The sequence below is a fragment of the Marmota monax genome, unplaced genomic scaffold (genome assembly GCF_021218885.2).
Source record: "Marmota monax isolate L192 unplaced genomic scaffold, Marmota_monax_Labrador192_F-V1.1 WCK01_AAM20220418_F8-fsc00031, whole genome shotgun sequence".
Lineage (NCBI taxonomy): Eukaryota > Metazoa > Chordata > Mammalia > Rodentia > Sciuridae > Marmota > Marmota monax.
In genome coordinates, this window is record NW_026695197.1 from 16,248,400 (window position 1) to 16,381,767 (window position 133,368).

The 133,368-nt window shown below is 39.6% G+C and overlaps 2 protein-coding genes, 1 non-coding gene and 2 pseudogenes across 8 annotated transcripts; 1 reads left to right on the forward strand and 4 right to left on the reverse strand.

Moving 5' to 3' along the window:
- Window positions 1-19,157: 19,157 nt before the first annotated feature.
- Window positions 19,158-110,189, forward strand: Ark2n (arkadia (RNF111) N-terminal like PKA signaling regulator 2N). 6 transcript variants are annotated; one of them, XR_009225312.1, is made up of 6 exons: window positions 19,738-20,032; window positions 64,746-65,530; window positions 86,908-87,078; window positions 98,648-98,774; window positions 104,884-105,081; window positions 106,238-106,375. XR_009225312.1 is itself a non-coding variant. In XM_046428312.2 (5 exons), exons 2-5 carry the CDS (start codon window positions 64,816-64,818, stop codon window positions 106,425-106,427), a joined length of 1,203 nt encoding a protein of 400 aa, XP_046284268.1. In that variant the 5' UTR covers window positions 19,158-19,440; window positions 64,746-64,815; the 3' UTR covers window positions 106,428-110,189. The 6 variants fall into 6 exon arrangements, 5 of the variants coding, with proteins under 5 accessions (XP_046284268.1, XP_058429943.1, XP_046284267.1 ...); XM_046428312.2 differs by lacking the exons at window positions 19,738-20,032; window positions 104,884-105,081 and adding an exon at window positions 19,158-19,440 and having other exon boundaries at window positions 106,238-110,189; XM_058573960.1 differs by lacking the exons at window positions 104,884-105,081; window positions 106,238-106,375 and adding an exon at window positions 99,536-100,604 and having other exon boundaries at window positions 19,737-20,032.
- LOC124081934 (elongation factor 1-beta-like) lies at window positions 31,611-40,167 on the reverse strand (annotated as a pseudogene).
- On the reverse strand, window positions 50,538-51,646 carry LOC124081911 (SUMO-conjugating enzyme UBC9). Its single transcript, XM_046428316.2, has one exon. The coding sequence runs from the start codon at window positions 51,565-51,567 to the stop codon at window positions 51,091-51,093; it is 477 nt and encodes a 158-aa protein (XP_046284272.1). The 5' UTR covers window positions 51,568-51,646; the 3' UTR covers window positions 50,538-51,090.
- Window positions 103,674-103,762, reverse strand: Trnav-uac (transfer RNA valine (anticodon UAC)). Its single transcript has one exon. It is a non-coding gene; the product is annotated as a tRNA-Val (tRNA).
- A 4,787-nt stretch (window positions 110,190-114,976) lies between the features above and the next one.
- Window positions 114,977-115,434, reverse strand: LOC124081981 (ubiquitin-conjugating enzyme E2 D3-like; annotated as a pseudogene).
- Between the last annotated feature and the right edge of the window lie 17,934 nt (window positions 115,435-133,368).

A 133,368-nucleotide genomic window follows, 5' to 3' on the forward strand; every position in this document is an offset into this window, starting at 1 on the left:
TAGTGAGACCCTGCCTCAAAATAAGATAAAAAGGACTGAGTGGGCTGGGGTTGTGGCTCAGTGGTAGAGTGCTAGCCTAACGCATGCAAGGCTCTGGGTTCTATCCTCAGCACCACATAACAATAAATTAATAAAGTATTGTGTTCAACTACAACTAAAAAATTTAAAAAATAAATAAAAAGAAAAGACTGAGCACTTGCCTAGCATGCATAAGGTCCCAGGTTTGATTCCTTAAATATATATATATATAACATTTTGTGTGGGGCTGGGATTGTGGATCAGCGGTAGAGCGCTCGCCAAGCACGGGCAGGACCCGGGTTCGATCCTCAGCACCACATAAAAATAAAGGCATTGTGTTGTGTCCATCTACACCAAAAAATAAATATTAAAAAAAAACCCTTGTGTGTGTGTGTATATGCACACACACACACACACACATATACACATACACATATTTTGGTGGGCCTGACTTAATCAGGCAAAAGCCTTTAAAAGAAGGACTAGGCCTTCTCTGAGGTCGAGACTCTTAGTTGTTGGCTTTGAATAAGATGCCATGCTGTGGAAAACCCATGGAGAGGCTGCTTGGCAAGGAACTGCGGCCCAGTTAAAGACCTGTGACTGCACCCAGATGAGCACCAGCAATGAAACAGTCCTAGAACTGCAAGAAGATGAATTCTGCCAACAGCCTGAGGGAGCTTGGGAGGAGATGTTCCCCGACTTGAGCCTCTAGGGAGCCTGCAGCCCCGGCTGACACTTGGATTGCAGTCTGGTGAAACTGGGAGCAAAGTCAGCCACCGCTTCAGGCTCCCCATTCACAACACCAAGCTAAGTGTGTGTTGGTTTCCATTTGTTTTTTGTTTGTTTTATAGTGCTGGGGATGGAGCCCAGGGCCTTGTGCATGCTAGCCATGTGTGTGTGGGTTTTTATCTGCTAGATGGTGATAATCGTCTGCAACATGGAAAACGAGTACTTTAGAATGTCACTTCACCTCCCTGGGCCCCAGGTGGTCCTCTGTACATGAGGGAGATGGTTGGACTAGGCCATCTACCTAGGATTCATCAGGCTCTAGCTTTTGCAGACTGCGTGTAGGTGGCAGATGCTGAGCACTGTACCGTTGAGACAGGGAGAATGGTCTTCCCCTGGGGGGGCGAGCAGATGGGCCAGGGCACTGTAGGTGCCAAGGAGGTTTGCTGTTGATGTGGCTGGTGCACAGACAGAAAAATGCAGGCAGCTGAGGACTCACTGAGTCCCCAGTGACCCATTTGCCAGGCTGGACACTGATCACAGCTGGCACCAGTCCTGGCTGCAAAGGCGATCAGCTTTCAAGAGCAGGAGAAACAAACGTTCTCTTTTCCCAGCTTGTAAGGCAAGCTCCACCATGCTGGACCTCTGCACCTGTCTCTGTGAATTTAGGAGGGGGGATCAGCCCCCCCCTCTGCAATCTTCGTCTTGAGGCATCTGAAGCTCTTGGGCTTGTGACCTCTAGAACTTGGGGACCTGGTGGGGAGCTGAGTCAGGGAGGGCATCAGGTTTCCTTCTGGCTCTTGGCAAACTTGGAAACCAAATGAGGTTGTGCTTCTGTTTTCTCCCACCCAGTCAATCTGCCAAGCCTCCTTGCTTCCCATGTCTCCTGCCGTCTGTCCCATGGGTCCCCACTGCACCCCAAGGTGGAGCATCTACGTTTTGCCCTCCCTCCCCTAAATCCTCACTCACTTACACCTGCCGCTCTCATCTGACTGTCTAAAGGAATTGTCCCTTATTAAATTCCTTGGGGGATGATCTCATTAAGCCTTGTTATGGGTCACTTCTATTTCAGGGAGAATAAATGTGCTGCAATCTATGGGCAGCTAGTTAATTGAAACCCGAGGAAGGGGTTGGGGGGAGGGGGCCCCAGTGAGGTGGCAGAGAAAGCCTGAAAGTGTGGGGAGTGTCTGGCCCAGTGAGAACTGGGTGCTGGCTGGAAGGAGGAGGCTGGGGGGTACCTGTGAGCGAGCCAATAAGGAAAAAGACCCAGACCTTGGAGTGGGAGGGGGTCAAACTCTGGGTCAGCTGCAGCCTGATTCACTGAGGTAGCTTCAAAGCCACCTCCCAGCCCTCTTTACTCACTCCTGCTGAGACACACGAGTCCAGACTAGCGCCAAGTGATAAGGGCCTGGGCCAGGATGTGGCCACAGTGATGGAAAAGAAGGAGATATGAGAGAACTTGGAAACAAATTTGATATGGGGATGATGGAGAGGAAAGAGCCCAAGATGACCTCTAAAGATCCCTGGAGAACGGAGATTGGTGCCACAATACAAGCCCAGCAGAAGCCTCAGATCAATGCCAAGTTTACTGCTCTGGTGCAAGAATTCTTCTCCACTAGTTTAAATTTTTTTTTCCTTTCTGCAGTTCTTCCAGCTCTTTCACAATTCATTTATTCCTGTGTACATTCAACCCAAAGAAAATGAGACCTATGGTAGGTAAGACCCAGTGCTGAGCCCTGGCAAATATTAAAAAAACACATTTCTTGGGCCAAACACCTTAGTTCTTATAGAGTAGTTAGGTGCTCTCAGCATCTCTCACTTGTTTTTGGCACTACCAAAAGTCACATGTTCATGTGACTTAAAGGCCCCCAACCCCAAAGCTTTATTCATCTTTGTATTCTTTTCTCAACATTAGCTCTCCGGAAGATTAGCACAACTGTTTGAAGAGAGGGCATTGAACCCAGGGCCTCAGTCATGCTAGGCAAGCACTACATCCTCAGCATTTATTTATTTATTTATTTATTTATTTTTAATTTTCAGACATGGTTTCACTAAGTTGCCCAGTTGGTCCTCAAACTTGCAATCCTTCTGCCTCAGCCTCCTGAGTAGCTGAGATTACAGGTCTGCGCCACAGCACCTGGCTACCTTTTCTTTCTATGCTCTTATTTTAAGGATGTGAAAGTGTTTTATGAAGTTTGTTTTCAGGCAGGTGTGCATGCCTGTAATCCCAGTGACTTGGGAGGCTGAGGCAGGAGGATAGCAAATTCAAAGCCAGCCTCAGCAACTTAGTGAGGCCCTAAACTACTTAGTGAGAGACCCTATCTCAAAAAAATAAATAAATAAAAGGGATAGAATATGGCTCAGTGGTTAAGCACCCCTGTAGTAAATCCCCAATACCAAAAAAATTAAAAGTAAATAAATTTTAAAAAGTTTGGTTTCAGGATGGGGATGGCAGTTCAGTGGTAGAATGTGTTTAGCATGAACTAAACCATGGGTTCAATTTCAAGCACCAGCAAAAAAATAAGTTTGATTTCTAAGTAAATGTGGGGTAATTCTCTATTTCAGGAAACAATAACAATGTGAGTTTCCACAGAGTGGATGTGGGTTGTGACACAGAACCTCCACTCCTGACTCCTAGTATTTCCATGGAGAGAAGGCTCCATTTGAATCCCATTCCTGAAATCTCTCTGGCCTGTCTCCCTTGGGAAGAAGAATGACTCTCCTGATTTGAGAGTTGCCAGGAAGGAACTGTGCTCACTTAGCTAAACTTTGCTGGGTCCTCTCTTTAGGACTTTGTCGTCTAGAGAGGGTCTGTTCTCACTGTGCAAAACACCTGCCCTTTGTGGGAGAGCCAGTGTTGTTCAGCACCTGAGTACATGTCTGTCTGCTTTAGCAATGACAGAATAGAACGTGCCTAGGGATTATACATCTACATTATGTCCTCCAGTGGAGCTTTATCTGCCATAAATTGACATTTAAACGCCCACCCACACCTGTAATCCCAGCAGTTGGGAAGGCTGAGGCAGGAGGATCATGAGATCAAAACCAGCCTCAGCAACTTAGGTAGCCCCTAAGCAACTTAGTAAGAACCTGTCTCTAAATAAAATATTTTTTTAAAAGTCAGGGGATGTGGCTCAGTGGTTAAGCCCCCCTGAGTTTAATCCCTGTACCAATAAATAAGTAAAAAAAATTTTTTTAAATATAAATGTCCACTTGTTTTCTATGTCTTATTTCTCAGTTGGTTGCAAACTTGAGGAGAGGAAGAGAGAGGGGGCGTTATTTATTACACACCCTTCCAGATCATCAAGGAGAAAAGAAATACAACCCATCATAGTCCAAGTTGCCCATGAACCTTCCTTAGGGAGTTCATTGTTTTTTCGGAACTCCTATCTCACCAGTGCCTCCAACCACTCCCAAATGGGCATCTATCCCCAGGCACACTCATTTCCAGAATGGCCTGACTCTCATTCCACGTGAATCTTTCTAGTCCCCACTCCTTTGTGCTGCCAAATTCTCTTCATTCTTGGAGTCCTGGCTCAAGCTCTCCTCCCAGGAGAGTCCTCACTGAAAGGCGCAGGCCACATTGGCACTTCCTTGTCTCAATTGCTAAGATTCTGGGTGCATATTTCTCTTATGCTGTCAGACAGTTCTAATGTTAGGTGACTTCATGACTATCTTCCCCACTAGGGCAGACCAGGTTGAGGGCTGCACTGGAAGGACTTCCTATGGTTACACCTATGTCCCCAGTGCCTTACTTGGTGCTTGGCTCCAAAGCAGGTGCCCTGAAATCCCTGCTTCAGTGAATGAGTAGTAGATTGACTTTTTTTTGGGGGGGTGGGTACCAGGGATTGAACTCAGGGGCACTCAACCACTGAGCCCTGAGCCACATCCCCATCCCTATTTTGTATTTGATTTAGAGACAGGATCTCACTGAGTTGCTTAGGGCCTTACAGTTGCTGAGGCTGACTTTGAACTCGTGATCCTCCTGCTTCAGCCTCCTGCGCAGCTGGGATTAAAGGCATGTGCCACCATGCCTGGTGGGGATGACATTTTTGATATATTAAATTATATTTTTTTCTCATAGCATTCTGCTCTACCCCTTCTATTTCAATCATACCGCCAGGCAGTTGATTCCCTGTGTCAGGGATTTGGACTTGGTACAAAAACAGAAGGAACTGAAGACCAATGATTCTTCTTGTCTTTTTTTAAAAAAAAGAAAGAGAGAGAGAGAGAAAAAAAGAAAGAAAGAAAGAAAGAAAGAAAGAAAGAAAGAAAGAAAGAAAGAAAGAAAGAAAGAAAACAACTCGGGTTAGGTGTGGTGGCGCACACCTGTAATCCCAGAGGCTTGGGAGACTGAGGCAGGGGGATAGCAAGTTCAAAGCTAGTCTCAGCAGTTTATCTAGGCCCTAAGTAACTTAGGACCCTGTCTCAAAATAAAAAATAAAAATGGGGGGTTGGGGATATAGCTCAGTTGGTAGAGTGCTCACCTCGTATGCACGAGGCCCTGGATTCAATCCCCAGCACCACAAAAAAACAAATAAAATAAAACAGCTAGAGAGATGTGGCTCAGTGGTTAAATGCCCCTGGGTTCAATCCCCAATACCTACCACCCCCCCAAAAAAAAGAAATGGCAAGTATCCCCTTCTCTCTTCTCTTTAGCTTCACTCTGTCCTTTGTACCTCGATGTTGAGACCTAAGCTCTCAGGGATCACATGGAAACGGAATCTCCTTCTTCTTCCCATGCGTGGAAACTGGGGACTAAAGGAGAGAAGGAGATGTCTGTCTGCGTGGGAGCTGTCAGCCTGGGGTCCCTCAGAAGCAGGCCTGAGATAAGAGCTTGCCAACTGGCTGCGACAAGTCCTTCTGTCACAGTGACTTTGCTGGCACTCCCTCTGGCACGCAGCAGGCAGGGATGGTTAACCTTGGCAGTGAGTGCACAGCCTCACCCCCTGTAGCTGGGGGTAGTCTCTTTGAGGCCTCCTGGGAAGACAAACTGTTTCCTTGGCATTCCTGGCTCTTCAGGTTCAACAGCAGCCCTGGAGTTGTTCTGACCAAGGACACACCTCTCTGAAGGGACAGATGTGAAGACACATCATTACATGAAAGGATCAGGACCTGCCAGGACAGGAGCAGCTTCCTGCAGTTCTATGGCAGAGGGCTCTCCAGCTTGAGTCCCGGTTGCCCCCTCCCGGTTGCCCTCATCCTTGGGTGGATTGTAGATAAGTTCTTAAAGGTCTCTGGGGAAATTCTGGGAAAAATAAGTGTTCCCGGGGAACTTCTTCAGTGCTTTTTTAAAAGATCTAAACAGTCTATATTTGGATTCCAGCTATGCTTTATTGTTATTTTATTTAATTTTAGCAGAACTAGGGATTGAAAACAAAGGCACTATACCACTGAGCCACAACCCCAGCCCTTTTTATTTTTTTGAGATAGAGTCTCTCTAATTTTCTGAGGCAGGCCTCCAACTGGCAATCCTCCTGCCTCAGCCTCCCAAGTACTTGGGATTATAGGAAGTGCCACCATACCCAGTGCATCTACACTTTAAACCTAGTCTTATCCTTTCATAGAGGGAAAATTTGCCCCCACAACAGCAATCTTTTCCTTCTCTAAATTATGACATCAATAATTTTATAGCAAAGATTTATCTGTGTTTTTTTAAGTTATTCTTGTCTTCTTAGATTGTAAATACTAGAGCTTGTTATTTTCCAGCTTTGGAAGAGTTGGGGTTGAGGACTGATATGAATACACAGATGACTGTGTGTTAAACTGGCCTTTCTATGTCACCAGAATGTTATGATTTGAGGATTCTGTTTTTGGCATGGGGTACTGGAGATTGAACCCAGGGGTACTTAACCACTGAGCCAAGTTCTCAGCCTTCTTTTGCATTTTTATTTAGAGACTGTGTCTCACTAAGTTACTTAGGGCCTTAAATTGCTGAGGCTGGCTTTGAACTTCCCGATCCTCCTGCCTCAGCCTCCTGAGTCACTAGAATTTTAGGTATGCACCAGTATGCCCAGCCTATGATTTAAGGATTCTGTAAAGCCTGGCTCAAGAAAAATATCTACCTCTCCCTGTCCTGTCTTATTATGTGAATTTCCTTTTTCTTTTTTGGTACCAGGGATTGAACTCAGAGGCGCTCAACCAATGAGCCACATCCTCAGACCTATTTTGTATTTTATTTAGAGACAGGATCTCACTGAGCTGCTTAGTGCTTCGCCATTGCTGAGTCTTGCTTTGAACTCGAAATCCTCTTGCCTCAGCCTCCTGAGATTACAGGAGTGTGCCATTGTGTCTGGCTCCTATCTGTCTTGTTACATCATGTGGTGAGCCGTGTTTGTAGACCGTTGCCGCCATTAGAAGATGGCGCCGGTCTCCGTTGTAGATCTTGGTAAACAACTCCTTATTAGGGAAGGTTGGCACGCTGTCCCTCAACACCCTATGAGAAAACCCCGCGTGGCAGCTTTGGATTGGACTTGAGTAAGCTTTATTAGGCTATGCTTGGGCGCTCGGCGGGGGGTCACTAGAAGATGATACATGAAACAAGGCCTGAATAAACTGCTGAAAGAAGAATCCTGTGTCGTGTTTTCCCTTGCCGGCGAGGGGTCACGACAACATCACTCTGACAGATTTCAGAAATGTGTTTGTATTAGTTGAAGAAAAAGTATTCCATCATGGAAGGGGTAATAGATAGTCAGATATCATTCTAGTAAGAATTAGTTTCCATAATGAATTGCTTAAATATGGAGACCTGGAAGGCTTAGAGACTGGGTCCTAGGCCAGGAAGGTTTGATTATTGAAAGGAGGAACAACAAGGAGAATTGAAGTTTTAGGGTCTTAAAAGATGAGAGAAAGTACTGGCTGGTTAAGTAGGGTCTTGAGTAGAGTGGGGAAACATACACTAAATAAAAACTTTGATTTCATAGTTTTGCCTTGGATAAGGATTCCTCAAGCAAAGGTTACTCATTTAGGAGACAATGTTCTATTTCATTAAGAAAGTCTTAGCTCTCTGAGGGTAAGGACCAGCTCTTATACATCTTAAGTGTCCCTCAATGTAAACCAAAGTTTTCATGAGTGTATATTCTTTTTTTTTTTTTTTTTGGTCGGGGGAGGGACCAGGGATTGAACTCAGTGGCACTCGAACAGTGAGCTACATCCCCAGCCCTATTTTGTATTTTATTTAGAGACAGGGTTGCTTAGCACCTTGCTGTTGCTGAAGCTGGCTTTGAACTCTTGATCCTCCTGCCTCAGTCTCCTGAGCCAATGGGATTACAGGCGTGCACCTGGTGTTCTGGAGGCCTGCCCAACTGGCTGGAGGCCCCACCACCCACCCTGTTACCTCGCCCAGTTCTGTAAATCTCTGCTTTGTCTTTCTCTGGAGTGCCCATCCTGGTACCACAAGGTCTGACACCTTTGCCCCAACTCTTCAGGAGAGGGCTCACATGAAATACTTTGCTTTTTAGTTTTAGGAGATTGTTGCTATTTTTAGTCTACTGAAGTACTTCAATGAATGCTTGAATTGTTTTTATGCCAGGAGTTTTTTCAAATGATCAGCATATTATAAAACATAATAATGAGTCTAATTCCCAACCTCACAACACACACACACACACACACACACACACACCATGGCATTGCTAAATCATGTATGTATGTATATATAAGTATGTATATGTATATATACTTTGAACCAGAGATTAAACCCAGGGAGCTTAAGCACTGAGCCATATTCCCAGCCCTTTTTCTTTATGTTCCTTCTTTCTTTCTTTCTTTCTTTTTTCAGGGGAGGGTACTAGGGATTGAATCCAAGGGCACTCCACCACTGAGCCACATCCCCAGCCCTATTTTGTATTTTATTTAGAGATAAGGTCTCACTGAATTGCTTAGTGCCTCACTGTTGCTGAAGCTGTTTTTTTTTTAAATATTTATTTTCTAGTTATAGGTGGACCCAATATCTTTATTTTATTTTTATGTGGTGCTGAGGATTGGACCCAGTGCCTCACATATGCTAGACGAGTGCTCTATCTCTGAGCCACAACCACAGACCTCTGAGGCTGGCTTTGAACTAGGAATCCTCCTACCTCAACCTCTCAAGTCTCTGGGATTACAGGCATGCACCACTGCACCTGGCTCCCCAGCCCTTTTATGTGTGTTTGTGTGTGTGTGTGTGTGTGTGTGTGTGTGTGTGTGTGGTGCTGGGGATTAAACCCAGGGCTTTGTGCATGCAAGGCAAGTACTCTACCAACTGAGCTATACCCCCAGCCCCTCTCCCAGGCTCTTTTTATGTTTTATTTTTGAGACAGGGTCTCACTGAGTAACTTAGGGCCTTGGTAAGTTGCTAAGGCTGGCTTTGAACTGGCTATCCTCTGCCTCATCCTCCATTCTCATCTTCCCAAGTCATTGGGATTATAGCATGCACCACTGCACGTGGCTACCTCCAGATATATTCTGAGGTAGAAAAAAATTGGGAATTTGGAGGCACAAGAGAAAAGCTAGCTCTCCTATTTAGCGCTGGTGGCCCTGGACAAATCATCCATTCACCCATTTGAGGCAGGATAGAAGAAATAAAAATAGGTAAAAAGGAAGCAAAAAAGAAAGAGGTACTAACTGGAAATCTAAAAGCTCCATAAGCACCATGATCAGACTAATCTTCAAACCTGATTTTCCTCCAGGCCAGTCACTCTCAAATTTCTGGAAAATCTGAAAATCTTACAGTTACTGTAAAATCACTTATTTATTTATGAGAATTACCCCTCCTCTGCTTTTTTTTTTTTCAGTACTGGGGATTGAGTCCAGGGGTGCTCTACCCACTGGGCTATATACTCAGCCCTTTTTATTTTTTTATTTTGAGTCAGGGTCTTGCTAAATTGTTCAGCCTGTCCTTAAACTTGCAATCCTCCTGCCTCAGCCTCCAAGGTAGCTTAAATTACCTTATTTTGATTAAAGCTTGCGTATTCTGTTCACCTATAAAATATTTTCAGATTAGAATAAAGGAGATGTATTGGGGGGTGGGTACCAGGGATTGAACTCAGGGGCATTCAACCACTGAGTCACATCCCCAGCCTTATTTTGTATTTTATTTAGAGTCAGGGTCTCACTGAGTTGCTTAGTGCCTCATTGTTGCTGAGGCTGGCTTTGAACTCAAAATCCTCCTGCCTCATCCTCCCCAGCCGCTGGGATCCCAGGTGCGTGCTATGGTGCTGGCAAAGGAGGTATATTTTAAGAAAATTCATAATATAGGCATATTCTAAACCTTACTTAGATAGAGGAGACAATGCCAACTTGAAGATACAGGAGAGTGCCAGACCATCATAAAAGTCTTGTGAACCGTGATCAAAGAACTGAGTTTGCCAGGCTGACTCCTTCTCACATACCTTCCTTGGCCTACCTCTCAATCCCCACTCCCCATTCCCTGACCCATTTTTTTTCTTTTTTTGAGACAGGGCTAAATTGCCAAGGCTTTCATACTTTTTTTTTTTTTAAGGCTCTCATACTTGAACTTGCAATCCTCTTGCCTCAGCCTCCTGAGTAGCTGGGATTATAGGCATGCACCACCATGCCTGGCTGTAAATTTTCACTTAAAAGAACTCAAATTGGGTGTGATGGTGCACACCTATAATCCCAGTGGTTTGGGAGGCCGAGGCAGGAGGATCGTGAGTTCAAAGCCAGCCTTAGCAACAGTGAGGTGCAAAGCAACTCAGTGAGACCCTGTCTTTAAATAAAATACTAAATAGGGCTGGGGATGTGGCTCAGTGGTCAAGTGCCCCTGAGTTCAATCCCTGGTACCCCCTCCCCAAAAATTCCCTGAAGCCCCCCAAAATGTTTCTTGCTCCAGAGGGGGTCTGCATTCTTCTCTGGGAATTTAAATGCATATCTTCAACTTTTACTTTCTAATAAAGCTCTTGCTCTTTACTAAAACCTGATGCATCCTTAAATTTTTTTCTCTTTTTCCTCCCATATTTTACTGGTGCATTATAATTAAATATAACAGTGGGATTTGTTGTTACATATTCGTACATGCACAAGATAGAACCAATGTCATTCCCCAGTCTTTCCCCTTTCCCTACTCACATTCTTCCTCCTGGTCCCCTTCCTCTACTGATCTCCCATTTTTATGAGCTCCTCTCTGGCTTTCTTTTCCTTTTTCCTATCTGGATCCCACATATAGGAGAAAACATACAACCCTTGACCTTCTGAGTTTGGCTTATTTCGCTTAACATAATGTTCTTAAGATCCATCCATTTTTCTGCAAATGATGTTTTATTCTTCTTTATAGATGAATGAAATTCCATTGTATGTGTGTGTGTGTGTGTGTGTATATCACATTTTCTTTATGCATCATCCATTGATGGACACCTATGCTGGTTAAATAATTGGCCTATTGTGAATCTTAAATTCTTTTCTTCCAGGAGTCAAGAGTCTGGCAATTGCTAGCCCAGCACGGTGGCACATGCCTGTAATCACAGCAGCTCAGGAGGCTGAGACAGGAGAATCAAGAGTTCAAAGCTAGCCTCAGCAACAGTGAGGTGCTAAGCAACTCAGTGAGACCCTGTCCTCTAAATAAAATACAAAAAAATAGGGCTAGAGATGTGGCTCAGTGGTTGAGTGCCCCTGAGTTCAATTCCCAGTAACCCACAGCACCCCCCTTCCCCCACAAAAAAAAAAAGAAGGAAAGAATGGCTGGGGATGTGGCTCAGTGGTAAAGATCCCTGGATTAAATCTCACTTCCACACTTACCAGAGGCAGAGTCTCCAGATTACAATTATGTACAGAGGATTGCAAATCCGGGGGTTCCTTTAACTGCCCTCTCAAATCTGATGATTCAACCATTCTTTCCCCTAGCGCTGGGGCTGGAACCCAGGGCCTAGGCCATGCAAAATTCAATAATTCTCTAGAATGAGTCACAGGATTCAGGGAAGCACTTTACTTATTACCACCCACTTATTATATTTTAATTTATGTACTTATTTTTTGCAGTACTGAAGCTCAATCCCAGGGTTTCCTGCATACTTGTCAAGTGCTCTATCACTGGGTCACCTCCTCAGTCCCAACAGCTTATTATAAAGAACACCACTCAGGAACCCACAATGACATGATGAAAGAGACAAGAGGGTGGCAGTGAGCCTGGGGACATGCTTGTTTGCTGCACCTGTAAGGAAAGAAGCCAATGAAGGAAATGAGGAGAGAGCAGAGGCTGCCCATCAATAACACAGGTTTATTCAGGACAAAGCTGCTAAGGGGGCCCGGGGGAGACTGAGACCCATCTTCTGCTTACAGTCTGGGGTAGATATCAGGGGGGGTGGGGATGGTGTGGTGATTAGGCCATTGCTAGTGGGCTGTCAGGCTGTCAGGAAAAGGGTCTTTGTGGTGTCACCTTCATAAGGAACTAGGTGTTTTTTAGGATTTAGCCCCAGATAACAGCTTCCTTTCTTATGATGATGGACTGTTTGGGATTTCTTTGCATGATGGTGGAGCATTGTCTGGGTTTAGGTCAGGCTGAGTCAGTGTGACCATGAGGTGACTCTTGTTCTAAGATAGAGAATATATTTCAAAATGGCGTTGCCTATGTCAAGTTTTGCCTAACGCCACGCACACCACCCTCCCAGCACTTCACCATGCTCACCAGCAGGAAGTTCCCCAATTCCCAGGTTTCCTTACAGGCCGGCATGTGGTTGAATCATTGACCTTTGCTCCTAGAATTCAATCTCCATCCCCTTGGTCTTTCCCACAGTGCAAGTTTGGGGTTGCAGATGGGTGTGAAGGATGGAGCTGAAAATCTCAACCCTCCTCTGGTGACCATCCCCACTCCTGAACTCTGTGGGAACCTGTCAAGAATCACCTCATTAGCATCAACTTTGAAGTGGTTAAAAGGGGCTTTTTATGAATAACAAAAGACCCCTGTCAGGGGCTAGCGTTGTGCCTCAGTGGTAGAGCACTTGCCTGGCCTGTGTGGGGCCCAGGTTACATCCTCAGCACCGCACATCAATCCATCCATCAATTAATAAAGATCCATTGACGACTGAAAAATATATTTTTAAAAAAGAGACTCCTATTAGGAAGTTCCTAGAGTGTGAGAAGCATGTGCCAGCAACTGGCATAAAATTCTACCACAGATCTTCTGACTTCCTTATTTAAATACCATAGATGTCAGAGATGGAGAGGGAAGGTGGCGGCCAGGCTGTTTCAAAGGCTTTAAAGCTAATAGAAGGGCCTGGCGATACAGCTCAGTTGGTAGAGTGCTGGCCTTGTATGCACAAGCCCTGGGTTCAATCTCCAGCACCATAAAAAAGAAAGAAAAGAAAAGAAAAGAAAAAAAAAAAAGCTAATAGAAGCCAAAGCTTGAACTTAGTGTCTCCTGCTGCTACTCACGTGGAAGCCTCCTAGGGCTGGAGACACTTCCCTCCTTCCCAGTGTCTTCTTCTTCTTCTTCTTCTTCCCCAGCCTGTTTCATCCTTTTCTTCTCCTACTAGCCTCCTGGGGTGGTCAGCATGAAGTCCTTTGCTTCTTTCTCTCCAAGCTGTCAGTGGGCTGGGGGAGGATCTCTTTTTCTGCTGGTCTTGACCTTGACAGGTGGAAGTTTAGGTTAGGCTGAGTGCCCATGGTACACACTTGTAATCCCACATACCTAGGCGGCTGAGGCAGGGGCACTGCAAGTTTGAGGCCAACCTCAGCAATTTAGCAAGACTCTGTCTCAAAAATTAAAAAGCTGGGGATGTGGTTCATTAGTAGAGCGCTCCTGGGTTCAATACCCAGCAGAGGGGAAAGTCTAGGTAAAAGTATCACAACCAGTATTTAAAAAAGAAAGCCCAGGGACTCGGGGATGTAGCGCAGTGGTAGAGGGCTTGCCTCATGTACTCAAGGGCCTGGGTTCAGTCCTCAGTCCAGCCCTGGAAAACCGAGAAAACCCTGGGGGCTACGGGGATTGCTTTTGTGGTATAAGTCTTGCTTAGCATGCATGAGGCCTGGGCACAATCCTCAGCATCGAAAATAAAATAAAAGCTGGGCCTAGTGGCATACACCTGTAATTCCAGTGGCTAGGGAGCCTGAGGCAGGAGAATCACCAGTTCAAAGCCAGCCTCAGCAACTTAGCGAGACCTAAGCAACTCAGGGTAGACCCTGTCTCTAAATAAAATATAAAAAAGGGATAGGGATGTGGCTCAGTGGTTAAGTGCCCCTGGGTTCAACCCCGGTCCAAATAAATAAATAAATAACCAAACAAATAAAATAAAATAAAAATTAATTAAATAATTGAAGCCCAGGCTTCTTATGTTCACATTCAGACCTCAGACTTCCCTTCCAAGCTCCTCTTTCCTCATGTTAGGGGACAGACAGGTATGAATGGAGGGAACGTGAGTTAAAGAGAATAATTCTATAAAATGCTTTATTTTCCCAGAAGCAATTTATCTGCTGTCCTGTCTTGCTTAAGTGGTCAGGATATATCACATTCGGCAAACTGCCTGCTATCTGCAGGAGGAAAGCAGACCGGAAATAATGTTGATAAGAGGAACCTAAGTTTCCATGAAGGGGATGAAAGGAAAGCAAGGAACCAGGAGTCGGTCAAGCAAAAAGTGAAAGATGCAGACCAGGCAGAGATACACATGAGAGTTTGTCAGAGCTGATAAATAAAGGCACAGCTCTCCATAGACAGGGAGAGGCAAAATAGGCTTGGGGTTTTGGACTTTTATAGGGCAGGCTCAGGGATTAGAGATGTTCAGGTCCTAGTGGGGTAAGGGGTTTAAGGATGGGGTTGGTATGAAGGAGTGGCAGGCTGTTCTCAAAAATGCCCTTGGGTGGGAAAGGGAAATTTTTCTTAAAATAGTGGTTGTCACGTAAAATGGCAATCCAGAGGCTAAGCAAGGACCTTACAGGGGAGATTTTGTGACATTTAACAGACCAGATTCCAAAACTCACAGATATAAGGATGATTCCTCCCAATCACAAAATCTGTAAGAATTTATGGTTCCAATTAGAAAGGGTCAGCATGACCTACTTTAGGTCACTTTGGCTCATGCTGACCCTGTCATGGCAGTGAGTATTTGAAAGTCTGATGTCATCTTGCTGTCAGTCAAAAGTCAAGAGGCGAATATGGGCAGGACTCTCTGGAAACTTTTCTGGGATCCCCAATAATACTGGGTGCAGGGCTGGGCATGGTGGCACACGCCTGTAATCCTAGCAGCTTGGGAGGCTGAGGCAGGAGGATTGCAAGTTCAGAGCCAGCCTCAGCAATAGGGAGGCACTAAGCAACTCAGTGAGACTCTATCTAAATAAAATACAAAATAGGGATGTGGCTTAGTGATCAAGTGCCCTTGAGTTCAATCCCTAGTACCCCTCCCCCAAAAAAACAAACTAGAGTGCAGAGAGGCATAATGTTCCTCTCTCTGAGAGGACCTGTTCTCTCACTTGAGAGTGCCCCCTTTCCCTTTTGCTATCCCTTCAATAAACTTATTCCTGTTACTTTGAGCAGTATGTCTGAAATCTTTCTGACTTGATCGCAATAATTGGGGTTTGAAGGGGGATTCTTCCCTCTGACTCAGTTCCTCTGAAGTCCCCAACTCTGTAACATTGGCTTCTCTGATCAGCCATGGGCAGTCTGGCCCTCAGATCATTGTCCTCCAGATTTCCCAGGGACTCTTGCTCCCTCCTAAAGACATCAGCTGCTCTGCATATTTGTTTCTCCATTACAAGCTAAGTGTATCCTTTCTACCAAGTCCTTTGCTAGACAGCAAGGGGCTGAGGAGGGGCACATTTAATCAGGTGGGTCAACTGACAAGACATTCCCTGCAGCTTCTTATCTACTTGCCACCTGACACTGCATCCTTGTAGTTTCTTTTCTTCCTTTCTTTTTTCTTTATTTCTTTTCTTTTCTTTTTTTTTTTTTTTGCAGTACTGGAGGTACATACCAGGCAAGTGCCCTACCATTGAGCTACATCCCCTGCCTTTGCCATTTTTATTTTTGAAATAAGTTGTCTAGACTGGCCTAGAACTTGCAATCCTCCTGCCTCAGTCCCCTGGGTCCCTGGGACAACAGGAGTGTGTCACAGTGCCTGGCTCATCCTTGCAAGTTTCTGAATCTCAGACATATTTCTTCCACTGACCAGAAGTGCACTCAGTGTTCCTGGGTCATGGTGTGAAGGCCTGAGCAGGACAACAGAGTCTGTCCTGTGGGGCTCTACTCTGGTTGTCAGAAGCATGAGAAAAAATAGGTCCCTAGAACACAGGAGGGGGAAAGTTAGGAGGTAAACACACAGGTGCTGTGATGGATTGTCAGGTGCTAGTTTGGATGAGATGTCAGGGGTCAGGTACCATATCATACAGATCACAAGGTCAGGGTCAGGTACCATATCATAAGGCTGATCCCTTCATTAAAAAATGAGAGGAAGCTAGGTACGGTGTCTACACCTATAATCCCAGCTCCCCAGGAGTTTGAGCCAGGAGGATCTTATTTGAGATCACTTTGGGCAATTTAGTGAGACCCTGTCTCCAAAAAAAAAAAAAAAAGGTGTGTAGTGAACTGGCAGTGTAGTTCAGTTGCTAGGGTGCTTGCCTAGTATGTACAGGCACTGGCTTCAATTTTCAGTACTACCAAAAAAAAAAAAAAAGATGCAAAGATAAAAGAGAGGTGAATTCATACTTGCTGATAAATTTATAACTGTTCTTTACATTTATTTCTACCTGTTTAAATTACAGACTTTTGCCAGGCGTGGCAAATATATGCCTGTAATTCCAACAACACCAGAGGATGGAGCAGGAGGATTGCAAGTTCAAGGACAGCCTCAGCAATTTAGTGAGGCCTTAAGCAATTTAGTGAAATACTGTCTCAAAATGAAAAAATAAAAATGGCTGGGGATATAGCTCTGTGGTAAAGTGTCCCTGAGTTCAATCCCCAGTACAAAAAAAAAAAAAAAAAAAAGTTAGAGACTTTCTATATGCACCAGGTTTTAGGTAGATCATCTGATTGGAAAGAGGACATCGGAGCTGGGTTCCAGAGTCCTTTACTCAAGACAGCAGAGACTCCAACATCCATCCCAGAGGACAGGAGAAGTCCAGGGAGATGCCCTTTCCTGCCATTCTTGAACACCTCCTGGCTCCCCTTTCATGACATCTCTTTGCACTATTCCATTCTGGTTCTGGTTCTAAGGGAACTTATTGCTCTGGAAAAATGAGCCTGTGGTACATGCCTGTACTGTGATCCCAGTCTCTCAGGAGGCTGAGGTAGGAAGACCACCAGTTCAAAACCAGCTTCAGTAATTTAGTGAGGCCCTAAGCAAGTTCAAGAGACCCTGTCTCTAAACAAAAAAGGGCTGAGGATGTGGCTCAGTGGTTATTTTCCTTTCTCTTTTTCTCCTGAAAGAGCCTGGGCCTTTGTCAGTACCCCACAACTTCTCAAATTCCTTGAGAACTAAAGTAGCAGAAAATGAATGAACGAATTCATGAAATAACACAGATAAAATATTTGTCTGGCACATAGTATACTCTCAGCGAATCTCAAGAAGGCAGTTCGTGGTTATGGTTTAAAAAGTGGGCTATGGAGTCAGACTGTCTGTTAGAATCCCATTACCAATGTGTCATCTTGGGCAGGTCACTCAGTGCTTCAGTTTCCATCTTTGCAAACTGGGATTAGTAATAGCTTCAAACTCACAGGGTTGTTATGAGGATTAAATGAATGAATCCATTTTTTGTTGTTATTGTGGTGGTGGTGTTGGGCAAACACTGATAGGCAAGCACTGTACCACTGAGTTACATTCCCAACTAAGGTGGATGTAACTTCTAATGTTTTGTAGCAGAGAAGTATGAGTATGATTGATAACAATTAGTTGAATATTTCAAAATAGGTACTAGAAGCCGTGAGCAGGCATGCAGGTAATCCCAGAAACTGGGAAGGCTAATGCAGGAGGGTCAAAATTTGGAGGGCAGGCTGGACATGGTGGTTACATACCTGTAACCTCATAAGCTCTGGAGGCTGAGACAGGAAGATCCCAAGTTCAAAGCCAGTGTCACCAATGTAGGGAGGCCCTAAGCAACTTAGTGGGACTCTGTCTCAAAATAAAAAATAAAAAGGGCTGGGAATATGGCTCAGTGGTTAAGTGTCCCTGGGTTTAATCCTTAGTACTAAATGGGGGAGGGGGAAAGTTGGAGCCAGCCTGGGTAAAATAAAATAGACAGGAGGGCTGGGGCCCTGGATTCAATACACTGTGGTGATGGTGGTGGTAGTGAAGGATCTCAAAATAGCTAGTAGTGAAGATTTTGAATGTTTTCAACACAATAAGTGTCTGAAGTAATGGATATATGATTTACCTGACCTGATCATGACACATTATTTTTTGAAATGTCACACTGTACCCCATAAATAATACAATTATCATATGTTAATAAAAATATATTTAAGCCTGGTGCAGTGGCACACACCTATAATCTCAGTGGCTCAGCAGGATGAGACAGGAGGATCACAGGTTCAAAGGCAGCTTCAGCAATAGTGAGGTGCTAAGCAACTCAGTGAGATCCCGTCTTTAAAATAAAATACAAAATAGGGCTGGGGATGTGGCTCAGTGTTTGAGTGTCCTGAGTTCAATCCCCAGTACCCTATCTATCTATCTATCTATCTACATACATACACACACACACATACATACTAGAAAATATATTTAAATTCAGCTTTTTGGGGTAAGGTGGGGATTCTGAAGGGCCAGGTCTAAAGAGGAGACTGTTAAGGGGCTGGAGAGTTGTGGGATTTTCAAAATCTCTTCCAACACAACACACTAACATTCCGTACTGGGGATAAAATCCAGGCTTGCTCTATCACTGAGCGACATCGTTAGCCCTTTTTATTTTTTCTCTTGAGACAGGGTCTCATAAAATTGCTCAGGCTGAACTCAAACTTGGAATCTTCTTGCCTTAGCCTCCCAAGTAACTGGGATTACAAGCATGGGCCACGACATCAAAATCCAGCTGTTTAAAAGGGAAATGCATGAATGTCATAACGAACCCCACTACTATGTATAATTATAATGCACTAACAAAAACCAAAAATATCAAGGTAGGAATAATAAACGTAGCAGAAAAATATAAATGATAAAAAAAGGTAAAGACTCTTGATATTTTCTCTTACAGTCCTTTTTTTATTTTGTCCCCTTTCAGAACTTTGTATTGCTTATAGGGAGCCAGATATTGAGTAGTGAGGTTGTGCTTCGCATCTCCTTTTCCTCCTTTGGAAGCCTTCTACTCTCCAGACGGCTGTGATCGCTTCATCTTTCTCCAGGTCCCCCAACAGGAACTAATCCCTCCCACCCCCACCCCCACCCCCACCCCCGCCTCCCTCCTCTGCCCCATCTCTGGAACGCGCCTGGAAAACTCAGAGACAGCGCCGTTGCGTCACTCTTCCCAGGGCAAGCTGCAAATGCAAGGAATGACTCTGCAGAGGTGGAATTTGGGGCGTTTGGAACGAACGTTGGGGCAGAGCGGGGTCTCCCTGGCGGATCCCATCGTACCAGCAGGTGGCGCGCTATCTGCAAGGCTCGCAAGGTTCCCGTGCGGAAACTTGAACAGGACGTTGGGGCCACGGCACCAGAGGAGCACAGCCTGGTCTCCCCAAGCCAAGGTGATGACTTCCGAGGAAAAGTGGGTAGAGAAGGGAGCCGGCTTCCTGCTGGAGTGATTCAAGGATTCAGATTTCGCTAGCATCGGGAAAACCTTCGGGAGGGGGTGAGTACTGGGCAGTGCACGGGAATGAAAGCGCTATCCTTGGTTTGCACTGATTGGCTTTTCTACCCCCTCGGAAAGACATTTCTGGAAGGGAGCTGCCTGTACAGAACGAGAGCATGTGGGAAAGACGCCCGCGAAGCCGGCGCCAACGCGCCGACACTCTGCAGCGGGAGGAGCGCGGATTCTTTCCCGCCAGATGGCGCTGTCGGGCTTTCCCCTGGCCTTCTATTACAGTCCTTAGAGGCTCCCGCCGCAGCGGCCGCTCTAGGCGACCCGCGCTAGCTCTGTGGTTCCGGGCGGAAGTGAGGCGCAGAGCGGAACGGCCTCTGGTGACATTTTCTTGGGGCGGCGCGGACGACTGAAGGGAATTGGTGGTGGAGGCTGCGGAGGCGGCGAGGTTCTCTTGGCCCCGGCGGGGGCGCTGATTGCGACCCTCTGCTGGTTGCCGGGATTTGTGCCTAGAAAGAGAAGGCGGCGGCGGCCGAGGCGTCTCTAGTCACCGCGACCGGGAGAGTCCCGGCCGGGGGTCCGTGCGTGCCCCGACGGGGCGCGCGGAGCGGGTGAGAAGGTACGGCGCAGCAGCGGAGCGCAGGTGAGGCGGGAAGGGGCGCAGGGCCGCGGCCTGGTGGTGGTCTAGCCGCGGTGCTCGGGCTGCGTCCCAGGGAAGGGTCGGGGCGAGGCGGAGGGTTGCGGGCCGCGGGTGAGGGCTTTGCGGTGTTCGGGCGCGGGGTCGTCACGGGCCCGGTCGGCGTGTCGGAGGCTCGCTGGGGGCTTGCTCCAGAACTTGGGAAGCGCGGCCCGTACAGTTTCCACCCCGTGGCTTGCCTGCTGCTGGTGACCCCCGCGTCCTCCGGCGTCGCCGAGTTGCCCTCCGCGGCCGCTGGGGCTTGGGGCAGGCGAGAGGGGCCGCAGCCCCCAGGCCGCGTGGGGAAGCGACTTCGTCCCAGGAGTTGTCTTCACTTAACTTTTCGGCGCTCAGCGGGCAGGGGAAGCAGAGCCGCAGCTCCGCCAAGTCGGCGAGCCAGAGTCTGGCGCGGACACCTGCCCCTGCCGCGAAGAGTCCCTGCGGCCTCCCCAGCGCCGCGCTGCCGTGGCCTTGGAGAAAGGGCTGTCATAGGATTGGTGCTGCCTGCCTCTGGACGCTTCCACGACTGTCCTACGGCAGATGCCAGAAATCAGTGGGAGAGATAAATCCAAAGTTGTCCTCTTCTTGGGAGTTTGCGATTTTCTTTAAAAGCAGGCTGGAACGTAAACTGACGATCCCCCGTTTAAAAATTTCTTGTCTTTCTTGATTTCCCAGGGTTTTCTATTCCTTTCCATAGTAGCATTTCATACATTTTTCTTACTGTCTGATTTGTGTATCGTACCGATTATCTAGCAGTCCCTATTGGAACTGTAGGTCATTCATTCTTTCTTTTAAATTGCTCTGTCCTGGTTCCAAAAGAAGAGATGCTTCTCAGGTTGAAGGAAGAGAGGGTTTTACTGGCCCTCTTAGATCCTTCACTGCTTGGCAGTTTATGCTTAAGTATGCTTTTCGGATTTTGCCTGAGCTTTTGCTTGCAAAATCCTTCCACCCAGTTGGATGAAAATCCCACTGATGATGCTTTATCAAGGTTGGACTTCTTAATTACAAATGCATCTGGCAGTTTTGCTTAGGTTATTATTGTGTAGTATCGCTGGGCATATGCTAACTAATAGTTTGAATCACTCCCTTCTCTTGGGATATTTTAAGGGTGGAGGCTATTAACTTTTTAAGGTAGTTTTGCTGATCCTGGCAATATGGATTTCTCCAGTAATCAGAGCATTGCCTTTTGGTTTAACAAGCATTTTTACAGACCAACAGGATAATTGTTACCTGGTGTCCTGAGGAATCACAATGATAATTTATTTTTTTTAGTAGAAAGTATTTTGGCTGATTAATATGCCCAATACAATGTCTACTAGAGTGCCTTGTGTACAGTAAATATAAAGTTATGAGTTATATTTGATTCCAGGTAACTAAGATTGAATTCACTGCAGTGAGCTGTATGCTACTTTAAAAAGAACCTGAATGAAATTTTTAGGCAGATTCATTAAATGAGAATTAAAAACACTTTAAAAATTTATAAGTCAGTCCCCCTCCCCACTTTTTTCCTCCACCGCTACTGGGGATAAACACAGGCCTTCCTGCTTGCTAGGTAAGCACTCTAGCACTGAGCTACATACCCAACTCTTGCTTTTTTTTTTTTTTTTTTTGGTGGTACTAGGGATTGAATTCAGTGGTGCTTTACCATTGAGCTACAGTCGTTTTTATTTTGAGACAGAGTCTCCCTGAATTGCTGAGATTGGTCTAGAACTTGTGATCCTCCTCCTGCTTCAGCCTCCTAAATAGCTAGGATGACAGGCATGTACCACTATGCTGGGCTTAAATCTGGTTCCTCTAGAGTGCTTTTCACTAACACCTTTATTCTTTTTTTTTTTTTTTTTTTTTTTTCAGTACCGGGGATTGAACTGGGGGGACACTCGACCACTGACTGGGCCACATCCCCAGCCCTTTTTTGAATTTTATTTAGAGACAGGGTCTCACTGAGTTGCTTAGTGCCTCACCATTTCTGAGGTTGGCTGTGAACTCACAATCCTCTTGTCTCAGCCTCCCTAGCTTCTGGGATTACAGGCATGCGCCACTGTGCCCAGCTCAAACCATATGTTTTTTTATAATGTTAACATATAGTTGTAAAGATCAGAATAAGTGTTTAGGTCTGAAAGGCAAGGAGAAACTTCAAGGTACTTAAAAGACCAACTAAATCAGAATTTTTGTTATCAGGGATTGAACCCATTGGTGCTTAACCACTGAGCTACATTCCTGCCTTGTTTTATTTTTTTATTTTGAGACAGGGTCTGGCTAAGTTGCTTAGGGCCTTGCTGAGTTGCTGAGGCTGTCTTTGAACTTGTCCTCCTGCTTCAGCCTCCTGAGCTGCTGGAATTACAGGTGTGCATGAGTCTGGCCTAAATCAGATTTTTAATGGGGATTTTTTTTTTCCCTGAACCTTTTTATGGAAAATAGGGTGGACTGGATTTTGAAACTGGAACCTTACTCCCCATTGTTGGCTTCATATTAAGTTCATATTGTACTTGTTTGTTATGTTACTCACCAATTCAGTTTATATTACTCTTTCATCCATTTATGTGAGAGTTACTGTCATAAAACTGTTTTATAGTTTTTATGATTTATTCAAGACCCATGTATTGCTGGGCACTGTGGTGCACATCTGAATCTTGGGAGGCTGAGGGAGGAGGATTTGCAAGATTGAGGCCAGCCTGGGCAGTGTAGCAGATCCCTTTCTCAAAAAGGAGTGAAACCCTGTCTGAAAACAAAGGTGCTTAAGGGTGTGATTGTGGACATCTTTAATCCCAGCTGCTCAGGAGCCTGAGGCAGGAGGATTGCAAGTTCAAGGCCAGCCTCTGCAACTTGTCAAGACCCTGCGTCAAAAATAAAACAGGCTGGAGATGTGGCTCAGTGGTTAAGCACCTCTGGGTTCGATGCCTGGCACCACAACAAAACAAATCAAAACGAAACAATGTCAAGGGGCTGGGTTTTTTTCTTGGTGGTACAGCACCCCAGGGTTCAGTCCCTAGTATCCTCTTCCCACCAAAAAACCCATATAAAGATAAATTCAGCTTTAGGTTATAATTTAATGCAGCTCTGCTAGAACTGTATGCTAATGTATTTCTGTCAAAGGTTGTTTGCTTTTAATATTTATATTGACTTTAGACTTTAAAAATCTCTTCACTGTATGACTAGCAACTTCTTTGTGATCTGCAATGTTATGTTTTTTTTTTTTCCCTTTTGGTAGTGGAACTGAGCCCAAGTGTGCTTGGCAGCTGAACTACATCCCCAGGCCTTTTTTATTATTTTGAGACAAGGTCTCACTGAGGTGGGTAGGGCCTTGCTAAATTGCTGAGGCTGACCTGAACTTGTGATCCTCCTGCTGCAGCTTCCATAGTTGCTGGTATTAAGGCTTGTGCCACCTTGCCTGGCAAGTATTTTTTATTCTGTGGTTCTGAGAATCAAACCTTTAGCCTTGAGCTTTGAGCTTACTAGGCAGATTTTCTACCACAGAGCCATATTCCTAGTCCTTTCCCTGTTTTTTAAAGTTTGGAACTGGTATATTTTTAGAGACCCAAAACTTAACATATGGTAACTTTGGTAAATTATCTTAGACTGTTTTCATTTTCTTGCATGTAACTAGGGACATGAAAATAATGTTATGTTGTGTTTGCTGAATTGACAATGCTTGAAACACCTATAACAGATTTTTTTTTTTTTGTGGTGCTGGGGGTTGAACCCAGGGCCTTGTGCATGTGAGGCTAGTTATAATTGTGTAGGCAAAATGAAGTAGACATATAATAACTTGAGTAAAAGGTTGTGAGACTATAGAAGGGGTAATAGCTATTGAGAAAGCACAGAAGACTAAATATTCATGTGGAACCTCTTTTATTTTCACAGCACTAATTTATTGATTCCCTGTTGTGTGCCAGTAGTGCTGTAGTTGCAAAAGCTGTGGAGGAAATTAAGACCCAACAAGGTCCTGGTGCTTCTGAAACTTCAACATTTAAACCTGAGGTTTGAGATAGGTTTCTGGATGACATTCCAGTCTAATGAACAGACTAGGCAAAGTCATGAATATCAAACTTTTGAATTAGTCTTGTTGGGCCAGTGCCTTGAATTTTCAGAGGGGTGGATAGGATAGATAGAGGTAGGGCCTTGTAAAAGGAAGGAGCGGGGTGAAATGAAAAGATGTACCTCAGTCTGCTAACAAGTTTGAATTTTCTTCTTTTAGTGAAGAAAAACTCAGGTGGTATATGAAGGATGAGATAGGCCTTTTTTTTTTTTTTTTTTTTCCCTTGTATCAGGTATTGAACCCGGAGCACTTAACAACTGATCCACATCCCCAGACCTTTTTTATATTTTATTTAGAGACAGTGTCTCACTGAGTTGCTAAGTGCCTCCCTCAGTTGCTGAGGCTGGCTTTGAACTCGGGATCCTCCCGTCTCAGCCTCCTAGGCTTTAAAAAGTAGAAATTGTACTGCTCCTATTTATATATAGGATGTGTATGTGTGTGTGTCTGTGTGTCTGTCTGTCTCTCTCTAAAATTATGTATATATACTTTTAAAAAAAATTTTGGTGGTGGTTGTTGCTGGGGATTGAACCCAGGGCTATGCACATGCTAGGCAACTTCTCCTATCACTGAAGAACACCCAAGCTCAGGTCTCATTTACTTATTTTGGGTTTTTGTTTTGGTACTGGAGATTGAACCCAGGGGTGCTTAACCACTGAGACACATCCCCAGCACCTTTTATTTTTTATTTTGAAACAGGTCTCAGTTGTTTAGGGCCTCACTAAATTGCTGAGGCTGGTTTTGAATTTGTAATCCTCCTGACTCAGCCTCCCCAGTTTCTGAGATTACACATATTCATCATCATGTCGGTTTAGTTGGATTCATGATCACCAGATTAAAGAAATTTAATAATCTCCCACCCCCTACTGCATAATGGATTGAACCCAGAGAGATGCTCTATCACTGAACTATATCTCCAGTACCCTTTTCCCCTGCTTTTTAAAAGACAGGCTAGCTAATTTGGTGAGGCTGGCATTGAATTTGTGATTCTCCTGCCTCAGCATCCCCCGTAGCTGGAATTAGTCATGTACCACTTCGTCCCAGTATTCTTTATCTTTAATCCCACCCACTTTCCTTATTCTTTTAAAACTTTTAGTGAGCTTAAGGGAAAGAAGCAAGTGTTTTTTTCTGTGTGGGCAGCTTCTCTCATAAGAGGTGGGATTGATGTTTAGTCAGTCAGTTTTTATACTCAGCCTACGGGGCCTTGTAAAAGGAAGAAGTGGGGTGAAATGAAAAGGTGTTTTGCTTGTTTTAAATCTATTCCTTAACTGCTAGGAGTGGAAACATTTTGTATATACTATAAACATTTATCAGAACATATTAGTAACAGCTGAGAATAGTAAAAATGATTTTAAAATACTTCATTTTTTGTGGTGCTGGGAATTTAACCCCAGGACTTTGTACGTGCTAGGTGAGCACCCTACCACTGAGTTATATCCCCAGTCCTAAAAATATTTTAAAATAACCAATGACTCATAGTCTATTGGTTTTCTTATTTAGAATTTGTGCTTTTAATTTACAGTGTTTGTTATAAATTTTGTTTTTCATGTCTTTATTCAAAATAAGGAAGCTCATTTCTATTTGCTTAGGCTATCACTTAAAATAGTTGGTAAATGGTGCAGATCTCTAAGTTATTAACTGGACTTATTTATTAGTGTACTTTAATTATACAGAATAATGGATTTCATGGTGGCATAGTCATACATGCAAATAACATAACTTTGATCATATCTATTCCTCAAAAAGGAATACTTTAAAAAGTTTTTTTGTGAGTACTGGACATTCTGTCCCTGAGCTACATATTTGTTGCGGCCCCCCCCCCCCCTTTAAAATGTTTTTTTTTTCTTTTTTGCCATCGTGGTGGTGCACTTCTGTAATCCCAGGGGCTTGGGAGGCGGAGGCAGGAGGATTGTGAGTTCAAAGCTAGCCTCATAAACTTAGTGAGGGCCTAAAGCAACTTAGAAAGACCTTGTCTCTAAATACAATGTAAAAAAGGGCTGGGGATATGGTTCAGTGGTTAAGTGCCCCTGGTTTCAATTTCTTATTCCAAGAAAAAAAAATTTATTTTTCCTTTTTGAGATAGGGTCTTGTTGAATTGCCTAGATTGACCTTGAACTTGTGATTCTCCTGCCTCAGCATCCCAAAATACTGTGATTATAAAATTGGGCCACTCTGACCTACAACATTTTTCTTAAATGGGTCTCTAAAAGCTTAAAAGAATAGGACTGGAGACTTGAATGTGAATGTTCTTTTTTATACTGCCCATTCATTCCCAAAATATTCTTTTTTGAGGAGAGGGTAACCAAGATTGAACCCAGGGATGTTTTACACTGAGCTATATCCCCAACCCTCTTTATCTTTTGAGAAAGGGTCTCCCCAAGTTGCTGAGTCTGGCCTCAAATTTGTGATCCTCCTGCCTCAGCCTCCCGAGTTCCTGGGATTACAGCCATGTGCACTGCACCAGCTCCAAAATACTTTTTTCCTACCTGAAAATCAAGTCCACATTTTAGTTAATCAGTGCTGATTAGAGCAATAAAATTAAATCTGTTAAATTTATGTATTGGGAACTGAGCACAGTGTTGTATACTTACTACTGAGGAGGCTGAGGCAGGAGAATTGCAGATTTGGGGTGAATCTGGGCAATTTATCAAGACCTTATTTCAAAATAAAATTTAAAAGGGGGTCTGGAATGTAGCTCAATGGTAGGGCACCCTTGGGTTCAAATTTACTTATAATAGTTATTCCTAAGAAAGATACAAACTACGGTAGTCTAGTTATTAAATTTTTATTAGTATGGTTAATACTTGAGAAACAAGCTACTGACCAAAGAAATCAGAAGTTATCTTTTTACTGTGTTGTCTGGGTTTTAAAAAAATAAGTTTCCTGATGTCTAGAGTCACTATTTTGTTAAGTTCCTTATAATTAGAGAAGAGTATTGTTGGGGATAGGGAAGTTGGGTGTGGACTAAAACTCTAGGAAAACAGGATTGTTTTCCTTTCTGTATTAAGAACAAAAACTTCATGCAGTCAAGTTTTAAGCAGTATCCTGCCTGCCTTAGTTTAAACATAAACTAAAAACATAGCATAGAAACAGGTTTTCTTTTTTATCCAGTGCTAAGGGTTGAACTCAGGGCCTCCACATGCTAGACAAGAGATGAAAGTTTTATTTGTTTTTGTTTTTTGGTGGTACTGGGGATTGAACCTAGGAGCACTCTATCACCCAGCTATATCCCTCGCCCTTTCTATTTTATTCTGAGGCAGTCTTGCTAAATTGCCCAGGCTTCTCGGGTGCTATGGTGCAGGCCTGTAATCCCACTGGCTCAGTAGTCTGAGGCAGGAGGATCACAATTTCAAAAGCCAGCCTCAGCAATTTACTGAGCCCTAAGCAATTTAGTGAGACTCTGAATCAAAATAAAAAGGGCTGGGCATGTAGCTCAGTGGTTAAATGCCCCTGGGTTCAATCTCCAGTACCAAAAACAAAAAGCAAAACAAAACAAAACAAAAATATTTATATTGCCCGGGCTGGTCATAAGCTTGAATTCCTCCTGTTTCAGCCTCTTCAGTAATTGGAATTACAGGCATGTGCCATTGTGCCCAGCTGAGAAGCATGTTTTGAAGTCAACATTTGGCAGGGTGGGCAGTACCAGGGATTGAACTCAGGGGCACTCGACCACTGAACCATATCTCCAGACCTGTTTTGTACTTTATTTAGAGACGGGGTCTCACTGAATTGCTTAGGGCTTCACTAAATTGCTGAGGCTGGCTTTGAACTCTCTATCCTCCTGTCTTAGCCTCTGGAGTCACTGGGATTATAGGCATTCACCACTGCACCTGGCTTGAAGTCAGCATTTTATTAAGTGTTTCCCATTGTTTTTTCCTCTGCAATCCACTAAGCAATTTGTTGTATATGTACAGTGGATAGATTTTTAGCAATTTGTCTTGGGGACTTCAGGTTCCAACATTTGGTGACCCTTCTTTATGTGAATTGTTTTCTGAGGGAGATAGAAAATGACCAGAACAGAAATCTTGGAGAAATTTAGACCCTGTATCTTAAATTATTTTTGATTTACACTAATTTTTTTGAGTAATGGGTAACTCACCTTTTTTTTGCATTTAGTAAACTTATGTGGATTCTTATTTGATGTTAGTTTATTCACAGTCCCCGCGCTGGGCCAGGTACATGCCAGAAGTGGTAGTATCTTCAGTAATAAGTGATTTGAGCAACCATTATCACTTTTGGCCTATTTATAGGGCTTTAATCAGTGGAGAAAAGATTGGCTGGCAAGCAAGCAAAGCTGCTCTCTTTTCATATTTTCAGTCTCACAGTTTATATTTCAGGTTCTCCGTTGGCCTAATCCAGCATATATTACTGTGGACAGATTCATTTAGCTTTATTTATTTTAGCATTTCCTTATGTTGGCCAATTTATATTGTTATATTGTATGCATATACAAATATGTAATAACATCCCACTACTATATACAACTATAATCCACGAGTAAAAAAATGGAGAAAAAAGGAAAAAAATACAATTTTTAAGCATTTTTTCTTTCTTTTTTAATGTCTGTATTTTCAGTTGTAGATGGACACAACACCTTTATTTATTTATCTATGTGATACTGAGAATCAAACCCAGGGCCTCACACCTGCTAGGCAAGCGCTCTACCACTGAGCCACAACCCCAGTCCTTAGCATTTTCTTTATGTACTCTAACCCTTTAAACCTCTTCTCAGTCATTTTCTTTCCTGTTCCCCTTGCCCCTTTTAGTACTAGGAATTAAACCCAGAACGTCATGCATGAGTTCTTTACCATTGAACTACACTCCCAGCCCTTTTAATTTTGAGACTGGGTCTCACTTTATTGCACAGGGTGGCTTCCAACTTCACGACCTTCTGCCTCCTTCCCAAGTAGCTGGCATTTCAGGTCTGTCATTGGGCTGGGCTCAGTTACACTTCGTTTTCTAGTACTGGAGTTTGAACCCAGGATTACTCTGTCACAGAGCTATACCCCCAGCCTTTTTATTTTTTATTTTGAGACAGGGTTTTAATAAGTTGTAGAGGCCTGCCTTGCACTTGCAATCCTCTGCCTTATCTACTGAGTAGCTATGATTATAGGTTTGGCCACTGAGCCCAACACAAAATTGTTTTCAAGTATTGGTGCTTATATAAAGTAGTAGTTGCCTCTCAGTGGTAGAATGTTTTGCCTGGGGTGTGTGAGACCCTAGGTTCAATCCCCAGCACTGGGGGAAAAAAAGTACTAGCAGTCAATTAAGTAAGTTAATGTTTATATATAGATATTAGAAAAGAGGACCCCCCCCCAATATTTCAAAAGATTCAGAAACTTGGAGTTTATTGGCCAGCCTCAGCAACTCAGTGAACCCTAAACAATTTAGGCATAAGCAATTTAGTGAGACCCTATCTCAAAAAATAAAAAGGGCCTGGTGTGATAATCCCAGTGGCTTGGGAGGCTGAGGCAGGAGGATCACCAGTTGAGAGCCAGCCACAGCAAATATAAAAAAGGGCTGGATATGTGGCTCAGGGGTTAAGTGCCCCTGGGTTCAATCTCTGGTACCTGCCTCCCCTCTCAAAAAAGTGTTTGCTTTATGGTGTAGGACAATATTACATTACATAGAATCAGTATGATTTCTCATAGAGTAACTTCTCTTTGATTTTATTTTTCTCCATAAAACATAAGACAAAAAGTGACACAGTTGCTAATAGCCTAGTAAAGCTGTTTCCTTACTAGAATACTGTAAATAAAGTGACTGCATATTTATGCATAAAGCAGCAAAATCAGATACCATAAAATTAAATATCTTAAGCCACATGGCACAAGAATAGGGTAAAAGTAGTATCTTGTTAAATAGCAAAAGAAAGTCCCCTCCCCTCAAGATCTAAGGAGAGAATCCATTATATCCATAACTATGAAGTTCCTAAGTCTTTTTTTTTTTTTTTTTTTTTGTACTGAGGAGTAAATCCAGGGGCACTTAGCCACTGAGCCACAACCCTAGCTTTTGTATATTTTTATTTTGAGATAGGGTCTCTCTGAGTTGCTTAGGGCCTCACTAAGTTGCTGAGGCTGGCTTTGAATTGATGTTTCTCTTGCCTCTTAGCCTCCCTAGTCACTGGGATTACAGGTGTGTGCCAGTGTGCCTGGCTACAAAGAGTTTTATTTCATTAGTGGCCATAGTGTTTTCTTTCTTTTTGTGTGTGTTTTTGGTGGTACTGGGAATTGAAACCAGGGGCACTCTACTCTGAGCTACATCTCCACCCTTTTTATTTTATATTTGAGAAAAGATCTCTCTAAGTTGCTGAGGCTAACCTTGAACTTGTGATCCTCCTTTGTCAGTCTCCAGGGTAGGTAGAACTATGTATGTGCCATCAAGCCCAATTGGTCTTGGCAATTTATTTTCTTTCCTTTTTTTTTTTTTTTTTTTTTTTTTTGTGGTGTTGGGGATTGAATCCAGGGCCTTATACATGCAAGGCAAACACTCTACCAACTGAGCTATGTCCCCAGCTTTTGATAAGTATTTGTTATGTGTTAGGAACTGTGAATGAATGGAATTAACATGATCCTTGTTTTTATGGGATATTATAAGGTAATGGGACTGAGGAGATGAGGAAAACATTTATACAAATAATTTGTTTCTTTTTAAATGCTTTTCTCATAATGTGCAATTTATTTTTCTCTTCCCCCAAGTATAAAATTAATCTTTTTTTCCCCTTATTGTGGTACTGGGGATTGAACCCAGAGATGCTTTAACACTTGTTACATCCCCAGCTTTCTCACCTTTCCTCTTTAAATTTTGAGATAGAATCTCACCAAATTGCCCAGGCTGGTCTCAAGTTTGGGGTTCTCCTGCTTCAGTCCTTGGGCTTTGCCAGGTATGGTAACACATGTCAGTAATCCCAACTATTTGGGAGGTAGACACTGTGGGATAGCAAGTTTGAGGCTGGGTTACATAATTTAGAGAGATTCTGTCTCAAAAAAGGGCAGGGTTGTGGCTTAGTAGAACTAATGTCTAGCAATTTGAAGCCCCGGATTTAATCCCCAGTACTACAAAAATAAAGTAGCATAAAATTCTTGGTTTTAAGTATCCTTAGTGTTTGTGTGTTTGTGTTTAATCTTTCAAACTTTTATTTAATTACATTGACCCAGGGTGGATTTTAGATCTTCCATGAAAGTAACCATGTCTAGGGATTGTCCTTAGTCCTCTATAGCAGTTATGTGCTCCTCTAACATGTGTGTTCCAACTGTATCATGTTCAACTACACACTATATTTGAAGTTTTTGTTTTTTTCCCAGATTTATATCAGTGCTTTGTAGTTATACATAATGGAGTGATTTGTTATCTATTAGTTCATGCACACAATATAACAGTTAATTTGGCTGCTGTAATTCCCCGGTATTTCCCCTTTCCCTGCCATCCTCCCTGCCCATGGTCAGTTTACTGTACTGATCTCCCTTTGACAGTATTTGAAACTTTAAACTTCATATCCCACTAGAAGTAGTTTTAGAAGTCCCAAACCAAGCTCTCTGTTTGAATGCTTCTGATACACTTCTAATTTTGCCATATCTATGTCATCATCCCAATGTTTCACATCTAGTGAGAGGGAAGACTTGGCAAGAAGTATAGATTTTTTTGGCTATCTTTGACTGATTCTATACAAGGCATTCTTCCTTTAGCCTCCTGCTGCTTTGCTTATCCTCAGATCCAAAGAGACCAGTATCTTCATCATCTCTACTGTCAGTAGTTCCACATCTTATGTCATCTGTATTGGTAGAGCCACACTTGCCTAAAGCTTTCTTCACAAAAGGAAAAGGCTGGCCTTTTCCTTTTCACAAGTCTTGATGTGCTTATACTGATGTAGGCCATGAAAGAAGTCAACAGGCGATGGGCTGGAAACTGTTTCAAATACTTCCCACATCTGCTCGTAATGGCACCTACCCTTCCATGTATCTCTTGTCTGCCAGGGAAATGCTGAGTAACTGGAGGCTGGCAAGATTTTTCATATCTCCAAAACCACAGGCCTTGGCCGTGTATGGGAGCTGGGTAGTAATAGAGCGAAACAGTGTAAGAAATCAGTGAGTAGCTCTAAGAACAAAAAGACACTTATTTTTGTTTGCTTTAAAAATTACCTTGATGGTACACACCTATAATCTCAGCAATTCTGGAGGCTGAGGTAGGAGGATGGCAAGTTTGAGACCATACTGGGCATCTTAGTGAAACTGTCTCAAAATATAAAAAGGATTGGGGACATAACTCAGTGGTAGAGTGTCCCTGGGATCAAATAAATAAAAGAAAACTATCTTTTTTTATACAGTAGACAGTGGAATGTATTTGTGTGCTATGGTCAGAAAAATCAGGTAATAATAGGTGATAATTTTCTTGGGTAGTTATTAGTATTGTGATTCTCCCCTTCCATTATATTTCACAGTACTCTGTTTTGATAGCTAGCTTATCTAACACTGTGAAATATTAATAACTTTAAAACTTTTCGAGATATTGGCTAAAATCAGCAGAAAATAGGCACACAATACTGTTTGAAAGCTTTCATCTTTCTTATTTTCATGTTACAATTTGTCTGTTGCTTTCCAGTCTATGTGTTTCCTATCCCTGGTTTTTGGTTTATTTATTTATTTTTTGTTACCAGGGATTGAATCCAGGGGTGCACAACCCTCCACATCTCCATCCCTTTATTTAGAGACAGGGTCTCCCTAAGTTGCTTAGGGCCTCACTAAGGTGCTGAGGCTGGCTTTGAACTTGTGATCCTCCTGCCTCAGCCCCCAAGCTGCTGGGATTATAGGTGTGTACCACTGTGCCTGGCTATTTGTTGATGTTTAAAAAATAAAACTAGATAGAACTTCAAAATGTTTTTTTGGTTGTCTGTTTTTCTTTTTTTTGGTACTGGGGATTAAACCCAGGGACACTTCTACCACTGAACTACATCTACAGGCCTTTTATTTTGTGTTCTGAGAGAGGATCTCACTGCGGAAGTTGTCTTGCTGCAGAAGCAAGAAGCTGGCCTTGAATTTGCAATCTATCTGCGTTAGCCTCCTTAGTAGCTGTGATTATAGGGGTGCACCACTGTGCTGGGCTTGAGCATCTTTTTTTTTTTAAATCATCTAGGTATAGAGTAGGCACAGTTGAGCTAAGGCAAAGTAGCTAAATAAGTGATTTCAGAGACCCACAATTATGGGTGTGTAGCTCAGTGATTAGGCACTTGCCTAGTGTGTGAGAAGCCTTACGTTTAATCCCTAGCGCTGCAAAAAGAAAAAGCAAAACAGAAACCTTTTTGTCTCTAAAGATGATTGATTGCTAATGGATTTCTTTTAAAAAATCTTGATCCAATTGAGTATGGTAGTGCATACCTGTAATCCTAACAATTTGGGAGGATGAGGCAGAAGGATTGCAAGTTTGAGGCTCATCTGGGCAATTTAGTAAGTCCTTATCTGAAAATAAAAATTTAAAAAGGCTGGGGTTGTAGCCTAGTGGTAGAGCACCCCTGGGTTAAATCCCCAGTAAAACACACACACACACTATCTTGGTCTCAACTGATAGGGAAATTGCCACTGCTTTTAAAAAATGAATTCGCAGTTAGCTGGGCATGTTGGCAAACCAGTAAATCCCAGGTACTGGGGAGACTGAGGCTAGCTTGGGCAATTTTGTGAGATCTTATCTCAAAAATAAAAGGGCTGGGGATGTACCTTAGTGTTAGAACACTTCTGGGTTCATGTCTCCAACACTAGGAGGAGAAAAATCTATTAAAAATTGGATTTTGTGTTTTTAGGGAAAATTATGAAATCAGTAGCATAGCTTTTAAATTTATGAAGTGGCTTGGTATTTGTTGTTAATACATAAGTAGAGAGTGCACCCCTGTAATCCCAGGGACTCAGAAGACTGAGGCAGGAGAATTGCAAATTTGTGATTTTTTTCCTTTTTTTGGTATTAGGGATTGAATCCAGGGGTACTTAACCACTGAGGCATACCCCAGCTCTTTTTCTTTTCCTTCCTCCCTCCCCCCCCTCTACTTTTTGAGGCAGGATGTTGCTGAGTTGCTTAGGGCCTTCTAAGGTGCTGAGGCTGGCTTTGAATTTGGGAATCTCCTGTTATAGCCTCCTGAGTCACTGGGATTACAGGTGTGCACCACTGCAGCAGGCGAGAATCAATTTGCTAGGCTAGCCTTGGCAATTTAGTAATACCATATATCAAAATAAAATATATAAAAAATAGGATTGGGGGGTATAGCTTTTACTGGGGGTAAAGTGCTTGTGGGTTCAACTCCCAGTACAGGGTGCAGGGGAAGCCTTAGATTGTACTAATTGAGTCATAGATCCCCCCCACCCCACCATTGTATGAGGGATTGAATCCAGGGGTGCTCTATCACCACGTATATCCCCTAACCCTTTTCAAATTTCATCTTAAGACAGGGTCTTGCAAAGTTGTCCACTTATAATCCCTAAGTTGCATATCCTGTGGTGTTTTTTTTTTTAAAAAAAGATTTATTTATTTTTGTTCTTCTTGTGGTGCTGGTGATTGAACCCAGGGCCTTGTGCATATGAGGCAAGCACTGTACCAACTGAGCTATATCCCCAGCGTTTTTGTTCTTTTTTGGGTATACATGACAATAGAGTGTATATTGACACATTGTACTTACATGGAGTATAACTTATTCTAGTTAAGATCCTACTCTTGTGGTTGTACATGATATGGAGTTACCCTGGTCAGGTATTCATATAAAAGAATAGGGGAGTTATGTCCAATTGTTAATTCTACTGTCTTTCTGATCCCCTATCCCACCCTTCTTTTCATTTTTTTGTCTAATCCAATGAATTTCTATTCTTCCCCTCCCCACACTCCCTTGGTGTGGGTTAGCATTAACATATTGGAGAGAACATTTGGCTTTTGGTTTTTTGGGATTGGCTTATTTCACTTAGCTTGATAGTATCCAGTTCTATCCATGTATTGGCAAATGCCATAATTTTACTCTTCTTTATGGCTGAGTTATATTTCATATATATATATATATATATATATATATATATATACATATCACCTTTTCTTTATCCATTCTCCTGTGAAGGTCACTTGGGTTGGTTCCATATCTTGGCTATTGTGAATTGAGCTGCGATTAACATTGATGTGGCTGTGTCTTCGTAGTATGCTGATTTTGAATCCTTTGGGTATAAACCAAGGAGTGGGATCATTGAGTCAAATGGTTGTTCCATCCTAGTTTTCTGAGGAATCTCCATACTGCTTTCCAGAGTGGTTGCACCAATCTGCACTCCCACCAGCAATGTATGAGTGGCCATTTTCCTCCACATGCTTGCCAACATTTATTGTTACTTGTATTCTTTTTTTAAAAAAATATTTTTAAGTCATTGACATTTATTGATTGATTGATTGTCTTGAGAATCCAACCCATTGCCTCACATGTGCCAGGCAGGTGTGCTACCGCTGAGCCCTAGCACCTTGTTACTTGTATTTTTTTTATATTTATTTTTTAGTTGTAGTTGGACACAATACCTTTATTTCACTCGTTTATTTATTTATTTATTTATTTTTTATGTGGTGCGGAGGATCGAACCCAGGGTCTTGCACGTGCGAGACTAGCTCTCTACTGCTGAGCCACAACCCCAGCCCCTTATTACTTGTATTCTTGATAATTGCCATTCTGACTGGAGTGAGGTGGAATCTTAGTGTAGTTTTGATTTGCATGTCTTTAATTCAGTGGCTGCTATTTTGAAAAAATAATTAATTCGTAAAGCCTTTTATCATTGTTATGTTCTTCTGGGAGGCTCATATTATGTTAATAATGCATCTGTTGGTAAAGTGAGGTAAAGGATAGCTGTTTACTTATAGTAGAGTTTGTCTTTACCATTTTTAAATGGTTTGGGAATTATTAAAATGAACATTTATAACAAATAATCTAACATTTTAAAAATGTCATCATAATGTTTAAAGAATCCAAATATCATAAAGGCTGGGAGTGGTGGCACACACTTGTAATCCCAATGGTTTGGGAGGCTGAGGCAGGAGGATCATGACTTTAAAAGCCAGCCTCAACTATTTAGTGAGGCCTTAAGTAACACAGTGAGACCCTGTCTCTGAATAAAATGCAAAAAAGGATATGGAATGTGGCTTAGTAGTTGAGCACCCCTGAATTTACTCCCCAGTACCAAACAAACAAACCCATCATAAAAAATCTATTTTGATAATTTTTTTTTTTTTTTTTTTTGCAGTGCTGGGGATAGATTCTAGGGCCTTTCACACCTTAAACAAGTACTGTAGCACTGAGCTACATCCCCAGCCCTAATAAAACATTTATTTAATATTTATTTTTTAGTTGTAGTTGGACGCCATACTTTTATTATTTGTTTTTATGAGGTGCTGAGGATCGAACCCAGGGTCTTGCACATGCTAGGCGAATGCTCTACCGCTGAGCCAAAACCCCAGCCCCCCTAATAAAACATTTTTAAGGAACCAAATGTATAGTCAGGCATGGTGGCGCATGCCTATAATACCAGAGATTTAGGAGGCCAGAGGGTCAGAAGTTCAAGACTAGCCTCCTAATCTTAGTGAGACTCTGTCTCAAAATAAAAAGAGCTCTGGGGATGTAGCTCTGTTGTTAAAAGCCCGGGATTCAATTCCTAGTACCAAAAAAACAAACAAATGATAAACCAAAACAAAACCCAAATGTGTGTGGTGCTTTGTATCTACAAGGCCTAGCAAAATGTCTTACGTTTAATATTTTTTGTTTGCTTGGGATTGAACCTAGAACCTTGCACATGGGTTCTACCACAGATCTACATTTCTAACCCTGCTTAAATATATCTTGTTCAATAGATGTTAAGGGTCTCCATCTGGGTATTTTTCTAGTTGATTCAGATAAATAATCAATGAGACAGAAGCCCTGTTCGCTTGTATCTTACATGTTGCAAGGCATATAGACAATAGTAAACTAATCATGAAATCATGACAATTTTTTGAGGGGGTGGGTACTGGAAATTGAACCCAAAGGCACTTTACCACAGAGCAATATCCCCAGTCCTTCTAATTTTTTTATATTTATTTATTTAGGTACTGGGGATTGAACTCAGGGGGGCTCAACCACTGAGCCCTCATCCCCAGCCCCATTTCATATTTTATTTAGAAATAGGGTCTCCCCACTGAGTTGCTTAGCTGTCACTTTCCCTGGTGACAAAAACACCCAGGGTCACTCCAGGGGAACTGGGCTGCGCGAAATAACCACACAAGAGACAGAGATACCTTTTTCTTTGGGGGTCTTGTGATGGCTCCTGTGACCTTAATAATAATACCAGAGATTATTATCCAGCGAGGGAGGGAGGGAGGGAGGGACCGACCCACGGTTGGACAGTGCCGGCCTCTTTTATTGAGGAGAAGCCATTCAAATAATGCAAAGGGTTAGGTTTCAAGGGGCTGAGTCTAGCTTCATGATGTCTGCTGTCAGCAGGTTGACTGACATCTAGGAAGGCCACCCCCAAAGGCAGAGTAAGAGAAGGGGACACACAAAGGGCGTTTCCATGAAACATTCTATCCCAAACAGGGCAAAGGGTTAATATCACAAAGGAACAGGTGAGCATAGCTTGACCCAGGGGGCTACAGGAAGGCATGCCTAGGCATGAAGACACATTTGCTACATTTTTACAACTCTCAAGATCTGGGCCACCCCTACAGCCACTTTGATGCGGCCAGATCACTGGAAGTGACCGCCAGAGCCTCACCAATCAGGAGAGGAAAATGCTGGTCACATGATATGGCGGCCTCCCACACACAGCCCTCAGCTTTTGCTGAGGCTGGCTTTGAACTCGTGGTCCTCCTGCCTCAGCCTCCTCAGCCACTGGGATTACAGGTGTGTTCCCCCGACCCAGCCCAATTTTTAATTTAGAGACAAGATCTCTTTAAGTTGCTGAGGGTCTCACTAAGATGCTGAGGCTGACCTTGAATTTGTGATCTTTCTGCCTTAGCCTCCTGAATTATAGATGTATACCACTGTACCTGGCTCAGTTTTAGAAACTTTTTTAAAAAAATTATTTATTTATTTTTTTGAGAGAGTGAGTTTTTAATATTTATTTTTTAGTTTTCGATGGACACAATCTTTGTTTGTATGTGGTGCTGAGGATCAAATCCGCACTACCGCTTGAGCCACATTCTCAGCCCAGTTTTAGAAACTTATTAAAAACTAGAGAATAATGGATTTTGAGGGAGAGGAGCATTGAGCTATGGTCTGAATACATGTCTCCTCCAAATGTGTATATTGAAATCCTAACCTCCAAGGTGAGATATCAGGAAGATTGGCCTTTGGGTGGTGATTGGGTCATGAGTGCCTGCCCAATGGAATGGCATTAGTGTACTTATGAAACAGTACAAAGAGAGATTTATCACCCCTTTTTTACCATTTGAGGTTGCAGTAAGAAATAGTAGTCTGGCTGGGCCTATTGGGCCACTCCAATATTGCAGCAACTTAGGAGTGGAGGCAGGAGGATCACAAGTTCTAGGTCAGCCTTCTCAATTTATTGACACCCTGTCTCTAAACATAAAAAAGGCTGGGGAGTACTTCAGGGTTAAAGCACCCCTGGGTTCAGTCCTCGTTTTTTTTTTTCCCCCCTGTTTAATTTTTTATACCTTGTTCCTTATATCAATAGGTTAAGAAAGTAAAATTTTCCCAGGTATTGATTTATAGATACTATTTATAAGTAGAATCACAAAGTTCAGTTTCACAAACAGTAACATGCAGTGATCTCTTTAAATGCAATTTTAATCCTTATTTTAAGCTAAGGGCAATAATTAATGCAGTAAGCTAAATTCACACAAAACCTGTATACTCTGAACTACAAAAGTGGTTTTTGTAGCTACATACGGTTTTAGTCAACTACACATTTCCACAAGTACTTACAAATATGTTAAAAAAACACTACCCCAAATGCTTATCTTACCATTAGCTCGTTAAACATTGCCATTCCTGCTACTGAAAGTAGATGATTGGGAAAATGAGTTCTAAAACTTAAAAAGTAACCTAAGTCCCAAAAGGTTTTAAATCAAGAAAGTCTTTCAACATGGAAGCATCAACATGAAACTTTAATTTTCTAAAAAAGAAAAAAAATCACTCTTTAGAAAACATTAAAACAAATTATCGTATAAGATACATAAACATTCTTACAAAAACTAGTTTTAAATATCATCTCCTTAAAAGAAAAACCAGTTCACTATCTTTAATATCATCTCAGACCACCGTTTTCTGAAAAATTCAGAATATGTAAGGCATATGTCTCAGCTGTCATAGTCAAAATGACACTTAGATTTCACATATTAAACAGCTATAGTATAGCTTATAATGGCACAAATATACCTAACACATAAATACTACTTCATCCTTCATCATAGTCCAAATTCAGAAGGAACTGCATAATTTGTAAGGTACTTTAACTTATGTGTAGTCATTAAAACTCAGTAAGTAATTCAAGTATAGTCATGTAAAGGCAGGCAATTAAAGGCTCAAGGATCACTCTAAAATCAAAGACATGAAAATAAAGGCTGAAAACTTTGTCTCTCCATCTTTCATTTACATGCCTAGATATTAGGACATTACTGAACAAAATACACAATTATTATATATGATTTCCACAGAAGATAATGAAATTTCATGAAGTACAAAAATTAACAAGATCTGTAGTTTGTGTCATCAAATGCTTTTCTAGCTCGTTTCAATTCTTCACTCATGGTAAGCAAGTCTTTAACCCTAGCAAACTTCCTTGGGTCCTTCTGAATCAAGAAGACGATATCTTCAACTTGTACTCGACCTTGTCTTCCAATTGACATTGCCTTGTGAGTCATTTCAGTGAGGAACTCTATGACAAGGTCTTCAAGAATATCCACTGACTCAGTGTAAGGATTCTGGTCATCCCCAAACCCATACATCATACATCGTAATTCTTTAGAAAAAAGTCTTTCTTTTACCCTGTCCACCTTCTGCAATTCCTCCAATTTCTTATTTTCCTCCTCAAACTAGGTTTTCACTCACGGTCAGGTCTTCTTTCTCATCTGCCATCCCACTAGCCCGCCAGCCCACAGCGCTCAGTCATCGTTTTTTTGAACCAGGAAATATACCCTCAACATGAACCAAATCTACCAGTGCCTTGAACTCAAATTTCCTAACTTCCAGAACTATGAGGAATACCTTTCTGGTTTTAAAGCTATTCAGTTTTTTTCCCCCTTTATACTGGGGATTGAACCCAGGGGTCTTAACTACTGAGCTACAAGAGCTACAACCCTGCCATTTTTTATTTTGAGACAGGGTCCTTCGAAGTTCCTTAGGGCATCACTAAATTGTCAAGGCTGGCCTTGAATTTTCAATCCTGTTTCATCCCCCCTGCAGCAGGATTTTACAGATATGCGCCACAGGGTCCAGCAGGCTGGAATTTTGATCCCCCTGCCTCAGTCTCCCAAATCCCTGGGATTACAGGCATGGACACTGTACCTGGTTAAACATGTATATCTTTAATGTGGATAGTCTAATTTATCTTTTGTAAAGATTTAGATTTGCCGGGCTGGGGTTGTGGCTCAGTGGTAGAGTGCTCGCCTAGCGCGGGTGAGGGACTGGGTTCAATCATCAGACGACATAAAAATAAATAAATAAAAATAAAGGCATTGTGTCCACTTACAACTAAAAAAAAATATTAAAAAATAAAGATTTAGATTTTGCCAGGTGCAGTGTAATCCCAGTGGCTCTGGATTGCAGCTGAGACAAGAGAGTCACTAGTTCAAAGCCAGCCTCAGCAGTTTAGTGAGTCCCTAAGCAACTCAATGAGACCCTGTCTCTAAATAAAATATATTTAAGAAAATGAAGGGCTCAGTGGTTAAGCACCTCTAGGTTCAATTCCTGGTATTAAAAAAAAAGGGGGGGGGATGGAGTTATAGCTCAGTTGGTAGAGTGCTTACCTCATAGGCACAAGGCACTGGATTCAATCCTCAGCACCCCCCGCACCCCCCCCCCTCCCAATTCAGATTTTCAGAACTTTCATGTTTGGTTAAAGAAGACTGCTTTGTAGCATGATCCAGTCTTAGGCTGAGGAACAGGCTGGAAATTCAGAAAGTATTCTAAATATATTTTTCTAAATATATCATGGCCATTGACCTACATATTCTTTTCTTAGAAATGAGGATTATTCATTGTAGGTTAACTATGAGCAGTAATTAATAAAAATAATTAAAATGTTCCTAAACCCTAAATAGAATTGTTTAGTCTTCAGTGTGGGTAGCCATTTATCTTGTGTAGTGCTTTGAAATTGCAGGGTTTTTTTTGGGGGGGGGGGCAGTATATGGATTGAACCCAGGGCCTTGAACATGCTAGGCAAGTACTCTATAACTGAACTACATACTCAGTCCCTTTTTAAAATTTTGATTTTGAGGCAAGGCTTTGCTGAGTGTCCCATACTGGCCTAGAACTTGGGAACTTCCTGCCATAGCTGTCCCCAGTATCTGGGATTACATATGTGTACCACCATGCTCATTTTTTTAGTGCAGTTTAAAAATGAAATTGCATGTTTTTTTTTTTTTGTGTGTGTGTGTGTGTATGTATATATTTTAAATATTTCTTGGAACATCGAAAACATTGAGGTCTTGGCTGATTCATGGTAAGATTATTTAGGTTAAGCTGGGTGAGGTGACACACGCCTTTCGTCCCAGAGGCTCAGGTGTCTGAGGTAAGAAGATTGCAAGTTCAAAGCCAATCTCAGCAATTTATCGAGACCCTAAACATTTTTGAGAGACCTGGTCTCAGGGCTGGCAATTGCCCATAATCTCAGCGGATCCGGATGCTTTGGTAAGAAGAGGCTGAGAAAGGAGGATCGGAAGTTCAAAGCCAGCCTCAGCAAAAGCAAGGCACTAAACAATTCAGTGAGACCCTATCTCTAAATAAAATACAAAATAGGGCTGGGGATGTAACTCAGGGGTTAAGCACCCTTGTTGTCAACCCTCCCCCCAAATTTAGATTTAGATTATGATTCATATTTTATTTAGATTGTGTTTAAAATTTACTGGAATGGGAGCAGGTTACCAGGAGCTGACACCTTAGAGTGTGGTTTAGAGGCACTACTTTTTTTTTTTTTTTAGGTACCAGGGATTGAATCCATGGGTGCTTTGCCACTGAGCCGCATCCCAACTATTTATAATTTTTTTTAAATTTTGAAATAAGGTCTCACTGAGTGGCTTAAGTCCTTTCTTAAGTTGCTGAGGCTGCTGCATATTGCTTTTTCGGACTTCATTTTCAGCCACATTTTCCTCTCATGAGGCAAAGTTGGCAGATGTGAGGTAACAAGTTTCCTCAGCATTTTGCCCCAGATCCTGCAACTCCTCCCTTTGTTCCACCTCCCAAGGTTGCAGTTTTGTTTTTTCAGTGCTGGGGATTGAACCCAGGACCTTGCACATGCTATGCAAGCACTGTATCAGAGATAGATTCTCAGTTCCTGAGTTTCTGGAATTACAGGCATGAACCATGAGGCTTAACTTTTTTTTTTTTTCTTTTTTAAAAAATACACATTATTTTATAGAGCAGTTTTAGTTTGTAGAAAAATTGAGCAAGGTACAAAGTTTCTGTATTACCTCCTTTCCCCCTGCCCAGTTTGCCTTTTTATTAATTAATATCTTTAAATACATTTTTTTTTTTTTTTTTTTTGGTACCAGGGATTGAACCCAGGGATGCTTTACCATCAGCTACAGCCTCAGTCCTTTTAAATTTTATTGTTTTATTTTGAGACAAGTTCTCACTAAGTTGCTGAGGCTGGTCTTGAACTTGCAAGGCTTCTACCTCAGCCTCCAGAGTCTTGTAATTACAAGAGTGAGCCACTACACCTCACACCTGACTTTATTAACATCTTGACATTACCTTGATAGTTTTGTTTTAGTACATGAGCCAGTATTGATATATTTTTACAGTTCATAGTTTATATGAGGGTTTGGCTTTTTTTTTATGTTCAATAACTGAGATTCTATGTGGATTAACTGTTATGATTTAGAAGTGAGGTATCCCCCAAAAGTTTATGTGTAAGATAATGCAAGAAAGTTTAGAGGTAAAATGCTTGGGTTATGAGATTCTTAACCTAATCAGGGTATTAATCACCTGATGACTGGGTTGTAACTGTATGCAGGTGAGGTGTATGGAGGACATGGGTCATCCAGAGAGTGTGCATTTGGAGTTTATGTTTTTTCCGTGGTGAGGGGAGTTTTTTGTAGGCTTCCTGATTGTTATGTTCTGAGCTGCTTTCCTCCTCCACACCCTTACCATCATAATGTTCTGCTTTATCTTGGGCCTAGAGCAATGGAGTTGGCTGTATGAACTGAGACCTCTGAAACTGAGAAACAACTAAACTTTTCCTCCTCCAAAGTTGTTCTTCTCAGATCTGTTGGTTGCTACGATGAAAAAGCTGGCCAAAACATTTCACTGAATAAACAGTTCCATGGGTTTGGACAGTGCCTAATGTCAGATATCAATGATCTTCCACCACAGTGGTGCATTTGTTACAATCCATGAGCCTACATTGACAAATCTTTGCCACCTAAAGTCCATAGTTTATATTAGCTCACTTTGGGTATTGTAGTCTAGGAGTTTGAAGAAGAGAATCATGACATGTATCTACCATTACAGTATCATACAGAATAGTTTCTCTGACTTAAAAATATGAACTCTTCTCTCTTCTTCATTCTTTCCTTTCCTCTAACTGCTTTCAATCGCTGATCTTTGACTGCCACTCTAGTTTTGCCATATCTAGTATGGCATGTAGTTGAATTTGTAGAGTATGTAGCTTGTTAAAATTGGTTTCTTTTAGCAGGGCACATGTCTATAACTCCAGCTACTTGGCAGATCAAGATAGGAGGATTGCAATTAGAAGCCAACCTGAGCAGTTTAGTTAGAACCTGTCTCAATATAAAAAAGGGCTGGGATGCACATCTGTGGTTGGGTTCAGTCCCCAATAACCAATACACACACACACACACACACACACACACACACACCAGAATTAATTTATTTCACTTAGTAATATGAATTTAAGTTTCCTCTTTTTGTGGCTAGATAACTCATTTTTTTTTAAATCACTGAATAATATTCCATTGTTTGGATGTACCAGTTTATTCGTTCACCAACTGAAGGATATCTTTGGTTGCTTTGAATTTTTGGCTGGATATTTTCAGCATTTTTGAATGAAAATCAAGCTTAGGAGAATTTTTTATAATAGAAGCACCCTTTATTTTGACTTTATTATCATTAACAGCATCTACTTATTGAGCAATTCATGATTGCAGGAAGTAATGTTCTATGGTAAATGCTGCAGAATGGAATGTGGTTAAGAATTTGGAGTCTGATACCATTTTGGTTTAAATCCTGATTCTCTCATATTCTGGGAATTTGTGCAAATTTCCTAACCTTGATTCTTTGGATAATTAAATACCTTGAAGTTATCTCAGATGATGGGGTTTTTGAAATCTTTTCTTGGGTGCCTATGACCTTTCTTGTTTTTTTCTTTTTTATTTTCAGTACTCGGAATTGAATCCAGAGCCTCATCCATGCTAGGCAAGTACTCTGCCACTGAGATATATTCCCAGACCTTTTTTGAAACATTTATTTTGAGACAGGGTCTCACTAAATTGCTGAAGCTGGCCTGGAATGCTAAGCTACTTCCTTAGCTTCCAGAATAGCAGGGTTTACAATTGTATGCCATTGCCCCCAGTTCTTTTCTTTGTTTTTTCTTACATTTCTCTTGCTTTGTAATAGAGGTTTAAGATTCTGTAGTTGTCCATTAATCATTTTTATTTGCTTATTTATTGCAGTGCTGGGGATGGAACCCAGAGCCTCATGCATGTTCTAGGCAAACATTCTTCCACTGAACCATCCCAGGCCTCGTCCTTCTCCTTTTTTTCCTTTTTCGCTGCTGACTCTCACCTTCATTTTTTTTTAACATATATTTTTAGTTGTAGATGGATACAATACCTTTATTTATTTTTATGTGGTGCTGAGGATTGAACCAGTGCCTCACAGGTGCTAGGCAAGCTCTCTACCACTGAGCTACAATTCCAGCTCTCACCTTCATAAGATAGCTTTGTTCAGGATATAGGATTTACACTTTTGTACTTTCTTGTTTTCTTTTTCTTGGTACAGGGAATTGAACCCAGGGTGCTTAACCACTGAGCCACATCTCTAGCCCTTCTTATTTTTAGACAGGGTCTCACTAAGTTGCTTAGGGCTTCGAACTTGTGATTCTCCTCCCTCAGCCTCTTGAGCCTCTGGGATTACAGGCGTGCACTACTGCGCCCAACTAAGATTTGCACTTTGTGCTATGCACAACTGTGTGGCCTTCTTCGTTTCTGTTGAAAAATCATTTGTAAACTTTTTGGGGTTCTTGTATAGGTAATAAGTCATTTTTCTCTTCTTGCTTTGTAAGATTTTTTTCCCTTGTTTTTGGCTTTCAGCCTCCCTTGAGTAGGGAGGCACCCATAATTGAGGATTGAAGCCAGTGCCTTGTTCATGCTAAGCAAGCACTCCACCACTGAGCTATGCTGCCAGACTTTTAAAAAAATAACTATTTTTGAAATAGGGTCTCAGTAAGTTGGCCAGGCTGGCTTTGAACTTGAGATCCTCCTGCCTCAGCCTCCTGTGGCCTGGGGTTTCAGATATGTGCTGCCAATTTCAACCTAAATGTAGTTTTTAAAGGTGAGTTTTTAATGTTGGTTGATAAAATAATTAAGAGATAATATAATGAAAAATGTCTCTTCATCTTCTAAACTTTCTACTTTCCTACCCTCCACTATTGATTTCCTGTTTCCTTGTAATTTTTTAAAAATGCACAGATACACTTAGGTTTTCCTCTCACTATTACACAAATGGGACATTATACACACTTAATTTTTCTTAAAAATGAACCTGAGAGCTAGACATATTGGTGTGTACCTGTAGTTGGCAGCTACTTGGAAGGTAATGCAAAAGGGTCACTTGAGCCTAGGAACTTGAGAATAGCCTGGACAACTTAACAAGGCCCTGTGTTAAAATAAATATATAAAGGATTGGGGATATAGTCCAGTGCAGAGATCTTTTCTAGCATGTGTAGGAAGCACTGCATTTGGTACCTACCCTGCTGCCAGTGGCATGGATTTGATAATGGCCTGGGAGTTGATGAGATAAAACAGAATCCAATTTGAGAATGGCCACTAGTCAGTATTGATGATGTTCTTCCTTGTCTTGTATTCCTAGACTACATATTCTATTTTGCTTTCTTAATATTTATGTTATCTTCTACATTGTTGTCATAGAAGTTTATAATCTCTCAGTTGGATTAGGCTGTATTGCCTTTGCCAGAATTTCCTTTCCTGTATGTTTCTAAAAAGGTTGGGCACGTACAGATTATTGTATGAGATTTGGAGGGCAGAAATGAAGCTGCAACGATTTTGTACTTTATGCACATTGTGGGCTATCTGTTGACTCACCTCTTTGTAATGAGATACCTTCTATGATTGCAGCTCTTCCACCTTCCCCTTCTTCCTTTTGCCAGCTTCTGGGTCAGGCATGAGTTTTATCTGTTTGGTAGGGTCTTAAATTTTTAGGACCTCTATGTCATCAAGGTGACAGGGCAACAAAATTTACACCAATTGCAGTGGTATTTGCCTGTAATCTTAAGTTATTCCTGAGGTTGAGGCTGGAGGATCCCAAGTTCAAGGTCAGCCTGGGCAATTGAGCAAGTCCCTGTTTTAAGATTAAAAAAAAAAAAAATTTTTTTTTTTTTTTTTTTTTTTGTGGGGGGAAGTAGTTCAGTGGTAAAACCACTTGTATAGCTTTCTTAAGGCCCTAGATTCCAGTCCCAATACTGCGTGCACTCTCGCGCGCACACACACACACACACACACACACACGGCACTAATTTTTTTTTGTCTGTAGTTTGCCAGAACTAGCACTTGAGTTAAGGGGGGGAAATAAGATATTTTCAAATAATTGCCACGTAAGGTAATATTTTAGTGTCACTAGAGTGATTATAGAGAAGGAAGAGAGTGCATTTGGGTGGAGACATTTTATTAAATTTGTTTTTTTGTTGCAGACACTGAAATAGAAATATTTTGGGCTGGGGTATAACTCAGGGGTAGAGTGCTTGTACTAGGCCCTGGGTTCAATCCCCAGTGCCACGAAAAAAAGGAAATGTCTAGATTAGGGTTGTATTAGATCTGGTTATGTCTATTGAATAGGAAACACTTAGAGGGAATATTATTTTACTTTCAGTAGAATGATTAAATGTTTAAAAACAAGAACAATGCTGATATTCATGAAGATATGGGGGGGATGAAGATTTCTCAGACATTGTTGGTGGGAAGGAAACCTACCCCCCAAATCAGTGGCGGGATGGAACCTAGGACCTTGAACATAGTATACAAGCACTTTACGACTAGGAGGGAAAATTGACACAACCATTTTAAAAAACTTCTTCTGAACATTCTATATTGCTCATGGCAGCACAAACTGAAAACAACCCAGATGTCCATCAGAATGAAATGGATAGATAAGTTGTGGTCTAGTCATAAAATGGAATACTTTGGAAGAATGAAAATGAAATGCTGGTATATGATTGAGTGTATATATGAGACATGATGTTGAACTAAAGTGGTTTGACACCAAAGAGTACCTGTTAATAGCATTCTTTTTAGGTGAAAATTGGGAATAGGCAAAACTTGTTTATGATGATAAAGTTTGAAATAGTTTGTTTTTTGGGGTGGGTAATTGTTTCTGGCAGCTTAGCCCAGGGACCCTGCTGGAAACCCAGCTGGTTGGATTTGGCTGCCCTCGCAAGAAATAGGCAAAATGATGGAAAATGAAAAATATGCTTTTGTAATTTGATCAGACATGGGAGAAGCAACTAGATAGCTTTTCCTCCAGTTCCACAGAAGTGATTACACCTTATGGAAATAAAAGCCAGGCGGTAGTCGGGCAGGATGGCACATGCATATAATCCCAGTGGCTCTGAAGGCTGAGGCAGAAGGATTAGGAGTTCAAAGCCAGCCTCAGCAAAAGCGAGGCACTAAGCAAATCAGCAAGACCCTTTCTCTAAATAAAATATAAAATAGGGCTGGGGACCTGGCTAATCCCTTGCCCCCCCCCCCCCAAAAAAAAAGCCAGGTGGTAAACACATGCAGATCTAGCTAGGCAGTCCTAGACACTGTGGTGGGAATAGTCTTCAGTCTCCACTTAGTGTCCTTGGCTTCTGCTAGGATAAGAGGGGCAGCCTTCTAGTCTTTACTCTCAGTATGAGGAAGTATGGGGTGTGAAAAAAGTTATAAGGAAGTTCTCCTTAATTTCAGTCTGTTTTATAATGATTAGAGCAGGCATGAAAGATAGTTCTGGAATGTTGGAAATATTCTCTGTCATCGTTGCATAGATATGTTCATTTTGGAAAAAAATATCCATCAAATTGCACACTCGTAATATGTAATATTCTCTGTGGTGATGTTTCAAATTAAAAAAGAAAAGAAAAACAGATTTAAAGAGCAGAGAGCTCAGCCGCTTAAGTTTTATTTTTTTGCTGGTCTGGAACTGCTGTGTTTTTTAGGAGGAGAGGGACCAGGGATTGATCTCAGGGGCACTAAAACACTGAACCACATCCCCAGCCCTATTTTGTATCATATAAAAACAGCCTTTAATTTTACTCACACACACTACTCTTTCAAGGGGGATTGGTGTAAGCCATATCACTTAGTATTTGAAGTTATAGTAGATAAAATAGAAGGTGTCTTGTTTTGACAAGTCCTGCATTGAAAAGGCACAGACAAGATCAACTCTAAGTCTCTTTTAAAGCTTAAATTTCTATGACAAATTTTGGTGGTGGCATATATCTGTAATCCCAGGGATTTAGGAGACTGAAGCAGGAGGATTGCAGGTTTGAGGCCAGCTTGGGCAATTTAGTGAGGCCCTAAGCAATTTGGTGAGACCCCATCTCTCAAAATAAAATATAAAAAGTTCTAAAAGAGCTGGGGATTTGGTGGTGGAACACCCCTGAATTCTGTCTCCAGTATGACAGGAAGAATATAGCTTCTAGTGTAGTGGACGTCAAACATTCTTGTTTGTCAGTAGAAAACTGGCCCTTTTTAAAGCTTTTTTTTTTCTTCCTGATTAATTAGAAAGCCATATTTAGTTTTGTGCAAAAGAGCAAAGCTAGAACTCATGAATTTGTCTAATGCTGTAGCTTATACATATGGAGCAGCAGTAGTTGACTAGTTCATATAGATTCTGTTTGAGACAGTAGCTGCTTATATTTCTTACAGTTCAAGGGTAGTGATGTATAGTTCCAGAAGGGCTAGCAATTAGAATGACCCATTCTATATGACTGGAGCAAAATTTTGTCTAAGAAACCATATTATTTATTTGTTTATTGTAGTGCTGGGGATAGAACCTAGAGCCTGTGCATGAGAGGCGGAGACTATCATGGAGGTAACATTCGGATCTTAGGAACAGTATCATTTAGTGGGCTGTGCCTGTGTCAGCTTGTGGTTTAAATGGAAAATTCCTGTGGCAGCAGTCAACTTGTAACACCAAATGATTTCAGTTTGCATTTTGTCACCAGAAAGAGCAGTAATACAATTAGTTTTCTCATTTATTTTAATGAAACTCTCATGTCATTATTATGAAGGATGGTTAACGACAGTTGTTCATCAAGTGTAAAATTGAAAGGTGTAAAAGGCAAGCCTTTTTAATGTTGAAGGGTTTGTGATTTTATACACTGTTACGTCAAAATCCTCAGGAAAGTTTCCGGTAGTAGTTGGTCTTAGGTAAGACTCCATTAATCATGGTCCTTGCACACAATTCAAGTCCACATGAAGCTGTTAAACATAGAAGAGCATTTAGAGAAGGAAGGCTTCTCTATGTATTTTATGTCTTTTTTTTCCTCCAAAGATAATTATCAACTACTTTGTACATGAAAGCGACTGGTTTATATCTTTTTAATTTTTATGGGGTACCAGGGATTGAACCCAGGGGTGCTTAACCCCTGATCCTCATCCCTTGCCCTTTTTGTATTTTATTTAGAGAAAATGTCTCACTGAGTTGCTTAGGGACTCCCTACATTGCTGAAGCTGGCTTTGAACTTGCAGTTCTCCTACTTCAGCCTCCCGAGTGGTTGGGATTAGAGGTGTATGCCACCACGTCCCACAGTTCACATCTTTTTAATATTAGTGTCTGTTAAAATTTCTTCATCCTGGGCTTTCTTGCTATATGTTTTCTGCCATCATGTATTGATGATGTTCAAGTCTGTATTTATTTTTGCACTGCGGTGGGTATGGAACCTAGAGCCTTGTGCATGCTAGGCAAGCTCTGTACCATTGAGCTATATACCTAGTTCCATTAGTTTTCTTTGAGGCTTGTATTCTTTTGTTTTCTTTTCTTTTTTTTTTTTTATTTTTTTCTTTATATAAACAGTTTATTTACTCTAAACAGCAACACAGACAAACGCCATATAAACACAAAGGAAGAGGTGCGGGTCGAGACGCTGCTGACTTTGGATCGGAGGCGCATTAGCAACAGCCAGGTTCTGAGAGAAGGGTGTGGGAGGGAAGGACAGGGACTTCCACACAGCCCGCTGGAGGCCGGGACAGCTCTGAACGGTGAAGCATGCCTGCATCCGAGCAAAGGAACTAGCTCCTAGGGGCTTACCCAAGTATAAAAGTTTATAATTTTACAGCAGTTGAAATACTGACATCAATATTAAAATAAAAGCAAGTTTTACATAACAATCAAAAATACAAAAGACTGAAGGAAGAGACCCTGTATGAAAAACTGGGGCAATTCAGCGAATTGAGAACTGTATGCCAGTGGCGGAAATGGAAGATGGCGCCCGCCCAACCCTCCCAGGCGACCGGTAACTGCACGAGCGACTTGAGATTTGCAAAAGGTGTAAACAAGTTCTTGCCAAACCAATCCCTTCCTTTTGCGGTGCCACAGGGTCGCTGTCTATGAGGGTGCAAACTTCTTGGCTTGTGCTCGAACCCTTTTCTCATATTCCACTCTGTTTTGGCAGTAAATCGTGTAGGCCTCTGCTTGAGCGGGGTCTTGGATATTTGGTTCATTTAGAAGTTCCTGTATTCCTAATAAGATCTGCTTGATCGTGATGGCTGGCCTCCAGTCCTTGTCCTCCTCCAGAATGGACAGACACACAGTACCAGAAGGGTACACATTTGGGTGAAACAGCGGTGGCTCAAATTTACATTTCGGTGGCGAGGATGGATAATCATCTTTGAAGAGCATCCGCAGCTTGAACAAGCCTCCTTCCCACGGAGTCCCCTTCTTTCCTGGGATAGCACATTCCCAGTTCATCAGGTTCATCGTGCCGTCTGGGTTCTTAGTTGGGACAGCCACAAAGCCAAAAGGATGGTCCTTCCTCCAAGCTTTTCTCTCCTGGGCGAGTCTGCTGAGGGCGATCCCCGACATGTTCAAAGTCCCTGGGCGGCCGCGGCCCGGCGCGTTGCGGCGGCAGAGGCGGCGGCGTTCCCTTTGTCTCGGGACTTCCCTGCGCAGCCCCGAGCGCAGGACCCCCTATTCTTTTGTTTTCCTTTTCTTTCTTTCTTTTTTTTTTTTTTTTTTTTGGTGCTGGGGATTGAACCCAGGGCCTTGGGCTTGTGTGACAAGCACTCTACCAACTGAGCTATATACTCAGCCCCTAGGCTTGTATTCTTGTGAGCTAATATCCATTTCAAATTCAAGTTGATTCTTTCTCTACCACTAGACTCTTTTTTGGGGGGGAGTGTGTCCCGGGGATTGAACTCGATTGAAGTTGACCCCTGAGCCACATCCCCAGCCTTATTTTGTATTTTATTTAGAGATAGGGTCTCACTTGAGTTTTTTGCTGAGGTTGGCTTTGTACTCACCATTTTCCTGTTTCATCCTCCCAAGCCACTGGGATTACAGGTGAGTGCCACTGTGCCTGGTTTAGACTTTTTACCTCTTCTGTAGTCTATTCATAATCACCCAAGGAATGGTCTATCACTGAGCTACATCCCCCAGTCCCTTCCTTCTTTTCTTTGAACATATTTTTTAAAAAAAAAATATTTATTTTTTAGGTGTAGTTGGACACAATGCCTTTATTTTATTTACTTATTTTTATGTGGTGCTGAGGATCGAACCCAGGGCCTCGCATGTGCTAGGCGAGCGCTCTACCACTGAGCCCCAGCCCCTTCTTTGAACATATTTAAAATAAGTTTTGAATTTTTTGCTCAGCCCAACACTCGAGGACACTCATTTTTTCCAACTACTTTTTTTTTTTTTCTGTGAATGGGTCATAATTTCCTATTTCTTTGAAAGTGTTCATTTTTTGTTGTTGAAATGGGGCATTTTAGATAAAGTATTGTAGCCATTTTGAATTTTGATATTTTTCCCTTTAAGTATTATTGACGGTTCTTCCTCTTAGATCACTAAGACAAATCTGAAATATGTCTGCTGCAGTGTATAGTTACTTGATTTCTCTGCCCAGTTTATATATTTTCTCCTCTTTCTTCCTTTTTTAAATATTTTTTTTGCTTTATTTGAAGATGGACACGACATATTTTTTTATTTATTTATTTTTATGTGGTACTAAGGATGGAACCTATGTGCCTTGCATGTGCAAGGCAAGCATATGCATATCCACCACTGAGCCACAACCCCGGCCCCCTTTCTTCTTTTTAATCTTAAACTTGACTTTTTTTTTTATGCTTATCTTTTTGCAGAGCAATTCTTTCTTTTTTAAAAAAAATTTTAATTCTAATTTGTTATGTATGATAGCAGAATGCATTACAATTCATATTATACATATAGAACACAATTTTTCATATCTTTGGTTGTTCACAAAGTAGAGTCACACCATTCGCGTCTTCATACATGTACTTAGGGCAGTGATGTCCATCTCATTCCACCCTCATGTGTCTTTCCTACCCTCATGCGCCCTCCCTTACCTTGCCTCCATTTTACTTTGTCTAGAGTTCGTCTAATCCTCCCATGCTCCCCACCCCCAACTCCATTATGAATCAGCATCCTTATATCAGAGAAAACATTCGGCATTTGGTTTTTTGGGATTAGCTAACTTCACTTAGCATTATATTCTCTAGCTCCATCCATTTACCTGCAAATGCCATGATTTATTCTCTTAATGCTGAGTAGTATTCCATTGTATATATATACCACATTTTTATTATCCACTCATCTACTGAAGGGCATCTAGGTTGGTTCCACAGTTTAGCTGTTGTGAATTGTGGTGCTATAAACATTGATGTGGTTACGTCCCAGTAGTATGCTGTGTTTAAGTCCTTTGGATATAGACCGAGGAGTGGGATAGCTGGGTCAAAATGGTGGTTCTATTCCCAGCTTTCCAAGGAATCTCCATACTGCTTTTTCATATTGGCTGCACCAATTTGCAATCCCATCAGCCATGTATGAGTGTGGCTTTTGCCCCATTTCCTCCCCAACACTTATTGTTGTTTGTATTTTTAATAGCTGCCATTCTGACTGGAGTGGGATGGTATCTTAGAGTAGTTTTTATTTGCATTTCTCTAATTGCTAGAGATATTGAATATTTTTTCATATATTTGTTGATGGATTTTATATCCTCTTCTGAGATATATCTGTTCAATTCTTTGGCCCGTTTATTGAACCATAATGAAATTAAACCCCTGTCTTTCACCATGCACAAAACTCAACTCAGTGGATCAAGGACCTAGGAATTAAACCAGAGACACTGCACCTAATACAAGAAAAAGTAGGCCCAAATCTCTCATGTTGGATTAGGCCCTGACTTCTTAATAAGACTCTTATCAGAATTAAAATAAAGAATAAATGGGATGGACTCAAACTAAAAAGCTTCTTCTCAGCAAAAGAAACAATCAGTGAGGTGAAAAAAGAGCCTACGTTTTGGGAACAAATTTTTGCCAATCGCACATCAGATAGAGCACTAATCTCTAGGATATATAAAGAACTTGACTTTTTAGAGGTTTCTCCTGTCATTTCGTACAAAGTTCCATGGATTTTCAGAGCATTGAAATGGTTTTATTTGTTAATTTTGACTTGCTTTATAATAGTATTTTGGAGAGATTTGCACACTCTAGTACTTGCCCTTAGAATTCCTGTCCTTCCAATACGTACGTACGTGTGTGTGTGTGTGTGTTTGTGTGTGTATGTGTGTAGGAGTGGTGTTGGTGGTAGTGGTATACTGAGTATCAGATCCAGGGGCACCTTATCACAGCACTACATCCCCAGCCATTTTTATTTTTTATGTTGAGACAGGATTTTGCTAGGTTGCCCAAGTTGGCCTTGAACTTGATTTTCTTGCCTCACTCCTGAGTTGCTGGGATTACAGGCAGGCACCATCATTCCCTGCTCTGCTAATACATTTTTTTTTTTTTTTTTTTTGTGGGGGTACCAAGGATTGAACTCAGGGGCACTTAACCACTGAGCCACATTCTCAGCCCTATTTTGTCTTTTATTTAGAGATAGAGAGATAGGGTCTCACTGAGTTGCTTAGAGCCTTGCTTGTGCTGAAGCTGGCTTTGAACTCGCGCTCCTCCTGCCTCAGCCTCTCAAGCCACTGGGATTATATGTGTATGCCACTACACCCAGCCACATGGCCTCTCTTGGGGAGTGCATCTCCTTGAACACCATCAAGCCATGCCTGTGACATATGCCCTGTAGGTCTTTCTATATAAGATCCCAGTCAAGATACAGACACCTGTGACCTCAGGAGCCAGGTGAAACCTCTGCTGCACACACATACAATTAGACAGCATAGGCCATGGGGAAGAGTCCTGTGCTGGCCAACAGTGTAACTGAAAAACTGTGGTCTTCCACTCCTAATATTTTTAAAGCTCTGTCTATTCACAATCTTTCACAATGTTTTCCACTTACAGGTAATCAGTGTTCTGACTGACATTTGGGGAAACCCTCCCCACCCCCCGCCATGGTACTGGGGATTGAATCCAGGTGCATTCTACCATAGAGCTACATTTCTAGCCCTTCATTTTTTATTTTGAGACAGCATCTCCATAAGCTGTGGAGAGTGGCTAGCCCTGAATGTATGATCCTCCTGAAGGTTTCCCTTACCCATCCTAGGAACTGATGTTATAGTCCTGTGTTACCCACTGACTTACCATTGTTTTTGAAATTCATCCATTTTGATTTATTGATTTTCACTTGTCTACATTATTTTATGCTACTTCATTGTAGTAATGTACCATAATTTTCCCATTCTATTTTTAGTATATGTTTATTTTTGTTAGTATCTCACAAAACAAAGATGACATGAACATTATTTTACCTGTATATGAGTTTTGTTTCCCTTTCCTCCTCCCACCCTCCTTTCCTTCTTTTTTTTTGGTACTGTGGATTGAACCCACAGGTGCTTAACCACTGAGTCACACCCCCTCCAGCCCTTTTTAATATTTTATTTAGAGACAGGGTTTCACTGAGTTGCTGTGTTCCTTGCTAAGTTACTGAGACTGACTTTGAACTCCTGATCCTCCTGCTTCAGTCTCCTGAGCCGCTGGGAATATAGGTGTGCACCACCAAGACCAGCTGTATATGAGTTTCTTTAGACAGTGTTTTTAAAGGTTCAGTTGCTACCTGTTGGTTGTGAAATAAGCTGACTTAGTCATGATCTAAGTGTATTACACATGTAAGGGTATCTTTTTGTTTCATGAATATCACCAGAAGACACCCCCAACTCCTAAGATAACCCTTTTTCTTGTATACTACCATCTCTAGAGAAAGCAATGCACCATCCCTATTCTGTGTCTTTCCTTCTGTAATGCCCTTTCATGTTGTCCAGTGAAGTTCTTCATCTGCAAAATCATCAGTACTATATTATCAACGTATTCTGAACTTTACCTTCTTACACTAACAGTGACCTGATTTTTCACTGAGGAAATGGCTTCGCCTTGCTAGTGGTGGTTTGTTTTTTTTTGTCTTGCAGTCTCCATCTTGTCTGTCCTGGAGGATGGATAGTGGTTTTCTTGGTTTTCATTGCCATTTATTTCCTTCCTTCCTTCCCTCCCTCCCTTTCCTTTTGTTTCCTCAACTTACTTCCTTTCTTTCTCTGCCCTCCCTCCCTTCTTTTTCTTTCCTATACTAGGGATTGAACCCTCACAGTTTGGAGTCTGAAAATTCAAATGGCCTAACACAGACTCAGTGAGAGCTGTCCCTTGGCTGTATTTCCTCACAGCATGGTTAGCAGTGGTGGAGAAAGTAAGCAAGTTAGAGCAGAGAGCTGGGTGGGACCAAAGTCAGGCTTTTATAACAACCCTTTCTTGAGAACTACCAGAACTACTTTCTGAATGCCCAACCTCAGTGACCTCAGGACCTTCCCCAGTCCCCACTCATAGAAACTATCCTGAGACCAAGCCTTTAATCACATTGGACCCTTGGAGACTCTCAGACCATACTGTGGCATCATCTCCTTCATCTTCACCTTTAACTAGTAATCCTGCTTTCTACCTTCTTGGAAAATTTGTAGTCCAGAGAAAACTTTCAGGGATTCCTCTTTTGTTTATCATTAGGCAGTGAAAGATTAGATAGGTTCCTGTTGCCTTGATAATAGTTTTTGCCTGAAGGTCTGCTTTGCTCGTTGCATACAGAGGTAAATAAGCTGGGGGGTGGGGTAGGGGTTGATTATACAGTTTTTTCCCCTTAAAATTAATACATGTTCTTATATTTGGGTGATGGACAGTTTAAAATTGTGCCAGATGCTGTGGAGGAACATAAGGCTGGTAATATACACATAATAGGGGTACTAGTCTGTATTGTTCTGGTTTCTATGAAAAGTATCCAGCAAGAGGGCAACACAAAATGAGTGTGAAAGGCCAGAGATCTGAAAAAACTCTGTTTTTGTGACATTCTTTGTAGCTGGAGGGAGCTAGGGTGTGTGATGTCCCAGAGGAAACTGGAGCGGTGAGCAGGGGAGAGCAATCACATTCTCCACCCTACCTTTAAGTTTATGTTAATGGTTCCTACATAGTTTGAAAACTGAATATTTTAAATTGTTCTTTTTGACTTTATATAAATTAATCTACCCAGCAGTTTTATTCTGTCAGATGTTATAACTCATGCCCCTCCCCAGCTTCTCTCTCTCTGAGCATTTCCTCTTTCCCCTGTGTCTTTCCTTCCCCAGGGCTGAGGATAGAACTCAGGGCCTTGTGCATGGTAGGCAAAAAGTGTTCTTCCACTGAGCTACATCAGGTTCCCCCTTTACATGTTTTGCAAACCCCCGTGCCTATCCTTTTTTTCATTTTGTATTAAGCTTTGCTGGCCAAGAAGGACATCTGACCTGAAACAAACTCCCTCAACTTTTCTCCTAGATCTTCACAATAACCTCATTCAGCAGGATACTTTCTACTTCCTGTCTCTTCCCATGGAGGCAGTTTACTGCTTTGATTCTATTAACTTTACCCCTGTATTCAGCTTTTGTTGCCTTAGTTTCTTAAGGTTTACAACATCTAATAAAACAAGCACGTTTTTGTTGTCCAGAATTAAAATTAATTTAGCCTTTTAGATTACTGCATACATTATTTTATTTTTTTGCCTTACTGGGGATTGAACATAAGGCCTTTGGATACTAGGCAAGCACTCTTATCACTGAGTTACATATATACTTAGCCACTTTAAAAAAAAAAAATTCAAGGCAGGATCTTGCCAAGTGGCTGAAGTTGGCTTGAATTTGGCTTCTTTTGCCTCAGCCTTCCTGAGTAGCTGGGGTTATAGGTGGGCACATGCTCTACTCAGTGTGTGTGTGTGTGTGTGTGTGTGTGTGCGCGCGCGCGCATGTGTATCTATATATATAGGTACTGGGTATTGAACCTAGGTGCTCTCTACCACTGATCTACACCCCCAGTCTCCCCCACATTCCTGTTTAAAATTTTGAAGTAGGCTCTTACTGCATAGCAGAAACTGGCATTGAATGCGTGATCCTCTTGCATTACCCTCTCGAATTGCTGTTATTACTGGTATGTGCCACCACACACAGTTCAGCTAAGTCCTTTTTTCGTACCAGGGATTGAACTCAGGGGCACTCAACCAGTGAGCCACATCCCCAGCCCTATTTTGCATTTTATTTAGAGACTGGATCTCACTGAGTTGCTTATCACCTTGCTTTTGCTGAGGCTGGCTTTGAACTCACTATCCTCCTGTCTCAGCCTCCTGAGCTGCTGGGTCTAATTCTTTTCTTTTTTTAAAATATTTTTCTTAGTTGTTGATAGACCTTTATTTATTTATATATAATGCTGAGAATCGAACCCAGTGCTTCACACATGCCAGGCAAGTTAACTAGTGCTCAGCCCCAGCCTCTCTAATTCTTTTTTAACAGGAGAGAAAAACATCTACCAGGCTTGGTGCAGTAATGCCAGCTACTCAGGAGGTTGAGACAGAAGGAACTCAAATTCAAGGCCAGCCTTAGCAATTCACCAAAAATCCTGTCTCAAAAGAAAATGAGAAAAGAAATGGGCTAGGGATGTAGCTCTGTGGTAGGGGACCCCCCCCCCCCCCCCCGGACACGCAGTAATCCCTAGTAACCCAAAACAAAACAAAAACACAAAATCCCATGTTGCAGGGCTAGGGATGAGGCTCACTGGTAGAGCCTTCACCTAGCACAAGACCCCAAATTAGATCCCAGCACCACACATGGCACAAACAAACAAAGCTTGTGTTGTCTTTAACTTCTCTCCTCATGGTCATCTCTCCTCCATCCTAATTTTATATAGGACATTTATTCATTCGTTTATTTTGTAAACTCTGGGACTGAACTCCAGGGTTTCATGCATGTGAGGCAAGCACTTTACCACTGAACCACATCTCCATCTCCTTCTAGGACATTTAAAAATACCTTTTTATATAAAGATGTGATTCTTTGTGAAAGTATCGTCCAGCCTACCTTATGAGAAGAGATTCACACGTAGGATCAAGATAGAAAGAGCATGAAGAGGGACAGAATATGACATCATTGCTTTCATTGAGAAATACCTGACAGAGTTTCTGTCTAGAGTGGTGAGAGTGGATACTGAGACTATTGGACAGGCTAGAAAGCTATTTAGAATTAGTCAACCTGAAGTGAATGTTAGAGATACCCACCTTTCAAAGCAAAGAGTTTGAGAGTAATAGGAAATTATAGTCTTGATAAATGTGCTGTGGAGGACTGTAGGTACATCCAAAGGGGTGATGGCAAAGAGGAAACTTTAAAAAAAATTATTTATTTTTAGTTGTAGTTGGACACAATACCTTTGTTCTTATTTATTTTCATGTGGTGCTGAGGATCGAACCCAGGGCCTCGGATGCGCTAGGCAAGCGCTCTACCTCTGAGCCACAACCCCAGCCCCAAGGAGGAAACTTCTAAAGACAAAAACAAGAAGTTTATGTAAACTGTTTTTTTGAAACAGAGACCATTGGTTGCAAACTTTCATTGCAAGAATTGACATTAGCTTGTTGGTGGAGACTGCAGTGTCATGGAAGTATCCTTGTGAAAGGGCCTTATCTGGAATACTTTGATTTTTGAGGAATTCTTTGTATTATTTCCATCATAAGCACATATGAAAGAGGGCTATTCCTTTATGTCCCACATACAAATGACTCCATTTTGATATTGATAGCTGTCACATTTTCCTCCTTTGATGAAGAAATTTCTCTGAAAGCATTTGTTGATCAACTATTCTGAAATTAGGTTTGATTGTTGTTGGACCTGTCATGGTGGTTCTCATCCAGGAGGATAATGGAGGGTAATGGCTAGCCATTAGGAATTGATTTAAAAACTCTTTATTGCCACATTGGAGCAACAGGGACTTTAGAAAGCAAAGCTCTCAGGCTACTCCACCTGGATTTTACTGTCAAGTTTAGTTTTATCTACTCTGTCATTGTCAGTTAGCTATCATTGTAAAGTGTTTGGCCAGCACTATTCTGTTAGTAGTTGTATTTCTTCAGAAATTTGACAGGCAACCAGGTACCATGGTCAATGGTAGAGCATTTGCCCTGGCATGTACCACGCAGTCCTTGAGTTCAGTCCCCAGTATCACAAACAAACAAACAGAAACAAATAACAAAAGATCAAGGGGGACTGAGTGAGATTAGTAGCCATGTGCCTTGTTCTTTTGTCTGTTTGGGTATCATCTTGCCTAGAGGAATGATCCAAGTACAACATGTAGTATTAACAACACAGACTTCACCTTGGTCAGCCAGGAAATAATCATGAGCTATTCTGTTAACTAAAGTCACTCTAGCAAGAGAATTGAAGGAGTACTGCTGTGGAGCAATAGCCTCTGCTCCAGATTCCTAGATCTGGATGCAGTAGCGCACACCTGTAATCCCAGTGGCTTGGCTCTAGAAGATTGCAAGTTGAAAGCCAGCTCATCAATTTAGTGAGACCCTGTCTCAAAAAATCAAACTGGCTGGGATGTGGCTCAGTGGTTAAGCACCCCTGGGTTCAATCCCAGTTTACACCCCCACCCCAAACCTCTCCCCCCCCAAACAAAACAAAACAAAAACCAAAAAATGATTCCTGGAGTAACAAACTAAATTCTGTAATCATTTCTTCTTTAGTACCTACATTATACCATGGTAGAAAAGATTTTCTGTAGTTCTGTGCTTCACTAGGTAACTCAGGGTTGGAACCTTTAATGTGGTGAAAGAGGGTTAGTCAAATGATCACCCCAGTGATCAGTTTGGGATCTTTTGTGTTCTGACAACAAAATAGTGAAATATCTTGGGAAAGAAGAGAGTAATACCTGGAGAAGGAGATATGAGATTGAAGTGGTGGTAAGAAAAGAATTTCAGAGACGAGTGAATGAATGAGTGGTCCATTTACCTGATGCAATTCCCATTTGATAATCTTGTCGCTTTCTATTGCCATCTACTTGACTATCCCTATCAAAAACAGCCTCCCTCAACCAAACTGATCTGTGCAATAAGTAGTCTGGTGATTGGGAAAAATTAAACTCTATGTATGACATCTTTTCCTCTTGTATTTAGGGAATTTCATTTTAATTCCACTATAGGGAGTTTTGTCAGAGCTTGGTTTTCCACCTCTGATGACTTTCCCCTGCTTTTATTTAATTAAATTTGTACAATAAGGAGAAAACCTAGTAGAATTCACTGAATAAAATTCATCCAAAAGTAGTTTGGTGTCAGGGCCAGAAAAAAAAGCATAGCTCCCTTTTATTCAGAAGATTTTTCAGAAAATTTTTATGTCAGAGAGGAGTAAAAGATGACTTTTTGTAATATAGAATTCAAGAGGTACAAAACTAAGTGCAGTACCAAATCTTCTCTTCCTGTTCCTTTATCCACTCTTTCCTTACCAGAGCAGCTAGCATTACCAGAGATTCTGTGCTTCTACAAACAAATTCACATAAATAAATATAATTGCCTTTATACAAATTGTATAATTATCTCTTTTGTTCCTTTAAATTTTGTTCATGAGAATTGCTCCATGTCACTATATAAAGAGCTTTCTCATTCTTGTGGCCCTGTTGTATGGACATCCATAATGAGCTAACTGGTATCCTGTTTATGGTTGATGTTAAGTCTTCTGTGATTGATTCGGGCAAATGTGAGTGGTTTTGACCACAATTCTGGTTGCTTATTTAGATAGCAGAAATTTAAATCTCATTTAATACTTAAATTTAAGGAACTTGAAAGATCATTTGATTAATGGGCCTTATTGAAAATAATTGGTATTATCATTTTTCTTTTAAGAAAAAGTCTATATTCATTTATCTACCCACACAACTTGTTTCCAGAAGAAATAAAAGTTATGGTAGTTCAGCAAATTTATTTTTCATCTTTTTATTAAACATTTACAAAAGAAATTTGGTTGAAAAGACCAAAGCCCAAGTCATCATGAGACTCCTCAGATTCTTTGTTTCCACTTTCTTCTCCTCACCTGGAGAAGGACTTGCTGATGTAGCACCAGAAGCTAGAGCAGGTTTAGCATCACTTATGTTAACAAGAAGGCTACCAGTGTAGACTTTGGCCAGGGCGTTTGCAAATAAGCCAGGCCCAAAAGGCCTACATTTCTACTAGCTGCTCTTGTGACAACCTTGATGGTATTCTCTGTGTAGATGACCTCATTGTCCTGCATAAGGAGAGTAATGTAGATCTAGGTGATATGGGGGATCAGAAGACCATGGTGGGGCAGTGCCGGACTCCATGACACTTATCTCCAGATTAAGTGAGAGCCCCAACAAGGCCTTAGCTTCTTTGGAAGGACCAACCCCCTTGGCAGTTTCTGAATAAATGGGGCAGTAAATTTTATTTTTCAACATGACATTGTATTGTGATATTTTGAAAAGGTCTATCCTTGAAAAGTCCTGCCTTCTTTTAAAAAAGTAGAGGCTTGATGTTTGTTATTTATGGTTGATATTAATTTCATTTCACTATATTTCTCAGGTATTTTAACTTTAAGGAAAAAAATCTGTATTTCACTTTATATATGTAGTGAGTCTCAATTAGCATCCACAGAAAGTGACAAGCTGACAACTGGTCAAGTTTATTAGAGTGATTCCTCTAATCATTGCATGCTTTCCCCTTCCTCTATTGGTCACCTGGTTATATATCAACAGAAAAATCAGTTTTCTTTTTTTGTTGCTGGGAATTGAATCCAGGGCCTCACACATGCTAGGCAAGTGCTCTACCACTGAACTTTTTATTTTTATTTTGAGACAGAGTCTTGCTAAGTTGCCCAGACTGGCTTTGAATTTGTGATTCTCTTATCTCAGCCTCCTGAGTTGCTGGGATTACAGGTTTGCGCCACCATGACCAACATCAAACACTCATTGTTAGAAAATCTAGGGTTAATTCTTTGTGTGCGGGAGGTATTTTAAATCGACAGTTTTTTTTCATGTTTGTATTGCAAACATACTTCATTTATGACACTTTAAATTTGTTGTTTTAACTTTTACTCTGTTGACTTTCAAAAGTGTTACATTACTTTTGAAACAGTGTTAGGAAAAACATTTATGCTTATTTTCATTTAATTGAAAAATTAGTAATGATACAAATATGCTTATGAAGTAGGCTATCCAAGGGAGTATTTTTTAAAACATTTTTTCCTTTAGTTGGACACAGTACATTAACTTTATTTATTTTTATGTGGTGCTAAAGATTATGGAACCCAGTGCCTCACGCATGCCAGTCGAGCACTCTACCACTGAGCCACAACTCCAGCCCCCCATGGGAGTATTTAAAACTTAATAAAATATTCCAGTAGCTGTGAATATTCTGGTTTTCACAAAAGTATTAAGGAAACCTATCAGAATTCCTGTTTTATTAGCAGTTGAGAACAGGGCTATGAAATATAAAAACAGGTATAGAATATCTCTGTTTGTATTAACAAAAAGGCTTAGCCTGTTAGACCAATAAAAGAATTTTTCAGATTTTTTTTTGGTTATCTTCTATTATAAGTTGAACCATCAGGTAACTTGGTAGAGTCAACTGATAAATTTGCCACAGTGCACATGACTAACATTAGATTAATATTGTGTCTGTGATTTATGGAACATGATGGTTTTTGCCCTCTGTAATGTTCCATGGGCAGGCAAGATATTGACTTGTGTTGTACATTCTTAGCATCCTCTTAAAAACTTACCAGTTAATGAAATCTGCACTACATAGGTCACAGAATCTTGTGGTTAAAGATTACTTATCCCTGCCTCTTTCCTTCCCTGCCTTCCTTCCATTCACCCACTTCCTTTGGACTGTTTCTTCATGATTAATTAGAGTTATATTATTCACAGTGGTGGTATGGGTGTTAAATTCTAAATTTAGCATGTAAGGTGTAAAATGTGTGTAGGATGCCTTCTCTTAAACCCTTTAGAGTCATTCATAGAGTAGAGTTTCCTGGGTTCACAAAGTAGTTGAACTGTATTTAGAGGCCATTATTTATTGGTGGTGGTGGTGGGGGGGGCATTTGCTTAGACATTATACTCAAATTCAGCATGAGAGAGATATGGGAACTAGGAAGGACCGAGGGAACAGTGAATCTGGCCGTTCGTTTTAATGCTACTTTTGAGCAGTCTTACCGGTTTGATATGCATACTTTGGTTGCTCATTTGCCAAATGCATGTAAAGCACGCATTGTTTTGTAAAAAAGAGTTTACCTCGCTATTTCTTTTTTATTTGTTTTTTGTTGTAGATGGATACAATACCTTTATGTATTTATTTTTATGTGGTACTGAGGATTGAACTCAGTGCCTCTCACATACAATGCAGGCGCTCTGCCACTGAGCTACAGCTTCAGCCCTCAGACTACTTTTTTTTTTTAAGGTGTTCTTTTTCATTTATATCAAAGTCAAATATACATATTAAGTACATCAGAGTTTTGAAGATCCTTCTTCTATTTATTTAAAGTTCTAAACTTGAAAATTCTTGTTTATTTGCTGGCTTTGTAAGTTTAGTAATAGTGGAATAATGTGCCCTTCTTAGTAGTTGAATTTGCTAGGATTTTGCTAAGCTCTTTGAATTTTCAGACTGTTTAAAGCAAATGGATAAGGACATATAATATTTTAAAGGCCTTCAAAATGGTAATTTTGGTTAGAAAATCTTAGAAAGTGGGCATGTTTGTTGAATAAATAATCCTCCATTTGTTTTTATTGATTTTGTGTGTTTTTGTACAGGTTGCTTTCCTGTTGCATCTTTGATATCGTTTCCTAGACTCTGCTCCATGATTTAACTTGAAATTCTGAAATGAAGATGGAAGAGGCAGTGGGAAAAGTTGAAGAACTCATTGAGTCTGAAGTCCCACCGAAAACATCTGAACAAGAGACAGCCAAGGAGGAAGATGGATCTGTAGAACTGGAATCTCAAGTTCAGAAAGATGGTGTAGCAGATTCTGCAGTTCTTTCTTCAATGCCTTGCTTGTTGATGGAACTGAGAAGAGACTCTTCTGAGTCTCAATTAGCATCCACAGAGAGTGACAAGCCGACAACTGGTCGAGTTTATGAGAGTGACTCCTCTAATCATTGCATGCTTTCCCCTTCCTCTAGTGGTCACCTGGCTGATTCAGATACATTGTCTTCTGCAGAAGAAAATGAACCCTCCCAGGCAGAAACAGCAGTGGAAGGAGACCCTTCTGGAGTGTCTGGTGCCACAGTTGGGCGTAAGTCTAGGCGATCCCGTTCTGAAAGTGAAACATCTACTATGGCTGCCAAGAAAAACCGGCAATCCAGTGATAAACAGAATGGCCGAGTTGCCAAGGTTAAAGGTCATCGGAGCCAAAAGCACAAGGAGCGGATCAGACTACTGAGGCAGAAACGGGAGGCTGCTGCGAGAAAGAAGTACAACTTGCTGCAGGACAGTAGTACCAGTGACAGTGACCTGACTTGTGACTCAAGTACAAGCTCCTCAGATGATGATGAAGAGGTTTCAGGGAGCAGCAAGACAATCACTGCAGAGATACCAGGTAGAGGATGTTTTTTAAACTGACTGTAAAGCAACTGATGGCATTTCTCAGCTGTCAGGCTCAGTTAGATGAGTGACACTTGAAAAAATCCAGGAGACCTGCAGCTCTGAGTAAATTTGAAGACTGCAGTCTGTTAACAAGATGTGGCCAATTAAAAAAACAAAAAACACCAAACCTTTTCTGAGGTTTTCCAGTGCACTTTAGCACATCAGCAGAAAAATTATTTAAGTTGTTACTGGTAGGGACAAGATTATTTTTTAAGTAATGGAATTTCTCACAAGTCTCTTTCTCTGTAATACATTACCTGAATTCCCATCTTTGCCTTTCTAGCACGGCTTAGATTTTACTATTCAGCATTATTATGAAGTATGTTTTCCTCAGGAATAGGCAACTTGCTTTATTATATAGTCACTGCACTTATGAAATGACACATTCTGTCTTTCATTAAAGTTTTCTAAGAACTGCTCCTCCTAAAATGGTAATTTTATGTTTTCCCCCAATTATGAATGATAAACTAGTTATCTTTGTTGCATACTCACATTGGACAGATTTTTTTTTTTTTTTTGGCAGAATTTCCCGTTAATCCCCAAAGCTTTAAAAAGTTTGTTGGAAATTTATTTGTTCCAGCTGTCATTGGTGTAAGGGTCTGTAATTTATTACATGTTTGACATTTCTACTTTCCCTGTATTATCACATCAGATACTGTGTACTATGACAGAGACAGTCTTGAAATTTCATAGTGGAAGAAAGATGATATATGAATGATTTTGAAGTGGGAAATTCTCACTGGTCAAGACTGATAATGATTAGAAAAATTTTGTAAACTACCTAATGTTTAATAGATCATGATAATATTGTTTATTGCTGCATTAAAGAGGGGGAGATTTTGGTTTTCTAAAGTTTTATAGGTGACTATGCTTCCCCCCCTAGTTTTCTGTTTCTACACACAAAGACAGCATATTGCTGATATACAAAGGATATTTCAAGAAAAATCATATTGGTTAATTAAGCCTATAACTAACCAAACTTATATAAATTCATCAATAAGAATGATTGGTTTTAGAAGCACTTTATAGGTGTTCAACTTATAAATAAAAGCTTCATCCATATGAAATATTAAATATGAATTTTAAACAGTCTTTAGAAATGCTTTTTATTCTTTGAATATCTCTTGAAAATTCATTTGGTAGTTCCTTGTATAAAAAACACTCAGAGGGAATTTACATAAAGCTCCTTAGAGAAGCAGACTTCAGGGTTGTTCTAAGGTAGGTTCTAGGTATATTTCAATTTTAGAGTTAGTAATGTTTTTAAGAAAGCCTTATTAACACCCATAAACTTGTTCATGAATTCTTATATCCTGTTCTCATGCATTCTTATATCCTGTTCTGATGTATTAATCAAGATCATGATAGCTCTCTTGAACAGTCTTTCATTCCACTAACCAAATAGTTTTTATGTAACTTCCCAATACATGACCCTTTTATGGAAAGGGAGAAGATGAGTGGACAGAATTCTCTTTGAAGGTGGAACCCCATTGTAGAAGTGCCATGATAAATATCTTCATGGGTAATTCTCCCTGTTTGGCTTTTTTAAATAGCTTAGGTGTGCTTTAGTCATTTTGACTACCTTGACCATTGTTTAAAACCTCTAAAACACCAGTAGTCTCTTTCTTATCTATTCTGAATTGTATACTAATCAAACACCAAAGTAAATTAATCTGAATCTATAGTTTCTATTTTTTTTATACTATTTAGTGAATTTTTGGCTTTTGGAAATATGTAGAGTTTTCTAAGGTAATGATGAAGAATCAAATGACAGTTTAAGGTGCAGACCCACGTATACGACTACCTATGTTGGGCACTGCATAATTTTGCGGAGGAAGTACCATTCATATAAGACAACTATGAATGGTCTTTTCTGTTATTATGCAAAGCAGCAAAGATGGAACAACCTAGAGTTTAAATATTAGAGACTTCAGGTCAGCTGTCTATATTGTTATCTCTGAAAAAATGTGCATCATGCATTTTTAATATAAATTAGGTATACTTTAGTTTCCTGAGTTGATTATGACTTTGGGCAAGAAGGGAGACATGTTCAACCATATAGCAAGAGCAGTTGTTGAAAAGTTGTGTTATGAACTAACTTGAGTGAATAACATGGACATTCAGGGAAACTTAAACTGGATGTGCCTAAGAGAATATCTTGGATGTTGAAATTTGCATCCAGCTGTTTACACAGAATGGAAACCAAGGGGAAAAGTAAAAACTTCTTACTACATGCTGTTTCATCAAGGTACAACCAAGTCGATAATTTAGAAAATGCTTTATAATATTTTGGTAGCAGCATAAAAGTTGAAGGAATTATCTTGAATGTACTCTTATGCCAAGTAATATAACAATTAGTGCATTTTCTTTTAAAAAGTGCAAATAATGATGTAGACTAATATAGTGCATGATCAAGCTTAATAATTTATTTTCATATCTAGGCAACAGATGCTTATTAAGGTTTTAAAAAATAATATTAGTTAACTGACAGGTGGCTTGTTATTAGCATTTGACCATTTTCTTCTCGAAGGTTTTGGGAATATGGATGTTATAGTAATCTGTTTGGAGATATCATACCAAGATAATTCTGGCAATTCTTTCATTTGGGTGGCTTAGAAATGAGCCAAGAGTATTTTATAGTAAAATTTGTAGTATTTTGTAGTGAATTAATGTCAAAATGGTTATTCATGACTTTTATCAAGTGTCTGATTCATCTTTATAGATTTTTTGGTGTGTTTTATGTATTTCCATGATTGGAGCATTATTTTTCATGAGGGGGGCAGTCTCTCTGTAAAAATCACTCCTTAACTCTATAAAATAAGCTGTTGGAGGCATTTTGATTTTTTAATATGAATAATGGGCGTTAGACTCCATTCAGTTCAAGCAATTCATTCTGTGAATAGACATGTACATCAGTGTACATGGGCAGCAGGAAAAAAATTTCATAATTAACATAGGGTGAACCCCAGGTAGCTTCATCTTGTCTTGGCTATAATTGCTTGCTTTTGTGTGGTCTAATGGTATACCAGATAAAATACCTAGAGTAGGGTTCCAAAAATGGTACCCATTGTAATAGGTAAAAGACAGTTGTCTCACCTAGTTTCCTCTCTTGAAGAATGTCAGAGATGTTGTTGAAGACAGCTGTTTAAGGTCACCTGAATTCTCTCAATCCACATGAGCAAATCAGAGTAGCTCAGTCTGCTGAAGCTAGGATCCCAGCACCCATTATTCACCAGATTTATGTACTGAATGTATCATGACAAGCTGTTGTCTTACCTCACACTTTTTGGTAGAGATTATTATACTTGATCAATTTACTGTTACTTGGAAGTTAAAACAATAACAACAACAACATTTCTTTTGAAATGGTAAATTCTTTGTAGAAAGTTTTGGAAATGGAAAACTGTGAAGTAAAATATTAAAGTCACCCATAGATTCACTTTTGTCAACATTTGAGTATGTTTCATTCCGTAATATATAACAAAATTTGTCACTAGATAATGCTTCTATTTCCTTTTCCTTTTAAAGTTATATTTTGAGCCTTTAACCAAAATGCTATTATCTAGGATATTTGGATTTTGAATAATTGAGCTAACTATAACTTCTTCCATGTCGGTCATTTGGGCTGTTTTTACAGCTTGCTATCATGAGTAAGAGTATGAACACCTAGGGCTCTTGACCTTATACTTCCTACTGCTTTTTAAATGTTTAGGATGGAAATGTGGATCAGTGAGCACTTGCTTAGCACGCATGAGACCCTGGGATCGGTCCCCAGTACCACACAAAAATAAGTAAATAATAAAATATATTTTACTCTATCCAGGAGTTTTGGATGTCTGTCCATTATATTCTTGCTATTGAGTATTTATTTTTCAAAAATCTTGCTGATGAAGTAGAAGAATTGTATCTTATAGTAATTTGCATTTCTTTGATCAATACAGTAAAGTTGAAAAATCATGTTTGGCCATTTGTATTTTTTTGATAAACAGTTTATTCTTGTTCTTTTCACATTTTCCTCTGGCGTGTTGTTTTGTTGCTATTGTTTTTCATTATGAATCTGTGAGGGTTCTTAACCTATTGGATATTTAATTGTTTGGAATAACTTGAGCAGTGTGAACTCATAAGACCCTAAGCCCATAGAGAGAATTCCATGAAGCACATTATTGGCCTTTTCCTAGATTGACTATAAAGTTATTCTCTTAGTGACAAAAGCTCCATGTCCCTATTGTTGGCCTTTTGTAATCTGGTTATATTTTGATAGCTTTTTAAGAGACTTACTAAATAAAAAAACTGATAATAAAACACTGAAACAGAATAATCAGGTAAAAACTGTTCAGTAAATGCAAACCAGGTGGATAAAATTCATCCACTTTAACCTGGCTATATGTTAAAATCACCAGGGAGAATATTCTGATGCTTGGGACCCACTTCATCCCAATTAAACTAGAATTTTTGGGGTCTGATCCTATGGCATTAGCAGTTTTAAAGCTCCCCAGGTGATGAAAGTGAATAGCCAGGATTGAGAGCTACTCTCAGTTAAATGAAAGGTGAGCTGGATGCTGTGGCATGTGCCTTTAGCTCCAACTACTTTGGAGGCTGAGGTAGGAGATCCCTTGAGCCCAGGAGATCAAGCCCAACCTAGGCAACATATCAAGACCTCCATCTGAAAAATTAAATAGAATAAAATAAAGTGATATGCTAAGTCTCTCATAGCAATGGGTATCAAGTTCTAAACAATGCAGCCTTGTTTTTTTTTTGAAATTGTATTATTATAAACCATGCATTGTCTTATATTAATTAACAAGCATAAGCATCTTTTATTCTATTTAAATGAGTATTTTAAAAGCATGAATTTTTAAAATGTAGTTTTCTGTATATTAAAATGTGGATGTTAACTTCAGTTTACAAGCTTTTAAGTTTGGTAGATATCCTACCTTTGGCAGTCTGTTGGGTTAAAGCAGTAAGATACTATTTTTGACTTGCTTTTCCTACCTTATTTTCTAAAATGAGTGCCTGCGTTAAGTTTTTATATATTAAAGCATAAATGTTGCTTTTGATATAAGTCTTTTTCTCAAAATAGGATATATCAGTGTTAATAAAAGTGGCCTGTGTCTTTAAAGTGAAAATATGGCCTCTGGAATTTTTTATATGCTTTTCTTTAGAGCAGTTTTAGGTTTATAGCAAAAGCCTTTCTCACTTGCACCATCCTGAACTAAAATCTAGATTTGTTACAATGATAAACATATATTGACATGTCATTGTCATCCAGAGTCTATCCTTTACTGTTAGGGTGCCTTCTTGTTCTGGGATCTGTGGGTTTGGGCAAATGTGTCCCTCTTTTTAAAGCCTCAAAAATGTCTTGGTTATCAGTGTTTATTGCTGGTAGTCATCTTTATGAGGCTGCAACTTATTTCGTTGCCCCCCTGCACAAGTGTTTGTACACCATTTTCCCGAGTTCTGTAGGGTTTTTGTTTTGTTTTGTTTTATTTTGTTTTAAAGTCAAGACAGCATAGGGTAAGGAATAATCAGAGGAAAAGGAATAAGGTGAAGTTAGAGAGGTGTTAGGGACAAGCCTTTCTGAGATTTTTATTTGCTGGGTAGAATTGGGCTAAAAAGTTGTGTCATAGCCTAAAGGCATGGAAAATAGGTGATGTGACTGATTAAAACATTCTTGTTGTATCTAACTATTCTTGTGAGGTTGCTATTGAAGCATTCTTTTTTATCTTCATAAACAGCCACTTTGTGATAAATAAGCCATTTTTTCAAAAGTACCCTGTACATAAGAGCCATTTCATAGGACAGTTCTTTATAAAACTTCATGCTAAGTGTGGTGGCACATGCCTGACTGAATCCCAGCAGCTCAGGAGGCTGAGGCAGGAGGATTACAAGTTCAGCAAATTAGTAGTGAGGCCCTGGGCTGTTTGGTTAGGCCTTATCTCAAAATAAAAAATAAAAAAGGTTAGGGATGTGCCTCAGTGGTAAAGAGCCTTTGGGTTCAATTACTAGTGTCTTCTCTCCACCCCCAAAATGACTTCTTTATGTAGGCAGATGGTATAAGGCCAAGATTGATTGATTCCATTGATCATTTATTCAGTGAATTTTTGTGCACATCTAATGTGCAGCATTGGGGATTGACTGGCAACAGAGTAGTCAAGAGTGGTCTGAGGAATGAATACTTTTAATAGGTCCCTGACAATGAAGAGTTTAATGTTAATTTTGTTAGAGACCTAAATTAGCCTAACTCAAGGATAAACAGTATGGCTTAGGACCATATCCTAAATTAAAATCCTATGAAATCACTCCTCTACTGGATATTAATAGCTATATACATATTTACATGTTTGGAACTAGCTGCATTATATGTAAACAGGTTTTCTTTTCTGCAGGACAAATCAGAGCCATACTTCTCCACAGGAGTAGGATACGATTTGTATCATATCCCAATTAACCATAAAACTTTTTTTTTGATTGCATATATACATTTGAACATATTTCACAGATCATTGCTTATATAAAGCTAACCCAGAGGTACATATGGATTCTGTATGCCTTCAATGTGTTTTTCCATAGGTTTTTTTTTTTAAATGAAACTTTTGATGAAAACCAGTCAGCTGAGAATTATTATATAATAATTTGTTACAGGTCAGCTGCCAAAATAATTCTTAAGAATTTCACAGTCAAAGCACTATATTCAAGGATATAGTGGTTCTGGATCAAGACTGTTTATTAAAATCATCTAGGGAGCTTAAGACAAAATAAACCTCAGATGCCTTGTATCCATCCCAGGTTTTGGTATCGTTAAATTATTCCAGGTCTTAATGTTCAGCAAAGGCTAAAAACTACTGTTATATATTAAGTCTGTTGTATAGTAACAGAATACATGCTCCCAGGCAGAATCATTGAAGCTATGAAAAATGATAATGTTATCTTAGTCTTTTTTAATTATTTCTCTTGGAATTGGTTACTTTCATTTGGCTAATGAATTAAATGCTACTTATCAGTGCTGTATTTATCAGGCTTTTCTTAGCAACATTTATGCTGTTTTTTTTTTTTTTAGTAAGCATGTTTTATTAAAAATACAATTTTCAGAATTAATATTGTTTTTATCAAATGACCTCAATGTCTTTAAAGCTGACTTCATTCATGCTGGGGTATCTGAAGGAGCACCCAAGGAAATTCCAGGGTTACTTGATGGGGATTCTGTGTGTGTTAGCAACTGCATAGGCAGTGTCCTAGAAGAGGCCCTGCATGAGCTGTTTTTCCAAGATGCAGAAGCAGACAGAAGAAATTCTGCATACGAATGAAAAAACTAACTCATCTTGATGCTGGTGAAGAGATCAAGTGGCTGCTGGAACCCAGGGTACCTAAAATGCACTAGTTGGTCAAAGAATTTCCCCTGTCACCCTATCAGGTGACATCCCCTTATAGATGGATGCCTGATTCCCAAGTACAGCCACAACAACCCTTTGTTGATTCTTATTGTGACTTGTTGAAATGTTGACAGTAATGTAAGAATTCCCAGAGAAACAACAATTTTCTAGGTAATATTTCTAAAAATGGGAATAATATGGAACAATTTAAAGGTCTATCACAAAATTGTTAACTGTCTGCTTCTTGGATTGTGCCCGTTGTAAGTTTCATTTCATAATGTTTTGAAAACTAAAGTAATAAATGGTTTATTTAAAAACATTTTTAAAACAGCCTCATTATCTGGCCCAGGCTCGCCTTACTTAAATGTGAAATCCTCTTGCCTCAGCTTCCTGAATAGCTGTGGTTATAGATGTAAGCCACTGTGTCTGGCTAAGGTGGATGCCAATGTGCCTGGCTAATTTTGAATACCTGATTTTTTAAAAAATTAAGTATTCAAAACAAAGCCACAGAGGGTTTTTTGTTTGTTTTCTTTCTCTCTCTCTCTCTCTCTCTCTTTTTTTGGTACTGGGGTTCAAACCTTGGACTTCATGTGTACTAGACAAGCACTGTCACTGAACCATTATATCTCCAGTCCTAAAGCAGTAGAGTTTGATAAATTTTAGTCTGACTTTGTTATGTAGATTGGAATGTAGAATCGTATTTATATAATAATCAGAGCAATTCTCACCTTTATACTCGTTCAGGCCAAAAAAATAATAACATTTAAAATTGGGAATTTTTTGAATTAAAATAGGAAAATAGTTAATAATTTGAGACTCTCTTAGCATTAGCATTTATACTCTACCAACACTGGACTCCTTCTGATTCAAGTCTTATAATTCAGTAAAGATGAATGAATGTACAGAATGAACGTTCTTATATCAGTGTTACCTATGTCATTTAAATGAACCTGTTTGTTGCTAGTCTTTATTTAGAGTTAAAATATTAAATAACATTTGAAATAGCAAGAATACATTAGTTTTTTTTGAGCAAATATTGACTGTACCTACTATATAAGATATATATTGCGTGTGATTTTTATGTACAAGAAAAATAGTACAGTAGTCTTCCCTTATTGGCAGAGGATTCCAAGACCCCTCGTAGATGCCTGAAATTGTGGATAGTAAAAAAACAAACTCCACAAAAAATAAAACCTTATATATACCCTACTTTTTCCTATAACTATTATAATGTTTAATTTTTAAATTAGGCACAGTAACAAATTAATGATAGAAAAATCAATATACTGTAATAATATTCTCAAAATATATTTTATTGTACACATCTTGTTGTGATGACACGAAATGATATAATGCCTACATGAGAGACAAGTGAAGTAAATGATGTAGGTATTGTAGCCTAGAAATGGGCTACTATGTAAGGGTTACTTGACAAGAAGTTGTGGTACTGAGTCGCTCAATTTTATAGCCAATATTTCTATTAAGTGACTTATAGACAGATAACATATACGTTGTGGTTACACCAGACAAAGTGATAATTCATGTCCTGACCTGGATGGCAGGAAAAATCACACTACTAAGAATAGTACACAGTTTAGAATTTGTGAATTGTTCATTTCTGTAATTTTCCTTTTACTATTTTTGGATCGTGGTTGACTTTAGGTAACTGAAACCACTGGGGGACTACTAACTATATTTTTCATCACTAAATGGATAAACTAATTTGCGCTTTAACTTAAAGCCCAGTACCCAAGGTAATAATCTAGCAAATATCATCCAATGGTACTATCTGGTACTGTAGTATAAAGGTACCTCTAGAGGACAAAGACAAAATGGTTACTCTATCAAGTGTATGTATTCAGTGGGTTTTTAAATTGCTGATGACTAAGTTTGTTGGTTTTCAATCTCTGTACTGAAAATAAATGTCTCTTAGCTATGTTAAAGACCTATGGAGTGTGTCAAAGGAAAGAAATATCACAGGATTGAAAGTCTTGGAACCTATGTTTTTATATGTGGCCTATAGTTGAGAAATACTGTCTCCCCTCCCTGCCCCAGGATTTGTAGGAATGTCATGAGAAACAGCTAAATTAAAATGAAAATTTTCAATAAGAATATGTAACTTTGCTAATGTAACTGGCTTTTAAAAAAAAATGTGCTTTGTACTAGTTTCACTTAAAATAGAAATTTGGGCTTTCTCTTAGCATTTGTTAACTTAATGACTGTATTAAAAATGTTAATTTTATTACTTGATGAAGTGTTTTATAAGAGCTGGCCTATTTAGAGTTTAATATAAAAACAGTTTTTAATTTTTCTTCGTATTCGTCAGTAACTATACTTAGGAAAACTGTCATTGCTTTATTTTTTTCCTGCTGGGAATGAACCCAGGGCCTTTTGTGAATGCTAAGCACATGTTTTACCACTGTGCTATATCATAGCCCTGTCATTTTTAAATTCAGTTCTATGTCCAAATATTTACAGATTGTAAATTAACAGTAATAGACTAAGCCAAGTTTTTTCCTTTTCAAGTCTTGAATTGAAAAATAACTATGATCTAGTTTTTTCTTTTCAGAACTTGATGCATGAGAATTGGGAGTTATCTTTGGGGAAGACTTATTAATGTGCTCACTTACTTAAAAACATATGCATAAGTAGAGACTTTTATTGTCTAATGACTGTCAGAATTGCTGAACTTTGTATTTGACCAGTAAGCATAGGTTTTTAACATCAAGACTTTTCACCCTAAAATATATAGAAGCTTGTTTATAATGATGGGTATTTCTTTGAAATGATAATACAACACTTGCACTCTGTGTCTGCTAATATATATGTATTTTAAGTCTTACATCAAAAAGAGCATACTGATGGACTGAATTTTAACTAATCTGCCATCTTAAAAGCTTATGTTTATTCTGTCTTTTCCTTTCTCCCAGGATCACAGATTTTACTAGACATGAATTTTTGGACATTAGAAAATATTACTTTCATTTCAGCATGTTAATATGACATTAAAAAATGACTTTTAAAATGCATGTATAAACTGCTTCAAGCACTTAACACAGTTTTCTGTTTCATGATAAAATGTTTAATATATTAAGCATGTCTGAAATGCTTTTTATTTTTAAATTATTTATCTTTTAAGAATAACATCTAAACAAATTACTGCCAATATTGTATTGACTGGATATATTCTAATTTTTCTTATCATTGCATAATTGGGTAAGAGCTCTGTAGATATTTTTCTTTAAGAAAAAATGAATACAATTTCAGTGGAATGGAATTTAAAACAAGTTTGAGTATTTGATATTCCAGATAAGAATATTATTTTAATATTTTACAAGGTTAGTTAGTACTAATAATTTTGGAGCCCTTTTCTACACAATTTTGCTTAAAGATGTAGAAACAGGTTTTGGTAGAAAGGAGTTCCATAATACACTGATTTTAATTAATAGATTATATGTCAAAAACTTACTATGAAGTAAAATTTGACATTCTAGTTTGGAGTTTAACCTTAAGAATAATTTTACAGCAAAAACATATATAAAGAATTTTTAATTCTGATTTTCATTTTTGTACAGTGCCTTAAAGATAATGTTACTGTCATAAAGATTGTTGTTTTGAAAAGCAGTACACTTGGCTTAAAAATATTAACACCTTTTCCAGATTGCACAATTTAAATTTTTTTTTCTGCCAGAATAATTTGGTTTTGTATTATGGACATTTAAAGAAGTACTGTTATATGTTACTGAATTCTCCTTCACAGAGGCAACGTCTGTATTCCTAAGATTACAAGTACTGATACTAGTGAGAATAACTTTTGCATTATGTGATGATGACTCTGTAATTTAGGTGTTATTTAAGTGCCTAGTGGTCCTTCCTTCATTTCCCTTGAATTCCTTTAGTTTTTCTAGAATTTTAAGTAGGATTAAGAATGTTTTCTATTTGGATTTATTTGCAGACTATGAAGGACTAATGCTGACAGGAAACATCTTTAACCTATAGCACTAATCCAGTCATGGCTGAAGTGCTTTCTATTTAAGAATAAAATACTATATTCTGAATATTTCATCTAACATGTGCATTTTTATCTTATATATCAGAAGATATTTTCACTTGTAGCTTTTAATTAAATGGCTAAGTTATAGACTTAAAAAGTTACTGCATTAAAAAAATTACTTTTAAAGAAACACTTGAGAGATGTTAGGGGAAAATTTTAGTTATAACTATTACCAGCTGTTATAATTTATTGATATTTCATCATAGTATTTCTCTTTAGTTGGTAGTATTTAGATGGCCCTATCTAAAGTTAAGTGTATTTTCTGATAATCTGTCCACATTCGCCTTCTGCCTAGTTTTTACTAATTCATTGTTTTAGAACATTAGAGACCTAATCATTGTAAGAGAATTTAACCAGCAGATTAGAAGGTCTGGTTATTTGAGCCACTTTCTTAAGCAGTAATAACTTTCTTAGTCATATTAATGCATATTTTATGTGTATTAAAATTGAGTATAACTTTAAATGTACAAATAAAAATTTAGAACATAACATGGTTAAATTAATAGTTTGATACTGAATATTTTGCATTCTGTTTTTTAAAATTAGAAGCGTATCTGTTTGTTGTTGTTCCCAAGTCAGAGAAATGAGCCTAATCTCAGGGATTTGTATATGAGTATGTATATGCACATGCATACCCATGATCAGAATTCTGAAATAATTCTGACAATTGCTTTAATGTTATGTTTGACACGTACTGTAGGCAGTTAACTATGCTTTAGTCTACAGTGATTCTAATGGATACAGGTCACTGACATAATATTCATTCCCAGGTATGTGAGTAAAAAGTTGCCCACATGTAAACCTAGTTATGGTAATTAAATAGGAGGAAAGGGCTGGGGTTGTAGCTCAGTGATTGAGCGCTTGTCTTGCATGTGTGAGGCACTAGGTTCTATGATCAGCACCATATATAAACAAATAAAAAAGGCCCAACAATAACAACAACAAAAATCAGAAAAAAAGTCTTTTAAAAAATTAACCAAATATTTTGTACTTAATTTTTTTAAACTATCAGATTGAGTAGAAGAATATATGAAAACTAATTTATTTTGCTTATTGTGTTTTTCATTACTATTCCCCTACTAATTAAATAGATTTAACACCAAGGGTCTCTGGCTATAGTTATCTCTCAGTTTATATGAGATTTACATAAAAGCTATATGCAAAATCATTTGAAGTGCATTAAGTCTGTTAATGATATATATATATCTCATTTTTTTGTTGGGGGGGGCTTTAGTGGTGGTACTAGAGATTGAACCCAGGCTAGGGGTGCTCTGTCACTGGACTTGACTCCTAACCCTTTTAAATTTTTTATTTTGAGATAGGATCTTCTCATTTGCCAAGGCTGGCCTTAAACTTGTGATCCTTTTGCCTCAGCCTCGGAGTAGCTGGGATTACAGAAATGTGCCAGAACACCCTGGCAATGATATTTCATTTTTAATATACAGTTGATTTTGCCTGATAATATAGGTATCTTAAAATTATAAGAAAGAAGGTAAGCGGACTTCATGCTATCATCATTTGTTTAGATTAGAAAATTTATAAGCAAGTTACTTGAGTAAAAAAAGTGACATTTTATTTTGGTTTTGGTACTGAGGATTGAATCCAGGGGCATTTTATTAGATCCACACCCTCAGCCTCTTTAATTATTTTTAATTCTGAGATTGGTGTATGTGCGCACTCGTGTGTGTGTGTGTGTGTGTGTGTGTGCGCGCGCGTGCGTGTGTGTCCTGCAAAGTTGTTAAGGCCTTACTCAGTTTGCTGAGGCTGGCCTTGAATATGGGATTGGGATTCTCCTACCTCAGCCTCCTGAGTCTGAAATTACAGGCGCTTGCCACCATACCCAGCAGAAGGTAACCTTTTTAACGTAATTGTACCTGTTATATTTTTATTGAGCTCATGTTGATTTCCTTCTTCTAAAAGTTGTTTGTATAGTACATTGTGGGCATGATGAAAAAGATTTTGTGGAGTGCCACATGTCAGAAAATATAACATCAGAAGAATAATTCCAGCTGGGTGTGGTGGCACATGCTTGTAATCCCAGCGACTTGGGAGACTGAGGCAGGACAATCACAAGTTCAAAGCCATCCTCAGCAACGGTGGGTGCGGCACTAAGCAAGTCGGTGAGACCCTGTCTCTAAATAAAATACAAAATAACATGGGGGATGTGGCTTAGTAGTTGAGTGTGATCCTAAAACTTTATTTCCATGTTGAGTGCCTCTGTGTTCAATCCTGGTACCCCCCCCCCAAAAAAAAAAAAATCCAAGTTTATTAAACTTACACATTCATAATATAGGCTTTACTTTTTTGGTGAAATTTTGAATATTATTTTTAAAAATTCTTAATATCCTCTTCAAAAATGGCATATATTATACTTAAGTACAGCGAAGTAATGTACCATTTTAATTTGCCTAGAAGTTATATGGACTTATGAATTGTAAATAATATGAAAAACTTTAGAACTCTATACTTTTCATTTTTTTCTTTCTGTTCCTATTCAGAAGTTTGGGAAAATTAGTGGGAATTGGCACCAAACTAGTAGTTTATAAGTATTGAGTAGATAATTTCATATTGTATTAAGTTTCCACAGTATAAAATACAGGATGTCATAAAAAATGAAAGGATGGTCCATTAAGTGTATTTGGTAATGAAGTCGTCTTATAACTTTTAAGATCTGGGAAGAATATTATCAAATTATTGTTTCTATCTTCTACACATCTGTGCATTTGAAGTGTAACTAACCTAGATAAATAAAAATTTTGAAAAAGAAATGTTTCTTGTTACTCTTTTGAGGACAATGTTGTTCTATTAGTGATTTCATATTAGGTGTTCCTGAGTAAACAAACCTGCTTTTCTTTAATGAAATAAATGGTTTTATAATTAGAATAATAGATAATTGATTTTGTCTGACTTTTTTCAGATGATTTTCAGTTTTATTATTTTTATTATTTTTTTTAATTTATTTTTTTAATTGGTTGTTCAAAACATTATAAAGCTATTGACATATCATATTTCATACAATAGATTCAAGTTGGTTATGAACTCCCAATTTTACCCCAAATACAGATTGCAGAATCACATCGGTTACACATCCACATTTTTACATAATGCCCTATTAGTAACTGTTGTATTCTGCTACCTTTACTATCCTCTACTATCCCCCCTCCCTCCCCTCCCATCTTCTCTCACTACCCCATCCACTGTAATTCATTTCTCTCCTTGTTTATTTTCCCATTCCCCTCACAACCTCTTATATGTAATTTTGTATAACAATGAGGGTCTCCCTCCATTACCATGCAATTTCCCTTTCTCTCCCTTTCCATCCCACCTCATGTATCTGTTTAATGTTAATCTTTTCTTCCTGCTCTTCCTCCCTGCTCTGTTCTTAGTTGCTCTCATTATATCAAAGAAGACATTTGGTATTTGTTTTTTAGGGATTGGCCAGCTTCACTAAGCATGATCTGCTCTAGTGCCATCCATTTCCCTGCAAATTCTATGATTTTGTCATTTTTTAGTGCTGCGTAGTACTCCATGGTGTATAAATGCCACATTTTTTTTATCCATTCATCTATTGAAGGGCATCTGGGTTGGTTCCACAGTCTAGCAATTGTGAATTGTGCTGCTATGAACATCGATGTAGCAGTATCCCTGTAGTACGCTCTTTTAAGGTCTTCAGGGAATAGTCCAAGAAGGGCAATAGCTGGGTCAAATGGTGGTTCCATTCCCAGGTTTCCCAGGAATCTCCATACTGCTTTCCAGATTGGCCGCACCAGTTTGCAGTCCCACCAGCAATGTACAAGAGTACCCTTTTCCCCACATCCTCTCCAGCACTTGTTGTTGTTTGACTTCGTAATGGCTGCCAATCTTACTGGAGTGAGATGGTATCTTAGGGTGGTTTTGATTTGCATTTCTCTGACTGCTAGAGATGGTGAGCATTTTTTCATGTACTTGTTGATTGATTGTAAATACCACCATCAACATAGAAAGTCAAGATTCTTTTTTTGTTTAAAATATATGCCCTACTAAATTATCCTATTAAAAATTAAGGAATATTTGAAAAATGGCAAAATTTAGACTGGCTACTTCAAGGAGTAACAAGAAAGCTGGAAAGGATGTATCTTTAGCAATGTAGTATACCTAGGAATGTGGCTAATCTAATGTCTGATTTTTGTACTCTTAGGTATTATACACTGTAGTACATTTAAATTTTATTCTCTACACATGGTAATTCTCAAAGCAATAGGTCATGGATGGTGATCTCTTCAAATGCCCTATTTCTGTATTTCTAGGTTCCCTTAAATATTCAGATATGTTATTTAGTTATCTTTTGAATAACCACTTGATTCAGAGCTTTTCTAACTTTGTAGCTTAAAGGTATGTTAAAAAGTATGTCTTTTCATCAACTTTGAGCTATTCTGAAAATCTTGAGTCTTCTACTTCTTTGATTCTTTCTTGAACTCTTCATTTAGATCATTCATATATAGCTTTTCTGGGTATAATAAAATGACCAGTTATTTACCATTATGACATTAAGACCAAGTGTGATCCTAAAACTTTATTTCCATGTTGGAAACTTTGTCAAGTTTAAATTTTTAATAGTTGAGATAAGTGCAATGGGAAAAGTACAAAACAGATATTGATTCAGTTTTATTTTTAAGATGACTTAACTCCTAAACATAAAACTTAAGTACATATTGTTGCATTTTGTTTTCATTTAACCCTTTGTTCTTGTTTTGTTTTTTGCTAAAATAGCTTTATGATATTATTCTAAAGAAAATATGTATGTTTTTGGTATTTAAGATTTTTTTTAAGGACATGGAACTTTTCTGTATAAGTTATTAATGCCTTTGGTTAATGTAGTTCATTTGTTTAGAGTTGCTTTGACAATGACTGCTTTCTGTTTTTTCAGATTATTATGCGTATATTTTCTATTTGACTTATTGTACTGAAAATGTAGCAGAAGTATTTTTGCCATTTGCAAATATAAATTTTCACTTTAGTAAGCATTCTAGTAGGTAATGAAAATGGCATTTTTTTTCTTATGTAGTTTCTTCTAAAATGCAAATTCCCTTCTACATCTCTTGAGGTTTGCCTGTTTCCCTCTATGCCTCATGCCCACACCTTGGCACCATTGCACATGTGTGCACATAATCCCCTGTTTTAGGTCCCTTTGTTAATTTCTAAGAACCCTTTTTCTGATTAACATTTTTGAGTCTTACTATCTAGATCAAGGCTGAGTATAGTATCTATCCTTTCCCCCTTTCTCTTGATGTTCTTTAGATAATTAGCCCTGGGCCTAGTTCCTTTGAAGATTAGGGAGGAGGAGCTTTTGTATTGTTCTTCAGTAGCAACAAGACAGAAGTTTCATTTCCTGGTGAGGGGATTGGAGAGCTCAGGTATGGCAGAGAGAAAAAGGAATTTTCTTAGAACTTATTTGTGTGTTACTACAGCCACAGAAATGAGGTCAAAGGAGCCATTTAGTGGTGCATTGCACCACTTTTCCTTGAACCTAAGATGTCACAATAGGGAAGGAGAAGTGATGTTTCTAGGTGTCTCTGTGGTACAAGATCTAATTCTGTTCTAGATCTAATTAGATTTTATAAAGGGTGATGCTAAATATGGACAAATGGAAAATTGTTTTCTGTTTTTTTTTGGGTGGGGCATGTTGTTAATGGGAATTGAACTTAGGGCCTCAAGTATGCTAGGCAAGTGCTCTACCATTGAGCATATCCCCATCTGTTTTTAGTTTGAGACAGGTTTTGCAAAGTTGTCTGTGCTAGCTTCAAACTTGCCATTGTTCTACCTCAGCCACTTGAGTACCTGTGATTTGGGTCGTGCATCAGTACTCCCAGCTTCTATTCGGTTTTGAAATCCTAGGTCGTGTCCCCTCTCAACCCCTACCCCAGTGCTGGGGATTGAACATTAGGCCTTATGCATGCTAGGCAAGCCACATCCCCAGCCCTTGAAATACTTTTACATGAATACAGTCTAAAATTTCACTTCAAACAAAAATATGTCACATTTGTGATGACCTTATTTTGTTTAATCCCAGAAAACCATTTATTTAACAATTTGGGTTTATGTATGTGCAGTGTAAAGTATCAGTCCAGGCAATGATGTTTCCTCAAAGCTTTTTGAATGTAGGCTGTATTCAGCAGAGTGTATATGCAAGAAGACGCAAACAAATAACGAAGTGGGCAAGCATTACTTGTAGTCAATGGAAAGGTAGGGCAGTGGGACCAGTATTTGAAGTCCTGTTTGATCCTGTATTAGGACTTTCTTAACCCTCATAATAACCTGTGAAGAAACTGAGGAGTGAAATAATTTATCAGAGTCACACATTTAAGTGGAGGGACAGGGAAGGGCTTCAATTTGTGTATCTGCTTACAGAAATCTGTAGCTCCTGTGCATTCCAGGCTTTAACTGTATGTTAGTCTTTCTTTCAACAATAAGAACAACTGTAGTCTCTTTTGGTTCTACCTAACTCGTATTTCTCGACTGTACATAGGAGTGGCAAATTGCATCATTATCTTGTATAGTTTAAAATGCTGTACTTACGGTCATCAGATTTGAACAGAGAAATGTGTCATGGATAAACATAGTAAAGGAAAAGTTAGGTTTTGTTTTGCTTTGTTTTTCTTTTTCAGGCCCCCCCCCCCATTAGAATATATTTGTTGAGGTAACTAATTTCATTAAACATTTAATGACAGTAATGTAGGTTTGAGGTCATAAAAGAGGAAAACTGTATAGGAATGTGTGACCCAACAGATACGTAAGCATTTTGGTATTTGAAAAGTCAGAATTTATTTATGTAGGCTAGGAGATTAGTAAGAGATTACAAACATCTAGCATAGTATATATGAATCGATGTTCTTAAATAAGAAGTAGTTTTAGATTGCTTGACTTTTTTTTTTCTACTTTGTAACAAATGGCAAAAATGTTTCCAATTAGAGAAACAGTGCCTGGATTAACTGTAGATTGAATAGTAATTAACTAATTGTGTTAAATTTACCTTTAAAGAGAGATGTTTTTAATGATTTAGGAAAGCTAGTAAGTTCATTTATATTTAAAGATTGTAACACATATCAGAGTTGGCAGCTGGGAGAATGTGCAGATTGGGTAACCTTAAATGTTGTAAGCATGGAATGTGTTCATGTTAATGACTAAATCTTAAATTGGACATGTTTTCATGTAAAATTTAAATGACTATTTTGATGTTCTTGAAAGTCAAAACAGTCTGTTAGTAGCAGTGCAAATGTTTTAACAGTATAGAAGAATAATCAAGTGAGAGCAAGGATGGTGTCCTCACGTTTGTTCTTTCTTGTAATGAATTGAGAACTCCTCCTGTTAGTGTTGAGTTTTCCTAGTTACTTCTTTGTGGTTTTTCTTTCTTTCTTTTTTTCCTTCAAGAGCTACTTTTTCTTAAAAGCAGATGAAATCACTACAAAATATCACCTATCTCATCATTCTGTGTAGCAGGAATCTCCTTTTTTAAAAGAATATCACAGCCAGGTATGGCATACACCTGTAATTCTAGTTACTTGGGAGCCTGAGACTGGAGGATGACAAGTTTGAAGCCCTCCTGGGTCATAGTTAACTGGTATTCATGTATTTGTTCAGAGTAGAAGCCCTTGATGCCAAGTGCTTTAAGCATGCTATTTAATCTTGGTTTGCTAATGATAGGTATGAGATGACCTTGAAATACAGGATCATTAATTGTGATTTATCTTTTAAAGTTGGAAAGGCAACCATTATCCTTTCTTTTTAATTGAAGTTTATATAGTATTGCCTTGTCATTGTTTGAATATATTTGAAGTGAAAAATGACAGTGGTCATAATTTAACTGTTATATGTATTTAAAATATGAAAATTTTGCTGTCTTTGTTTATGATAAACACTAAATTTAAGCTAAGTTATAAGGTATGCTGTTTGGAAATATGGAAGATACAAGAATGAAGCCACATAACAAGTTTTTGCTTGTATTTTCTACTGATGAAGACTTTCAGACAAGTTATTTCCATGGGTAGGTGATGTCACTCTGCATGGATATATACACTTAAACCTTTTTGCATGATTATACATGTAGGAGTGGTACAATTTTGACTTGACTGTTGACCTGGTTCCTCAATTTAGGGGTGGAGGTGGGGAATGTGAGGACAAGAAGTTCAGAATGGTAATAGTGATAAATTTAAAATAAATCACTAAATAATTTATTGCAAATTCCTGAAACATCCACAAAGCCCACTTAAATCGAATGTATGGTCAAATAGTCAATATTGTACTTGGCCCTCATATCTTTTGCACCTAAGTATTTGGACATCACACAGTATCTTGATTCCATAATAATCATTTTGAACTCTGACGAAAATTCCATGAATCATGAAACTTTCTTTTCTTTCTCAGAAAAGAAAAATCTCAAACAACAACAACAAAAAAAAACACAGCAGTTTTTTTTTTTTTTCTATTTGAACTAAAATCCATTACTAGCTGATACCAAGACCACATGGTCTTTGATGAACTTAATTGACCCTATTAGGGGAACTGGAAATTATTTTTGAGTAGCCAACTAAAATTGCCATGATCGTCAGAATTTCATTTTGTGACATGTCTGTTCTTTATACAGTGGCACTTAACAATTCATTTGCTTTTATGTTTGGTCACCTTTTGTTTTAAAGATGTTGCTACATAAACCTATGGTTCATTAGGTGCTCAGTTGTAAGTAATAAATACCCCAGGTGTGTTCTGTGTTATTGTTCAATGACAGTTTACACAATGGATGTATGTATTAAAATAATAATTCTTCATTGTTTATATTTTCATTGGCATATACATTTCTTAGACAAAATTTCATAAAGTAGGAGTGTTATTATTTTTTGGATGATATTAGAAAACCAGAAATAAATGATCGTTTGCTTGCATTTGATAAATAGCTGTTGAGAAGGAAACAGCATTCCTTTATTTTATCTTTATTCTAAAATGGGGGTAGTAGAGGATGTCTTGAACGAAAACTATTTTTGCTTTCGCTGTCATGCTAGGAAAAGGGTAGCATTAGCATTTTAAAGCATGTATCTATTTTACACGCATGAATATTGAGATATATTAGCATGAATTGCTGCAGTGTAATTACTTTGAAATTCAACTGTTTTTTTTTTTCCCAGCTAGTTAAGGTGATTTGGGGATTGGAGAGATCTCTTATTTTTCCAGTAAGAACTTTTATGTCTCTCTCTAAAATCATTCATAAAATTGCATATCATTTACTTGGAGTATGAGCTGGTTGTCTGTCTCAGGAACTATACATACATACACATATAATCTATATAATTTTTTTCTGTGGGTATTGCTGTTTTGTAGAATGTTGTAGAGTATATAACATTACTATAAAAGGGTTTTACTAGATAAATAAGTAGAGCTCTAGTGTTAACTTTATTTCTTTAGCAAGTAGGAAAATATAAATTTGATTTTCTTCTCTGAATCTATTAGTGTCTTTTAGTTATAAGGAGAACTAGATTCATTTTCTTAAAATAATAAATTGGATTTTAATAGTTTACACCAGATTTTTCCTTTAAAAAGTCACTTTCACTTTCTTTGTGGAGTCATCCCTTTTTTCTTAATCTGTTGCTCTTTAGGAGTCTGACAGGAATTCAGTGTAACATTGTTCAGTATAGTCTTGTCTTTTGTTCTTCATAATAACATTCCTTTTCCTCCTTCCAAAATGTGTTCCTCATCTTTGTAAACTTGGATTATCTTTTTCACTTTCACATCATGACAAAATATTAGATGTGTAAAGTTCAGCTTTTCTAGTGAGATAATAATACGGTAAAGGTAATTACATTTAGAAGATTCTTGTTTAGTTTCAGAAGTATTTTTCACCCCACAAGTTAGATACAAGTATACATTTTCTTTCCTCCCTAGATGGACCTCCAGTTGTAGCTCATTATGATATGTCTGAAACCAGCTCTGACCCAGAAGTGGTAAATGTGGACAATTTATTGGCGGCTGCAGTAGTTCAAGAGCACGCTAATTCTGTAGGCGGCCAGGACACAGGAGCTACCTGGAGAACCAGCGGGCTGCATGCCAAGGCAGGTTGGTCTCTCCCTTCTCCCTTCTCTAATGATGTAATCTGCATGTGTCCTGGTAGCTGTATCTCCTGGTGGCGGACCCTGCTGAGGAGAGCAGGCCATACCAGAGCCATCTAACATCAAATGGTTGTGACTAATGAGGCTGCCACTGATAACTGAAAAAATTGGGTAGCATATCATCTTTTTTAATCAGAAGGAAGCAAAAATAAGAATATATAAGACGTTAATTGTAGGCATCAGTAGATTTCAATAGGCGTATTTCTTGAGTTAAAAATGCCCAACATGTGTAAAAACAATCCAGATACTCTTGCACTCTTTGGTTAGTTCTTTTTTCGTCACTTAACTCTGAATTGTAACCTGTAACAGGGAGCTTTTCATCTGCAATGCTGTCACTGTTTCTTCTGTTTGATGGGGAATGTCTCTGTTAGTTTCTTTTCAGTAAGTTCTCTTTGTCTCTTCTAACCCTATCTTTCGATTTCTGCTTCTGTTATTTCAGGGGAAAAAACTCTTCTCCTTGTCCTTATCTCTTGCATTATTTATCTTGGTTCTGTGATTATTCTTAAGAGAATTTATTCACTAAAAAGCCCACCACTATTTCCTTTGGAAAATTCTCACAGTGTCTCCATGTTTCCTTCAATGTCATCCTTAAACATTCTTTCTAACTTAAACCTTAAAAAAAAAAAAAAAAAAAAAAAACTTTAGTTAAAGATAAAGGGAAGAGGGAATAAGAAAACAGACTGCTTATATAGTGTGTATTTTCTTCAGTCCTTTTGAAGGATTATGTGCATTGACTTAAGTACCAAGTCTGTTAGTTTAATCATTGTTGAAAATATTATTTTTATGAAAAATGAATTTTATTACCCAAAAATGAGTAATAGTTTAGAATGTACTATAGTATAGCAGTGTGCCTTTGGTCATTGTCCTGAATTCTTCCTCTTATAATCTTTGTTGACCTTTTGATTAATTTATTGAGGCTGATTTTGAACCTGTGCCCAGATTTAATTTTGGCTTTGTTTTGATTGCTAACTTGCTCATTGATTTTGGATCAGTCATTTCTCCTCTTGACTTTAGCTTTTATAAATAATTTTTTTTTTTGGTCAAAGCAGGGTCTTTTTAAAGGATTTACTAATACAATGAATATGTGTAAGTATTTTGAAACGTATTCAATGATGATAATACTTTATATCAAAGGACAGTAGTTTAATCACATTTTGTACAATATAGGTTTGTAAGCTATGTAATTTGTTCTGTATACTAGATGGTTTATCTTTTTTTTAATCCATTGATAATCCAATCAATCATTCTACTTCAGTTTTGTTCCCCATTCCCTTAGTGTGTCACTTAATATGGACCATGTTATAGTAAAGTTCTTGTAGGAAAAAGAAAAAAATGAATGACTCTCAATATTTTGCTTTTCATATAGAGAATTCTTCAATAGTAAGTAGAACCATATAGAATTACTAATTTAACTTTTTGATCTATTACAATCCTAGCAGTTTTATTTGTTTCAACCAAATAGTGAAGGTTTGAGGTCTTAAAACATCATTAAAGTTACCATTATCAGGGATAAGGATAGCATTTACATTTTCAGATTCAAATATAGTCCTTTAGTATCTATAAGAGATTGGTCTCTGAAAGTTCTGGGACCAAGGATGCTCAAGTTCCTTATATGAAATGGTACAATATTTACATATAACCTGTGCATAGCATCTGTATACTTTCAATCAGCTCTAGTTTACTTATAATACCTAACACAGTATTAGAACTTTGTAAATAGTTTTTATACTATATTGTGTAACCTGAAAACACTGTATGTGTTTAGTACAGTCACAACACCCCTGCCCCCAATATTTTTCATTTGCATTTGCTCGAATCTGTGGATGTGGAACCTGTGGATATGGAGGTCATACTGTAATTGTTAGCTTGTTTATTTAAAACATCTTACCCTGGTACTCACCATTTTGTGTCGTCCCTAACCCTCCCCACCGTGGTGCTAGGGATCGAACCCAGGGCCTTGTGCATGGGAGGCAAGCACTTTGCCAACTGAGCTAAATCCCAAGCCCCCTACCATTGTTTTTAAGAACTATAGCATGGCAAAAGTATGTGAGGAGGGAAGCACCAATGGTTTCATCTCTGCTCTTCCATTTTCCCCAGAGCCGTCCTAAATTTGACATTTAATGTTTGATGTTCCTATGTATTTCTCGGTGTATTTTTACTTCATGTGTTATGTAATTACAAGTGTGTTTTAAAACTTTGTAGTTCACACTGCAGGTAATCATTTGAAACTTTCATTTAGTTCATCATTTTGTGAACTTTGAGCATGTTTTATGTGGTCTAGTTCATTGAGTTTTCCCTGCTATTTAGTATTCCACTATATGAATATATTCCAATTTACATATTCTCGTTGGATGTTTGGGAGCTGTTTTAAATGATGTTGTTAACATTTCTTGTATGTGTCTTTTGATATGTGTGTGTGATAATTTTTCATAGCATATAATAGAGAGCACATGTCTGTATTGGGCCATTAATTGTGTGGAGGTTTTTGTTTAGGATATAGAATGTAGTCACCATTGTTTAGTAGCTCCCAGTGATCTTTTCTAATGAAGCCATTTGCTCTTTCAAATAAATTAAAATTTGATGATGTAGGAATGTGAATAATAAATAAAACAATATTGTCTTTATTTTATAGAGGCAATCCGTCTTACAAAGCTGAGTATATTTACATGGTCACAACAAAATAGTTAAGAGTTTATGCTTGTCAGTTTATAATTTCAAGATTTGGCCTATTAAGATTTGAATTTAAGATAAATATTCTTTTTTTTTTTTTTTTTGGTCATGCTGGGGATTAATAAAACCCAGTACTTGCCCTGTGTGAGGCAAGTACTCTACCAACTGAGCTATATCCCAAGCCTTAAGATAAATATTCTAATGCTTAGTTGGATCCTCTGTGTTCCCTTCATAATGAAGTAGAATCCTACTGACTGAACAGACTAACTAAGGGTTCATTTCAATCAGTAGTAGCATCTCAGAGCAGTTCTACAGCCTTTAGGGTCATGTAAGCAGTAATTGGAGATAGAATAACTTGCTGCTTTTTCAAAGCAATTGGATGAAGTTCTTACATCCAAAATAGATGTTGCTATTTAATAGTTTTAATTTTAACCTAAAAGTTGAATAGCAAGCAGATTTTAAAAAAATAAGTTGAAATCAGGGAAGCCTCTGGTCAACAAAAGACTTAAAATTTCAATTTCAACTCTTGCCATGTGTTTACTTTTTCTTTACTTGATGCTAGAATTGTATAGGGTGGTTTTCAACAAGCAGCCACTTAGAAACTGTGTGACCTTACTTAGGTAAACTGTGAAAAGCCTTAGTTTTCCTTGTGTGCAAAAATTGGGATAAAAGTAGTATCTATTCTAACTGCTGGGCGCAGTGGCACACACCTGTAGCCCCAGCAGCTTGGGAGGCTGAGATAGGAGGATCAGCAGCTTGGGAGGCTGAGATAGGAGTTCAAAGCCAGCTTCAGCAAAAGCAAGGTGCTAAGCAATTCAGCAAGAACCTGTCTCTAAATAAAATGTAAAATAGGGTTGGGGATGTTTCCCAGTGAGTGAGTGTCCCTGGATTTAATCCCCAGTACCTAACAACAACAACAACAACAAAACCAACAACTAGTATCTATTCCAAAAGATTATTGTTGCTGTTAAGTGAAATAATATAACAGTGTGCTTAGCATGGGACCTAGCACACAGTAGCATTTAAAGCCCTCGGGAAAGCATTAGGTTAATAAATACTGTGCTGAAGTAGACTGAATAAGAAAGGGATTGATGGGTCAGTCAGTGCATTTCTAGTTCACTGTCCTTCCCTGGCATGAGTTGTTCCTGCTACAATGTTTTCTCAACTTTGCTTGAGCCTAGACATTATCCAGTGTTCTAATAAAATTCAGAATCCTTCACTTCTCCCTGAAGATTTTATTAATAGATATGAAATGGAGTCTGGGAATCTGTTTAATAATAACTCCCTGGTAATTCTTGTGTCTAGCATATTTAATGAATGGACCTGCATAGCTGAAAAATGGCTTTATTTTAATTGTTAGTAATTACCCACTATAAACGTAATTATAGTTGGAATTACAAAAAGAAGTCTGAGTTATACTCTTGGTAAGAAAGATCTGTAGTTGTGATGATAAACAGAATTTGTTGGTTTTGTCCTGGGAAATGATAAATTCTAAACATTTCTATTTTTCCATCATGCCTTTCTGGTCAAAGTTAGGTAGGCTGTGAACATTTTATCTTATCCTTAAAATAGGGATAGTAATCTTGATCTTTGCATAACAGAAGCATAGTGGCAGAGAAACAAACCTTGATTTTCCTGTCCCTAATGTAGGATTTTCTTTTTTAATAATCTGACCAGAATGGCCCTGTTTCTTGATAGCAGATCAGAGAAGTATGAGTCTTGTGAAGGAGGTGATGTGGTCAAGCCTCTTTTGATCATAAGTAATAAGTTTAGGTTCTCATCTCCCCTTAATGTTCTTGTTGAAAAAAGTAAGTACATAGTAATAATTCGCATGTTTTTAAGGCTAAAGTGATTTAAGGTAGTAACCTTGTTTTACCTAGCCTTCCCTTTGTCATCCAGTATGTAATACTTTGCTTTAATGAGATGCAAACAGGCAAAGGCCTAGTGCTTGTCCATTAGACTGAATAAGAAAGGGATTGATTAAAAGTAGCTGCATTATTTCTTTTGAAGACAAAAGAAACTGTTCACCAGTTCACCATGGTATTTTAGTTACTACTTTTTCTTTGCTGCTGCTGCTCTCTCTCTCTCTTTTTTTTTTAAGTCCTGTCTTAGTAACTCTTATTTATGTCTGTAGTGGGAGGACAAAAATTTAGAATTTTTTCACAGTGAATGAAATTCTCCCAAAGATCTACACAGGCAAAGACCTATAGGGAGACAGCCAGCTGCCACAATAGCTAAATATGCGTACTCTGCTTTATTTTCAGTTTAATATACGGTAATCATGTATTCATATTTTTTGCTACAGGGCTTGTTCTTGTCTTAGAACTGACAAAGATAGTACCACTGACAGTATGTGCAGAACCTCATAGAATCTTTGCTATGCTTTTGTTTTTATGTATGCTCTAGAGTGTTCTACCATTGAATTCTTGAGAGTTCCTAGAGGGGCATGGGATACAGAGGAACCCCAACTGCAGAGAAAGTCAGGTTCCACACAGAGGTCCAAAAGGAATGTGTTGCTTGCTCTAGAGGGTTATTTTGAGAGAAAAGGACTATTGTCTCACCTCTGAGATAGAACAGGGAGAGGCATCCATGAATGCCTTCCATGTCTCTTGTAGAGTATGACATGTTTTTGTTGAACGAATTAAACACAAATTAATAATTGTTATTTGTTGAAGCTAATACTGTTTTTTTTTTTTTTTTTTAAATATACCTAGCAGGCCACTAATGTGGTTTCCAGCCCACTTGTTATCTGTGTGGCTTTGTGGCCCCTTTTATCTAATGACTGTGATGAGAAATGGTGCAAAACTCTTGCACCATTAGTCTGAGGGTTTCTTTTTTAATTTATTATTGTTATTATTATTATTATTTTGCAGTACTGAAGGTTGAACTCAGAGTACTCTCCCACTAAACTCCATCCCCAGCCCTTTTTAGTTTTTGTTTTGAGATGGTCTTTCTAAGTTGCCCAGGCTGATCTTCAGTTTGTGATCTTCCTGCCTCAGCTTCCCAGTAGCTGGGATTATAGGCCTGTGCCACCCCTCTAGCTTAGTCTAGGAGTTATTAACACTTACCAGGAAGTTTTATTGCAATTCTGTGGCCAAAATTACACTGTCAAATTTGCTTGGATCTAATAATGGGAAAGGAGGGCATAAGTTAATAGTTTTTGGATATGTAATGGATGAATAAAGTTAGAAAAATCTGAAATATTGGTGATAGGTACCTTGTTTTTCTTAAGACAGTGTAAGATGAATACACAGCATAGTGACTTTTCTTTTTCCATTCTTTGAAAGCAAGAAAAATAAAATGGAGTGATGACATTTCCAGCTCTGGAGTGGAAGTGTAGGGTCGGGGTGAGGGGCCTACTCAGTAAGATTGGTTATTCAGAAATATTGATGACTGAGACACATCAGAAAATATTCCTACCAAAAAAGTTGGAATTATGAATTTAAACTGTGGTGCTAGAACTGGGGATAGAAATACTAAATCCTGGTTGGGCTCTGTAGCACATGCCTGTAATCCCAGCTTGGGATGCTGAGGCAGGAGGATTGCAAGTTCAAAGCCAGCCTCAGCAAAGTTGAGATGCTAGGCTGGGTTATGTATGGCTCAGCGGTAGAGCACTCGCCTCGCACATTCAAGTCCCTGGGTTCTATCCTCAGCACCACATATAAATAAATAAAATAAAGTTATTGTGTCCAACTACAACTTAAAAAAAATTGAGATGCTAAGTTACTCAGTGAGACCCTTCTCTAAATAAAATACAAAATTGGGCTGAGGATGTGACTCAGTGGTTGAGTGCCCCCAGTTAAGTTCAATCCCGAGTACCCCTGCCCCCCCCCCAAAAAAAAAAAAGAAAAACTAAATCCTGTTGTATTCTTGTGTTTACCTAGCTACTATTGTTAAGAGCATTGAGTAATCAAGGAGAAAGAGTTTGGTTATAGCAACAGTGACTCTTCAGATTTGCATTTTAAACTTGGTTTAATTTAATTCACATTGTTATTTTTAGGATCAAGGCAGACTGAACCCCTTGATATGAGTGTCCACAAGTGACTCTAAGTGGCTTTTGGAGCTCACCTCCTTGCTTCTTAGTGAGTAGTCAATGACAGTTTTGAAGTTGTGTACATAAATAATTATTCATGAAGCAGGATTGGAAAGTAGAAATAGAGACTAAGCCAGGTACCAATAATGTTTAATGATGAAGTAAAACTGTCATGGGTCACTGTAAGACAGTGAAAGGTAACACCCTGGAGCATGTCAACTGCTAGTGTTGGTGCAGTAGGATGGATGATAGTCACTTACAAGTGATGTCAATCCCAGAATAGGGGTCAGAAACAGTTTCCTCTTAATAGGACTGCAGGGGAGGCAGCATTTTCAGGAAAGGCTGTTTCCACAGGGAAGTAGAACATTTAGTTCAGTTTTTCAGTTTACCATGGAACTGGGATTCCGAAGGGCAATGGAAAAATTGTAGGAAGGTGAGTTGTAGGTAGTCACAGCAAAGAACAACAGAGTAGAAGGAAGACAGGAGAAAAGGAATGGTCCCAGGACTTGGATTTTGTGGGTAGCTAAGAGGTGGAAATACAGTTTTCTCCTAACCACTAGTTTCCTCCTAGCTCTCTTGACTGCATTCTCTTTTTCCACTGGAGGGCTTTTCTGTACTCTCATACTTTTATTTCCACTATACCATTTTTACTTTTTCTGTACCTCATTGTACCTGTCCCTAAAGCCCTTTATTAGTCCCCTCCCAGCTTCACTTTCTTTGTCAAGCCTGCAATTGGGCCAACTCTGCTTTACCAGTATCCTTCCTCCGCTGTCTTGTAGAGTTGACTTTTCAGATGTGCCCACCTGACAAAATCTGATCCCTTGATGAGTTTTTAGAGTCTTGTGTCTACACTGCTAAGGTAAGCTGGAGAAAATCACGTATCTGCAGCTTCATTCTTATTCTCAGTGCTGCCCAGCAATTACCCCCTTTCCTTAGGGGCATTCTCCTTTTAAAATGACTCTTACTTTTCTAAGCTCCTGCTACCTTAACCATATTTGTGCTTTGTAGATGGCCTCAGCACATTCTTCACAGGTGACTATCACTTCAGCTTTCTGCCATCAAACCTGTTCTTTGCCTTTATTCTTATAAATATGACCAGGTCTCTCCCATCTTTGTGTGTTGGGTGCCAGGGGGGAGGGAGAGAGGGATTTGGAGATTTAACCCTAGGGTGCTCTACCACTGAACTATATCCCCAGCCCTTTGCCTTGAACTTGTGATTCATCTGCCTTAACCTTCTAAGTTGCTAGAGTTGCAGGCATATACCACTGTACCTGTCTCACTGTCCTGTCTTTAAAAACTGTACATACACACACATCTCCTTCTCTCAAACCTGCATTCTCACTCAGTACTACCTGTATCCTTCCTCCAACTCAGACTTAAACTTCTGCTTTTCCTTTTCTTCCATTATTTTTCAGCTTGCTTTGCCACATTGACTTTGGGCCCTATTACTCATGAGGCTCTGCTTGTCAAGGTCATTTATAATTGTCTTATCATTGATTCTAGTCAGTCTCCTGGATCTCTTTTCTTACCTGATTTCTCAGTGGGTATTATTAATCACTTCTAGAAATGCTCTTTGTTATCCATGATGTCATTCTTAGGTTTTTCTCTCTTTGTGGGTTCCCCTTCCTCTGCCCATCTCTTTAATTATTGCTGTTCATCAGGGTTCTGTTGTAGGCGTCCTGCAGTCCTGTGGATGAAATTTCTCTTCCCACTGTTATCAAAGACTTATGAAGTCTCTTTTTCTTCTCTAGACCTCTGATCTGAGCTTTAGAAGAGTACCTCCAACTACCTGCTGGACATCTATCTTAAACACATATTTAGCAGCTCCACTTTCATTAGTGCATTGAATAGTACTATGACTCTATACAGTTACCTAAATCAGCAATCTAAGCATCATTTTTTCATGTCCTGGTTTCTTCTTTCATTTGCCCAATTCCCAATACCTCTAACCCTCTGAACATACATACACACAGTTGCCTTTTCTAATTTAGCCACAGTCATTTGTCCCCCAGGAGAATGCAGTAGTTCGTTTGGTTCCCTTGCCTCCTGTTTTGCTGTTAGTTTCATTTCTATGCTCCAGAAGGAGACTCTTTAAAATACAAAAACAGATCATGTCACTTCTCAGCTTAGATCTTTCAGTGGCTTCCCACTTCTCAAGATCAAGCTCAGACTGTTTACCATGCTGTTATCTTTGCTGACTTTGCCAGCTTTGTTTTTCATTGCTCTTTTAGTACTATTACCCCAAATCTTGATAAACCTTTGGACCCTCAAGGACAACAAAGTGTTCCTTGTGCTACTTCATATCCTCACCTGTGCCTAATTTCCCTGAGAACTTAGCTTCCCAGATGGCCCTCAAATCTGGGGACTGTGCCTTTTCTGTATGTTTCTGGGCTATTCTTTATCTCCATATCAGCAGTTTTTAAGTCACAGTGCAATGGACTATTTTTTACTGTCCTTGAATGTGTTGTAGTTTCACAGAGGATAGAGATTATGCCTGCCCTTGCCCTGTAGTCTTGGAGCACCTGGAATAGTGTAGAGCATGTCACAAACAAGTGCTTTTTGAGGAACAAACAGATGAATTAGAGAGTAAAGGGCTGGGGATGTAGCTTAGTCGGTAGAGTGCTTGCCTTGCATGCACAAGGTCCTTGGTTCAATCCCTAGCACCGCAAAAAAAAAAAAAACAGTAAAGACCATGGATAGCTTGAAGGCTTGACAGAGGATTATCAATATGTATTCCTCTAGTAGAACATTTGGAATAGTGTGCACAGTGGATAGCCATAATTAAAACATCAAGTCAATTGGACAAGACTTGGCTATATAGCAAGGTGTTGGGAGCCAGAGCAAGAATTAGGTTACGAATTCTAGACTTAACCAAAGTCCATTTAAATAACCACACTGGTCTAGATTTTAAAAAACTGGGTGTTTTCGGATGTACCTTTTATGTGCTGTAGGGTTCAAAGATTTGTGTGTATTGCCTGTGCCACTGTACAGGATCCTATCTAGGTTACAGACCCATATATCTTAGTCTATCTATGTAGGTGTGTCTAGGGTCCATTTTAAGCTTTCCAGTTTTCTGTTTTCTCATATGCACATCTTTGTCAATTGAAGAAAAACAGGTAAACATAACATTAAAGAATGGTGAGCTGTGTGCAGTGGTGAATATCTATAATCCCAGCAACTCAGTAGGCTGAAGCAGGAAGATTTCAAGTTTGAATCCATCCTGAGTAATTCAGTGAGACCCTGTCTCAAAATTAAATAAATAGGGCTGGGGAATTGTAGCTCAGAGGTGGAGCACTGCTGGGTTTAATCCTCAGTACGGGGGATTGGGGGAAGAATTGTGAAAAAGACCCAGTCTCATTCATTTTTTTCCACAGCTTTACTCCTCATCTACACATTTTTTAGTATGTGATAATTTGTATTTTATGTGTAAGACCTTCCCAAGTTTCCCATCTAGTGTTACAGTGAATGTCTTTGGACATTAACGTATTGCTTATTTAAAATCTTTTCCCTTAGGGTAAATTCTCAGGGATGGGTTTACAGGGTCAGAGAATATAAAAATTGTCAAGTTGCTTTGAGACTGCCTATACTTTTGCAGAAGTATAGGAAAGAAGTATATTGAAAGTTGACAGGAGGAATATGAAAGTACAAGATTTCTCAGTGACATTGAAATATTGGAAAAAGTGAAAGGAGGGGAAAGGGAAAGTTGTATGGTAAACTTCCTTTGCATTGATATAGTTTATGTAAGGTGTCATGAAGAATTTTTTAAACATGGAAAAATCGCATTGTATCATGTATCAATATATAAGTACTCTTTAAAGGAAGTGAAAATTTGTATCTATTGCAACTCTGTTTATTTCATCTTAACTTTTAGACATTTCCATATTCGTGTTTTTAAGTTAAAACATTCAAGTGCTGGGCATATAAGCTGAGTTATTTTAACTAAAATTGTTTGTAGAGCCATGTACTTTGATTTTATGCCATTATCCTTTATTGAAAGAGAGAGGTCTGTGAAGCTCATGCTTCTGTAATGTTGGAGAATGTATTTTATTTCATCATGTAATAAACAACTTTATGAGCTGTTGTGCTTTTCCAGTGTGTGTGATTTAAGTGTAATGAGAACTATCAACAATATACAGTTACTGCTTCAATTGCTCAGAGCCAGAATTGTGATCTACCTGTAGCTTTCCCTTTTAGATATAGTTTGGGGTCAGGATTTGTCAAATCTGCATTCCTTTATTACAGAGAAAAATGTTAAGTCTTTCACAAAGCATCCTAGTATAAATATGGTACTAATGAAAACTTGTATTATTTCATTTATGCCTTTATATTACGTGGTTTAGAGTTTTATTCTATTACAATAAACAGCAGAGAACTACCCCATTGTCCTCTTGGTGGTTATGTAGGTCATTAAAAAGTAGGCTAGAATTGAATACAAAAAGCATTGTGAAATTTTATGTATTTTATATATATTTTATATATTTAGATAGAGACATTTACTAAAGTATTGAAATTTTTTTTTCTCCTAAGGAATAAGAGTATAGAGTGAGTGACTTTGAGTTCATGCCTTTATGTACTGACAAACTGTTAGAATATATGTGATGAGCTTATATTTTATTTGTGTAAAATGAATTTAGAAAACGGTAGAACACTGTGAGCTTATTTGACATGGGTAATAGTTTTGCTGAGGCAAAAGCCGTCATAGGATTATAAGGTTACCATTTCTTTGATTAAAACTGGTAAGAAATCTGTCAAGTTGTTTCTGCTGTTTGTAAGAAATTAAACTGTAGTGCTTCTCTCTCCTCTTTTCTCTCAGGTCACTTGGATCCAGGATTCCTAGCAAGTGACAAAACATCTGCTGGCAATGCACCACTTAATGAAGAAATTAATATTGCCTCTTCAGATAGTGAAGTAGAGATTGTGGGTGTTCAGGAACATGCGAGGTAGGTTATTAATTGAAAAATTCTGGTGTTTTATGTTGTGAATTTTATTTTAACCAGAAAATAAGTGATAAGAAAAGGGCAGATCTTACAGTATGGCTGGCATGAACTGTTGGCCTCTCATCTTTCTTCGGTTTAAGAAATGCTTTTTTTGTTTGTTTGTTTGGTTTGGTTTTTGAATTTTTTTAAAGTTCTCTGTAGGTATAAATGGCATAAAATATATTTTGACATATCATACATACATGGAATATAACTTTTTCTAATTAGGATCCAAGAAACACTTTGTTGAAAATATGACATGAGCTTCAGAATGTTGCATATTGTTACATCCAACATCACAGGCTTCCGTGTCTGTTGAGCTAGAGCTGATTTTCTCTTATATTTTAAGCAAATGTCTAAATAGCTTGACAGATTTTTCTCTTAAGGCAGAAGTATTTCTGCTTTCCTGCCCTATCATTTCTGTTTTCTTTCACCCTTATCTTGAAATATATTGAGAACAAACATCTGGAAACCATGTGTCTGATATCATATCCCTTCCCCTGTGCTGGGCGTGGAACCCAGGGCCTCATGCAAGTCCTCTCACTGAGCTAGCATGTAGTATTACACACATCAGTTTGGCATTCTGTAACATAGGGGTCAGCAAACTATGACCCACAAAGCCAAATCTGACCTATTACCTGTTTTTGTATGGACTGAATACTAAGAGTGGTTTTTCTAGTTTTATTTTTATTTACTTATTTGTTTGTTTGTTTGTTTATTTTTAGGTGTAGATGGACACAACACAATGCCTTTATTTTTATGTGGTGCTGAGGATCGAACCCCGGTCCTGCCCGTGCTAGGCGAGCACTCTACCACTGAGCCACAATCCCAGCCCCTCTAGTTTTAAATAATTGGGAAAAAGTTATATTTTGTGATGTGAAAATTAACATGAAATTCAAATATCAGAGTCTATAAATAAACTTATAGAGTTATGCTAGTTTGTTTATATCATCTGTGCCTACTTTTTGCTCTCCAATTGCAGAGTTGAGCCATTTCAATAATGTATGGCCCCCAAAGCCTAAGATTTATTGGTTGGCTTTTTGCTAGAAAACATTTGCTGACTCCTGCTTTTATGTTCATAAGAATTGGTTATAGCCCTCTCAGAAATATTCTTGATATTTAACATATACATGTACATACAAATGAAAAATTTTGACTTTAGGTTGTATTTTATGTAGCAAAAATCTTTTATTCTATGATGCAAGGGTTAAGTTGTGATTTTTCTGATAAATAGGCTTATAGTACAGTAACTCTGTTTCTTTGCTGTTTTATTTTACTCTTTAGTTAGTAAATTAATAAAGCATTTAGCAGCATTTCTTTCATTTCTTACATAAAAAAGGTGAACTTAGGAGTATAGAGGGAGTGAAATACAAATTGCATATAAATTGAGGTTACCTTTTTCTAGTGATATCAGATTATACTTTCTGAGACACATTATACTATCTTCAGTTGTTCTTAGAGCACATTTTCTATACCCACTAACCCTTAGTTACATTTCAAGAACGTTTTTCAATTAAACAAATGGAACTCAAGAATATAGAGTTACTTTATAGTTTAACATGCAGATTCCCCAAGTGGCCAATTCTTTCTTTATTGGAACTAGTGTTGTTCTAGTACCTCATCCTAGTATTGTTCTAGTACCTCATTCTTGATTCTACAGCAATGCCAAAAGTATGCCTGAGTAGCTCCCCTCCCCCACCCCAATTTTTGTTTTTAATGGTTAGGTTTTTTTTTCCTGTTTTGATGGGGAAGAATTTTTCTTGTTCCGTGTGTGTGTGTGTGTGTGTGTGTGTGTGTGTGTGTGTGAGAGAGAGAGAGAGAGAGAGAGAGAGAGAGAGAGAGAGAGAGAGAGAGAGAGAGAGAAAGAGGGGGGGGTGGGGAGGGAGGGGGGGAGGGAGAGACAGGGAGAGAGAGAGAGACAGGATTGAGCTGAAGGTCACCGTAAGGTAGTCTCACTAAGTTTCCGAGGCTAGCTTAAACTCATGATCCTCCTACCTCAGGCTCCCAAGTCATGTACCACCATGCCTGGGAAGAATTTTTATTATTTTTTTTTCCTTAAATATTTTATTCTTTATTATTTGAACTTTGAGGCAATAGTAACCACTAAGTTGAAATTCCTTATAATTATTGTGTCAAATGTTAAACATTGATTACATAATGTGTTGAAAACTAAAAATTTCTTAAAGATTTATTATATTACTTTAAACATTAGAAAGATATACACCAAATTTACTATCCTATAGCATGATATACAACCTAGTACATATATTTTGACAAAATTCATGAAGATCGATACTCAAAGAGTATTTTTAGTTTTAAGTCTTTTAAAATAATATAGAAATTTTATGCAAAAATCATAAGTATTAGCTGTTTTGGCAGTGGTTTTCCTACAGTGTTGTTTTTAAAATAATGTATTATTGGTATGAATAAAAAATTTCCTCAGTAGCAACAGAAATTCCTACAATCTAAGCTACTCTGTTATGATTCTGCCTGGGTCATTGATTCCATTGTTGTTGGCCTCATTAAGTTGTTACCATTATGATTTTTTTTTTTTTTTTTTTGAGGGGGAGGGTACCAGGGATTGACCTCAGAGGCACTTGACCACTGAGCCATATCTCCAGCTCTTTTTTTTTTTTTTTTTTTGTATTATATTTAGAGACAGGGTCAGGGTCTCACTGAGTTGCTTAGCGCCTCACTTTTGCTGAGACTGGCTTTGAACTTGAGATACTCTTGCCTCAGCCTCCCGAGCTGCTGGGATTGCAGGTGTGCTTATCATATTTTTATGAAAACTTGGAAGTTGAAATTCTAGATTCCATTCCCTCCCTCCTCCTCCACACACATACACACATACTCATTCCTATACACACTCCTACACACACACACTCTCTCTCTCTCTCTCTCTCTCTCTCTCTCTCTCTCTCTCTCTCTCTCTCTCTCGTACATCCCATCTCTGAACTGTTGGTCTTTTATCCAGATTGTTGTTTCATTCTGGAGACATGCTCATTCTACTCTTGAACTAATGACTTTGGCTACATTTTAAATACCTTGCTATATCATGACTTTCAAGGACTTTTTCTTACATACCCTGGACATAAAGCTGTACTTCATTCTGATCCATTGGTTTGAAACTTGGGAAAATAGTGTCTTACAGGTGACCAATCCATTTTGAAACCTTATTGGTAGCTATCCATACAATGGGTTGTAGAAGTTACAGAGTCTATTGGAATATTTTTAACTAAATCCTCTATCATTTTGAGGATAGATTTTATATGGTCTTTGAGTCTAGGGCTGGGTAGAGGCTTACTGACTCTGTTCTTTTTTAAATTTTTTTCCCAGCAGTTTCTTTAGAAGTAACCTGATAAATCTTTCAGACATTGAGATTCAAACACTAGGAAGCAGGTAGGGAAGAAGCTTTCTTCTTGGTAGCTTTACTCCTTTGGCTACCTGTGTCTCATCTGGAATTTCTTTTTTTCCACAGGTCTAGGGTTGCAGTTGCGAAGTACTGAGGTGTTCCTGGCAGGGCTATCGCTTGGAAAAATGCTTTAGGTTTTGATCCATAGCTTTTTGTTCTCATTTGATTTGCATGTATAGATGTTTTGTTTGGATTAGTTGCACTGTTCTTATTTTTCTTTTGATAGTCTACATTGTTATGGGCTTTCTGAAAGTTTTAAAAACTCATACTTGGTCTTTGTTTTCTTTAGGGTTGTATTCTCTGACTTGTGTTGGATGCCATTTCTTTATATTGAAGAATTCAATTCTGGTTGTGATATGCATTCCCCCTCCCCCATAAAGTTTTTGTTGTATGCTGGTATTGTTCACTATTCTTTTATTTCAGATTTTGATATGTTCTCTTGGCTTCTATGTTTCTTCTAGCCATAGATGAGAGGCATGCTTTCTGAGTTAATGGTTGAATGCATCTTGTATATCTGCCTTGTAGTGCTGTAGTGACCTCCTGGCATCTAAATTGTTATTTCTAGATGTTAAGTTTGGGACAATCCAGTTTCAAAAAATGTTGCTAGAAAGATAAAGACTTTCCCGAGATGTCTAGTTGTTCTCTCTAGTGCTTATTCTTGCCACAAGTTTCTGATCCTCATGCCGATATTTTCCTTTGTCCTTTTCTTCTGTTAGCCTCATTGGTAGTTTTCCTAGGAAGATGAATGCACATAGCATAGATCTTTGTTAGGGAACTGTTGGGGAACAGTTCCTTTGATACCTGTTCTAAGACTTGTAAATAAGCAGGCTATAAATTTATTTGAGTTTATTAACCCTGTGGTCATCAATATTAATGTTGGTTAATCCCTCAGTAAATGAATTGGTATATTAAACTTTTGTGTTTAAGAACAAGTTGATAACATTAACACTAGAAGCTAGGAAGAAAACAAACTTTTCCTAAAGTCAAAAGAATTCATTTCAGTTAAGAAAACTAAGTAGGAATATTATCTAAGAGGTCACCTTCATGATCTGTAAATGAAAGCAAAAATAATCAGTTTAATTAATTAATGCATACATGCATACATACTGGGGATTGAACTTAGGAGAACTTTACCACTGAACTATATCCCTAGCCCTTTTTATTTTTGTTTATTTTGAGGCAGGGCCTCACTAAGTTATTTACGGCCTTGCTAAGTTTCTGAGGCCAGCCTCAAACTTGCAATCCTCCTGCTTCAGCCTCCCAAGTTGCTGGAATTATAAGCGTGTGCTACTGAGCTTGACTAAATATAATTAATTTTTAACATTTTTTTTTTGAATGGTAAGCTAGCCATGGCAAAAGTTGACTTAATCATCTATAACTAATTAGAGGTAGGAAAGCTTTGGTCCAGAAATGGTCTCTTTTTCTTCAGAGAATCTTTTTTTTTTTTTTTTTTTCCCTGTGGTGCTGGGGATTGAACCCAGGGCCTTGTGCATGTAAGGCAAACACTCTGCCAACTGAGCTATATCCCCAGCCCAGAGAATCTAAAATTTTAAGGAGAAACAGACATGAGTTGGGGCTCATTCTGTCATCTTTAGGTTCTTTCAGGTGCTTCAGTGTCCTTTTATTAAATTTCCTCTTTTGCTTAAGAGGCCTGAGTTGGTTGGTGGTAACTGTCACACTTGTTGCATAACTTTAAAAGTGATCTGTTTTAATAGTTGAAGAAGTGCTTCATCTCCTTATTCTTTTCTCCTTCATCCATTCATCGGTAGTAAATACGGTCTCTTTAAACCTATTATTCCTAATTGTTTTCCTACCAGGTGCTCTGTACAGTCTTCTTTGCTGTTGTCATATGGCCCCGGGACCATGCATGCAGTGCTCCTGTCAGTCACACATAGTATAGTCCTTTAAGCTACATCTGAGGAAAGCATAGTAATTTAGTGGAAAACAAACCCCTGAATGGAGACATGATTTTGTTTTAGTTCCCATTGCTTAAGATCTAGGGCAATTGTCTTTTGGCTCTGGTTTTCTCTTCTGTACTATAAACAGATTAGATTAGATCTTTTTTTAAAAAAACACTGCTTTATATATTACATAGTGGAGTTACTTGGAAAGCGGTGCATAGTAACAATTGGGACTTTTAATTCCTCTTTTGCTTTGCAGTTTCTAAGATTCTGCTAAAGATAACATTAATTCTCTTGGTAGCCATTATCTTTGAATTCTTACTAGGTTTCTGGATAATTTGACTTCAGTTAATGCTTATGCAAATGAGCTTTTGAATTGTTGAAAAACTTTATTTTTTTTTTAAATTGTTAATCTGGGGGAGAGGGATGTAGCTCAGTGGTAGAGCACTTACCTAGCGTGTACAAAACCCTGGGTTAGATTCCCTAATACCGTTGGACTGTTGGGGGGGGATCCAAATTATTAGTTTGGACCCATCTTTGTACTCTTCTGATATCTTGCCGTTTTACTCCTCATATAATACAATGCACACATTTGTAAAGTGACAGAGCATTTTGGGGCCTGAAATCAGTCAGATTTGCTTTGAAATTCCTTGGCCTACAACTTTCAAGCAATTTGACCTGTGCAAATTATGTAATCTATTTAAGCCTTAATTTCCTTACCTATAGAGTATGGATAATAACTTCCATGTCTCTCTCACAGGTCTGTTGTAACTGTCCAGTGAAGCCATGTGAAACTGCCTTATAAACATCACGTTCTGTTGGTCATTGGTCATTAAAACCATCTCCATAGATGCTGAATAGACTCCTTTGGTGGACATTATTTCATGACTGTAGTTTACTTAATCGTTTGGACAGCAGTGGATTAGATATTGTCCCCTACTTTAATGCTTTTTACTAGGTAATCTAGCCTATTACTATCCTAGCCTATTCTGGCCTATTACTAGCCCGTTTCTGAACAGATGGCGGGCCTCTTTCCAGGAGTCCAAGGGTCCTTGGGGCAGTGTCTTCACTGAATCATGTTTGTTGTCACTTTCATATTCTTTTAAACCTTGTGTGATACAGGTAGCATTTAAATCAAAATTGGAATTCTCAAGTGACCTGCATTACTCACGATACACTTATTGACAGAATAACTAGTCAGGAGCCACTTCAGGAGTTCAGTTAATAAAACTCATGCCACTTGACATTTCTCACATAAGCTGAGTGGGTACTAGTCAGTGATATAGATGTGAGGACATAAGTGGCAGTGGTAGCTCAAGCTGCCTGCTTTCCACTCATTTGAGTCAGAGCTTACTCACTGCTTCATCTTGGAGGCTCTGAGTTCTCTCATTTGACTGGAATGTGGTGTTTAAGCTGTCAGTGTGAAATGGTTTTGATTTGTCAGCAAGGCAGTTCTGAGTCTCTGATAGGTCCTTTTAGGGGATATAAATTGATTACTTCAGCCTTGTTTTTTTTTTTTTTTTTAACCAAAGCATAAGCATATCTAATTAATGAGCTAAGTGTTTCTATTGTGACTTTCAGGATGAGATGGGTAAGATGATGCTTTCCTGGATGCATTTGTTAAGTATGAGGTCATACTTAACAAACATTTAGAAGTCTGATCTGTAACGATCTTAAAGGTATTATTACTCAAATATAGAAAAAAATTTACTTTAAGAACAAATTTTACCTATTTTGCTTACTCTTTCATTTGTTCCAACTAAGATTTGGAATCTTAATTTTGTTGTGGATTATGTATTGTCCCTTGATGAAGATGCCAGAGATTTAAATGCATCCAGGAAAGCATCATCTTACCCATTGTTAGTTAATTTGGACACAAGAGTTTATGACTGAGACAAGGCACTTGGCCTTTTTACTGCTAAACTGAGAGACAGAGAGGGTTGGGAGGTAGGCCAGATGTGGAGGAGGAGAGAAAAGGAAGAAGAATATCGATTATGGGTTTCATGAAACTTGCATAATAGTAAAAATATTGATCAGTACAACTAAAGTAATGTTGTCTTTTGGTTTTCCTTTGGTGGGGTTAATGATGCTTTTATTCTTCATCTTTGTTGCAGGTGTGTTCATCCTAGAGGGGGTGTGATTCAGAGTGTTTCTTCATGGAAACACGGCTCTGGCACACAGTATGTTAGCACCCGGCAAAACCAGTCATGGACTACTGTGACCCCCCAGCAGACTTGGGCTTCACCAGCAGAAGTTGTTGATCTTACCTTGGATGAGGATAGCAGGCGTAAATACCTACTGTAATACAATGTCACTGTGTTTCCTCTGCACTGTTTCCTCCCACTTCCCACTTCCTCCTCTTCTTTGTGACACAGAAGTTCATTGTCATAGCTTCAGCTTCAGAAGCTGTTTGTGGCATTTGTAGAATTGAAACTCATGGAAACCTCTCCACACCTTGTTTTTTTTTTTTTTTTTTTTTTTAATTAAAAGAAGTCACTTAGGAAAATAACTTATCACAGAGAAAATAATTTCTTCTTTCCCTCAGTAGGAATATGAAAATGATGAATTTCATTAGATAACTTCATTTTACTTGGTGACTTTTAATCTTAGGAAAGTTGCCTTCCTTTTAGAATAATAGTTTAATTGCCAAGTAAAGTGGATTTCAGTTTCCGAATCTTGGTATATACCACTTCATTGTAACTCCCACCTTAGGGCATTCGCACACATATCACTCAGGTCCTTATTGGCACCTGATAGGGCATGTGTATTTTAAAATCTGTCCTTAAAAATAGAAGACACAGAAGTATTACAAGTGTTTTGTTCTTTCAGCTTAAATCTTCTGCCTTCTTTCCTGACTTTACTCCTGGTTGACTTCCTCACAACACAAATAATTGACATGCCCCTTTGTATTTCTAAATACTGTTAAGGTGACTTAGTCAGTCTCCTTGCTGCAATAATTCATAATGTTCTAAAGAATGTCTCCTTTGGAGCAGAAGCATTCTGGATTGGTAACCATCAAGAGGTTTTCTGGGCATGTGGAGAGAGTATTGAGAGATCAGTGGGAAAGTCTTTTTTCTTTAACTTTTTTCCCTGATTTATTAAAATAATGGGAGAACTTAGAAAACTATTACCTAGGAAGACTATGAAAAACTGTGTGGCTTCTGAGTCTTCAGGCGCTTGCAAGTCTTGAGAGAAAAGTACCTTCTTTCAGAGCTGATCTCTCCATAAGGCGTGTATGACAACTGTTCAGTACCTACGCTGAACTGGACCTGATATCATATTTGGGTATATTTTTTCTCTTCCTTCTAAAAAAAAAAATCATAAGAAAAAACAAGTCATAAGAAGTCAGTGCAAACCATATTAATGGCACTGTAAGTCTCACAGTATCAAAAAGTAATAATAGCAAAGGGTAGTTGAAACTTCAGGGAATTCAGGAAATGCCAGCATTGGAGTTTTGTGGCATTAGTTACTACCTTTTTTCCTATAACACGTAGATACTAGTGAATTATTTTAAAAGCAATACCTAGAGTTAGAACACTATGTATTGTGCACAGGGAGGTGTGAAGTAATATTGGCTCAGAAGACTTCACCTTTTGTTTTTCAGTGTTTTTGTTTGCTTCTTAAATTGTGTTTTTGTTTCCATTGTTATGGTATGAAGTTGCTATGCCCTTTGCTTTTTTCCCCAAATGCCTTGGTGGCTCTTACTGATCATAAGACCACGAGATCTGCCGTTTTCAGTTTCCATTCAGTGAACACATATTTACCAAGTGCCTGCTCTGCATCAAGCACTGTGCAGGGTGGGTGCATGGAAGCCCTGAAATGAATGAAGGCACAGCTTGCATGTGCATGCATCAGAGTCTGCCTGGCTCTACCTGCCTGGCCTTTTCTTCTTTTTTTTAAATATAAAGACAAGTTTATTCCTTTACCCTACTTCCTGTTACTTGAGTTCTTCTGTATGCCCCTTTTTCTACAGAAATGTACTTCAGCATGTGTTCTTTGATTTTTCTATTAGCATCTCATTTGATCTGGCCTCTGTTCTTCTCCAACTTTTGATTTTTTTCCAACCTACTTTTAATTGGTCAGGCCTTTAAGATCACGAACCTCCAATTCTAGCGCCTCATGTATCATTCTTTCACATGGCTGTAATCCTAGACAAAAACCAAAGACCCAGAGGCCAGAGCGAAACAGGACCTTCTGAAGATTCACTACTGGTGTATCCTTGGACCTTCACATCTTACTTTAGGATTAATTTATTGAATTTTACTGTTACACATTTTTTTTTTACTTGAATTAAAATACTAGACAAAGCAGAAATGTACAATTTCTGGTCTGTGTTTTCCAGGAAAATCATTGGGAAGAGAGTAGAGTGGAGTATATAACTTGAAGTTCTTGCAGCTTATTTTCCCCCCAGTATCAGGTCACAGCCCCATTTTAAAGAATGTTTCTCGTATTATCTATTTTAATGTTAATAGTATGTTTTGTCCAGTTATTTCCCATGACACATTTTCTTTAGCCCCTAATAGTCATCCTCTAAGAAGAATACTTTCTGGTGTGCTTTGTGCACTGTGGATTGGGGAAGAAGTTGGATTGCAACCAAGCCCTTTTCTGACCTTTTGCTTTTACATTAGGTTGCAGTTTTTTTTTTCTCACTTGTTCTGTTTCCAGCTTCTTCATTACCTCACCTGATATACCAGAGCAAAGATTCAAGCATTAAGATGCAAAAAGGGAAAGGGAAGGGATGTTAGAGGCAGTGAGCTTTTTCCCCTACCTATTAGGTTGGGACTTTTCCACCTAACAACTAGAGGATGTTTCAGCTCTTCATTCATTGCTATTTCTAGAAGAGTGGAGATGTGGTTTCAGGCAAGGTATTAGTGATAAAATTCTTTGATACACAACTCACGTGACATTTGAAATTTCTTTTAAAGGAATCGTTTTCTTAACCAAACTTTTGCATTTGGTAATGTAAGTAGTTATGCTTACAGGACTTTTTTCAAAGTAATATCTCTGTTACACTCGTACAGCTGGGTCATAGATTGGCTGATCCCACCAACTTGATTAAATTCTCTGCCCCTCCAATTTGAAAAAATAGACCAGCAATCTAGCTATGCATCATCATGACTGCCCTGTAATTTTAAATTGCTGCTCACCAGTATTGTCTTTTCATTTTGATGGTGGGGCCAGACCGAGTGGACTTCAGAATTTACAATTGAGCATCCCATAAACTGTTTTTGTTGTTACCCGTTTCAAACACAAACCATATGATTTGATAATTTAGCCATTTGGTCATCTTTACTTTTGCAGATTAACACCATACATAACTTAAAATAATTGTGTTGCCTGCTTTTTTTATACCACGCCACAGGTTTTTGAAAAAGCTTGGGACACAGTTTTGTCTTTTAATCTTTTTGTTTTCATAAAGGCAAAGAACAGAGCCCCTAATCTCTGTTCTCCAGTACGTGTATATATAAAAATGATTGCACCCTAACCAAACTTCCTCATATTGTGCACTGTTTGTTTAAACTAATCACGTATTTTAGTCCAATGCTGTTGTAATTTTTCATTTTATTTAAAACACTACTTCTTATTATTTTAAAAAATTTTAAAGGGTAGTGATCTTAAAAAAAAAAATCACTGGATAACTAGGAAATATTTTTGTTGTTGTTTTGTTTTAAAGAGTACAAGGTCATCGAACCTTTTACTCCCCTTACCGTGAACGAGAAATGTCAGCCATTGTATGGCTAGGAACCAATGCACTTGGCGGTTAACAGATCTGCTGTTGCTGGGGTGTGAGCGTGGACTTGATGCAGTGACGACAAATCATTGCGTAGAAGTAATGTTTTCAAATGTGCAACTCTAGTTTTTAAAATGAAATTTGGTTCGTTACATTCATTATTTAGTTTTTGTTTCCATTTAGTATTTAATGGTCTTTGGAGAAAAAAATAATAAAACAGAGTGTTATATATATATTTTTTGGTGCAAGATAAGATTTTCTGTTTTTTGAAATAAGTCTGTAGCATAAAGGTTAAACTATTTTAAGACAAAATAAAATAGAGTGTATTTAAACAATGATATTTTCTGAGGATTTTTTTTTCTGTTTGCTTCAGTTAATTACATGGTTCCTGGAGCAGCTCCCAAGTTACCTTTTGGATGTGAAAATGGATGTTTTGTTAATAGATCATAATAAGATGCCTGATTTTTTTTCCAAGAGAGATCTGTATACTACTACCAAGATATTTTGCCAGGTATCCTGTTATCTGTCAGATCTAGAAAAAATAGCTTTACAGCTGCTTTCCTGTAGACTTTACTTCCCCTCCAGCAAGGACCAGGTTTTAGAGAGGGCTGAAAGCTTTGTAGTGCTGGGGCACCTGTGCTCCTGGGAACCAAACTCACCTGCTGATCATTTTCCAGAGACTGGCACATCCGGATAAGATGCATTGACTTCCTATACTTGACATACCGTGTAGACTGTTTCAGAAATAACTTTATGAACTTTCCCCCTAGTTTGGCCCAACTTTCAAATTTTTTGTTTATCAAAATGATAGGGGCTATCATATTAACATCTCATGATTCTATGCTACACATTCAGAGGAGTGGAGATGTGGTTTCAGGCAAGGTATAAATGATAAAATTCTGTGATATATAATTCCTATGACATTGGAAATTTCTTTTAAAGGGGTTTTAACTTCACATGAGGGAGAATTAGGAGGCAAGGAGAATGAAACTTATCTTTATTAAATCACCCAACTCCTGAATCTTTTATTTACCTCAGGAATTTTTAGTTCTGGCTGCACTGAAAGAGATTGTTAACAATTAGATTTTAACAACTGTTAAAAGTAGGAAATGTTTTCAGTTTTTTTTTTTTTTTTAATGCTTCTTTTATACTTCATTGTATTTGAGATCTAGGCATATTAGTGCCTATGGGAAACTCTTCTTTGACTCTAGAATAAAATTATTTTTCTGGGACCTTACTTTTGAATTGTTTCATCCTTGAAAACTGCCTTTAAAGGACAGATTTAAGTAAGTAAAGTCTGTGGATAGTTTTTGTTGTTGTTGTTTTTTTTTTTGTGTGTGTGTGTGGTGCTGGGATTTAACCCAGGGCCTTGTGCATGCAAGGCAAGCATTCTACCAACTGAGCTATATCCACAGCCCTCTGTGGGTAGTTCTTGATCTCACTTGGGCTTCTCCCTTCTATTCTGTTGGCTCTGGGCTTTTTCTTCCCTCAGTGTTTTTCACAGTAGATGCCAGCTATTTATAACTTTAGTCTAAACAGAAGAAAATTACAAATAAAACTCTTACCAAATACATACGTATTTCTTCAGCTTCATTTTTGCAACCAGAGTAAGGTGAATTTCTTCTAGATTTTATTTCAACTTTGTTACTTCTCTGTGAAGGAATATTCCTTGACTTTATTGGTAGGTTTGATTTTCTTTCCTGACTCCATCTTTGAAAGCAGTGATGCACAGAAATAGAAAAGGTCCCCAGCTATAGTGGAACTTTGGGAGAATCTGTCTGGAGCAAAAGAAGGCAGTAGAAGGTAGCAGATGGAGCAATGAGCTCATAAAAAGATGCAGATGATTGTCATGAGTGTCACAGAGTCTGGAAAGAGCTCTTACTTGCCCAGGATGTCATACGATGCTATCTTGTTTGCTCACTCCAATACTGCCTATATATAGCTCTGCAGGTGAAATGCCCTCTAGGTGGAAGTGGCTGTAGGCAGGGATCCCTTTGTGTGCTAAGGCTTTCTGCCAAACCTTGAAGTACCATTTGGTAGGGTGGATATATAAAGGATGGAAATGAAAGTGAGCAAAGTCAAACCTCAGTAAGGAGGGGTGGCAGCAGTGACAGGTGTGATCTGCTCCTAGATCCTGACCTACTGGTTGGGACTATCGCTTGGTTGTAAATTGAACTTGTCTACTTTCTTACTCTCCGGTGAAAGAAGCTATTTGATACCAGTTTTATCCTTTGTGCTTTGATGAAGGGGTGTCAGATCTGTTCCTTTCTGTGACTGTTTCATCCTGGGAGTGGGAAGGTGAGATATTGAGTTCTAATTCATTTGGCTGATTTCTAAAGCAAAACTGACTTTTGGGTGGAAGGGGATCAGACCAGAGGATGGATGAGTGAGCTATAATAGGCCTTGATCCAGGAAATAGGAGACCCCAGAAAGGCTATGTGTCTGCTATAATGGATTTAGCAGACACATGTAAAATTGAGACTCTTAGATTTCTAGACTGAAAATTCAGGCTGTGTAATTTTAGGGGATAATTCATTGTTCTGCAGAGCCATTAGGTTTTCAGGCAAGAACTCAAGAGAGCGACTCACTCCAAAAAGCTGTTCAGAGGGCTTCAGTTTGCTCCTCTTGCTTAAGCTTTCGGAGGGTACTGAATGACTAACACCCACACAACTTTGAATTTCTGTGAAGTTTTTATTTTCAAAGTTTTAAAAAACTGTTTGTTTCAAAGTTTCTACGTGGGATAAAAAATGGTACAGATTGTTACCCTGATTTTACAGATGGGAAAACTGAAAACTGAACAGTAACAACGTACCCCTTGAGCAGATATTTTTTTTTTTTTTTAGTATAGTACAAGGGAGGACTTTTTAAGAAAAACAAAACCTCACTTCTCTACCTAGTTTTTCATCATTCTTTTAGCTGATTTTGCTGTCTTCTGGTCTGAGAAGAAGTCTTCCTAAGTAGGTAATGCTTGATTAGTTCTCTTTTTTCTTGGACAAGTGGTCACAATTTTAAACATCATAGATCAGAACTACACATCTGAGTGTTTGTTCCAGCTCTCTCTCTGGAATAGCCATGGAAACTTTCCATAGACAGATTCCCTATCTCATAGTTTATGGAATAGGAAAATACAGATGACCAATAAACAGGAAAAGATGTTCAGACTCATGATTAATTATGGAAATACAAACTTATATTTCACATAGGTAGGACTATAATTTAAATCCAATAGAAGTCAGAATAATGGCAACTTGCTTGTCTGTCGATGGCAGCATACATAACTTTTTTCAGCAATTAAGAAAACTGGAATTGTCTAGTCAAGCTTATTAATAGTGTAGCCCCATAACCTAGCATTTCTGCTTCTTGGCATAATAACCATTGGGCATTGTGGTTGTAGCCTGTATAGGGAAGTCGTGATCAGTTCATTATCTACGAATCCGCTTTCGCTTAAGGAAATAGAATAGTAGGAAATACTTGCGAACAGTATTATTATATGAAACTTTTGTTATATACATCTGTACAAAAAGATTGCACGCGCATAGCACACTGAGAGGTAAAATACACTGTGGGTTGCAGTTAAAAAAAAAAAAAGAAAGCCATGGTTTTAGGGACACAATGTGCTCAAAATGCTTGATGTCAGTGTTTGCATTTTTTGGCAGATTCCATCAAGAGGATACATAAAGTATTTATACAGTGTTAAGCCATTGTGGAAATTAGTGAATTAGAGCAATATTTATACACATATATCAGTTCCACCAACATGGATTAATCTCAGCAATGTAGACTGGAGAAAAAACAAATTGTAGAATATGTACTATATGATACCATTTGTACAAAATCTCAGAAGACAAAATAATACTATATATTGATATAGGATACATACATCATAAGAATATAATGAAATGCACAAGAAGAATAAACAGTAAGGTTTGTGTTCCCCTTTGGGAGGGGGAGATGGAAGGGACCCAGGGACTTCAACTTTATTAGTAAAATTTCTTAAATTGGAAAATGAAAACATAAGATATATGTTATTATTTTTGCTTTTTCTATATCAATTATTTTATCATAAAATCAAGTTTTTCCTGTCTTAAACAGAATAAAAGCCATTTTATGACATTCCCAGTTCGCTAGTAGAAATAAATAAAATCTGAAACTGATTCCTTTTAGATGCCTAGAACTTTGTAGATGTCACTCAAAACTTGTACAACAACAAAAGTAAATTTGACAAATTGGACTTTATTAATATTAAAAGCTTTTGTGTTCTAAAAGACACCATAAGAAATTCAAAAGATAACTCATAGAATGGAAGGAAATATGTGCAAACCTTAAATCTGATGAGACTTTTTTTAAGGGATGGGGATCGCTCTGTTGGTAGAGGGCTTGCCTTGCAGGCACAAGGCCCTGGGTTTAATCCCCAGCACCACACACACAAAAAAAGACTTTATATATTAATATACTAAGAACTTATATTAAGAGCTTCTTAATATATTAAGAACTCTTACGAATCAGTAAAAAGAAAGCCTAATTTAAAAATGGACCAAGGATCTGAATGAGAATTTCTTTGAGAAAAATATATACTGGTTAATAAACACAGGAAGGGATGTTCAACATGGGAACATGTCACCAGAGAGATGCCACCGCATACTCAGTAGGATGTCTAAGAGCAAAAAGTCAGAACAGCAAGCATTGTGGAAATAGAGAAATTGGAACCATTGTACACTGCGAGTGGGAATAGAATTGTACAGCCACTTTGGAAAACATTTTTGGCTCATGGTTAAGCAATATTATTTGGTCATACATGATACTAATTACATGAATGGTCCTTGAAATTATGTTAAACCAGTTATGAAAGACCACATATTCTTCCATTTTGGGAAATGATTAGAACAGACAAATCAATAGAAACAAAGTAGATTAGTTGCCAGATGCTGGGGGAAGGTAAAATGGAGTGACTGCTAATAGGGGATTTCCTTTTGGGGTGATAAAAATATTCTGTATGTAGTAGTAATGGTCACGCCCCTCTAGAAAACATTGAATTGTACATCCTGAAAGGACAAAATTTTTTTTAACAGCGATTTAAAGTTTATTCCAGCTATAATGCAGTTTATTCTGACTTAAGGTAGCATCACATGGCATATTTCTGAGTCCATTCCTGAGATAGTCTTATACAGATAAGTCTTGTACTTAAATGTATTTTATAGATCTATGCAGTCTCCAGCACTAAAGGGTCATCTGGGTTTGGATCACATAGCAGTGAACAAATGGATAAAAGAACTTTAGAAATAGTTAAAGCAGGAGACCATGGTGATCTTAGAATATGGAGACAAATGCCGCCATTACTGTTGATATTTGGATGATAAATTCTTGTTGTAAATGCAACCTTAGGTGGTTTGAAGAGGTAGACTGTAGGAAAATGAATTGTCAAAAAAAATGCACCCCCTTGACAGCCCATAGGCTGTCATTAAGTCCCATAATTGTGGCTTGCCAAAGAAACATATTATCCCTAACTGGATCTGCAGAACATTGTGCTGGAGGGTCACAGACCAAATCACTAAGTTCCTCATTAATCCATTTCAGTGTCATAGTCTGTGCTTTTTGTCTGGCTTCTCTCTATCTCCGTGTATACTCAAAGGTTCGGCCAAAACTCTTGATTTTCCAGAGAAGGATTGTCTCACACCGGCTGTGCCAGACACAGTCACTAATCATAGGTTGCACTGGGAGGGCAGGGGATGGAGGCCGGTCATGGGCTGAAGGGGTGGGAGAAATGAGTGGGGGAAACCCTTAGACTCTGAGAAGCATTGAGAACCGGAAGAAAGGATGAATTTTATAGTATGTGAATTAAAAAATACCAACAACCTTTTCAATTCAAGTTACTATGCTTTAAACTATTAATATTTTGGCATAAGAGCCACACACTTTTCTGAATATAGGTGTAAATAGTGGGGACAGGGGCTGGGATTCTAGTTCAGTGGTAGAGCACTTACCCAGCATGTGTGAGACACTGAGTTCAATCTTTAGCATCACATAAAAAAATGAATAAATAAATAAAGGTATTAAAAAAATAGTGGGGACAAAGGTATTAGGAAGGTACATCCTAGTTACATGAGACTAAGAAGACTAAGATGACTGTAATTGAAGGCGTGACCAGCTTCCTCACTGGTTACAGACTGGTGGAGACCTACCCTCTGTGAAAGAGATGTAGCTTGCTGGGGTTTCTGTGCCATTTATATTTGTCGACCAACGTTGAAGATTATTCAGGGAAAAACCTAACCTCTATTCCCTCCTGAACTGTGAGTGCTGACCATATTGCAGCAAAGGCTTGAAGCAGGCTTTGTGTGGGAGGTGGGTCGATGAGTACAGGTGCGTCTACCTCAGGGACAACCTTGAGCTCCTGAAGCCTGCCTCTGGCTCAGACCCTGGCTTTTCCCAGAAAGTTTTGTGGCCATTCTGAGAGGGCCCATTATGATTTAGGTTATGAAGTATTCCCCAAACAGTCATGTGTTGAAGGCTTGGTTCCCAATGCAGCAATGTTCAGAGGTGGGAATTTGGGGAAGTGATTGGATTTTTAGGACTCTGACCTTATCAGTGTATAATCCACAAAGGGATTCATATTTAATAGCATTTTGGGGAGGTGGTAGAAGCTGAGGATCAGGGCCTTGCTGGGGAAGTAGGTCATTGGCAGTGTGCCCTAGAAGGGTTTATCTTCTCTTTGACCCCTTCCTTGTTCTCCCTCGTCTTCCTGGCTGCCAAGATGTGAGCAACCAGTGTTTCACCATGCCTTCTTCACCATGATACTTTGCCTCACCACAGCCAGGAGACGATGGACCGAAACCTTTGAAGCTGTGAACTGAAATAAATCTTTCCTCCTCTAAGTTGACTTTCTCAGGTGTTTGTCACAGCAATAAAAAGCTAACACAGGGGCTGGGATTGTGGCTCAGAGGTAGAGCGCTCACCTACCATGCATGGGACACTGGGTTCGATTCTCACCACATAACAATAAAATGAAGATGTTGTGTCCACATATAACTAAAAAATAAATATTAAAAAAAAGAAAAAAGCTAACACAGGATCATAGGTGACAGCTGACATTCTGCTGGAATGGCTGTAACTGTATCCATTGGGTGTTAGGTTGGGTTGGAGATAATCTCTTTCTATACTTGACCCTTCCCACTCGAAGATTCTGCTACGGCGTTTTCCCATTCTTTTACTTGGTTGTAAGCTCTGGAAAGTCACTGTTACTGAGGAGAGTTTGTGGTACCTGTCAGTGGTACTGAGGCAGAAAATAGGATGTTGACTTTAGGCAGTGTTGGGTACTTGACTTTCACCTATGTAGTGGTCTTCCATGATCTCCTTTAAGTCTTGGCTAAATTCTGCTGATGCTCTTTGGGTACTTGCCAGAGTATATTTGTTTGTTGTTACATTAAAAATGTATAGTGTTAAAAATGCAAACTGATGAGATGTGCAAAATCTTTGGGGTTTTTTTTGGGGGTGCGGTTGGTGATGCTGCAGATTGAACTCAGGGTGCACCCCCAGGTTGATTCTTTTAGCATTCTTTCAGTCACCAACCAGTTAGAACTAACACTGGAGAGATGGCTGCCACATACTCATGGGACCCAGTGTGTGGCAGATATGATATCAACCCTATCACTGCTAGACAGCGACCAGTGGAGTGGGGAAGACACTTCAGCAGCTTAGGGCAGGGGCTGTTTCCTAATCAGAATCAAAGGGCATCACTAGTATGATAGAACCCACACTGGTGCATTCACTTGACCTCTTTGTGCTTCAGATTTCCTGCTAAAAATGGGAATAATAGTATCCAACTCCTTAGATTGTCGTAAAGAGTACATAAATGGTAGGGCACTGTGGCACATGCCTGTAATTCCAGCAACTTAGGAGGCTGAGGCAGGAGGATCACAAGCTTGAGGCCAGCCTCATTAACTTAGTGAGACCCTGTCTCAAACTAAAAAGGACCAGGGATATAGCTCAATGGTAAAACATCCCAGGATTTAATCCCCAGACTGAGAGCGGGTGTGAATGAGTAGAGGCCAGGTCCATGTCATGGGTCTTTCAGCCTTGCACCAAAGCTTGTTTGGCTAGCTCAACTGAGAAGTATAAACCACATAAAATTTGTCTGTTGGCCTGCTGATAATTTCATAGCAACTACATGATGGTATTACATGTGTTCTTGGAAATATGAGTGAAATATTTTATTAAAGGAAATAGTAAGCCAGACTTTGGGATTGTGATAACTTGCATGGAGTAGTGAAAAAAGTCCCAAGAATAGGGGCTACCTTCTTTACTAATAAGCTGAGACCTACAAGACCTCATCTTCATCTGTGCAGGGGGCCTGTTTGTAGACCTCCCAGCATCCCTAGACTTTGAGGGGATTGAATAAGGTAATAGGATAGCATAAGATAATTGACAGCATTACAACATTTTTAGAAGTTGCAAACTCATGACTACAGAAACAAGCTTGTAACAGAAGTAATGCATTGGGCCAGATAGAAGAAGAGAGTGGCAAACTCTAGAGAGAGCATTTGTTTGGCCAAAGGGGAAAACTTCAACTCTTGTTGGGAGCCAGTATAGTTCGATGTTGCCAGATCTATGACTTTTTCCAAAGAAAATCAAAGTCTGGATTTTCTAAATGTAAATGTGAAATTTCTGACTCATAACTGTGTGTATTTGGCCAGGGTCAGGCCTGTGGAGGGACAGCTTGATAGATTCATTGGTTGGAAGAAGTCAAAATAGGGTGGACCCATCACTAACTTGCCACCTCCCCAACTTCCTATCCTCAAGCCCTCCTGGTATGGGGTAAAAAACGAGTCTGGAGTGCCTGCTGTTCCAACCTTCATTTTTTGTAGGCTTCTAAAGTTTTGAGCTATAGATGAGCCACTCCAACAAGGGACAGAGTGTACTCAATAAGAGCTATGGCATCTTATGTCCTTGGTCTGATGTATTTCCTGAATACAGCTTTGGCTTTTTAAAGAAACATCCAAAGAGAATGGAGGCCAACTGTGTCATAAATCTTGCCAGCCACATAACCTGAATAAATCCTATTTGGCCCAACTCGGGAACTGTATGGGCCAAATAAAACGTATGAAGGCCTCATTTAGCCTGTGGGCTACTTGTTTGCTACCTCTGTACTGTACCAATTTCACTGGTTCCTCCAACACTTAATTGTTTGCTGTGCTAGGCATTGGGACAGACCCTTGGGTCAGTCCTCATTCCTCATGTAACTGGCCTTATCTTGTGCAATAAACCATTGCCATAAAACCTGACAAATGCTAAGTTCAGAGCTTGATGCATGGTGCCATGGGAACAAAAAGAAGTCTCCCCAAGTCAGTTGGTGGGATGGGGTGAACGAATGATGGAAATGCTCTTGCAGAAGGCTGAGATTTCTTCAGCTAAATTGGTAGGAACTATGGTTTCTGGCAAAATAGAGGGTCTAGGGTGAGGGCAGGTGTCATTCAGATACAGAGCTCAGGCAAGGCATGGAGGTGAGAGCATAGAAGAATTTCTAGTTGAGAGAAAGGGGAGAAGTAGAGAATAAGCTGGAGATCTAAGAGCCTTGTGGTGAAGGGCCTTGGATGCATTTTGAACACCCCACGGGTACACTGGCTGTGGAGACTTTATTACCCTGAAAAAGCCTAAATTTAGAGATAGGAATTGGACTTCAAAATACATGACTGCAATAACCAAGCACTTAGGAAATGATGGAGAGTACTAAGGTATTGTATGGAGGAAGGAATAAGAGCAGTGCTTCCTGACCCCAAAGTGAATGAGAGGACAGTTAATATTTAAATGTGGAAGATTTTATTAGGAAGCTTCTACAGGAATCAAACATAAATGATAAAGTGGAATCAAAGCAGTGAGGGGGAATGGAGCAAAGAGCAGAATGAAGAAATATTTGAGAGTTTGAATCTACAGGACTTATGATGCACAGGCCGGAGAGATGCAGAGCATGTGGGTGAGGAAGAAGTCTGCCAGTGTTGCATCCACCAAGTAGGAAATAAAAGGGATCAGGTTTGGAGAGCCTTGCAGATGCTTACGAGTGTCCCATTCAGAGCCCTATTGTACCTTCTACTTTAGGAAGACATTGAGTGCCTTTTTTGGAGGGGGGGGGTGTGCATGCTGGGAATTGAACCCAGAGGTGCTTTACCACTGGGCACATCTCCAACCTTTTTTTTAATTTTGAAACCGTGTCTTGCTGAGTAGCTGAGGCTGGCTTTGAACTTGCTGTCTCTGGCCTCAGCCTTCCGAGCCACTGGGATTATAGGTGTGCACCACTGAGCCAGGCCAGGGATTGCCCTTTGTCTTTGGAGCAAGTACATACCTTATTTAGAAGTACTGCTCTGACCCATTCACTGGGTGACTTGGAGCAAGGGTTACAGAAAATCCAGGCTACCAGCTACTTGGACCACATGACCCAGCAAATTCACTCGTGCTGTTGATATTTATGGTGGATGTTATGGTTTGGATGTGAAGTGTTCCCCAAAAGCCCATGTGTGAGACAATGTAAGGTTTAGTGGAGAAATGATTGGGTTATGTGAGTCTTAACCCTGTTAGTGAATTAATCCCCTAATGGGATTAACTGAATGGTAAGTGTAGGGTGTGGCTGAGGGAGGTGGGCATGTGGTGGGTGTGGTCTTGGAGTATGTATTTGTACCTGGTTAGTGTAGTTTCTCTGTTGCCTGATCTTCTGAGCAGCCTTCCTTCACTAAACTCTTCCACCGTGATGTTCTGCCTCACTTCAATCCCCCAAGGAATGGAACTGGCCTTCTATGGACTGAGGTGTCTGAAACCGTGAGCCCCTAAATAAACTTTTCCTCCCTCAAAATTGTTCTCATTGGGCTGGGGTTGTTGCTCAGTGGTAGAGTGCTTGCCTTGCATGTGTGAGGCACTGGGTTCGATCCTCAGCACCACATTAAATAAATAAATGAATAAATAAATAAAGGTATTGTGTTCATCTACAACTAAAAAAAAATTTTTTTTTAATTGTTTTGGTTGGGTCTTTCAGTCACAGCAGTGAAAAAGCTGACTAAAGCAGTGGACAAGGATGCAGAGTGGAGTCTGGACACCTAAGGATTTTGGAGCAAGGCTATGCCTGAAAAGCAGCTCCCAGCATGCTTTTTGGTCCCTGATAGATACAGAGCATCTGACCATGGGACATTAGTTGACCAAAGCATCAGTGCCCTTTTATTTGCCAGCCACATAACCTGAATATATCTGAGTGGTTATATACCACTCAGATCATAAATTCAGACTGACCTAACACCAATCCATTTTAAGATGGAAGAGGAACATCTAGGGTTGGGCCTGAGCGGGTTCAGAAGGCACAAGTAAACTGCATGAACAGATTTCATTGCACATGCTTCTTCCTTGGCTACCAGGCCCTTACCCTGTTGAACTGAAGACTTGCCTTCAGATCATGCCAAGGATTTTGTTTTCTTGTGATCAGCTGATGGAAAAATAACAACCCTGGACCTGGTTTGTGGTGTTGATATTGGCCAAAAATGGACTATTGTTTTTATTTCAGCCCAATTAAAGTAGCCCTAAAGACAATGGTTAGGGGAACCCCTCCCTGTGGGTGTAGTTCAAAACCTGCTCAGGTATACCTATTCAACTCAGTGTAGAGGGAAAAGTAGCCAGGGGCACAAAAAGAAGTCTCTGTAAGCTAGTTGGTAGGATGGGGTGAATAAAAGATAACACAAGCTCTTGGAGAAGGCTTCTGTAAAGGTGCAAAAGGAGTCTTGGGCAGTAAGTGGTCATGGGCCTGAAAGACAAGAGGATGAGAAGAAGGGAAGGTACAGGGAAGAGGCATGTGGATTATCCTATGGGTACAGGCACAAATGCCTACCAGAGAACATTTACTGTAGAAGAAGTGCCAGGTAACCAGGTAGACATGTGACTCACCCTGTGGCAGTCAGCCTTGTCCTCAGACTTAAGCCTTGAACCTATGAATGCGGTAGCCATGGTGATAAGGATGGAGGTTAGGCATGGGCCCAGGGATCAGACTACTGCCATTGCTGATGGGTCTGTCATCACAGACAGGCCCTGAGCCCTCCACCAACCAGCCACTAAAGGCATATTGATTACATTAGGCCCTTTCCACCTTGGAAAAGGCAGCTAAAAACATTTCCTAGGGCTGAGAACTACTCTGGTTTTAATCTAAGATTTTCTTGGGTGTTTTGATTTGTCCACGTACTATGTCTCCACCATCTTAGATCAGGAGGCCCATTTTATGGCAAAAGAGGTAAATCAGTGGGCACATGACCATGGAAGCCAATGGTCTGGTGTGTGTCAAGTTGGTGGAAGTAGTGGACCTACCACAATGAGAGGAGAGCTTATGGACAACAACTAAGGTATGCACTCGAGGATAAGACTGGGGTTGGCTACTGTCATCCAGAATACAGCTGATACATAGTTCTAGGTCCCCAATTGTCTGAATATACAGGTTCAGGAAGCAAGTAATGAATGTACGACTGGTCCCTCTCACTATTATTCTGTGATCCACTTGCACCAAGTTGAAAAAAAAAATGCCTGGAACTCAGGGAATTTGCCCAAAAATTATGCCTGAAATTCAGGGGAATGTCTTTTGGGGCTTCTGTGACTAGTGACAGCAGAGAATAGGTCCTTGCAGCAACCATGGTGTGATCGGGCAAGACAGAGGAGGGCTTGGACCTCTCAGGGATGTAGGTCTGGGTCAACAACCCAGTAAAACAACCTGGATCAGCTGAAGTGCTGGCTGATATCGAGGGAATTGAGTATGAGAGATGGTCAAGGAAGATACTGAACAGCAGTTTCAGCTTCTGGACCTGCTACAGCAGTTAGTGGGTTATAGCTTGTCCACTGTCTTTCTTGTACAGAGCATTTTTACTAGATGTCTGTACCACATTGAAGACTCAGTGACAGGATGGACTTCCTGTGGGTCATGAGTGAACCGTCTGGGTTGTCTGCATTGCATCCCCTTTGTCAGCTCCAGGTTCCAGCTGCACTACTGTGTGAGCAGACACAAGGCTGGCAGCACTCCAATCCAAGCACATGGAGTATCCATCCAATTTCTATTCAGGGCCTTCTCCAAAGCCACAGGATTCTGTTTGTCTTTTGTGGCTCAAGCCCAGAAGTTAGGGGAGTTAATGGCCCTGGGACAACCCTCAACAATGGAAGATGGGATGGGAGCCAGATGATAAGTGTCCCAGCCTCACATGCCCCAATGATGGGATGAATGTCCCAGTCCTCTCTTGGTTGGACAGTTCTGAGAGGCATTCTGTATGCTGCTTGGAAGATCCCAGTGGAACTGAGCCCTCAGTGTGTAGTGTGGGGACCTCAGTGATGGGCCTTATATTGGCTTTTCCTCCTTCACTTTCATACCTCAGTTCCTCACTTTTACTTCCCAAGGCCATCCCCAATTGAACCACCTACACTCAAGTCCTTGCCTTAGGCTGTGTGTCCAGGAGAATCAAACTAAGACAGGAAGGAAGAAGTGGCCTTCACCCTGAGCTTTACTGGCTGAAGAAAGATCCACCAAAAATGGGCAGCAGGCAGTGGCCACATGACTTCTGGAGATGTACAGTTATGCATGGGGTGGCAGATAAAAACCACAGACCTAGGGAAAACTCATCTGTAAGAGACTAGTGGAAATAAAGCACCCTTCTAAGATACTGGTTCTCAACCAGGGGTCATTTGTCAGTGCCTGAAGACATTTTTAGATGTCACAAGAAGGGAATGTCTGTTGCTGCTGGCATCTACAAGTATAGGTCAGGAACACACCATACATCCTCTAACACACAATGCACGTCAGATCCCATAACAGAGAATTATCCAGGCAAAATGTCCATCATGCTGAGGTTGAGAACAGCTGCTCTAGGAGACTATAAAGGAGCAGCAGGAGGGCACTGTGAAAGCCAGAGTCCAGAGGAGTAGCAGGACTGTGCTGCCCAAGGGCTCCAGGGAAGTAAAACCCAGTAGCAGCCCATTAAGTTAGCAACCCAGACTCTTTGCCAAAGCAGTTCCATTGACTCTTTGGCCAGTTTGGAATGGGAGAGGCCATGACTGGAAGGCAGTTAATGGAGGTGAGGACAGAATCTTCCTAGGATCTCGGAGGTGAAGGAAAGAAGTGGGTGCTAGGATTGTTTAAGAGCTACTGGGTCAAAGAAGAGTTTGAAAAGAGTGGAATGACAAACATCCTGGATGTGCCATTATAAAGGGACACAAGAAGGAGGATGATTGATGGGGACAGAGAGCAGGGACATATGTGGTACTAAGAAGCCGAGTACAGGCAATATAACTTGGCCTGGGGAAGAAAAACTTGCCCTGAGGCTGGAAGCAGACCGTGGGGTGAGTTGTATCTGTGGTTGTGGGGAGGGAGTGTCCACATGAGGAAATGAATTGCAGGCCTTTTTTGTTCTCTGCAAGTCCAGGAGATGGATCTGTAGGACACAGGGGAGAAGGTTAGAGCAGGAGGCCTATTATTAATAACTGCTTGTGGATTCATTACACATGGTTGTTTACTGTGCTGAAATTTTTATTGCTCTGCTCTCCCAAAGGGTCTCCAAGATGTTTGTCCTTTTTATTGCCTGATGAGTTCCAGAGACTAGCACAGGGCTATTGGTAGAAGCTCAGGTTTCCTCTGAGACATCAGCTGAAACACCCCTGCTTTGTGGCATGCCCTATAACAATCTAGAATTCTCTCCAAGATGTTTATAAACTTGGTTTCGGTTCTTGGGGTCATTTCTGTCTCTGGTTCCTGTGTCTGCATGTGCTGTTTTGCCTTCGACTTAAAACTGAGACACAAACCCCTCTGTTCTGCAGAACCCCCTTTTTGCTGGGCATGGTGGCTCACGCCTGTAATCTCCAATTACTGAGAACGGTAAGGTAGAAGGACTAAAACTTCAAGGCCAGCTTCAGCAATTTAACAAGGCTCTGTCCCAAAATAAAATATAAAAAAGTGTTCTGGGGATGTAGCTCTGGGGGGGTAGAATACTTGCCCCCCCCAAAGCAAAACAAAACCCCACATAGCTGCCTCCTGCCTCTTCAAGCCTCCTGGTGAGTAGGGGTCTAGGGTCTTGGAGTACCCACTCTGTCCTTGTATGAGCACCTTGCTCATCCTTTTCCCTTTTTATCAGTTCCTCATATATTTCATTTATTGTCTCATGTCCAGATCCTCTGTTTACCCAGCTCTCCTGATCTCCACACCTGGAAACAGGCTTCACTCAAACTATCATGGTACACAGTACACAAGATGGCCTTCTATTAGATTCTTCACCAATAGAAGGCAGTTATGGTTAAAAATAATGACAATGTGCTCTCCATAAGATCACAAATTAAGCAGTGGGGTTTTCAAAAGTTTAAGAGTTATGCCCAAATCTACTGAAGCTACTCACTAATTGGGAAGGCGCCACTCTACCAAGACCACTGTTTTGTCTTCTAAGGTATTAGAAGGGACTGTGTAGGGAGAGATTGAAAGGCAAGCACAGCTGGGAGAAGGGTCCCACCCCACCCCAACCCTCCTATTTCCAGTGGGCTACCCTAAAAGTTGCCAGCTGCTCATAGGCCTTGTAATGGGACCTCAGGCCTGGTATTTGCATCCATAAAGGGAAAATAGGGAGGCAGGAATGAGGGTTTAAAGAAGTAGGAGATCGGATTACCTGCCTCAAAATGTCTACCTAATATATTCTAGACATCGTATTCCTTCCTTTGCTTTTGCAACATAAAAGAGACATGAGCTTTCATATTTCCTGCCTGCTGGTTGAAAAGCGTCAGCTAAGTGATTCTCTGAGATTAGCTCAACTATTGGACAGCCACCTTTCACAGTGCTCCTGGTTAGTGGCCACAGTGGGGATGTAAGAATCCCTGATGCTCCTCAGGAACTTCTGCTGTACCTGGGAAGGTGAAATGTTAACGGACAAAGCAATTGTGGACAGACCACAGTGAAGACTGTGGGACTGATAACCAGGGCATTATTTATTTTGGAAATAAATAATGTTTGTTTACCATTTTGTTTATAAGTTTGTTTTGTGTTTTGATATTCTGCCTGGAGGAAACCGGTTTACACGCATGACCAGGCAGGGTCTTCACTTCCTCCTGGCTTTGCTGTAATGCTGAAGATGCCCAGAAGAGGGCAACCTAACTCTTTCCCAGCTTCTGCCTGGCTGGAGAACTGCTGACTTGCATGGAGATCTGATGCAGGCTTTTTCTCTAAGGTAGTATTTTTAAAACCTTTTTTTTTTTTTTTTTTTTTTTTACTGTGATCCACAGTAAGACATGCATTTTACATCATGATGCCCCATGGATTTAAGCTCATGCTTACTTTTACTGCTTGGGTGCACTCGCCTGTTTCCATTCAGGACTTTTGGAGACTTGTTCATTCAAAAAATTACTGCAAGTCATTTGAAGGGCAGTGGTGCAAGCCTGTAATTCCAGAGAGTCAGGAGGCTAAGGAAAGAGGATTACAAGTTCAAGGCCAGCCTCAAAATTTAACCAGACCTTGTGTCAAAAGGTAAAAGGGGAGGGGCTGAGAGTGTAGCTCAGTGATAGACCTCCTTCCCACTGCTGCCCCACCAGCCGATGGCTCAATACCCAGTACCATCAAAAAAAGAATCAAAAAAAAAAAGGAATTTTGACTCTGCCACTTTGTCCATCTGGAATCTGATCTGCTTTCCTTGTCTTTGAAATTGAATGATAGCACTTGCCTCCTTTTGGTGCTTGTGAGGATTCCAGGAACCCTGGATGTGAGCTGCTAACCACAGTACCTGGCCCCCAGGAGGCTCTCAGTAAAAATGAACACTGATTGTGACAATGGCTCCTTTCCACTCAGAAACAACAATAGCTGAGAAGCACGTGCTCACCTGGGTATCTCATGGATTCATTGACTGACCTATGTCGACACTTATTACCAAAGGTAGCAACTAAGTAGAAAGCTCTGGGCCTGGGCAGTGTGGGAGGAAACACAGACAAATACAACAGAGTGATATGGATTTAAGTGTGCTTAGCACTGAGTGCTCTGGGAGCACATGGGCACCTGGAGGACACCTTAGTTCCCTGGCTCTCAGGATGTGGTTTCTGGATCCAAAGCAGCAGCACCCTTACCTGGGGACTTGCCAGGTACACATTCTGGGTCCTTAACCCAGGTCACGAACTCATGGGATGGCCAGCAATCTGCATAGTGCTCCCAGAGACTGATTTCTGCTCCAATCCCAGCGGACTTTGCTGCACGGCCATCTGGGGATTTTGCCCAGGGTGCACCCAGTACCAATTTAACCACAGTGTCTAGGAGTGGGAGTTAGGCATCATTATTTGGGGGCAGGTACCTGGGACTGAATTTAGGGGCTCTCAGCCACTGAATCACTCCCCAGCCCTATTTTATATTTTATTTAGAGACAGGGTCTCACTGAGTTGCTTAGCGCCTTGCTTTTGCTGAAGCTGGCTTTGAACTCCTGGTTGTCCTGCCTCAGCATCCCAAGCTTCTGGGATTACAGGCATGTACCCCCATGCCCAGCATTCATCAGTATTTTTTTAAAATATGTTTTTAGTTGTCGATGGACCTTGATTTTATGTATGTATGTATGTATGTATGTATGTATGTATTTATTTATTTATTTATATGTGGTGCTGAGACTCGAACCCAGTGCCTCATACATGCTAGGCAAGTGCCCTTCTACTGAGCCACAGCCCCAGTCGACTTGCATCAGTATTTTTAAAAAGGTTCCTAAGTGATGCCATTGTGCAACCAAGTAGGGAGACTTCTGCCCTAACTCTGACCTGAGGTGGGCTGTTAGAGCAAGTTTCCTGGACAAATGTCATATAAGCAGAAATGGAAGTCGGGTAGGGGCTGGGAGTGAACCTGGAGTGGAGGGGAGAAGGGGAGGGCCTGCTGTGCCCACAGAAGTTTCTGAAGAGGCTGAGTGTCCCTGAAGCTGGGGAATGAGCAACTTTTCCAACACAGGATTAATATCCAGAATATATAACCTCAAAAAGTAGCCTCCCCCCACCAAAAAAAAAAAAACATATTCAATGATTGGCAAATGAACTGAACAGACACTCAAGTACAAATAGCCACATTTTAAAATGTTTAGTGTCTTTAGCTATCAGGGAAGTGCAAGTCAAAACTACATTGAGGTTCCTTCTCACCCAGTCAGAGCAACTATCATCAAGAGCACCAAAAATGGAGGCACAGTGGTGCATGCCTATAATCCCAGTGATTTGGAAGGCTGATGCAGGAGGATTGCAATTTCAGGACAGCCTCAGCAACTTAGTGAGACCATATTGGGGATGTAGCTCATTGATCAAGTGTTCCTGGGTTCAATCCCCAGTACAAAAAAAAAAGTCTACAAAAAATAGTAAATGCTGGCCGGGATACAGGGGGCAGGGCAGGAAAGAACACTGTTGTTGAAATGTAAATTAATACAGCTATTATGGAAATCACTGTGGAGGTTTCTTTAAAAACTACCTTGTGATCCAGCTATACCACTCCTGAGTATATACCTGAATTAAAGTCAGCATACTATAGAGATCCCTGCACACCCATGTTTATCACGGCACAATTCACAATGACTAGGTTATGGAATCAGCCTAGGCACCCCATCAACAGATGCATGGATGAAGAAGGTAAGATATATACAGGCAAAGGAGTTTTGTTCAGTCATAAAGAAGAATGAAATCATGTCATTTGCAGGAAAACAGAACTAGAGGTCATCCTGTCAAGTAAATAGCCAGACCAAAAAAAAAAAGATGACATGAAAGTAGAAGACTATTAAAGAACAGGAAGCAGGGGGGGTGGGGGGGGTGGGGGGTGGGTCAGAGAAATCAGGAAGGGGAAGGAAATGGGTGTGGATATAATCAAAGCATATTCCATGCATGTATGAATATGCCACAAAGAAACCCATCGTTCTGGGCAATTAATGTGCACTAATAAACATAAAGCAAAAGAAGCCAGGCTGTGGAGACAAGCCACTAGTTGGGTGAGCAGTGGCAAGTCTCTTAACCTCCCTGTTTCTCATCCACATGGGATTAAGGGTTAAGCACATCTACAAAATGGGAGGGGGACAATAATAAATTGAGTGAAAGGCGCAGAACTAAGCCAAAACATTTGGGAGATCTCAGTGCATCAAGAGATGGCCCTGGAGAGGTGGGGGGTCAAAGCCACAGAAGACTGGACCTAAAGGCACTAGGGAGCCACTGGAGAGTGCCAGGCCCTGGGGAGGTATGCGGGGATGTGAGAGGAGAGTGCAGGAGAGCAACAGGTGAGGGGGAGTGAGGGGGGACATCCAGGGACAGCCTGCTGGAGAAGGAATAAAGAACTGCTGAAATGGCTTGGAGGTGCACTGGATGAGGTGTGGGAGAGGAGATGAGGAAGTGCCCCTGTTTCTGGGCTGGAGAGACCTGGTGGCTGTGTCCTGAGTTGGGGAGCACCCCTGTGCACCCAGTCCTAGCACCAGTATTTCTCTTTGTTCTGGGTATCAAAGCTGGATCCTGGGCATAGTGACAGTGGACATTTGGCATGCCTCCCTCCACCTCCTGGGGACTGGAGGTGGAGTCATTTGTCATTCTTTGGTTGAAGGCTGTGAGGGAGCATCCAGGCAGGATCACTTACAGCTTGAATGTGTCTTGCTTATTCCCATCTCCAGGCCTCTGTTCATTTCTCCCTTTTTCCCTATTTGCAGCAGGAACCTGTTGTCAATCACCCCCACTCCTCCACAGACACACCATGCTTCACCTTTTTGAAGCCCTCCAGACCAGGGCTGGTCCTGGGGATGGATAGCAGTCACAGAGGTGCTGCTCAATTGCATGTCAGTCCCTGTGTCTGTGGCACCTGAAATAGAGGTTCATGGAAGCTGAAAAGGGTCTCTCAGGACTCTGTCCCTCCCAAGATGCCTGACCCAGTGTTTTGTGAAGCAGATGTGGGGTAAGGCCCCCTGGTTGGGCTGGGAGGGAAACAGAATTCAATTACCAGTCAGGAAGGCCTTGGTGAAAATTAGATTATCAGAATTGTCAGCTGGGGCCTCAGCCCTCTAGGGGCTCAGTGGGAGAGAACAGAAGGTGGAAATGTCTCACAGTGTCATCCTTCATCCTTCCCAGCCCTCAGGGGGTTGGGCACATCCCTCCAACATGCTTCCTCTCCCATCCTTTAGACGGAGGTTGAGACAGCCCTGGGGCTTCTGCCCAACCCCTTCAGTTGGCATCTCCCAGTGCCTGGCACGAAGGTGAAGGATTCGAGCAACAAGCAATACCAGGTCCAGTGCTCAAGAAAAACTTACTGTATGCATATGGCCATGTTAGGTCTTGCATAGGAGAGGCCAGGAATACTACCATGGAAACCCCAGAAACAATGTTGGTGTGACGGTGGGGTAAGTATGTTAGCTTTTTGTTGCTATGACCAAAAATCTTGACACAAACAACTGAAAGGAGGAAGAATTTATGTTGGCTTATGGTTTCAGAGGTTGCAGTCCATGGTCTACTGGTTCTAAGGCAGAAACACGTCTGAAGGGCATAGCAGAGGGAAGCTGCTCAGCTCATGAAAGCAAAGAGAAAGGAAGTGGCCAGGGACAAGGGCATGCCCCTAGTGATCTGCTTCCTTCAACCATGTCCCACCTGCCCATAATTTCCTCCTCTTTCCAGTAGTTCATTCAAATTATTAATCCTTCAAGTGGATTAATCCACTGATGAGGTCAGAGAACTTCATGATCCAATTACTTTCCAAATGTTCCACTTCTGGACATTGCTGTATTGAGGACCAAGCCTTCAAACATGAACTTTTAGGGGACATTCTAGATCCAAACCATAATAATGAAGATGTAAGAACTTGGAACCATGACTCAGCGATTGTTCTCTGTCTAAGGGTTGGTTACAGTGCACAAGTGTAAACCTTTCTGAATCTCAGTTTTCTCATCTGTTAAATGGATGTTATCATAGGAAAGGCAAAGGCTATCTTGGCAAGGAACTGCTGTGTGGACCTGAGAGACAGATGTGAACAGGAGATGCTCCACTGCGTGAGGTCTGTAACCCTGGACCACAAGGCTCCAGTCCAGTCATTAAAGAGTCAGCATGGAGTGGGGAGGGATGGCATGGCAGAGTACATTGGGTCTTAGAACATAGGGGGTGTGGGGCTGGGGATGTGGCTCAAGTGGTAGCGCGCTTGCCTGGCATGCGTGCGGCCTGGGTTCGATCCTCAGCACCACATACAAACAAAGATGTTGTGTGCGCTGAAAACTAAATAAATAAATATTAAAAAATTCTCTCTCTGTCTCTCACTCTCACACTCTCTCTAAAAAATAAAAAATAAAATAATAAAAAAGATCTGTGCCATTAATGACCAGTTAAAAAAAAAAAAGAACATAGGGGGTGTGTTCAAAAACTCCCAAAGGATGCCTGAAACTGTGCCTAGGACCAACAATAAATACACCATGTTTTTTCTTTTTTTTTTTTTTTTAAATATTTATTTATTTATTTAGTTTTCAGCGCACACAACATCTTTGTTTGTATGTGGTGTTGAGGATCGAACCCAGGCCGCACGCATGCCAGGCAAGCGCACTACCGCTTGAGCCACATCCCCAGCCCCATACCACCACCATGTTTTTTCTTTACAGAAATACCTATGATATAGTTTTTCTTTTTTGAATCCAGGACCTTGTGCATACTAAACACACTATAATCATTGAACTGTACACCCAGCTCCATGATTAAATTTAATTTATATATTAAGTAAGTAAGAGATTAATAATAACTCACAATAAAGTAGAATCACAACAACAAAATTTAGTAAAAATTATTTAAAGCTTATGAGTTGTTTATTTCTGGAATTTTCCATTTAATATTTTTAGAATGAGATTGACCATAGGTAACAGAAACTGAGGATAAGAGATGATTGCTATACATCTTTGGCACTGAAGAATTTACCTATTTAAGCCTGGTATGGTGACGCATGCCTGTAATCCCAGTGGCTTGGGAGGCTGAAGCAGGAGGATTAGGAGTTCAAAGCCAGCCTCAGCAATGAAAAGAGGTCCTAAGCAACTTAGTGAGGCCCTTTCTCTAAATAAAATATAACAAAAGGCTGGGGATGGTGTGGCTTTAGGGTTAAGCACCCCTGGGTCCAATCTCTGGTACTCAAAAAAAAAAAAAAGAATTTACCTATTTAAGGGCTGAGGATATAGCTCAGTGGTAGAGTGCTTACCTATCAGGCTGGCAATAAATATGTAGAGTGAATGAAAAAAAAATCCTTTGATAACAAAAGCCACTGGGAAGTTGGTTTGACATGATTTAATGAATTAATTCTGGAATGAGTATGGTTCTTTGTAAAGTGCTCCCAGACCATCTGTTTAATAATTCTAGAATGCTGTTGAGTGACATTAAGCTTACATGCCAAGAATGTATTCTTTTCTTTTTGAAAATCAGGACATTTTGCTCCCTTTGGCTGCGAAGCCTTCCTCTCTTCTCTAACCCACTCTGTAAGTCCTGTCTCCTCCACAGGCCGTTCAGGATCAGCAGACATCCTTTCTGGAACTCCTATAGGTCACCAGAACCAGAACAAAAGAACAGCAACGCAAGAGCCACCTCTTACTAAGCACTTGGTCTCTGTCAGGCACTGTACTAACGGACTCTAACTCACTACTTATTTATCACTATATCATATTTTCGAGCATATATAAAAGTTTTAATTGTTTGGCTAAAAGATGCTATGATAATGTCCATTTAGCAGATGAGAAAACTGAGATTCAGAAAGGTTTTACACTTGTGTACTGTAACCAACCCTTTGCCAGTAAACAATGGCTGAGTCATGGTTCCAAACCATGTGTTAGCTGGGTCATTTTTAAAAAAGAAAAAATAGGGGATGAGGATGTGGCTCAAGCGGTAGTGTGCCTGTCATGCGTGCGGCCAGGGTTCGATCCTCAGCACCACATACAAACAAAGATGTTTGTGTCCGCTGAGAACTAAAAAAATAAATAAATAAATATTAAAAATTTAAAAATAAATAAAAGAAAAAATAGAATTTATATTTTTCATGAGGCTCTGGGTTCAATTCCTACCAATACCACACACACACACACACACACACACACAAAAGTTACTTAAGAGCAAAAAGTAACTAATAACAGAAAAAAGAGAAGTAGAAATGTTATTTTTTCTTTCTTTTTTTGGCATTGGAGATTGAACCCAAGGGTAGTTCACCACTGAGCTACCTCCCTAGACCTTTTTTTTTTTTTAATTTTGAGACAGGGTCATGCTAAGTTGAGGGGTCTGGCCATGATCTTGTGATCCTTCTGCCTCAGCCTCCTGAGTTGCTGGGATTACAGGAGAGTGCCACCACCATGTCTGACTAAGTTATTTTTTTCCTAGTAACAAAAATAATGTAAGTTCATGGTAGAAAATTGGAAAAATATAGAAAATCATAACAAAGTAACTAAAAGTCACTGTTATGCTCGAATCCGGGACCCCCAGAAGACCACCAGAGACCAAGATCGATGTAAACAGCAAAGAGGTGTTTATTGCAAGCTAGCTCGGTCCTCCGCGCACACACACAGC

Bases quoted from the DNA above. Each gene is read 5' to 3' on its own strand.
- Ark2n (XM_046428312.2), top strand. From the start codon at position 64,816: ATGAAGATGGAAGAGGCAGTGGGAAAAGTTGAAGAACTCATTGAGTCT. The intron at 65,531-86,907 runs GTAGAGGATGTT...TTTCCTCCCTAG, and splicing joins AATCACTGCAGAGATACCAG to ATGGACCTCCAGTTGTAGCT. The intron at 98,775-106,237 runs GTAGGTTATTAA...TCTTTGTTGCAG, and splicing joins GGTGTTCAGGAACATGCGAG to GTGTGTTCATCCTAGAGGGG.
- LOC124081911 (XM_046428316.2), bottom strand. From the start codon at position 51,567: ATGTCGGGGATCGCCCTCAGCAGACTCGCCCAGGAGAGAAAAGCTTGG.